Genomic DNA, 144,179 nt, shown 5'->3' with positions numbered 1-144,179 from the left:
CTATCTCCGCAAGGAAACTTCAGATCTGCAAAAGTCATGGTTTTTTGGTGTTCAGTGAGCCGGGGGAACATGAATACGTGTTTGTTTTTCGAATTTGAGCTCTTTCTGCAAAGGGCACTTTTCATGCTCTAAGCAGTTTTTCCTAACAAATGCAAGATATAACATGGGCTATCTCCGCAAGGAAACTTCAGATCTGCAAAAGTCATGGTTTTTTGGTCTTCGGGGAGGCAGGGGAACAGGAATATGTGTTTGTTTTGCGAATTTGAGCTCTATCTGCAATGGGCACTTTTCATGCTATAAGCAGTTTTTCCTAACAAATGCAAGATATAGCATGGGCTATCTCCGCAAGGAAACTTCACATCTGCAAAAGTCATGGTTTTTTGGTCTTCGGGGAGGCAGGAGAACAGGAATATGTGTTTGTTTTGCGAATTTGAGCTCTATCTGCAATGGGCACTTTTCATGCTCTAAGCAGTTTTTCCTAACAAATGCAAGATATAGCACGGGCTATCTCTGCAAGGAAACTTCAGATCTGCAAAAGTCATGGTTTTTTGATCTTCGGGGAGGCAGGGGAACAGGAATATGTGTCTGTTATTCGAATTTCAGCTCTTTCTACAATGGGCACTTTTCATTCTAATAAGCAGTTTTTCCTAACAAATGCAAGATATAGCATGGGCTATCTCCGCAAGGAAACTTCACATCTGCAAAAGTCATGGTTTTTTGGTCTTCGGGGAGGCAGGGGAACAGGAATATGTGTTTGTTTTTCGAATTTGAGCTTTTTCTGCAATGGGCACTTTTCATACTATAAGCAGTTTTTCCTAACAAATGCAAGATATAGCATGGGCTATCTCCGCAAGGAAACTTCAGATCTGCAAAAGTCATGGTTTTTTGGTCTTCGGGGAGGCAAGGGAACAGGAATATGTGTTTTGCGAATTTGAGCTCTATCTGCAATGGGCACTTTTCATGCTATAAGCAGTTTTTCCTAACAAATGCAAGATATAGCATGGGCTATCTCCGCAAGGAAACTTCAGATCTGCAAAAGTCATGGTTTTTTGGTCTTCGGGGAGGCAGGGGAACAGGAATATGTGTTTGTTTTGCGAATTTGAGCTCTATCTGCAATGGGCACTTTTCATGCTATAAGCAGTTTTTCCTAACAAATGCAAGATATAGCATGGGCTATCTCCGCAAGGAAACTTCAGATCTGCAAAAGTCATGGTTTTTTGGTCTTCGGGGAGACAGGGGAACATGAATACGTGTTTCTTTTTCGAATTTGAGCTCTTTCTGCAATGGGCACTTTTCATGCTCTAAGCAGTTTTTCCTAACAAATGCAAGATATAGCATGGGCTATCTCCGCAAGGAAACTTCACATCTGCAAAAGTCATGGTTTTTTGGTCTTCGGGGAGGCAGGGGAACAGGAATATGTGTTTGTTTTTCGAATTTGAGCTTTTTCTGCCATGGGCACTTTTCATACTATAAGCAGTTTTTCCTAACAAATGCAAGATATAGCATGGGCTATCTCCGCAAGGAAACTTCAGATCTGCAAAAGTCATGGTTTTTTGGTCTTCGGGGAGGCAGGGGAACAGGAATATGTGTTTGTTTTGCGAATTTGAGCTCTATCTGCAATGGGCACTTTTCATGCTATAAGCAGTTTTTCCTAACAAATGCAAGATATAGCATGGGCTATCTCCGCAAGGAAACTTCAGATCTGCAAAAGTCATGGTTTTTTGGTCTTCGGGGAGGCAGGGGAACATGAATATGTGTTTGTTTTTTGAATTTGAGCTCTTTGTGAAATGGGCACTTTTCATACTATAAGCAGTTTTTCCTAACAAATGCAAGATATATCATGGGCTATCTCCGCAAGGAAACTTCAGATCTGCAAAACTCATGGTTTTTTGGTGTTCAGTGAGCCGGGGGAACATGAATACGTGTTTGTTTTTCGAATTTGAGCTCTTTCTCCAAAGGACACTTTTCATGCTCTAAGCAGTTTTTCCTAACAAATGCAAGATATAACATGGGCTATCTCCGCAAGGAAACTTCAGATCTGCAAAAGTCATGGTTTTTTGGTCTTCGGGGAGGCAGGGGAACAGGAATATGTGTTTGTTTTGCGAATTTGAGCTCTATCTGCAATGGGCACTTTTCATGCTATAAGCAGTTTTTCCTAACAAATGCAAGATATAGCATGGGCTATCTCCGCAAGGAAACTTCAGATCTGCAAAAGTCATGGTTTTTTGGTCTTCGGGGAGACAAGGGAACATGAATACGTGTTTGTTTTTCAAATTTGAGCTCTTTCTGCAATGGGCACTTTTGATGCTCTAAGCAGTTTTTCCTAACAAATGCAAGATATAGCATGGGCTATCTCCGCAAGGAAACTTCACATCTGCAAAAGTCATGGTTTTTTGGTCTTCGGGGAGGCAGGGGAACAGGAATATGTGTTTGTTTTTCGAATTTGAGCTTTTTCTGCAATGGGCACTTTTCATACTATAAGCAGTTTTTCCTAACAAATGCAAGATATAGCATGGGCTATCTCCGCAAGGAAACTTCAGATCTGCAAAAGTCATGGTTTTTTGGTCTTCGGGGAGGCAGGGGAACATGAATATGTGTTTGTTTTTTGAATTTGAGCTCTTTGTGAAATGGGCACTTTTCATACTATAAGCAGTTTTTCCTAACAAATGCAAGATATATCATGGGCTATCTCCGCAAGGAAACTTCAGATCTGCAAAAGTCATGGTTTTTTGGTCTTCGGGGAGGCAGGGGAACAGGAATATGTGTTTGTTTTGCAAATTTGAGCTCTATCTGCAATGGGCACTTTTCATGCTATAAGCAGTTTTTCCTAACAAATGCAAGATATAGCATGGGCTATCTCCGCAAGGAAACTTCAGATCTGCAAAAGTCATGGTTTTTTGGTCTTCGGGGAGACAAGGGAACATGAATACGTGTTTGTTTTTCGAATTTGAGCTCTTTCTGCAATGGGCACTTTTCATGCTCTAAGCAGTTTTTCCTAACAAATGCAAGATATAGCATGGGCTATCTCCGCAAGGAAACTTCAGATCTGCAAAAGTCATGGTTTTTTGGTCTTCGGGGAGACAAGGGAACATGAATACGTGTTTGTTTTTCGAATTTGAGCTCTTTCTGCAATGGGCACTTTTCATGCTCTAAGCAGTTTTTCCTAACAAATGCAAGATATAGCATGGGCTATCTCCGCAAGGAAACTTCAGATCTGCAAAAGTCATGGTTTTTTGGTCTTCGGGGAGGCAGGGGAACAGGAATATGTGTTTGTTTTTCGAATTTGAGCTTTTTCTGCAATGGGCACTTTTCATGCTCTAAGCAGTTTTTCCTAACAAATGCAAGATATAGCATGGGCTATCTCCGCAAGGAAACTTCAGATCTGCAAAAGTCATGGTTTTTTGGTCTTCGGGGAGGCAGGGGAACAGGAATATGTGTTTGTTTTGCGAATTTGAGCTCTATCTGCAATGGGCACTTTTCATGCTATAAGCAGTTTTTCCTAACAAATGCAAGATATAGCATGGGCTATCTCCGCAAGGAAACTTCAGATCTGCAAAAGTCATGGTTTTTTGGTCTTCGGGGAGACAGGGGAACATGAATACGTGTTTGTTTTTTGAATTTGAGCTCTTTGTGAAATGGGCACTTTTCATACTATAAGCAGTTTTTCCTTACAAATGCAAGATATATCATGGGCTATCTCCGCAAGGAAACTTCAGATCTGCAAAAGTCATGGTTTTTTGGTCTTCGGGGAGGCAGGGGAACAGGAATATGTGTTTGTTTTGCGAATTTGAGCTCTATCTGCAATGGGCACTTTTCATGCTATAAGCAGTTTTTCCTAACAAATGCAAGATATAGCATGGGCTATCTCCACAAGGAAACTTCAGATCTGCAAAAGTCATGGTTTTTTGGTCTTCGGGGAGGCAGGGGAACAGGAATATGTGTTTGTTTTGCGAATTTGAGCTCTATCTGCAATGGGCACTTTTCATGCTATAAGCAGTTTTTCCTAACAAATGCAAGATATAGCATGGGCTATCTCCGCAAGGAAACTTCAGATCTTCCAAAGTCATGGTTTTTTGGTCTTCGGGGAGACAGGGGAACATGAATACGTGTTTCTTTTTCGAATTTGAGCTCTTTCTGCAATGGGCACTTTTCATGCTCTAAGCAGTTTTTCCTAACAAATGCAAGATATAGCATGGGCTATCTCCGCAAGGAAACTTCACATCTGCAAATGTCATGGTTTTTTGGTCTTCGGGGAGGCAGGGGAACAGGAATATGTGTTTGTTTTTCGAATTTGAGCTTTTTCTGCCATGGGCACTTTTCATACTATAAGCAGTTTTTCCTAACAAATGCAAGATATAGCATGGGCTATCTCCGCAAGGAAACTTCAGATCTGCAAAAGTCATGGTTTTTTGGTCTTCGGGGAGGCAGGGGAACAGGAATATGTGTTTGTTTTGCGAATTTGAGCTCTATCTGCAATGGGCACTTTTCATGCTATAAGCAGTTTTTCCTAACAAATGCAAGATATAGCATGGGCTATCTCCGCAAGGAAACTTCAGATCTGCAAAAGTCATGGTTTTTTGGTCTTCGGGGAGGCAGGGGAACATGAATATGTGTTTGTTTTTTGAATTTGAGCTCTTTGTGAAATGGGCACTTTTCATACTATAAGCAGTTTTTCCTAACAAATGCAAGATATATCATGGGCTATCTCCGCAAGGAAACTTCAGATCTGCAAAACTCATGGTTTTTTGGTGTTCAGTGAGCCGGGGGAACATGAATACGTGTTTGTTTTTCGAATTTGAGCTCTTTCTCCAAAGGACACTTTTCATGCTCTAAGCAGTTTTTCCTAACAAATGCAAGATATAACATGGGCTATCTCCGCAAGGAAACTTCAGATCTGCAAAAGTCATGGTTTTTTGGTCTTCGGGGAGGCAGGGGAACAGGAATATGTGTTTGTTTTGCGAATTTGAGCTCTATCTGCAATGGGCACTTTTCATGCTATAAGCAGTTTTTCCTAACAAATGCAAGATATAGCATGGGCTATCTCCGCAAGGAAACTTCAGATCTGCAAAAGTCATGGTTTTTTGGTCTTCGGGGAGACAAGGGAACATGAATACGTGTTTGTTTTTCAAATTTGAGCTCTTTCTGCAATGGGCACTTTTGATGCTCTAAGCAGTTTTTCCTAACAAATGCAAGATATAGCATGGGCTATCTCCGCAAGGAAACTTCACATCTGCAAAAGTCATGGTTTTTTGGTCTTCGGGGAGGCAGGGGAACAGGAATATGTGTTTGTTTTTCGAATTTGAGCTTTTTCTGCAATGGGCACTTTTCATACTATAAGCAGTTTTTCCTAACGAATGCAAGATATAGCATGGGCTATCTCCGCAAGGAAACTTCAGATCTGCAAAAGTCATGGTTTTTTGGTCTTCGGGGAGGCAGGGGAACATGAATATGTGTTTGTTTTTTGAATTTGAGCTCTTTGTGAAATGGGCACTTTTCATACTATAAGCAGTTTTTCCTAACAAATGCAAGATATATCATGCGCTATCTCCGCAAGGAAACTTCAGATCTGCAAAAGTCATGGTTTTTTGGTGTTCAGTGAGCCGGGGGAACATGAATACGTGTTTGTTTTTCGAATTTGAGCTCTTTCTGCAAAGGGCACTTTTCATGCTCTAAGCAGTTTTTCCTAACAAATGCAAGATATAACATTGGCTATCTCCGCAAGGAAACTTCAGATCTGCAAAAGTCATGGTTTTTTGGTCTTCGGGGAGGCAGGGGAACAGGAATATGTGTTTGTTTTGCGAATTTGAGCTCTATCTGCAATGGGCACTTTTCATGCTATAAGCAGTTTTTCCTAACAAATGCAAGATATAGCATGGGCTATCTCCGCAAGGAAACTTCAGATCTGCAAAAGTCATGGTTTTTTGGTCTTCGGGGAGACAAGGGAACATGAATACGTGTTTGTTTTTCGAATTTGAGCTCTTTCTGCAATGGGCACTTTTCATGCTCTAAGCAGTTTTTCCTAACAAATGCAAGATATAGCATGGGCTATCTCCGCAAGGAAACTTCAGATCTGCAAAAGTCATGGTTTTTTGGTCTTCGGGGAGACAAGGGAACATGAATACGTGTTTGTTTTTCGAATTTGAGCTCTTTCTGCAATGGGCACTTTTCATGCTCTAAGCAGTTTTTCCTAACAAATGCAAGATATAGCATGGGCTATCTCCGCAAGGAAACTTCACATCTGCAAAAGTCATGGTTTTTTGGTCTTCGGGGAGGCAGGGGAACAGGAATATGTGTTTGTTTTTCGAATTTGAGCTTTTTCTGCAATGGGCACTTTTCATGCTCTAAGCAGTTTTTCCTAACAAATGCAAGATATAGCATGGGCTATCTCCGCAAGGAAACTTCAGATCTGCAAAAGTCATGGTTTTTTGGTCTTCGGGGAGGCAGGGGAACAGGAATATGTGTTTGTTTTGCGAATTTGAGCTCTATCTGCAATGGGCACTTTTCATGCTATAAGCAGTTTTTCCTAACAAATGCAAGATATAGCATGGGCTATCTCCGCAAGGAAACTTCAGATCTGCAAAAGTCATGGTTTTTTGGTCTTCGGGGAGACAGGGGAACATGAATACGTGTTTGTTTTTTGAATTTGAGCTCTTTGTGAAATGGGCACTTTTCATACTATAAGCAGTTTTTCCTAACAAATGCAAGATATATCATGGGCTATCTCCGCAAGGAAACTTCAGATCTGCAAAAGTCATGGTTTTTTGGTCTTCGGGGAGGCAGGGGAACATGAATATGTGTTTGTTTTTTGAATTTGAGCTCTTTGTGAAATGGGCACTTTTCATACTATAAGCAGTTTTTCCTAACAAATGCAAGATATATCATGGGCTATCTCCGCAAGGAAACTTCAGATCTGCAAAACTCATGGTTTTTTGGTGTTCAGTGAGCCGGGGGAACATGAATACGTGTTTGTTTTTCGAATTTGAGCTCTTTCTGCAATGGGCACTTTTCATGCTCTTAGCAGTTTTTCCTAACAAATGCAAGATATAGCATGGGCTATCTCTGCAAGGAAACTTCAGATCTGCAAAAGTCATGGTTTTTTGGTCTTCGGGGAGGCAGGGGAACAGGAATATGTGTTTGTTTTTCGAATTTGAGCTTTTTCTGCAATGGGCACTTTTCATACTATAAGCAGTTTTTCCTAACAAATGCAAGATATAGCATGGGCTATCTCCGCAAGGAAACTTCAGATCTGCAAAAGTCATGGTTTTTTGGTCTTCGGGGAGGCAGGGGAACAGGAATATGTGTTTGTTTTGCGAATTTGAGCTCTATCTGCAATGGGCACTTTTCATGCTATAAGCAGTTTTTCCTAACAAATGCAAGATATAGCATGGGCTATCTCCGCAAGGAAACTTCAGATCTGCAAAAGTCATGGTTTTTTGGTCTTCGGGGAGGCAGGGGAACATGAATATGTGTTTGTTTTTTGAATTTGAGCTCTTTGTGAAATGGGCACTTTTCATACTATAAGCAGTTTTTCCTAACAAATGCAAGATATATCATGGGCTATCTCCGCAAGGAAACTTCAGATCTGCAAAACTCATGGTTTTTTGGTGTTCAGTGAGCCGGGGGAACATGAATACGTGTTTGTTTTTCGAATTTGAGCTCTTTCTGCAAAGGGCACTTTTCATGCTCTAAGCAGTTTTTCCTAACAAATGCAAGATATAACATGGGCTATCTCCGCAAGGAAACTTCAGATCTGCAAAAGTCATGGTTTTTTGGTCTTCGGGGAGGCAGGGGAACAGGAATATGTGTTTGTTTTGCGAATTTGAGCTCTATCTGCAATGGGCACTTTTCATGCTATAAGCAGTTTTTCCTAACAAATGCAAGATATAGCATGGGCTATCTCCGCAAGGAAACTTCAGGTCTGCAAAAGTCATGGTTTTTTGGTCTTCGGGGAGGCAGGGGAACAGGAATATGTGTTTGTTTTGCGAATTTGAGCTCTATCTGCAATGGGCACTTTTCATGCTATAAGCAGTTTTTCCTAACAAATGCAAGATATAGCATGGGCTATCTCCGCAAGGAAACTTCAGATCTGCAAAAGTCATGGTTTTTTGGTCTTCGGGGAGACAGGGGAACATGAATACGTGTTTGTTTTTCGAATTTGAGCTCTTTCTGCAATGGGCACTTTTCATGCTCTAAGCAGTTTTTCCTAACAAATGCAAGATATAGCATGGGCTATCTCCGCAAGGAAACTTCAGATCTGCAAAAGTCATGGTTTTTTGGTCTTCGGGGAGGCAGGGGAACATGAATATGTGTTTGTTTTTTGAATTTGAGCTCTTTGTGAAATGGGCACTTTTCATACTATAAGCAGTTTTTCCTAACAAATGCAAGATATATCATGGGCTATCTCCGCAAGGAAACTTCAGATCTGCAAAACTCATGGTTTTTTGGTGTTCAGTGAGCCGGGGGAACATGAATACGTGTTTGTTTTTCGAATTTGAGCTCTTTCTGCAAAGGGCACTTTTCATGCTCTAAGCAGTTTTTCCTAACAAATGCAAGATATAACATGGGCTATCTCCGCAAGGAAACTTCAGATCTGCAAAAGTCATGGTTTTTTGGTCTTCGGGGAGGCAGGGGAACAGGAATATGTGTTTGTTTTGCGAATTTGAGCTCTATCTGCAATGGGCACTTTTCATGCTATAAGCAGTTTTTCCTAACAAATGCAAGATATAGCATGGGCTATCTCCGCAAGGAAACTTCAGATCTGCAAAAGTCATGGTTTTTTGGTCTTCGGGGAGACAAGGGAACATGAATACGTGTTTGTTTTTCGAATTTGAGCTCTTTCTGCAATGGGCACTTTTCATGCTCTAAGCAGTTTTTCCTAACAAATGCAAGATATAGCATGGGCTATCTCCGCAAGGAAACTTCAGATCTGCAAAAGTCATGGTTTTTTGGTCTTCGGGGAGGCAGGGGAACAGGAATATGTGTTTGTTTTTCGAATTTGAGCTTTTTCTGCAATGGGCACTTTTCATGCTCTAAGCAGTTTTTCCTAACAAATGCAAGATATAGCATGGGCTATCTCCGCAAGGAAACTTCAGATCTGCAAAAGTCATGGTTTTTTGGTCTTCGGGGAGGCAGGGGAACAGGAATATGTGTTTGTTTTGCGAATTTGAGCTCTATCTGCAATGGGCACTTTTCATGCTATAAGCAGTTTTTCCTAACAAATGCAAGATATAGCATGGGCTATCTCCGCAAGGAAACTTCAGATCTGCAAAAGTCATGGTTTTTTGGTCTTCGGGGAGACAGGGGAACATGAATACGTGTTTGTTTTTTGAATTTGAGCTCTTTGTGAAATGGGCACTTTTCATACTATAACCAGTTTTTCCTAACAAATGCAAGATATATCATGGGCTATCTCCGCAAGGAAACTTCAGATCTGCAAAAGTCATGGTTTTTTGGTCTTCGGGGAGGCAGGGGAACAGGAATATGTGTTTGTTTTGCGAATTTGAGCTCTATCTGCAATGGGCACTTTTCATGCTATAAGCAGTTTTTCCTAACAAATGCAAGATATAGCATGGGCTATCTCCGCAAGGAAACTTCAGATCTGCAAAAGTCATGGTTTTTTGGTCTTCGGGGAGGCAGGGGAACAGGAATATGTGTTTGTTTTGCGAATTTGAGCTCTATCTGCAATGGGCACTTTTCATGCTATAAGCAGTTTTTCCTAACAAATGCAAGATATAGCATGGGCTATCTCCGCAAGGAAACTTCAGATCTGCAAAAGTCATGGTTTTTTGGTCTTCGGGGAGGCAGGGGAACATGAATATGTGTTTGTTTTTTGAATTTGAGCTCTTTGTGAAATGGGCACTTTTCATACTATAAGCAGTTTTTCCTAACAAATGCAAGATATATCATGGGCTATCTCCGCAAGGAAACTTCAGATCTGCAAAAGTCATGGTTTTTTGGTGTTCAGTGAGCCGGGGGAACATGAATACGTGTTTGTTTTTCGAATTTGAGCTCTTTCTGCAAAGGGCACTTTTCATGCTCTAAGCAGTTTTTCCTAACAAATGCAAGATATAACATGGGCTATCTCCGCAAGGAAACTTCAGATCTGCAAAAGTCATGGTTTTTTGGTCTTCGGGGAGGCAGGGGAACAGGAATATGTGTTTGTTTTGCGAATTTGAGCTCTATCTGCAATGGGCACTTTTCATGCTATAAGCAGTTTTTCCTAACAAATGCAAGATATAGCATGGGCTATCTCCGCAAGGAAACTTCACATCTGCAAAAGTCATGGTTTTTTGGTCTTCGGGGAGGCAGGAGAACAGGAATATGTGTTTGTTTTGCGAATTTGAGCTCTATCTGCAATGGGCACTTTTCATGCTCTAAGCAGTTTTTCCTAACAAATGCAAGATATAGCACGGGCTATCTCTGCAAGGAAACTTCAGATCTGCAAAAGTCATGGTTTTTTGATCTTCGGGGAGGCAGGGGAACAGGAATATGTGTCTGTTATTCGAATTTCAGCTCTTTCTGCAATGGGCACTTTTCATTCTAATAAGCAGTTTTTCCTAACAAATGCAAGATATAGCATGGGCTATCTCCGCAAGGAAACTTCACATCTGCAAAAGTCATGGTTTTTTGGTCTTCGGGGAGGCAGGGGAACAGGAATATGTGTTTGTTTTTCGAATTTGAGCTTTTTCTGCAATGGGCACTTTTCATACTATAAGCAGTTTTTCCTAACAAATGCAAGATATAGCATGGGCTATCTCCGCAAGGAAACTTCAGATCTGCAAAAGTCATGGTTTTTTGGTCTTCGGGGAGGCAAGGGAACAGGAATATGTGTTTTGCGAATTTGAGCTCTATCTGCAATGGGCACTTTTCATGCTATAAGCAGTTTTTCCTAACAAATGCAAGATATAGCATGGGCTATCTCCGCAAGGAAACTTCAGATCTGCAAAAGTCATGGTTTTTTGGTCTTCGGGGAGGCAGGGGAACAGGAATATGTGTTTGTTTTGCGAATTTGAGCTCTATCTGCAATGGGCACTTTTCATGCTATAAGCAGTTTTTCCTAACAAATGCAAGATATAGCATGGGCTATCTCCGCAAGGAAACTTCAGATCTGCAAAAGTCATGGTTTTTTGGTCTTCGGGGAGACAGGGGAACATGAATACGTGTTTCTTTTTCGAATTTGAGCTCTTTCTGCAATGGGCACTTTTCATGCTCTAAGCAGTTTTTCCTAACAAATGCAAGATATAGCATGGGCTATCTCCGCAAGGAAACTTCACATCTGCAAAAGTCATGGTTTTTTGGTCTTCGGGGAGGCAGGGGAACAGGAATATGTGTTTGTTTTTCGAATTTGAGCTTTTTCTGCCATGGGCACTTTTCATACTATAAGCAGTTTTTCCTAACAAATGCAAGATATAGCATGGGCTATCTCCGCAAGGAAACTTCAGATCTGCAAAAGTCATGGTTTTTTGGTCTTCGGGGAGGCAGGGGAACAGGAATATGTGTTTGTTTTGCGAATTTGAGCTCTATCTGCAATGGGCACTTTTCATGCTATAAGCAGTTTTTCCTAACAAATGCAAGATATAGCATGGGCTATCTCCGCAAGGAAACTTCAGATCTGCAAAAGTCATGGTTTTTTGGTCTTCGGGGAGGCAGGGGAACATGAATATGTGTTTGTTTTTTGAATTTGAGCTCTTTGTGAAATGGGCACTTTTCATACTATAAGCAGTTTTTCCTAACAAATGCAAGATATATCATGGGCTATCTCCGCAAGGAAACTTCAGATCTGCAAAACTCATGGTTTTTTGGTGTTCAGTGAGCCGGGGGAACATGAATACGTGTTTGTTTTTCGAATTTGAGCTCTTTCTCCAAAGGACACTTTTCATGCTCTAAGCAGTTTTTCCTAACAAATGCAAGATATAACATGGGCTATCTCCGCAAGGAAACTTCAGATCTGCAAAAGTCATGGTTTTTTGGTCTTCGGGGAGGCAGGGGAACAGGAATATGTGTTTGTTTTGCGAATTTGAGCTCTATCTGCAATGGGCACTTTTCATGCTATAAGCAGTTTTTCCTAACAAATGCAAGATATAGCATGGGCTATCTCCGCAAGGAAACTTCAGATCTGCAAAAGTCATGGTTTTTTGGTCTTCGGGGAGACAAGGGAACATGAATACGTGTTTGTTTTTCAAATTTGAGCTCTTTCTGCAATGGGCACTTTTGATGCTCTAAGCAGTTTTTCCTAACAAATGCAAGATATAGCATGGGCTATCTCCGCAAGGAAACTTCACATCTGCAAAAGTCATGGTTTTTTGGTCTTCGGGGAGGCAGGGGAACAGGAATATGTGTTTGTTTTTCGAATTTGAGCTTTTTCTGCAATGGGCACTTTTCATACTATAAGCAGTTTTTCCTAACAAATGCAAGATATAGCATGGGCTATCTCCGCAAGGAAACTTCAGATCTGCAAAAGTCATGGTTTTTTGGTCTTCGGGGAGGCAGGGGAACATGAATATGTGTTTGTTTTTTGAATTTGAGCTCTTTGTGAAATGGGCACTTTTCATACTATAAGCAGTTTTTCCTAACAAATGCAAGATATATCATGGGCTATCTCCGCAAGGAAACTTCAGATCTGCAAAAGTCATGGTTTTTTGGTCTTCGGGGAGGCAGGGGAACAGGAATATGTGTTTGTTTTGCAAATTTGAGCTCTATCTGCAATGGGCACTTTTCATGCTATAAGCAGTTTTTCCTAACAAATGCAAGATATAGCATGGGCTATCTCCGCAAGGAAACTTCAGATCTGCAAAAGTCATGGTTTTTTGGTCTTCGGGGAGACAAGGGAACATGAATACGTGTTTGTTTTTCGAATTTGAGCTCTTTCTGCAATGGGCACTTTTCATGCTCTAAGCAGTTTTTCCTAGCAAATGCAAGATATAGCATGGGCTATCTCCGCAAGGAAACTTCAGATCTGCAAAAGTCATGGTTTTTTGGTCTTCGGGGAGACAAGGGAACATGAATACGTGTTTGTTTTTCGAATTTGAGCTCTTTCTGCAATGGGCACTTTTCATGCTCTAAGCAGTTTTTCCTAACAAATGCAAGATATAGCATGGGCTATCTCCGCAAGGAAACTTCAGATCTGCAAAAGTCATGGTTTTTTGGTCTTCGGGGAGGCAGGGGAACAGGAATATGTGTTTGTTTTGCGAATTTGAGCTTTTTCTGCAATGGGCACTTTTCATGCTCTAAGCAGTTTTTCCTAACAAATGCAAGATATAGCATGGGCTATCTCCGCAAGGAAACTTCAGATCTGCAAAAGTCATGGTTTTTTGGTCTTCGGGGAGGCAGGGGAACAGGAATATGTGTTTGTTTTGCGAATTTGAGCTCTATCTGCAATGGGCACTTTTCATGCTATAAGCAGTTTTTCCTAACAAATGCAAGATATAGCATGGGCTATCTCCGCAAGGAAACTTCAGATCTGCAAAAGTCATGGTTTTTTGGTCTTCGGGGAGACAGGGGAACATGAATACGTGTTTGTTTTTTGAATTTGAGCTCTTTGTGAAATGGGCACTTTTCATACTATAAGCAGTTTTTCCTAACAAATGCAAGATATATCATGGGCTATCTCCGCAAGGAAACTTCAGATCTGCAAAAGTCATGGTTTTTTGGTCTTCGGGGAGGCAGGGGAACAGGAATATGTGTTTGTTTTGCGAATTTGAGCTCTATCTGCAATGGGCACTTTTCATGCTATAAGCAGTTTTTCCTAACAAATGCAAGATATAGCATGGGCTATCTCCACAAGGAAACTTCAGATCTGCAAAAGTCATGGTTTTTTGGTCTTCGGGGAGGCAGGGGAACAGGAATATGTGTTTGTTTTGCGAATTTGAGCTCTATCTGCAATGGGCACTTTTCATGCTATAAGCAGTTTTTCCTAACAAATGCAAGATATAGCATGGGCTATCTCCGCAAGGAAACTTCAGATCTGCAAAAGTCATGGTTTTTTGGTCTTCGGGGAGACAGGGGAACATGAATACGTGTTTCTTTTTCGAATTTGAGCTCTTTCTGCAATGGGCACTTTTCATGCTCTAAGCAGTTTTTCCTAACAAATGCAAGATATAGCATGGGCTATCTCCGCAAGGAAACTTCACATCTGCAAATGTCATGGTTTTTTGGTCTTCGGGGAGGCAGGGGAACAGGAATATGTGTTTGTTTTTCGAATTTGAGCTTTTTCTGCCATGGGCACTTTTCATACTATAAGCAGTTTTTCCTAACAAATGCAAGATATAGCATGGGCTATCTCCGCAAGGAAACTTCAGATCTGCAAAAGTCATGGTTTTTTGGTCTTCGGGGAGGCAGGGGAACAGGAATATGTGTTTGTTTTGCGAATTTGAGCTCTATCTGCAATGGGCACTTTTCATGCTATAAGCAGTTTTTCCTAACAAATGCAAGATATAGCATGGGCTATCTCCGCAAGGAAACTTCAGATCTGCAAAAGTCATGGTTTTTTGGTCTTCGGGGAGGCAGGGGAACATGAATATGTGTTTGTTTTTTGAATTTGAGCTCTTTGTGAAATGGGCACTTTTCATACTATAAGCAGTTTTTCCTAACAAATGCAAGATATATCATGGGCTATCTCCGCAAGGAAACTTCAGATCTGCAAAACTCATGGTTTTTTGGTGTTCAGTGAGCCGGGGGAACATGAATACGTGTTTGTTTTTCGAATTTGAGCTCTTTCTCCAAAGGACACTTTTCATGCTCTAAGCAGTTTTTCCTAACAAATGCAAGATATAACATGGGCTATCTCCGCAAGGAAACTTCAGATCTGCAAAAGTCATGGTTTTTTGGTCTTCGGGGAGGCAGGGGAACAGGAATATGTGTTTGTTTTGCGAATTTGAGCTCTATCTGCAATGGGCACTTTTCATGCTATAAGCAGTTTTTCCTAACAAATGCAAGATATAGCATGGGCTATCTCCGCAAGGAAACTTCAGATCTGCAAAAGTCATGGTTTTTTGGTCTTCGGGGAGACAAGGGAACATGAATACGTGTTTGTTTTTCAAATTTGAGCTCTTTCTGCAATGGGCACTTTTGATGCTCTAAGCAGTTTTTCCTAACAAATGCAAGATATAGCATGGGCTATCTCCGCAAGGAAACTTCACATCTGCAAAAGTCATGGTTTTTTGGTCTTCGGGGAGGCAGGGGAACAGGAATATGTGTTTGTTTTTCGAATTTGAGCTTTTTCTGCAATGGGCACTTTTCATACTATAAGCAGTTTTTCCTAACGAATGCAAGATATAGCATGGGCTATCTCCGCAAGGAAACTTCAGATCTGCAAAAGTCATGGTTTTTTGGTCTTCGGGGAGGCAGGGGAACATGAATATGTGTTTGTTTTTTGAATTTGAGCTCTTTGTGAAATGGGCACTTTTCATACTATAAGCAGTTTTTCCTAACAAATGCAAGATATATCATGCGCTATCTCCGCAAGGAAACTTCAGATCTGCAAAAGTCATGGTTTTTTGGTGTTCAGTGAGCCGGGGGAACATGAATACGTGTTTGTTTTTCGAATTTGAGCTCTTTCTGCAAAGGGCACTTTTCATGCTCTAAGCAGTTTTTCCTAACAAATGCAAGATATAACATTGGCTATCTCCGCAAGGAAACTTCAGATCTGCAAAAGTCATGGTTTTTTGGTCTTCGGGGAGGCAGGGGAACAGGAATATGTGTTTGTTTTGCGAATTTGAGCTCTATCTGCAATGGGCACTTTTCATGCTATAAGCAGTTTTTCCTAACAAATGCAAGATATAGCATGGGCTATCTCCGCAAGGAAACTTCAGATCTGCAAAAGTCATGGTTTTTTGGTCTTCGGGGAGACAAGGGAACATGAATACGTGTTTGTTTTTCGAATTTGAGCTCTTTCTGCAATGGGCACTTTTCATGCTCTAAGCAGTTTTTCCTAACAAATGCAAGATATAGCATGGGCTATCTCCGCAAGGAAACTTCAGATCTGCAAAAGTCATGGTTTTTTGGTCTTCGGGGAGACAAGGGAACATGAATACGTGTTTGTTTTTCGAATTTGAGCTCTTTCTGCAATGGGCACTTTTCATGCTCTAAGCAGTTTTTCCTAACAAATGCAAGATATAGCATGGGCTATCTCCGCAAGGAAACTTCACATCTGCAAAAGTCATGGTTTTTTGGTCTTCGGGGAGGCAGGGGAACAGGAATATGTGTTTGTTTTTCGAATTTGAGCTTTTTCTGCAATGGGCACTTTTCATGCTCTAAGCAGTTTTTCCTAACAAATGCAAGATATAGCATGGGCTATCTCCGCAAGGAAACTTCAGATCTGCAAAAGTCATGGTTTTTTGGTCTTCGGGGAGGCAGGGGAACAGGAATATGTGTTTGTTTTGCGAATTTGAGCTCTATCTGCAATGGGCACTTTTCATGCTATAAGCAGTTTTTCCTAACAAATGCAAGATATAGCATGGGCTATCTCCGCAAGGAAACTTCAGATCTGCAAAAGTCATGGTTTTTTGGTCTTCGGGGAGACAGGGGAACATGAATACGTGTTTGTTTTTTGAATTTGAGCTCTTTGTGAAATGGGCACTTTTCATACTATAAGCAGTTTTTCCTAACAAATGCAAGATATATCATGGGCTATCTCCGCAAGGAAACTTCAGATCTGCAAAAGTCATGGTTTTTTGGTCTTCGGGGAGGCAGGGGAACATGAATATGTGTTTGTTTTTTGAATTTGAGCTCTTTGTGAAATGGGCACTTTTCATACTATAAGCAGTTTTTCCTAACAAATGCAAGATATATCATGGGCTATCTCCGCAAGGAAACTTCAGATCTGCAAAACTCATGGTTTTTTGGTGTTCAGTGAGCCGGGGGAACATGAATACGTGTTTGTTTTTCGAATTTGAGCTCTTTCTGCAAAGGGCACTTTTCATGCTCTAAGCAGTTTTTCCTAACAAATGCAAGATATAACATGGGCTATCTCCGCAAGGAAACTTCAGATCTGCAAAAGTCATGGTTTTTTGGTCTTCGGGGAGGCAGGGGAACAGGAATATGTGTTTGTTTTGCGAATTTGAGCTCTATCTGCAATGGGCACTTTTCATGCTATAAGCAGTTTTTCCTAACAAATGCAAGATATAGCATGGGCTATCTCCGCAAGGAAACTTCACATCTGCAAAAGTCATGGTTTTTTGGTCTTCGGGGAGGCAGGAGAACAGGAATATGTGTTTGTTTTGCGAATTTGAGCTCTATCTGCAATGGGCACTTTTCATGCTCTAAGCAGTTTTTCCTAACAAATGCAAGATATAGCATGGGCTATCTCTGCAAGGAAACTTCAGATCTGCAAAAGTCATGGTTTTTTGATCTTCGGGGAGGCAGGGGAACAGGAATATGTGTCTGTTATTCGAATTTCAGCTCTTTCTGCAATGGGCACTTTTCATTCTAATAAGCAGTTTTTCCTAACAAATGCAAGATATAGCATGGGCTATCTCCGCAAGGAAACTTCACATCTGCAAAAGTCATGGTTTTTTGGTCTTCGGGGAGGCAGGGGAACAGGAATATGTGTTTGTTTTTCGAATTTGAGCTTTTTCTGCAATGGGCACTTTTCATACTATAAGCAGTTTTTCCTAACAAATGCAAGATATATCATGGGCTATCTCCGCAAGGAAACTTCAGATCTGCAAAACTCATGGTTTTTTGGTGTTCAGTGAGCCGGGGGAACATGAATACGTGTTTGTTTTTCGAATTTGAGCTCTTTCTCCAAAGGACACTTTTCATGCTCTAAGCAGTTTTTCCTAACAAATGCAAGATATAACATGGGCTATCTCCGCAAGGAAACTTCAGATCTGCAAAAGTCATGGTTTTTTGGTCTTCGGGGAGGCAGGGGAACAGGAATATGTGTTTGTTTTGCGAATTTGAGCTCTATCTGCAATGGGCACTTTTCATGCTATAAGCAGTTTTTCCTAACAAATGCAAGATATAGCATGGGCTATCTCCGCAAGGAAACTTCAGATCTGCAAAAGTCATGGTTTTTTGGTCTTCGGGGAGACAAGGGAACATGAATACGTGTTTGTTTTTCAAATTTGAGCTCTTTCTGCAATGGGCACTTTTGATGCTCTAAGCAGTTTTTCCTAACAAATGCAAGATATAGCATGGGCTATCTCCGCAAGGAAACTTCACATCTGCAAAAGTCATGGTTTTTTGGTCTTCGGGGAGGCAGGGGAACAGGAATATGTGTTTGTTTTTCGAATTTGAGCTTTTTCTGCAATGGGCACTTTTCATACTATAAGCAGTTTTTCCTAACAAATGCAAGATATAGCATGGGCTATCTCCGCAAGGAAACTTCAGATCTGCAAAAGTCATGGTTTTTTGGTCTTCGGGGAGGCAGGGGAACATGAATATGTGTTTTTTTTTTGAATTTGAGCTCTTTGTGAAATGGGCACTTTTCATACTATAAGCAGTTTTTCCTAACAAATGCAAGATATATCATGGGCTATCTCCGCAAGGAAACTTCAGATCTGCAAAACTCATGGTTTTTTGGTGTTCAGTGAGCCGGGGGAACATGAATACGTGTTTGTTTTTCGAATTTGAGCTCTTTCTGCAAAGGGCACTTTTCATGCTCTAAGCAGTTTTTCCTAACAAATGCAAGATATAACATTGGCTATCTCCGCAAGGAAACTTCAGATCTGCAAAAGTCATGGTTTTTTGGTCTTCGGGGAGGCAGGGGAACAGGAATATGTGTTTGTTTTGCGAATTTGAGCTCTATCTGCAATGGGCACTTTTCATGCTATAAGCAGTTTTTCCTAACAAATGCAAGATATAGCATGGGCTATCTCCGCAAGGAAACTTCAGATCTGCAAAAGTCATGGTTTTTTGGTCTTCGGGGAGACAAGGGAACATGAATACGTGTTTGTTTTTCGAATTTGAGCTCTTTCTGCAATGGGCACTTTTCATGCTCTAAGCAGTTTTTCCTAACAAATGCAAGATATAGCATGGGCTATCTCCGCAAGGAAACTTCAGATCTGCAAAAGTCATGGTTTTTTGGTCTTCGGGGAGACAAGGGAACATGAATACGTGTTTGTTTTTCGAATTTGAGCTCTTTCTGCAATGGGCACTTTTCATGCTCTAAGCAGTTTTTCCTAACAAATGCAAGATATAGCATGGGCTATCTCCGCAAGGAAACTTCAGATCTGCAAAAGTCATGGTTTTTTGGTCTTCGGGGAGGCAGGGGAACAGGAATATGTGTTTGTTTTTCGAATTTGAGCTTTTTCTGCAATGGGCACTTTTCATGCTCTAAGCAGTTTTTCCTAACAAATGCAAGATATAGCATGGGCTATCTCCGCAAGGAAACTTCAGATCTGCAAAAGTCATGGTTTTTTGGTCTTCGGGGAGGCAGGGGAACAGGAATATGTGTTTGTTTTGCGAATTTGAGCTCTATCTGCAATGGGCACTTTTCATGCTATAAGCAGTTTTTCCTAACAAATGCAAGATATAGCATGGGCTATCTCCGCAAGGAAACTTCAGATCTGCAAAAGTCATGGTTTTTTGGTCTTCGGGGAGACAGGGGAACATGAATACGTGTTTGTTTTTTGAATTTGAGCTCTTTGTGAAATGGGCACTTTTCATACTATAAGCAGTTTTTCCTAACAAATGCAAGATATATTATGGGCTATCTCCGCAAGGAAACTTCAGATCTGCAAAAGTCATGGTTTTTTGGTCTTCGGGGAGGCAGGGGAACAGGAATATGTGTTTGTTTTGCGAATTTGAGCTCTATCTGCAATGGGCACTTTTCATGCTATAAGCAGTTTTTCCTAACAAATGCAAGATATAGCATGGGCTATCTCCGCAAGGAAACTTCAGATCTGCAAAAGTCATGGTTTTTTGGTCTTCGGGGAGGCAGGGGAACAGGAATATGTGTTTGTTTTGCGAAATTGAGCTCTATCTGCAATGGGCACTTTTCATGCTATAAGCAGTTTTTCCTAACAAATGCAAGATATAGCATGGGCTATCTCCGCAAGGAAACTTCAGATCTGCAAAAGTCATGGTTTTTTGGTCTTCGGGGAGACAGGGGAACATGAATACGTGTTTCTTTTTCGAATTTGAGCTCTTTCTGCAATGGGCACTTTTCATGCTCTAAGCAGTTTTTCCTAACAAATGCAAGATATAGCATGGGCTATCTCCGCAAGGAAACTTCACATCTGCAAATGTCATGGTTTTTTGGTCTTCGGGGAGGCAGGGGAACAGGAATATGTGTTTGTTTTTCGAATTTGAGCTTTTTCTGCCATGGGCACTTTTCATACTATAAGCAGTTTTTCCTAACAAATGCAAGATATAGCATGGGCTATCTCCGCAAGGAAACTTCAGATCTGCAAAAGTCATGGTTTTTTGGTCTTCGGGGAGGCAGGGGAACAGGAATATGTGTTTGTTTTGCGAATTTGAGCTCTATCTGCAATGGGCACTTTTCATGCTATAAGCAGTTTTTCCTAACAAATGCAAGATATAGCATGGGCTATCTCCGCAAGGAAACTTCAGATCTGCAAAAGTCATGGTTTTTTGGTCTTCGGGGAGGCAGGGGAACATGAATATGTGTTTGTTTTTTGAATTTGAGCTCTTTGTGAAATGGGCACTTTTCATACTATAAGCAGTTTTTCCTAACAAATGCAAGATATATCATGGGCTATCTCCGCAAGGAAACTTCAGATCTGCAAAACTCATGGTTTTTTGGTGTTCAGTGAGCCGGGGGAACATGAATACGTGTTTGTTTTTCGAATTTGAGCTCTTTCTCCAAAGGACACTTTTCATGCTCTAAGCAGTTTTTCCTAACAAATGCAAGATATAACATGGGCTATCTCCGCAAGGAAACTTCAGATCTGCAAAAGTCATGGTTTTTTGGTCTTCGGGGAGGCAGGGGAACAGGAATATGTGTTTGTTTTTCGAATTTGAGCTCTATCTGCAATGGGCACTTTTCATGCTATAAGCAGTTTTTCCTAACAAATGCAAGATATAGCATGGGCTATCTCCGCAAGGAAACTTCAGATCTGCAAAAGTCATGGTTTTTTGGTCTTCGGGGAGACAAGGGAACATGAATACGTGTTTGTTTTTCAAATTTGAGCTCTTTCTGCAATGGGCACTTTTGATGCTCTAAGCAGTTTTTCCTAACAAATGCAAGATATAGCATGGGCTATCTCCGCAAGGAAACTTCACATCTGCAAAAGTCATGGTTTTTTGGTCTTCGGGGAGGCAGGGGAACAGGAATATGTGTTTGTTTTTCGAATTTGAGCTTTTTCTGCAATGGGCACTTTTCATACTATAAGCAGTTTTTCCTAACGAATGCAAGATATAGCATGGGCTATCTCCGCAAGGAAACTTCAGATCTGCAAAAGTCATGGTTTTTTGGTCTTCGGGGAGGCAGGGGAACATGAATATGTGTTTGTTTTTTGAATTTGAGCTCTTTGTGAAATGGGCACTTTTCATACTATAAGCAGTTTTTCCTAACAAATGCAAGATATATCATGGGCTATCTCCGCAAGGAAACTTCAGATCTGCAAAACTCATGGTTTTTTGGTGTTCAGTGAGCCGGGGGAACATGAATACGTGTTTGTTTTTCGAATTTGAGCTCTTTCTGCAAAGGGCACTTTTCATGCTCTAAGCAGTTTTTCCTAACAAATGCAAGATATAACATTGGCTATCTCCGCAAGGAAACTTCAGATCTGCAAAAGTCATGGTTTTTTGGTCTTCGGGGAGGCAGGGGAACAGGAATATGTGTTTGTTTTGCGAATTTGAGCTCTATCTGCAATGGGCACTTTTCATGCTATAAGCAGTTTTTCCTAACAAATGCAAGATATAGCATGGGCTATCTCCGCAAGGAAACTTCAGATCTGCAAAAGTCATGGTTTTTTGGTCTTCGGGGAGACAAGGGAACATGAATACGTGTTTGTTTTTCGAATTTGAGCTCTTTCTGCAATGGGCACTTTTCATGCTCTAAGCAGTTTTTCCTAACAAATGCAAGATATAGCATGGGCTATCTCCGCAAGGAAACTTCAGATCTGCAAAAGTCATGGTTTTTTGGTCTTCGGGGAGACAAGGGAACATGAATACGTGTTTGTTTTTCGAATTTGAGCTCTTTCTGCAATGGGCACTTTTCATGCTATAAGCAGTTTTTCCTAACAAATGCAAGATATAGCATGGGCTATCTCCGCAAGGAAACTTCAGATCTGCAAAAGTCATGGTTTTTTGGTCTTCGGGGAGACAAGGGAACATGAATACGTGTTTGTTTTTCGAATTTGAGCTCTTTCTGCAATGGGCACTTTTCATGCTCTAAGCAGTTTTTCCTAACAAATGCAAGATATAGCATGGGCTATCTCCGCAAGGAAACTTCAGATCTGCAAAAGTCATGGTTTTTTGGTCTTCGGGGAGACAAGGGAACATGAATACGTGTTTGTTTTTCGAATTTGAGCTCTTTCTGCAATGGGCACTTTTCATGCTCTAAGCAGTTTTTCCTAACAAATGCAAGATATAGCATGGGCTATCTCCGCAAGGAAACTTCACATCTGCAAAAGTCATGGTTTTTTGGTCTTCGGGGAGGCAGGGGAACAGGAATATGTGTTTGTTTTTCGAATTTGAGCTTTTTCTGCAATGGGCACTTTTCATGCTCTAAGCAGTTTTTCCTAACAAATGCAAGATATAGCATGGGCTATCTCCGCAAGGAAACTTCAGATCTGCAAAAGTCATGGTTTTTTGGTCTTCGGGGAGGCAGGGGAACAGGAATATGTGTTTGTTTTGCGAATTTGAGCTCTATCTGCAATGGGCACTTTTCATGCTATAAGCAGTTTTTCCTAACAAATGCAAGATATAGCATGGGCTATCTCCGCAAGGAAACTTCAGATCTGCAAAACTCATGGTTTTTTGGTCTTCGGGGAGACAGGGGAACATGAATACGTGTTTGTTTTTTGAATTTGAGCTCTTTGTGAAATGGGCACTTTTCATACTATAAGCAGTTTTTCCTAACAAATGCAAGATATATCATGGGCTATCTCCGCAAGGAAACTTCAGATCTGCAAAAGTCATGGTTTTTTGGTCTTCGGGGAGGCAGGGGAACATGAATATGTGTTTGTTTTTTGAATTTGAGCTCTTTGTGAAATGGGCACTTTTCATACTATAAGCAGTTTTTCCTAACAAATGCAAGATATATCATGGGCTATCTCCGCAAGGAAACTTCAGATCTGCAAAACTCATGGTTTTTTGGTGTTCAGTGAGCCGGGGGAACATGAATACGTGTTTGTTTTTCGAATTTGAGCTCTTTCTGCAAAGGGCACTTTTCATGCTCTAAGCAGTTTTTCCTAACAAATGCAAGATATAACATGGGCTATCTCCGCAAGGAAACTTCAGATCTGCAAAAGTCATGGTTTTTTGGTCTTCGGGGAGGCAGGGGAACAGGAATATGTGTTTGTTTTGCGAATTTGAGCTCTATCTGCAATGGGCACTTTTCATGCTATAAGCAGTTTTTCCTAACAAATGCAAGATATAGCATGGGCTATCTCCGCAAGGAAACTTCACATCTGCAAAAGTCATGGTTTTTTGGTCTTCGGGGAGGCAGGAGAACAGGAATATGTGTTTGTTTTGCGAATTTGAGCTCTATCTGCAATGGGCACTTTTCATGCTCTAAGCAGTTTTTCCTAACAAATGCAAGATATAGCATGGGCTATCTCTGCAAGGAAACTTCAGATCTGCAAAAGTCATGGTTTTTTGATCTTCGGGGAGGCAGGGGAACAGGAATATGTGTCTGTTATTCGAATTTCAGCTCTTTCTGCAATGGGCACTTTTCATTCTAATAAGCAGTTTTTCCTAACAAATGCAAGATATAGCATGGGCTATCTCCGCAAGGAAACTTCACATCTGCAAAAGTCATGGTTTTTTGGTCTTCGGGGAGGCAGGGGAACAGGAATATGTGTTTGTTTTTCGAATTTGAGCTTTTTCTGCAATGGGCACTTTTCATACTATAAGCAGTTTTTCCTAACAAATGCAAGATATAGCATGGGCTATCTCCGCAAGGAAACTTCAGATCTGCAAAAGTCATGGTTTTTTGGTCTTCGGGGAGGCAAGGGAACAGGAATATGTGTTTGTTTTGCGAATTTGAGCTCTATCTGCAATGGGCACTTTTCATTCTAATAAGCAGTTTTTCCTAACAAATGCAAGATATAGCATGGGCTATCTCCGCAAGGAAACTTCACATCTGCAAAAGTCATGGTTTTTTGGTCTTCGGGGAGGCAAGGGAACATGAATATGTGTTTGTTTTTTGAATTTGAGCTCTTTGTGAAATGGGCACTTTTCATACTATAAGCAGTTTTTCCTAACAAATGCAAGATATATCATGGGCTATCTCCGCAAGGAAACTTCAGATCTGCAAAACTCATGGTTTTTTGGTGTTCAGTGAGCCGGGGGAACATGAATACGTGTTTGTTTTTCGAATTTGAGCTCTTTCTCCAAAGGACACTTTTCATGCTCTAAGCAGTTTTTCCTAACAAATGCAAGATATAACATGGGCTATCTCCGCAAGGAAACTTCAGATCTGCAAAAGTCATGGTTTTTTGGTCTTCGGGGAGGCAGGGGAACAGGAATATGTGTTTGTTTTGCGAATTTGAGCTCTATCTGCAATGGGCACTTTTCATGCTATAAGCAGTTTTTCCTAACAAATGCAAGATATAGCATGGGCTATCTCCGCAAGGAAACTTCAGATCTGCAAAAGTCATGGTTTTTTGGTCTTCGGGGAGACAAGGGAACATGAATACGTGTTTGTTTTTCAAATTTGAGCTCTTTCTGCAATGGGCACTTTTGATGCTCTAAGCAGTTTTTCCTAACAAATGCAAGATATAGCATGGGCTATCTCCGCAAGGAAACTTCACATCTGCAAAAGTCATGGTTTTTTGGTCTTCGGGGAGGCAGGGGAACATGAATATGTGTTTGTTTTTTGAATTTGAGCTCTTTGTGAAATGGGCACTTTTCATACTATAAGCAGTTTTTCCTAACAAATGCAAGATATAGCATGGGCTATCTCCGCAAGGAAACTTCAGATCTGCAAAACTCATGGTTTTTTGGTGTTCAGTGAGCCGGGGGAACATGAATACGTGTTTGTTTTTCGAATTTGAGCTCTTTCTGCAAAGGGCACTTTTCATGCTCTAAGCAGTTTTTCCTAACAAATGCAAGATATAACATTGGCTATCTCCGCAAGGAAACTTCAGATCTGCAAAAGTCATGGTTTTTTGGTCTTCGGGGAGGCAGGGGAACAGGAATATGTGTTTGTTTTGCGAATTTGAGCTCTATCTGCAATGGGCACTTTTCATGCTATAAGCAGTTTTTCCTAACAAATGCAAGATATAGCATGGGCTATCTCCGCAAGGAAACTTCAGATCTGCAAAAGTCATGGTTTTTTGGTCTTCGGGGAGACAAGGGAACATGAATACGTGTTTGTTTTTCGAATTTGAGCTCTTTCTGCAATGGGCACTTTTCATGCTCTAAGCAGTTTTTCCTAACAAATGCAAGATATAGCATGGGCTATCTCCGCAAGGAAACTTCAGATCTGCAAAAGTCATGGTTTTTTGGTCTTCGGGGAGACAAGGGAACATGAATACGTGTTTGTTTTTCGAATTTGAGCTCTTTCTGCAATGGGCACTTTTCATGCTCTAAGCAGTTTTTCCTAACAAATGCAAGATATAGCATGGGCTATCTCCGCAAGGAAACTTCACATCTGCAAAAGTCATGGTTTTTTGGTCTTCGGGGAGGCAGGGGAACAGGAATATGTGTTTGTTTTTCGAATTTGAGCTTTTTCTGCAATGGGCACTTTTCATGCTCTAAGCAGTTTTTCCTAACAAATGCAAGATATAGCATGGGCTATCTCCGCAAGGAAACTTCAGATCTGCAAAAGTCATGGTTTTTTGGTCTTCGGGGAGGCAGGGGAACAGGAATATGTGTTTGTTTTGCGAATTTGAGCTCTATCTGCAATGGGCACTTTTCATGCTATAAGCAGTTTTTCCTAACAAATGCAAGATATAGCATGGGCTATCTCCGCAAGGAAACTTCAGATCTGCAAAAGTCATGGTTTTTTGGTCTTCGGGGAGACAAGGGAACATGAATACGTGTTTGTTTTTCGAATTTGAGCTCTTTCTGCAATGGGCACTTTTCATGCTCTAAGCAGTTTTTCCTAACAAATGCAAGATATAGCATGGGCTATCTCCGCAAGGAAACTTCAGATCTGCAAAAGTCATGGTTTTTTGGTCTTCGGGGAGACAAGGGAACATGAATACGTGTTTGTTTTTCGAATTTGAGCTCTTTCTGCAATGGGCACTTTTCATGCTCTAAGCAGTTTTTCCTAACAAATGCAAGATATAGCATGGGCTATCTCCGCAAGGAAACTTCACATCTGCAAAAGTCATGGTTTTTTGGTCTTCGGGGAGGCAGGGGAACAGGAATATGTGTTTGTTTTTCGAATTTGAGCTTTTTCTGCAATGGGCACTTTTCATGCTCTAAGCAGTTTTTCCTAACAAATGCAAGATATAGCATGGGCTATCTCCGCAAGGAAACTTCAGATCTGCAAAAGTCATGGTTTTTTGGTCTTCGGGGAGGCAGGGGAACAGGAATATGTGTTTGTTTTGCGAATTTGAGCTCTATCTGCAATGGGCACTTTTCATGCTATAAGCAGTTTTTCCTAACAAATGCAAGATATAGCATGGGCTATCTCCGCAAGGAAACTTCAGATCTGCAAAACTCATGGTTTTTTGGTCTTCGGGGAGACAGGGGAACATGAATACGTGTTTGTTTTTTGAATTTGAGCTCTTTGTGAAATGGGCACTTTTCATACTATAAGCAGTTTTTCCTAACAAATGCAAGATATATCATGGGCTATCTCCGCAAGGAAACTTCAGATCTGCAAAAGTCATGGTTTTTTGGTCTTCGGGGAGGCAGGGGAACATGAATATGTGTTTGTTTTTTGAATTTGAGCTCTTTGTGAAATGGGCACTTTTCATACTATAAGCAGTTTTTCCTAACAAATGCAAGATATATCATGGGCTATCTCCGCAAGGAAACTTCAGATCTGCAAAACTCATGGTTTTTTGGTGTTCAGTGAGCCGGGGGAACATGAATACGTGTTTGTTTTTCGAATTTGAGCTCTTTCTGCAAAGGGCACTTTTCATGCTCTAAGCAGTTTTTCCTAACAAATGCAAGATATAACATGGGCTATCTCCGCAAGGAAACTTCAGATCTGCAAAAGTCATGGTTTTTTGGTCTTCGGGGAGGCAGGGGAACAGGAATATGTGTTTGTTTTGCGAATTTGAGCTCTATCTGCAATGGGCACTTTTCATGCTATAAGCAGTTTTTCCTAACAAATGCAAGATATAGCATGGGCTATCTCCGCAAGGAAACTTCACATCTGCAAAAGTCATGGTTTTTTGGTCTTCGGGGAGGCAGGAGAACAGGAATATGTGTTTGTTTTGCGAATTTGAGCTCTATCTGCAATGGGCACTTTTCATGCTCTAAGCAGTTTTTCCTAACAAATGCAAGATATAGCATGGGCTATCTCTGCAAGGAAACTTCAGATCTGCAAAAGTCATGGTTTTTTGATCTTCGGGGAGGCAGGGGAACAGGAATATGTGTCTGTTATTCGAATTTCAGCTCTTTCTGCAATGGGCACTTTTCATTCTAATAAGCAGTTTTTCCTAACAAATGCAAGATATAGCATGGGCTATCTCCGCAAGGAAACTTCACATCTGCAAAAGTCATGGTTTTTTGGTCTTCGGGGAGGCAGGGGAACAGGAATATGTGTTTGTTTTTCGAATTTGAGCTTTTTCTGCAATGGGCACTTTTCATACTATAAGCAGTTTTTCCTAACAAATGCAAGATATAGCATGGGCTATCTCCGCAAGGAAACTTCAGATCTGCAAAAGTCATGGTTTTTTGGTCTTCGGGGAGGCAAGGGAACAGGAATATGTGTTTGTTTTGCGAATTTGAGCTCTATCTGCAATGGGCACTTTTCATTCTAATAAGCAGTTTTTCCTAACAAATGCAAGATATAGCATGGGCTATCTCCGCAAGGAAACTTCACATCTGCAAAAGTCATGGTTTTTTGGTCTTCGGGGAGGCAAGGGAACATGAATATGTGTTTGTTTTTTGAATTTGAGCTCTTTGTGAAATGGGCACTTTTCATACTATAAGCAGTTTTTCCTAACAAATGCAAGATATATCATGGGCTATCTCCGCAAGGAAACTTCAGATCTGCAAAACTCATGGTTTTTTGGTGTTCAGTGAGCCGGGGGAACATGAATACGTGTTTGTTTTTCGAATTTGAGCTCTTTCTCCAAAGGACACTTTTCATGCTCTAAGCAGTTTTTCCTAACAAATGCAAGATATAACATGGGCTATCTCCGCAAGGAAACTTCAGATCTGCAAAAGTCATGGTTTTTTGGTCTTCGGGGAGGCAGGGGAACAGGAATATGTGTTTGTTTTGCGAATTTGAGCTCTATCTGCAATGGGCACTTTTCATGCTATAAGCAGTTTTTCCTAACAAATGCAAGATATAGCATGGGCTATCTCCGCAAGGAAACTTCAGATCTGCAAAAGTCATGGTTTTTTGGTCTTCGGGGAGACAAGGGAACATGAATACGTGTTTGTTTTTCAAATTTGAGCTCTTTCTGCAATGGGCACTTTTGATGCTCTAAGCAGTTTTTCCTAACAAATGCAAGATATAGCATGGGCTATCTCCGCAAGGAAACTTCACATCTGCAAAAGTCATGGTTTTTTGGTCTTCGGGGAGGCAGGGGAACATGAATATGTGTTTGTTTTTTGAATTTGAGCTCTTTGTGAAATGGGCACTTTTCATACTATAAGCAGTTTTTCCTAACAAATGCAAGATATAGCATGGGCTATCTCCGCAAGGAAACTTCAGATCTGCAAAACTCATGGTTTTTTGGTGTTCAGTGAGCCGGGGGAACATGAATACGTGTTTGTTTTTCGAATTTGAGCTCTTTCTGCAAAGGGCACTTTTCATGCTCTAAGCAGTTTTTCCTAACAAATGCAAGATATAACATTGGCTATCTCCGCAAGGAAACTTCAGATCTGCAAAAGTCATGGTTTTTTGGTCTTCGGGGAGGCAGGGGAACAGGAATATGTGTTTGTTTTGCGAATTTGAGCTCTATCTGCAATGGGCACTTTTCATGCTATAAGCAGTTTTTCCTAACAAATGCAAGATATAGCATGGGCTATCTCCGCAAGGAAACTTCAGATCTGCAAAAGTCATGGTTTTTTGGTCTTCGGGGAGACAAGGGAACATGAATACGTGTTTGTTTTTCGAATTTGAGCTCTTTCTGCAATGGGCACTTTTCATGCTCTAAGCAGTTTTTCCTAACAAATGCAAGATATAGCATGGGCTATCTCCGCAAGGAAACTTCAGATCTGCAAAAGTCATGGTTTTTTGGTCTTCGGGGAGACAAGGGAACATGAATACGTGTTTGTTTTTCGAATTTGAGCTCTTTCTGCAATGGGCACTTTTCATGCTCTAAGCAGTTTTTCCTAACAAATGCAAGATATAGCATGGGCTATCTCCGCAAGGAAACTTCACATCTGCAAAAGTCATGGTTTTTTGGTCTTCGGGGAGGCAGGGGAACAGGAATATGTGTTTGTTTTTCGAATTTGAGCTTTTTCTGCAATGGGCACTTTTCATGCTCTAAGCAGTTTTTCCTAACAAATGCAAGATATAGCATGGGCTATCTCCGCAAGGAAACTTCAGATCTGCAAAAGTCATGGTTTTTTGGTCTTCGGGGAGGCAGGGGAACAGGAATATGTGTTTGTTTTGCGAATTTGAGCTCTATCTGCAATGGGCACTTTTCATGCTATAAGCAGTTTTTCCTAACAAATGCAAGATATAGCATGGGCTATCTCCGCAAGGAAACTTCAGATCTGCAAAAGTCATGGTTTTTTGGTCTTCGGGGAGACAGGGGAACATGAATACGTGTTTGTTTTTTGAATTTGAGCTCTTTGTGAAATGGGCACTTTTCATACTATAAGCAGTTTTTCCTAACAAATGCAAGATATATCATGGGCTATCTCCGCAAGGAAACTTCAGATCTGCAAAAGTCATGGTTTTTTGGTCTTCGGGGAGGCAGGGGAACATGAATATGTGTTTGTTTTTTGAATTTGAGCTCTTTGTGAAATGGGCACTTTTCATACTATAAGCAGTTTTTCCTAACAAATGCAAGATATATCATGGGCTATCTCCGCAAGGAAACTTCAGATCTGCAAAACTCATGGTTTTTTGGTGTTCAGTGAGCCGGGGGAACATGAATACGTGTTTGTTTTTCGAATTTGAGCTCTTTCTGCAAAGGGCACTTTTCATGCTCTAAGCAGTTTTTCCTAACAAATGCAAGATATAACATGGGCTATCTCCGCAAGGAAACTTCAGATCTGCAAAAGTCATGGTTTTTTGGTCTTCGGGGAGGCAGGGGAACAGGAATATGTGTTTGTTTTGCGAATTTGAGCTCTATCTGCAATGGGCACTTTTCATGCTATAAGCAGTTTTTCCTAACAAATGCAAGATATAGCATGGGCTATCTCCGCAAGGAAACTTCACATCTGCAAAAGTCATGGTTTTTTGGTCTTCGGGGAGGCAGGAGAACAGGAATATGTGTTTGTTTTGCGAATTTGAGCTCTATCTGCAATGGGCACTTTTCATGCTCTAAGCAGTTTTTCCTAACAAATGCAAGATATAGCATGGGCTATCTCTGCAAGGAAACTTCAGATCTGCAAAAGTCATGGTTTTTTGATCTTCGGGGAGGCAGGGGAACAGGAATATGTGTCTGTTATTCGAATTTCAGCTCTTTCTGCAATGGGCACTTTTCATTCTAATAAGCAGTTTTTCCTAACAAATGCAAGATATAGCATGGGCTATCTCCGCAAGGAAACTTCACATCTGCAAAAGTCATGGTTTTTTGGTCTTCGGGGAGGCAGGGGAACAGGAATATGTGTTTGTTTTTCGAATTTGAGCTTTTTCTGCAATGGGCACTTTTCATACTATAAGCAGTTTTTCCTAACAAATGCAAGATATAGCATGGGCTATCTCCGCAAGGAAACTTCAGATCTGCAAAAGTCATGGTTTTTTGGTCTTCGGGGAGGCAAGGGAACAGGAATATGTGTTTGTTTTGCGAATTTGAGCTCTATCTGCAATGGGCACTTTTCATTCTAATAAGCAGTTTTTCCTAACAAATGCAAGATATAGCATGGGCTATCTCCGCAAGGAAACTTCACATCTGCAAAAGTCATGGTTTTTTGGTCTTCGGGGAGGCAAGGGAACATGAATATGTGTTTGTTTTTTGAATTTGAGCTCTTTGTGAAATGGGCACTTTTCATACTATAAGCAGTTTTTCCTAACAAATGCAAGATATATCATGGGCTATCTCCGCAAGGAAACTTCAGATCTGCAAAACTCATGGTTTTTTGGTGTTCAGTGAGCCGGGGGAACATGAATACGTGTTTGTTTTTCGAATTTGAGCTCTTTCTCCAAAGGACACTTTTCATGCTCTAAGCAGTTTTTCCTAACAAATGCAAGATATAACATGGGCTATCTCCGCAAGGAAACTTCAGATCTGCAAAAGTCATGGTTTTTTGGTCTTCGGGGAGGCAGGGGAACAGGAATATGTGTTTGTTTTGCGAATTTGAGCTCTATCTGCAATGGGCACTTTTCATGCTATAAGCAGTTTTTCCTAACAAATGCAAGATATAGCATGGGCTATCTCCGCAAGGAAACTTCAGATCTGCAAAAGTCATGGTTTTTTGGTCTTCGGGGAGACAAGGGAACATGAATACGTGTTTGTTTTTCAAATTTGAGCTCTTTCTGCAATGGGCACTTTTGATGCTCTAAGCAGTTTTTCCTAACAAATGCAAGATATAGCATGGGCTATCTCCGCAAGGAAACTTCACATCTGCAAAAGTCATGGTTTTTTGGTCTTCGGGGAGGCAGGGGAACAGGAATATGTGTTTGTTTTTCGAATTTGAGCTTTTTCTGCAATGGGCACTTTTCATACTATAAGCAGTTTTTCCTAACAAATGCAAGATATAGCATGGGCTATCTCCGCAAGGAAACTTCAGATCTGCAAAAGTCATGGTTTTTTGGTCTTCGGGGAGGCAGGGGAACAGGAATATGTGTTTGTTTTGCGAATTTGAGCTCTATCTGCAATGGGCACTTTTCATGCTATAAGCAGTTTTTCCTAACAAATGCAAGATATAGCATGGGCTATCTCCGCAAGGAAACTTCAGATCTGCAAAAGTCATGGTTTTTTGGTCTTCGGGGAGGCAGGGGAACATGAATATGTGTTTGTTTTTTGAATTTGAGCTCTTTGTGAAATGGGCACTTTTCATACTATAAGCAGTTTTTCCTAACAAATGCAAGATATATCATGGGCTATCTCCGCAAGGAAACTTCAGATCTGCAAAACTCATGGTTTTTTGGTGTTCAGTGAGCCGGGGGAACATGAATACGTGTTTGTTTTTCGAATTTGAGCTCTTTCTGCAAAGGGCACTTTTCATGCTCTAAGCAGTTTTTCCTAACAAATGCAAGATATAACATTGGCTATCTCCGCAAGGAAACTTCAGATCTGCAAAAGTCATGGTTTTTTGGTCTTCGGGGAGGCAGGGGAACAGGAATATGTGTTTGTTTTGCGAATTTGAGCTCTATCTGCAATGGGCACTTTTCATGCTATAAGCAGTTTTTCCTAACAAATGCAAGATATAGCATGGGCTATCTCCGCAAGGAAACTTCAGATCTGCAAAAGTCATGGTTTTTTGGTCTTCGGGGAGACAAGGGAACATGAATACGTGTTTGTTTTTCGAATTTGAGCTCTTTCTGCAATGGGCACTTTTCATGCTCTAAGCAGTTTTTCCTAACAAATGCAAGATATAGCATGGGCTATCTCCGCAAGGAAACTTCACATCTGCAAAAGTCATGGTTTTTTGGTCTTCGGGGAGGCAGGGGAACAGGAATATGTGTTTGTTTTTCGAATTTGAGCTTTTTCTGCAATGGGCACTTTTCATGCTCTAAGCAGTTTTTCCTAACAAATGCAAGATATAGCATGGGCTATCTCCGCAAGGAAACTTCAGATCTGCAAAAGTCATGGTTTTTTGGTCTTCGGGGAGGCAGGGGAACAGGAATATGTGTTTGTTTTGCGAATTTGAGCTCTATCTGCAATGGGCACTTTTCATGCTATAAGCAGTTTTTCCTAACAAATGCAAGATATAGCATGGGCTATCTCCGCAAGGAAACTTCAGATCTGCAAAAGTCATGGTTTTTTGGTCTTCGGAGAGAAAAGGGAACATGAATACGTGTTTGTTTTTCGAATTTGAGCTCTTTCTGCAATGGGCACTTTTCATGCTCTAAGCAGTTTTTCCTAACAAATGCAAGATATAGCATGGGCTATCTCCGCAAGGAAACTTCAGATCTGCAAAAGTCATGGTTTTTTGGTTTTCGGGGAGGCAGGGGAACAGGAATATGTGTTTGTTTTTCGAATTTGAGCTTTTTCTGCAATGGGCACTTTTCATACTATAAGCAGTTTTTCCTAACAAATGCAAGATATAGCATGGGCTATCTCCGCAAGGAAACTTCAGATCTGCAAAAGTCATGGTTTTTTGGTCTTCGGGGAGGCAGGGGAACAGGAATATGTGTTTGTTTTGCGAATTTGAGCTCTATCTGCAATGGGCACATTTCATGCTATAAGCAGTTTTTCCTAACAAATGCAAGATATAGCATGGGCTATCTCCGCAAGGAAACTTCAGATCTGCAAAAGTCATGGTTTTTTGGTCTTCGGGGAGACAGGGGAACATGAATATGTGTTTGTTTTGCGAATTTGAGCTCTATCTGCAATGGGCACTTTTCATGCTCTAAGCAGTTTTTCCTAACAAATGCAAGATATAGCATGGGCTATCTCCGCAAGGAAACTTCACATCTGCAAAAGTCATGGTTTTTTGGTCTTCAGGGAGGCAGGGGAACAGGAATATGTGTTTGTTTTTCGAATTTGAGCTCTTTCTGCAATGGGCACTTTTCATGCTCTAAGCAGTTTTTCCTAACAAATGCAAGATATAGCATGGGCTATCTCCGCAAGGAAACTTCACATCTGCAAAAGTCATGGTTTTTTGGTCTTCGGGGAGGCAGGGGAACAGGAATATGTGTTTGTTTTTCGAATTTGAGCTTTTTCTGCAATGGGCACTTTTCATGCTCTAAGCAGTTTTTCCTAACAAATGCAAGATATAGCATGGGCTATCTCCGCAAGGAAACTTCAGATCTGCAAAAGTCATGGTTTTTTGGTCTTCGGGGAGGCAGGGGAACAGGAATATGTGTTTGTTTTGCGAATTTGAGCTCTATCTGCAATGGGCACTTTTCATGATATAAGCAGTTTTTCCTAACAAATGCAAGATATAGCATGGGCTATCTCCGCAAGGAAACTTCAGATCTGCAAAAGTCATGGTTTTTTGGTCTTCGGGGAGACAGGGGAACATGAATACGTGTTTGTTTTTTGAATTTGAGCTCTTTGTGAAATGGGCACTTTTCATACTATAAGCAGTTTTTCCTAACAAATGCAAGATATATCATGGGCTATCTCCGCAAGGAAACTTCAGATCTGCAAAAGTCATGGTTTTTTGGTCTTCGGGGAGGCAGGGGAACAGGAATATGTGTTTGTTTTGCGAATTTGAGCTCTATCTGCAATGGGCACTTTTCATGCTATAAGCAGTTTTTCCTAACAAATGCAAGATATAGCATGGGCTATCTCCGCAAGGAAACTTCAGATCTGCAAAAGTCATGGTTTTTTGGTCTTCGGAGAGAAAAGGGAACATGAATACGTGTTTGTTTTTCGAATTTGAGCTCTTTCTGCAATGGGCACTTTTCATGCTCTAAGCAGTTTTTCCTAACAAATGCAAGATATAGCATGGGCTATCTCCGCAAGGAAACTTCACATCTGCAAAAGTCATGGTTTTTTGGTCTTCAGGGAGGCAGGGGAACAGGAATATGTGTTTGTTTTTCGAATTTGAGCTTTTTCTGCAATGGGCACTTTTCATGCTCTAAGCAGTTTTTCCTAACAAATGCAAGATATTGCATGGGCTATCTCCGCAAGGAAACTTCACATCTGCAAAAGTCATGGTTTTTTGGTCTTCGGGGAGGCAGGGGAACAGGAATATGTGTTTGTTTTGCGAATTTGAGCTCTATCTGCAATGGGCACTTTTCATGCTATAAGCAGTTTTTCCTAACAAATGCAAGATATAGCATGGGCTATCTCCGCAAGGAAACTTCAGATCTGCAAAAGTCATGGTTTTTTGGTCTTCGGAGAGAAAAGGGAACATGAATACGTGTTTGTTTTTCGAATTTGAGCTCTTTCTGCAATGGGCACTTTTCATGCTCTAAGCAGTTTTTCCTAACAAATGCAAGATATAGCATGGGCTATCTCCGCAAGGAAACTTCAGATCTGCAAAAGTCATGGTTTTTTGGTTTTCGGGGAGGCAGGGGAACAGGAATATGTGTTTGTTTTTCGAATTTGAGCTTTTTCTGCAATGGGCACTTTTCATACTATAAGCAGTTTTTCCTAACAAATGCAAGATATAGCATGGGCTATCTCCGCAAGGAAACTTCAGATCTGCAAAAGTCATGGTTTTTTGGTCTTCGGGGAGGCAGGGGAACAGGAATATGTGTTTGTTTTGCGAATTTGAGCTCTATCTGCAATGGGCACATTTCATGCTATAAGCAGTTTTTCCTAACAAATGCAAGATATAGCATGGGCTATCTCCGCAAGGAAACTTCAGATCTGCAAAAGTCATGGTTTTTTGGTCTTCGGGGAGACAGGGGAACATGAATATGTGTTTGTTTTGCGAATTTGAGCTCTATCTGCAATGGGCACTTTTCATGCTCTAAGCAGTTTTTCCTAACAAATGCAAGATATAGCATGGGCTATCTCCGCAAGGAAACTTCACATCTGCAAAAGTCATGGTTTTTTGGTCTTCAGGGAGGCAGGGGAACAGGAATATGTGTTTGTTTTTCGAATTTGAGCTCTTTCTGCAATGGGCACTTTTCATGCTCTAAGCAGTTTTTCCTAACAAATGCAAGATATAGCATGGGCTATCTCCGCAAGGAAACTTCACATCTGCAAAAGTCATGGTTTTTTGGTCTTCGGGGAGGCAGGGGAACAGGAATATGTGTTTGTTTTTCGAATTTGAGCTTTTTCTGCAATGGGCACTTTTCATGCTCTAAGCAGTTTTTCCTAACAAATGCAAGATATAGCATGGGCTATCTCCGCAAGGAAACTTCAGATCTGCAAAAGTCATGGTTTTTTGGTCTTCGGGGAGGCAGGGGAACAGGAATATGTGTTTGTTTTGCGAATTTGAGCTCTATCTGCAATGGGCACTTTTCATGATATAAGCAGTTTTTCCTAACAAATGCAAGATATAGCATGGGCTATCTCCGCAAGGAAACTTCAGATCTGCAAAAGTCATGGTTTTTTGGTCTTCGGGGAGACAGGGGAACATGAATACGTGTTTGTTTTTTGAATTTGAGCTCTTTGTGAAATGGGCACTTTTCATACTATAAGCAGTTTTTCCTAACAAATGCAAGATATATCATGGGCTATCTCCGCAAGGAAACTTCAGATCTGCAAAAGTCATGGTTTTTTGGTCTTCGGGGAGGCAGGGGAACAGGAATATGTGTTTGTTTTGCGAATTTGAGCTCTATCTGCAATGGGCACTTTTCATGCTATAAGCAGTTTTTCCTAACAAATGCAAGATATAGCATGGGCTATCTCCGCAAGGAAACTTCAGATCTGCAAAAGTCATGGTTTTTTGGTCTTCGGAGAGAAAAGGGAACATGAATACGTGTTTGTTTTTCGAATTTGAGCTCTTTCTGCAATGGGCACTTTTCATGCTCTAAGCAGTTTTTCCTAACAAATGCAAGATATAGCATGGGCTATCTCCGCAAGGAAACTTCACATCTGCAAAAGTCATGGTTTTTTGGTCTTCAGGGAGGCAGGGGAACAGGAATATGTGTTTGTTTTTCGAATTTGAGCTTTTTCTGCAATGGGCACTTTTCATGCTCTAAGCAGTTTTTCCTAACAAATGCAAGATATTGCATGGGCTATCTCCGCAAGGAAACTTCAGATCTGCAAAAGTCATGGTTTTTTGGTCTTCGGAGAGAAAAGGGAACATGAATACGTGTTTGTTTTTCGAATTTGAGCTCTTTCTGCAATGGGCACTTTTCATGCTATAAGCAGTTTTTCCTAACAAATGCAAGATATAGCATGGGCTATCTCCGCAAGGAAACTTCAGATCTGCAAAAGTCATGGTTTTTTGGTCTTCGGAGAGAAAAGGGAACATGAATACGTGTTTGTTTTTCGAATTTGAGCTCTTTCTGCAATGGGCACTTTTCATGCTCTAAGCAGTTTTTCCTAACAAATGCAAGATATAGCATGGGCTATCTCCGCAAGGAAACTTCAGATCTGCAAAAGTCATGGTTTTTTGGTTTTCGGGGAGGCAGGGGAACAGGAATATGTGTTTGTTTTTCGAATTTGAGCTTTTTCTGCAATGGGCACTTTTCATACTATAAGCAGTTTTTCCTAACAAATGCAAGATATAGCATGGGCTATCTCCGCAAGGAAACTTCAGATCTGCAAAAGTCATGGTTTTTTGGTCTTCGGGGAGACAGGGGAACATGAATATGTGTTTGTTTTGCGAATTTGAGCTCTATCTGCAATGGGCACTTTTCATGCTCTAAGCAGTTTTTCCTAACAAATGCAAGATATAGCATGGGCTATCTCCGCAAGGAAACTTCACATCTGCAAAAGTCATGGTTTTTTGGTCTTCAGGGAGGCAGGGGAACAGGAATATGTGTTTGTTTTTCGAATTTGAGCTCTTTCTGCAATGGGCACTTTTCATGCTCTAAGCAGTTTTTCCTAACAAATGCAAGATATAGCATGGGCTATCTCCGCAAGGAAACTTCACATCTGCAAAAGTCATGGTTTTTTGGTCTTCGGGGAGGCAGGGGAACAGGAATATGTGTTTGTTTTTCGAATTTGAGCTTTTTCTGCAATGGGCACTTTTCATGCTCTAAGCAGTTTTTCCTAACAAATGCAAGATATAGCATGGGCTATCTCCGCAAGGAAACTTCAGATCTGCAAAAGTCATGGTTTTTTGGTCTTCGGGGAGGCAGGGGAACAGGAATATGTGTTTGTTTTGCGAATTTGAGCTCTATCTGCAATGGGCACTTTTCATGATATAAGCAGTTTTTCCTAACAAATGCAAGATATAGCATGGGCTATCTCCGCAAGGAAACTTCAGATCTGCAAAAGTCATGGTTTTTTGGTCTTCGGGGAGACAGGGGAACATAAATACGTGTTTGTTTTTTGAATTTGAGCTCTTTGTGAAATGGGCACTTTTCATACTATAAGCAGTTTTTCCTAACAAATGCAAGATATATCATGGGCTATCTCCGCAAGGAAACTTCAGATCTGCAAAAGTCATGGTTTTTTGGTCTTCGGGGAGGCAGGGGAACAGGAATATGTGTTTGTTTTGCGAATTTGAGCTCTATCTGCAATGGGCACTTTTCATGCTATAAGCAGTTTTTCCTAACAAATGCAAGATATAGCATGGGCTATCTCCGCAAGGAAACTTCAGATCTGCAAAAGTCATGGTTTTTTGGTCTTCGGAGAGAAAAGGGAACATGAATACGTGTTTGTTTTTCGAATTTGAGCTCTTTCTGCAATGGGCACTTTTCATGCTCTAAGCAGTTTTTCCTAACAAATGCAAGATATAGCATGGGCTATCTCCGCAAGGAAACTTCACATCTGCAAAAGTCATGGTTTTTTGGTCTTCAGGGAGGCAGGGGAACAGGAATATGTGTTTGTTTTTCGAATTTGAGCTTTTTCTGCAATGGGCACTTTTCATGCTCTAAGCAGTTTTTCCTAACAAATGCAAGATATTGCATGGGCTATCTCCGCAAGGAAACTTCACATCTGCAAAAGTCATGGTTTTTTGGTCTTCGGGGAGGCAGGGGAACAGGAATATGTGTTTGTTTTGCGAATTTGAGCTCTATCTGCAATGGGCACTTTTCATGCTATAAGCAGTTTTTCCTAACAAATGCAAGATATAGCATGGGCTATCTCCGCAAGGAAACTTCAGATCTGCAAAAGTCATGGTTTTTTGGTCTTCGGGGAGACAGGGGAACATGAATACGTGTTTGTTTTTCGAATTTGAGCTCTTTCTGCAATGGGCACTTTTCATGCTCTAAGCAGTTTTTCCTAACAAATGCAAGATATAGCATGGGCTATCTCCGCAAGGAAACTTCACATCTGCAAAAGTCATGGTTTTTTAGTCTTCAGGGAGGCAGGGGAACAGGAATATGTGTTTGTTTTTCGAATTTGAGCTTTTTCTGCAATGGGCACTTTTCATACTATAAGCAGTTTTTCCTAACAAATGCAAGATATAGCATGGGCTATCTCCGCAAGGAAACTTCAGATCTGCAAAAGTCATGGTTTTTTGGTCTTCGGGGAGGCAGGGGAACAGGAATATGTGTTTGTTTTGCGAATTTGAGCTCTATCTGCAATGGGCACTTTTCATGCTATAAGCAGTTTTTCCTAACAAATGCAAGATATAACATGGGCTATCTCCACAAGGAAACTTCAGATCTGCTAAACTCATGGTTTTTTGGTGTTCAGTGAGCCGGGGGAACATGAATACGTGTTTGTTTTTCGAATTTGAGCTCTTTCTGCAATGGGCACTTTTCATGCTCTTAGCAGTTTTTCCTAACAAATGCAAGATATAGCATGGGCTATCTCTGCAAGGAAACTTCAGATCTGCAAAAGTCATGGTTTTTTGGTCTTCGGGGAGGCAGGGGAACATGAATATGTGTTTGTTTTTTGAATTTGAGCTCTTTGTGAAATGGGCACTTTTCATACTATAAGCAGTTTTTCCTAACAAATGCAAGATATATCATGGGCTATCTCCGCAAGGAAACTTCAGATCTGCAAAACTCATGGTTTTTTGGTGTTCAGTGAGCCGGGGGAACATGAATACGTGTTTGTTTTTCGAATTTGAGCTCTTTCTGCAAAGGGCACTTTTCATGCTCTAAGCAGTTTTTCCTAACAAATGCAAGATATAACATGGGCTATCTCCGCAAGGAAACTTCAGATCTGCAAAAGTCATGGTTTTTTGGTCTTCGGGGAGGCAGGGGAACAGGAATATGTGTTTGTTTTGCGAATTTGAGCTCTATCTGCAATGGGCACTTTTCATGCTATAAGCAGTTTTTCCTAACAAATGCAAGATATAGCATGGGCTATCTCCGCAAGGAAACTTCAGATCTGCAAAAGTCATGGTTTTTTGGTCTTCGGGGAGACAAGGGAACATGAATACGTGTTTGTTTTTCAAATTTGAGCTCTTTCTGCAATGGGCACTTTTGATGCTCTAAGCAGTTTTTCCTAACAAATGCAAGATATAGCATGGGCTATCTCCGCAAGGAAACTTCACATCTGCAAAAGTCATGGTTTTTTGGTCTTCGGGGAGGCAGGAGAACAGGAATATGTGTTTGTTTTGCGAATTTGAGCTCTATCTGCAATGGGCACTTTTCATGCTCTAAGCAGTTTTTCCTAACAAATGCAAGATATAGCATGGGCTATCTCCGCAAGGAAACTTCAGATCTGCAAAAGTCATGGTTTTTTGGTCTTCGGGGAGGCAGGGGAACAGGAATATGTGTCTGTTTTTCGAATTTCAGCTCTTTCTGCAATGGGCACTTTTCATTCTAATAAGCAGTTTTTCCTAACAAATGCAAGATATAGCATGGGCTATCTCCGCAAGGAAACTTCACATCTGCAAAAGTCATGGTTTTTTGGTCTTCGGGGAGGCAGGGGAACAGGAATATGTGTTTGTTTTTCGAATTTGAGCTTTTTCTGCAATGGGCACTTTTCATACTATAAGCAGTTTTTCCTAACAAATGCAAGATATAGCATGGGCTATCTCCGCAAGGAAACTTCAGATCTGCAAAAGTCATGGTTTTTTGGTCTTCGGGGAGGCAAGGGAACAGGAATATGTGTTTGTTTTGCGAATTTGAGCTCTATCTGCAATGGGCACTTTTCATGCTATAAGCAGTTTTTCCTAACAAATGCAAGATATAGCATGGGCTATCTCCGCAAGGAAACTTCAGATCTGCAAAAGTCATGGTTTTTTGGTCTTCGGGGAGGCAGGGGAACAGGAATATGTGTTTGTTTTGCGAATTTGAGCTCTATCTGCAATGGGCACTTTTCATGCTATAAGCAGTTTTTCCTAACAAATGCAAGATATAGCATGGGCTATCTCCGCAAGGAAACTTCAGATCTGCAAAAGTCATGTTTTTTTGGTCTTCGGGGAGACAGGGGAACATGAATACGTGTTTGTTTTTCGAATTTGAGCTCTTTCTGCAATGGGCACTTTTCATGCTCTAAGCAGTTTTTCCTAACAAATGCAAGATATAGCATGGGCTATCTCCGCAAGGAAACTTCACATCTGCAAAAGTCATGGTTTTTTGGTCTTCGGGGAGGCAGGGGAACAGGAATATGTGTTTGTTTTTCGAATTTGAGCTTTTTCTGCCATGGGCACTTTTCATACTATAAGCAGTTTTTCCTAACAAATGCAAGATATAGCATGGGCTATCTCCGCAAGGAAACTTCAGATCTGCAAAAGTCATGGTTTTTTGGTCTTCGGGGAGGCAGGGGAACAGGAATATGTGTTTGTTTTGCGAATTTGAGCTCTATCTGCAATGGGCACTTTTCATGCTATAAGCAGTTTTTCCTAACAAATGCAAGATATAGCATGGGCTATCTCCGCAAGGAAACTTCAGATCTGCAAAAGTCATGGTTTTTTGGTCTTCGGGGAGGCAGGGGAACATGAATATGTGTTTGTTTTTTGAATTTGAGCTCTTTGTGAAATGGGCACTTTTCATACTATAAGCAGTTTTTCCTAACAAATGCAAGATATATCATGGGCTATCTCCGCAAGGAAACTTCTGATCTGCAAAACTCATGGTTTTTTGGTGTTCAGTGAGCCGGGGGAACATGAATACGTGTTTGTTTTTCGAATTTGAGCTCTTTCTGCAAAGGGCACTTTTCATGCTCTAAGCAGTTTTTCCTAACAAATGAAAGATATAACATGGGCTATCTCCGCAAGGAAACTTCAGATCTGCAAAAGTCATGGTTTTTTGGTCTTCGGGGAGGCAGGGGAACAGGAATATGTGTTTGTTTTGCGAATTTGAGCTCTATCTGCAATGGGCACTTTTCATGCTATAAGCAGTTTTTCCTAACAAATGCAAGATATAGCATGGGCTATCTCCGCAAGGAAACTTCACATCTGCAAAAGTCATGGTTTTTTGGTCTTCGGGGAGACAAGGGAACATGAATACGTGTTTGTTTTTCGAATTTGAGCTCTTTCTGCAATGGGCACTTTTCATGCTCTAAGCAGTTTTTCCTAACAAATGCAAGATATAGCATGGGCTATCTCCGCAAGGAAACTTCACATCTGCAAAAGTCATGGTTTTTTGGTCTTCGGGGAGGCAGGGGAACAGGAATATGTGTTTGTTTTTCGAATTTGAGCTTTTTCTGCAATGGGCACTTTTCATGCTCTAAGCAGTTTTTCCTAACAAATGCAAGATATAGCATGGGCTATCTCCGCAAGGAAACTTCAGATCTGCAAAAGTCATGGTTTTTTGGTCTTCGGGGAGGCAGGGGAACAGGAATATGTGTTTGTTTTGCGAATTTGAGCTCTATCTGCAATGGGCACTTTTCATGCTATAAGCAGTTTTTCCTAACAAATGCAAGATATAGCATGGGCTATCTCCGCAAGGAAACTTCAGATCTGCAAAAGTCATGGTTTTTTGGTCTTCGGGGAGACAGGGGAACATGAATACGTGTTTGTTTTTTGAATTTGAGCTCTTTGTGAAATGGGCACTTTTCATACTATAAGCAGTTTTTCCTAACAAATGCAAGATATAAAATGGGCTATCTCCGCAAGGAAACTTCAGATCTGCAAAAGTCATGGTTTTTTGGTCTTCGGGGAGGCAGGGGAACAGGAATATGTGTTTGTTTTGCGAATTTGAGCTCTATCTGCAATGGGCACTTTTCATGCTATAAGCAGTTTTTCCTAACAAATGCAAGATATAGCATGGGCTATCTCCGCAAGGAAACTTCAGATCTGCAAAAGTCATGGTTTTTTGGTCTTCGGGGAGGCAGGGGAACAGGAATATGTGTTTGTTTTGCGAATTTGAGCTCTATCTGCAATGGGCACTTTTCATGCTATAAGCAGTTTTTCCTAACAAATGCAAGATATAGCATGGGCTATCTCCGCAAGGAAACTTCAGATCTGCAAAAGTCATGGTTTTTTGGTCTTCGGGGAGGCAGGGGAACATGAATATGTGTTTGTTTTTTGAATTTGAGCTCTTTGTGAAATGGGCACTTTTCATACTATAAGCAGTTTTTCCTAACAAATGCAAGATATATCATGGGCTATCTCCGCAAGGAAACTTCAGATCTGCAAAACTCATGGTTTTTTGGTGTTCAGTGAGCCGGGGGAACATGAATACGTGTTTGTTTTTCGAATTTGAGCTCTTTCTGCAAAGGGCACTTTTCATGCTCTAAGCAGTTTTTCCTAACAAATGCAAGATATAACATGGGCTATCTCCGCAAGGAAACTTCAGATCTGCAAAAGTCATGGTTTTTTGGTCTTCGGGGAGGCAGGGGAACAGGAATATGTGTTTGTTTTGCGAATTTGAGCTCTATCTGCAATGGGCACTTTTCATGCTATAAGCAGTTTTTCCTAACAAATGCAAGATATAGCATGGGCTATCTCCGCAAGGAAACTTCAGATCTGCAAAAGTCATGGTTTTTTGGTCTTCGGGGAGACAAGGGAACATGAATACGTGTTTGTTTTTCAAATTTGAGCTCTTTCTGCAATGGGCACTTTTGATGCTCTAAGCAGTTTTTCCTAACAAATGCAAGATATAGCATGGGCTATCTCCGCAAGGAAACTTCACATCTGCAAAAGTCATGGTTTTTTGGTCTTCGGGGAGGCAGGAGAACAGGAATATGTGTTTGTTTTGCGAATTTGAGCTCTATCTGCAATGGGCACTTTTCATGCTCTAAGCAGTTTTTCCTAACAAATGCAAGATATAGCATGGGCTATCTCTGCAAGGAAACTTCAGATCTGCAAAAGTCATGGTTTTTTGATCTTCGGGGAGGCAGGGGAACAGGAATATGTGTCTGTTATTCGAATTTCAGCTCTTTCTGCAATGGGCACTTTTCATTCTAATAAGCAGTTTTTCCTAACAAATGCAAGATATAGCATGGGCTATCTCCGCAAGGAAACTTCACATCTGCAAAAGTCATGGTTTTTTGGTCTTCGGGGAGGCAGGGGAACAGGAATATGTGTTTGTTTTTCGAATTTGAGCTTTTTCTGCAATGGGCACTTTTCATGCTATAAGCAGTTTTTCCTAACAAATGCAAGATATAGCATGGGCTATCTCCGCAAGGAAACTTCAGATCTGCAAAAGTCATGGTTTTTTGGTCTTCGGGGAGGCAGGGGAACAGGAATATGTGTTTGTTTTGCGAATTTGAGCTCTATCTGCAATGGGCACTTTTCATGCTATAAGCAGTTTTTCCTAACAAATGCAAGATATAGCATGGGCTATCTCCGCAAGGAAACTTCAGATCTGCAAAAGTCATGGTTTTTTGGTCTTCGGGGAGGCAGGGGAACATGAATATGTGTTTGTTTTTTGAATTTGAGCTCTTTGTGAAATGGGCACTTTTCATACTATAAGCAGTTTTTCCTAACAAATGCAAGATATATCATGGGCTATCTCCGCAAGGAAACTTCAGATCTGCAAAACTCATGGTTTTTTGGTGTTCAGTGAGCCGGGGGAACATGAATACGTGTTTGTTTTTCGAATTTGAGCTCTTTCTGCAAAGGGCACTTTTCATGCTCTAAGCAGTTTTTCCTAACAAATGCAAGATATAACATGGGCTATCTCCGCAAGGAAACTTCAGATCTGCAAAAGTCATGGTTTTTTGGTCTTCGGGGAGGCAGGGGAACAGGAATATGTGTTTGTTTTGCGAATTTGAGCTCTATCTGCAATGGGCACTTTTCATGCTATAAGCAGTTTTTCCTAACAAATGCAAGATATAGCATGGGCTATCTCCGCAAGGAAACTTCAGATCTGCAAAAGTCATGGTTTTTTGGTCTTCGGGGAGACAAGGGAACATGAATACGTGTTTGTTTTTCGAATTTGAGCTCTTTCTGCAATGGGCACTTTTCATGCTCTAAGCAGTTTTTCCTAACAAATGCAAGATATAGCATGGGCTATCTCCGCAAGGAAACTTCAGATCTGCAAAAGTCATGGTTTTTTGGTTTTCGGGGAGGCAGGGGAACAGGAATATGTGTTTGTTTTTCGAATTTGAGCTTTTTCTGCAATGGGCACTTTTCATACTATAAGCAGTTTTTCCTAACAAATGCAAGATATAGCATGGGCTATCTCCGCAAGGAAACTTCAGATCTGCAAAAGTCATGGTTTTTTGGTCTTCGGGGAGACAGGGGAACATGAATATGTGTTTGTTTTGCGAATTTGAGCTCTATCTGCAATGGGCACTTTTCATGCTCTAAGCAGTTTTTCCTAACAAATGCAAGATATAGCATGGGCTATCTCCGCAAGGAAACTTCACATCTGCAAAAGTCATGGTTTTTTGGTCTTCAGGGAGGCAGGGGAACAGGAATATGTGTTTGTTTTTCGAATTTGAGCTCTTTCTGCAATGGGCACTTTTCATGCTCTAAGCAGTTTTTCCTAACAAATGCAAGATATAGCATGGGCTATCTCCGCAAGGAAACTTCACATCTGCAAAAGTCATGGTTTTTTGGTCTTCGGGGAGGCAGGGGAACAGGAATATGTGTTTGTTTTTCGAATTTGAGCTTTTTCTGCAATGGGCACTTTTCATGCTCTAAGCAGTTTTTCCTAACAAATGCAAGATATAGCATGGGCTATCTCCGCAAGGAAACTTCAGATCTGCAAAAGTCATGGTTTTTTGGTCTTCGGGGAGGCAGGGGAACAGGAATATGTGTTTGTTTTGCGAATTTGAGCTCTATCTGCAATGGGCACTTTTCATGATATAAGCAGTTTTTCCTAACAAATGCAAGATATAGCATGGGCTATCTCCGCAAGGAAACTTCAGATCTGCAAAAGTCATGGTTTTTTGGTCTTCGGGGAGACAGGGGAACATAAATACGTGTTTGTTTTTTGAATTTGAGCTCTTTGTGAAATGGGCACTTTTCATACTATAAGCAGTTTTTCCTAACAAATGCAAGATATATCATGGGCTATCTCCGCAAGGAAACTTCAGATCTGCAAAAGTCATGGTTTTTTGGTCTTCGGGGAGGCAGGGGAACAGGAATATGTGTTTGTTTTGCGAATTTGAGCTCTATCTGCAATGGGCACTTTTCATGCTATAAGCAGTTTTTCCTAACAAATGCAAGATATAGCATGGGCTATCTCCGCAAGGAAACTTCAGATCTGCAAAAGTCATGGTTTTTTGGTCTTCGGAGAGAAAAGGGAACATGAATACGTGTTTGTTTTTCGAATTTGAGCTCTTTCTGCAATGGGCACTTTTCATGCTCTAAGCAGTTTTTCCTAACAAATGCAAGATATAGCATGGGCTATCTCCGCAAGGAAACTTCACATCTGCAAAAGTCATGGTTTTTTGGTCTTCAGGGAGGCAGGGGAACAGGAATATGTGTTTGTTTTTCGAATTTGAGCTTTTTCTGCAATGGGCACTTTTCATGCTCTAAGCAGTTTTTCCTAACAAATGCAAGATATTGCATGGGCTATCTCCGCAAGGAAACTTCACATCTGCAAAAGTCATGGTTTTTTGGTCTTCGGGGAGGCAGGGGAACAGGAATATGTGTTTGTTTTGCGAATTTGAGCTCTATCTGCAATGGGCACTTTTCATGCTATAAGCAGTTTTTCCTAACAAATGCAAGATATAGCATGGGCTATCTCCGCAAGGAAACTTCAGATCTGCAAAAGTCATGGTTTTTTGGTCTTCGGGGAGACAGGGGAACATGAATACGTGTTTGTTTTTCGAATTTGAGCTCTTTCTGCAATGGGCACTTTTCATGCTCTAAGCAGTTTTTCCTAACAAATGCAAGATATAGCATGGGCTATCTCCGCAAGGAAACTTCACATCTGCAAAAGTCATGGTTTTTTAGTCTTCAGGGAGGCAGGGGAACAGGAATATGTGTTTGTTTTTCGAATTTGAGCTTTTTCTGCAATGGGCACTTTTCATACTATAAGCAGTTTTTCCTAACAAATGCAAGATATAGCATGGGCTATCTCCGCAAGGAAACTTCAGATCTGCAAAAGTCATGGTTTTTTGGTCTTCGGGGAGGCAGGGGAACAGGAATATGTGTTTGTTTTGCGAATTTGAGCTCTATCTGCAATGGGCACTTTTCATGCTATAAGCAGTTTTTCCTAACAAATGCAAGATATAACATGGGCTATCTCCACAAGGAAACTTCAGATCTGCTAAACTCATGGTTTTTTGGTGTTCAGTGAGCCGGGGGAACATGAATACGTGTTTGTTTTTCGAATTTGAGCTCTTTCTGCAATGGGCACTTTTCATGCTCTTAGCAGTTTTTCCTAACAAATGCAAGATATAGCATGGGCTATCTCTGCAAGGAAACTTCAGATCTGCAAAAGTCATGGTTTTTTGGTCTTCGGGGAGGCAGGGGAACATGAATATGTGTTTGTTTTTTGAATTTGAGCTCTTTGTGAAATGGGCACTTTTCATACTATAAGCAGTTTTTCCTAACAAATGCAAGATATATCATGGGCTATCTCCGCAAGGAAACTTCAGATCTGCAAAACTCATGGTTTTTTGGTGTTCAGTGAGCCGGGGGAACATGAATACGTGTTTGTTTTTCGAATTTGAGCTCTTTCTGCAAAGGGCACTTTTCATGCTCTAAGCAGTTTTTCCTAACAAATGCAAGATATAACATGGGCTATCTCCGCAAGGAAACTTCAGATCTGCAAAAGTCATGGTTTTTTGGTCTTCGGGGAGGCAGGGGAACAGGAATATGTGTTTGTTTTGCGAATTTGAGCTCTATCTGCAATGGGCACTTTTCATGCTATAAGCAGTTTTTCCTAACAAATGCAAGATATAGCATGGGCTATCTCCGCAAGGAAACTTCAGATCTGCAAAAGTCATGGTTTTTTGGTCTTCGGGGAGACAAGGGAACATGAATACGTGTTTGTTTTTCAAATTTGAGCTCTTTCTGCAATGGGCACTTTTGATGCTCTAAGCAGTTTTTCCTAACAAATGCAAGATATAGCATGGGCTATCTCCGCAAGGAAACTTCACATCTGCAAAAGTCATGGTTTTTTGGTCTTCGGGGAGGCAGGAGAACAGGAATATGTGTTTGTTTTGCGAATTTGAGCTCTATCTGCAATGGGCACTTTTCATGCTCTAAGCAGTTTTTCCTAACAAATGCAAGATATAGCATGGGCTATCTCCGCAAGGAAACTTCAGATCTGCAAAAGTCATGGTTTTTTGGTCTTCGGGGAGGCAGGGGAACAGGAATATGTGTCTGTTTTTCGAATTTCAGCTCTTTCTGCAATGGGCACTTTTCATTCTAATAAGCAGTTTTTCCTAACAAATGCAAGATATAGCATGGGCTATCTCCGCAAGGAAACTTCACATCTGCAAAAGTCATGGTTTTTTGGTCTTCGGGGAGGCAGGGGAACAGGAATATGTGTTTGTTTTTCGAATTTGAGCTTTTTCTGCAATGGGCACTTTTCATACTATAAGCAGTTTTTCCTAACAAATGCAAGATATAGCATGGGCTATCTCCGCAAGGAAACTTCAGATCTGCAAAAGTCATGGTTTTTTGGTCTTCGGGGAGGCAAGGGAACAGGAATATGTGTTTGTTTTGCGAATTTGAGCTCTATCTGCAATGGGCACTTTTCATGCTATAAGCAGTTTTTCCTAACAAATGCAAGATATAGCATGGGCTATCTCCGCAAGGAAACTTCAGATCTGCAAAAGTCATGGTTTTTTGGTCTTCGGGGAGGCAGGGGAACAGGAATATGTGTTTGTTTTGCGAATTTGAGCTCTATCTGCAATGGGCACTTTTCATGCTATAAGCAGTTTTTCCTAACAAATGCAAGATATAGCATGGGCTATCTCCGCAAGGAAACTTCAGATCTGCAAAAGTCATGTTTTTTTGGTCTTCGGGGAGACAGGGGAACATGAATACGTGTTTGTTTTTCGAATTTGAGCTCTTTCTGCAATGGGCACTTTTCATGCTCTAAGCAGTTTTTCCTAACAAATGCAAGATATAGCATGGGCTATCTCCGCAAGGAAACTTCACATCTGCAAAAGTCATGGTTTTTTGGTCTTCGGGGAGGCAGGGGAACAGGAATATGTGTTTGTTTTTCGAATTTGAGCTTTTTCTGCCATGGGCACTTTTCATACTATAAGCAGTTTTTCCTAACAAATGCAAGATATAGCATGGGCTATCTCCGCAAGGAAACTTCAGATCTGCAAAAGTCATGGTTTTTTGGTCTTCGGGGAGGCAGGGGAACAGGAATATGTGTTTGTTTTGCGAATTTGAGCTCTATCTGCAATGGGCACTTTTCATGCTATAAGCAGTTTTTCCTAACAAATGCAAGATATAGCATGGGCTATCTCCGCAAGGAAACTTCAGATCTGCAAAAGTCATGGTTTTTTGGTCTTCGGGGAGGCAGGGGAACATGAATATGTGTTTGTTTTTTGAATTTGAGCTCTTTGTGAAATGGGCACTTTTCATACTATAAGCAGTTTTTCCTAACAAATGCAAGATATATCATGGGCTATCTCCGCAAGGAAACTTCTGATCTGCAAAACTCATGGTTTTTTGGTGTTCAGTGAGCCGGGGGAACATGAATACGTGTTTGTTTTTCGAATTTGAGCTCTTTCTGCAAAGGGCACTTTTCATGCTCTAAGCAGTTTTTCCTAACAAATGAAAGATATAACATGGGCTATCTCCGCAAGGAAACTTCAGATCTGCAAAAGTCATGGTTTTTTGGTCTTCGGGGAGGCAGGGGAACAGGAATATGTGTTTGTTTTGCGAATTTGAGCTCTATCTGCAATGGGCACTTTTCATGCTATAAGCAGTTTTTCCTAACAAATGCAAGATATAGCATGGGCTATCTCCGCAAGGAAACTTCACATCTGCAAAAGTCATGGTTTTTTGGTCTTCGGGGAGACAAGGGAACATGAATACGTGTTTGTTTTTCGAATTTGAGCTCTTTCTGCAATGGGCACTTTTCATGCTCTAAGCAGTTTTTCCTAACAAATGCAAGATATAGCATGGGCTATCTCCGCAAGGAAACTTCACATCTGCAAAAGTCATGGTTTTTTGGTCTTCGGGGAGGCAGGGGAACAGGAATATGTGTTTGTTTTTCGAATTTGAGCTTTTTCTGCAATGGGCACTTTTCATGCTCTAAGCAGTTTTTCCTAACAAATGCAAGATATAGCATGGGCTATCTCCGCAAGGAAACTTCAGATCTGCAAAAGTCATGGTTTTTTGGTCTTCGGGGAGGCAGGGGAACAGGAATATGTGTTTGTTTTGCGAATTTGAGCTCTATCTGCAATGGGCACTTTTCATGCTATAAGCAGTTTTTCCTAACAAATGCAAGATATAGCATGGGCTATCTCCGCAAGGAAACTTCAGATCTGCAAAAGTCATGGTTTTTTGGTCTTCGGGGAGACAGGGGAACATGAATACGTGTTTGTTTTTTGAATTTGAGCTCTTTGTGAAATGGGCACTTTTCATACTATAAGCAGTTTTTCCTAACAAATGCAAGATATAAAATGGGCTATCTCCGCAAGGAAACTTCAGATCTGCAAAAGTCATGGTTTTTTGGTCTTCGGGGAGGCAGGGGAACAGGAATATGTGTTTGTTTTGCGAATTTGAGCTCTATCTGCAATGGGCACTTTTCATGCTATAAGCAGTTTTTCCTAACAAATGCAAGATATAGCATGGGCTATCTCCGCAAGGAAACTTCAGATCTGCAAAAGTCATGGTTTTTTGGTCTTCGGGGAGGCAGGGGAACAGGAATATGTGTTTGTTTTGCGAATTTGAGCTCTATCTGCAATGGGCACTTTTCATGCTATAAGCAGTTTTTCCTAACAAATGCAAGATATAGCATGGGCTATCTCCGCAAGGAAACTTCAGATCTGCAAAAGTCATGGTTTTTTGGTCTTCGGGGAGGCAGGGGAACATGAATATGTGTTTGTTTTTTGAATTTGAGCTCTTTGTGAAATGGGCACTTTTCATACTATAAGCAGTTTTTCCTAACAAATGCAAGATATATCATGGGCTATCTCCGCAAGGAAACTTCAGATCTGCAAAACTCATGGTTTTTTGGTGTTCAGTGAGCCGGGGGAACATGAATACGTGTTTGTTTTTCGAATTTGAGCTCTTTCTGCAAAGGGCACTTTTCATGCTCTAAGCAGTTTTTCCTAACAAATGCAAGATATAACATGGGCTATCTCCGCAAGGAAACTTCAGATCTGCAAAAGTCATGGTTTTTTGGTCTTCGGGGAGGCAGGGGAACAGGAATATGTGTTTGTTTTGCGAATTTGAGCTCTATCTGCAATGGGCACTTTTCATGCTATAAGCAGTTTTTCCTAACAAATGCAAGATATAGCATGGGCTATCTCCGCAAGGAAACTTCAGATCTGCAAAAGTCATGGTTTTTTGGTCTTCGGGGAGACAAGGGAACATGAATACGTGTTTGTTTTTCAAATTTGAGCTCTTTCTGCAATGGGCACTTTTGATGCTCTAAGCAGTTTTTCCTAACAAATGCAAGATATAGCATGGGCTATCTCCGCAAGGAAACTTCACATCTGCAAAAGTCATGGTTTTTTGGTCTTCGGGGAGGCAGGAGAACAGGAATATGTGTTTGTTTTGCGAATTTGAGCTCTATCTGCAATGGGCACTTTTCATGCTCTAAGCAGTTTTTCCTAACAAATGCAAGATATAGCATGGGCTATCTCTGCAAGGAAACTTCAGATCTGCAAAAGTCATGGTTTTTTGATCTTCGGGGAGGCAGGGGAACAGGAATATGTGTCTGTTATTCGAATTTCAGCTCTTTCTGCAATGGGCACTTTTCATTCTAATAAGCAGTTTTTCCTAACAAATGCAAGATATAGCATGGGCTATCTCCGCAAGGAAACTTCACATCTGCAAAAGTCATGGTTTTTTGGTCTTCGGGGAGGCAGGGGAACAGGAATATGTGTTTGTTTTTCGAATTTGAGCTTTTTCTGCAATGGGCACTTTTCATGCTATAAGCAGTTTTTCCTAACAAATGCAAGATATAGCATGGGCTATCTCCGCAAGGAAACTTCAGATCTGCAAAAGTCATGGTTTTTTGGTCTTCGGGGAGGCAGGGGAACAGGAATATGTGTTTGTTTTGCGAATTTGAGCTCTATCTGCAATGGGCACTTTTCATGCTATAAGCAGTTTTTCCTAACAAATGCAAGATATAGCATGGGCTATCTCCGCAAGGAAACTTCAGATCTGCAAAAGTCATGGTTTTTTGGTCTTCGGGGAGGCAGGGGAACATGAATATGTGTTTGTTTTTTGAATTTGAGCTCTTTGTGAAATGGGCACTTTTCATACTATAAGCAGTTTTTCCTAACAAATGCAAGATATATCATGGGCTATCTCCGCAAGGAAACTTCAGATCTGCAAAACTCATGGTTTTTTGGTGTTCAGTGAGCCGGGGGAACATGAATACGTGTTTGTTTTTCGAATTTGAGCTCTTTCTGCAAAGGGCACTTTTCATGCTCTAAGCAGTTTTTCCTAACAAATGCAAGATATAACATGGGCTATCTCCGCAAGGAAACTTCAGATCTGCAAAAGTCATGGTTTTTTGGTCTTCGGGGAGGCAGGGGAACAGGAATATGTGTTTGTTTTGCGAATTTGAGCTCTATCTGCAATGGGCACTTTTCATGCTATAAGCAGTTTTTCCTAACAAATGCAAGATATAGCATGGGCTATCTCCGCAAGGAAACTTCAGATCTGCAAAAGTCATGGTTTTTTGGTCTTCGGGGAGACAAGGGAACATGAATACGTGTTTGTTTTTCAAATTTGAGCTCTTTCTGCAATGGGCACTTTTGATGCTCTAAGCAGTTTTTCCTAACAAATGCAAGATATAGCATGGGCTATCTCCGCAAGGAAACTTCACATCTGCAAAAGTCATGGTTTTTTGGTCTTCGGGGAGGCAGGAGAACAGGAATATGTGTTTGTTTTGCGAATTTGAGCTCTATCTGCAATGGGCACTTTTCATGCTCTAAGCAGTTTTTCCTAACAAATGCAAGATATAGCATGGGCTATCTCCGCAAGGAAACTTCAGATCTGCAAAAGTCATGGTTTTTTGGTCTTCGGGGAGGCAGGGGAACAGGAATATGTGTCTGTTTTTCGAATTTCAGCTCTTTCTGCAATGGGCACTTTTCATTCTAATAAGCAGTTTTTCCTAACAAATGCAAGATATAGCATGGGCTATCTCCGCAAGGAAACTTCACATCTGCAAAAGTCATGGTTTTTTGGTCTTCGGGGAGGCAGGGGAACAGGAATATGTGTTTGTTTTTCGAATTTGAGCTTTTTCTGCAATGGGCACTTTTCATACTATAAGCAGTTTTTCCTAACAAATGCAAGATATAGCATGGGCTATCTCCGCAAGGAAACTTCAGATCTGCAAAAGTCATGGTTTTTTGGTCTTCGGGGAGGCAAGGGAACAGGAATATGTGTTTGTTTTGCGAATTTGAGCTCTATCTGCAATGGGCACTTTTCATGCTATAAGCAGTTTTTCCTAACAAATGCAAGATATAGCATGGGCTATCTCCGCAAGGAAACTTCAGATCTGCAAAAGTCATGGTTTTTTGGTCTTCGGGGAGGCAGGGGAACAGGAATATGTGTTTGTTTTGCGAATTTGAGCTCTATCTGCAATGGGCACTTTTCATGCTATAAGCAGTTTTTCCTAACAAATGCAAGATATAGCATGGGCTATCTCCGCAAGGAAACTTCAGATCTGCAAAAGTCATGGTTTTTTGGTCTTCGGGGAGACAGGGGAACATGAATACGTGTTTCTTTTTCGAATTTGAGCTCTTTCTGCAATGGGCACTTTTCATGCTCTAAGCAGTTTTTCCTAACAAATGCAAGATATAGCATGGGCTATCTCCGCAAGGAAACTTCACATCTGCAAAAGTCATGGTTTTTTGGTCTTCGGGGAGGCAGGGGAACAGGAATATGTGTTTGTTTTTCGAATTTGAGCTTTTTCTGCCATGGGCACTTTTCATACTATAAGCAGTTTTTCCTAACAAATGCAAGATATAGCATGGGCTATCTCCGCAAGGAAACTTCAGATCTGCAAAAGTCATGGTTTTTTGGTCTTCGGGGAGGCAGGGGAACAGGAATATGTGTTTGTTTTGCGAATTTGAGCTCTATCTGCAATGGGCACTTTTCATGCTATAAGCAGTTTTTCCTAACAAATGCAAGATATAGCATGGGCTATCTCCGCAAGGAAACTTCAGATCTGCAAAAGTCATGGTTTTTTGGTCTTCGGGGAGGCAGGGGAACATGAATATGTGTTTGTTTTTTGAATTTGAGCTCTTTGTGAAATGGGCACTTTTCATACTATAAGCAGTTTTTCCTAACAAATGCAAGATATATCATGGGCTATCTCCGCAAGGAAACTTCTGATCTGCAAAACTCATGGTTTTTTGGTGTTCAGTGAGCCGGGGGAACATGAATACGTGTTTGTTTTTCGAATTTGAGCTCTTTCTGCAAAGGGCACTTTTCATGCTCTAAGCAGTTTTTCCTAACAAATGAAAGATATAACATGGGCTATCTCCGCAAGGAAACTTCAGATCTGCAAAAGTCATGGTTTTTTGGTCTTCGGGGAGGCAGGGGAACAGGAATATGTGTTTGTTTTGCGAATTTGAGCTCTATCTGCAATGGGCACTTTTCATGCTATAAGCAGTTTTTCCTAACAAATGCAAGATATAGCATGGGCTATCTCCGCAAGGAAACTTCACATCTGCAAAAGTCATGGTTTTTTGGTCTTCGGGGAGACAAGGGAACATGAATACGTGTTTGTTTTTCGAATTTGAGCTCTTTCTGCAATGGGCACTTTTCATGCTCTAAGCAGTTTTTCCTAACAAATGCAAGATATAGCATGGGCTATCTCCGCAAGGAAACTTCACATCTGCAAAAGTCATGGTTTTTTGGTCTTCGGGGAGGCAGGGGAACAGGAATATGTGTTTGTTTTTCGAATTTGAGCTTTTTCTGCAATGGGCACTTTTCATGCTCTAAGCAGTTTTTCCTAACAAATGCAAGATATAGCATGGGCTATCTCCGCAAGGAAACTTCAGATCTGCAAAAGTCATGGTTTTTTGGTCTTCGGGGAGGCAGGGGAACAGGAATATGTGTTTGTTTTGCGAATTTGAGCTCTATCTGCAATGGGCACTTTTCATGCTATAAGCAGTTTTTCCTAACAAATGCAAGATATAGCATGGGCTATCTCCGCAAGGAAACTTCAGATCTGCAAAAGTCATGGTTTTTTGGTCTTCGGGGAGACAGGGGAACATGAATACGTGTTTGTTTTTTGAATTTGAGCTCTTTGTGAAATGGGCACTTTTCATACTATAAGCAGTTTTTCCTAACAAATGCAAGATATAAAATGGGCTATCTCCGCAAGGAAACTTCAGATCTGCAAAAGTCATGGTTTTTTGGTCTTCGGGGAGGCAGGGGAACAGGAATATGTGTTTGTTTTGCGAATTTGAGCTCTATCTGCAATGGGCACTTTTCATGCTATAAGCAGTTTTTCCTAACAAATGCAAGATATAGCATGGGCTATCTCCGCAAGGAAACTTCAGATCTGCAAAAGTCATGGTTTTTTGGTCTTCGGGGAGGCAGGGGAACAGGAATATGTGTTTGTTTTGCGAATTTGAGCTCTATCTGCAATGGGCACTTTTCATGCTATAAGCAGTTTTTCCTAACAAATGCAAGATATAGCATGGGCTATCTCCGCAAGGAAACTTCAGATCTGCAAAAGTCATGGTTTTTTGGTCTTCGGGGAGGCAGGGGAACATGAATATGTGTTTGTTTTTTGAATTTGAGCTCTTTGTGAAATGGGCACTTTTCATACTATATGCAGTTTTTCCTAACAAATGCAAGATATATCATGGGCTATCTCCGCAAGGAAACTTCAGATCTGCAAAACTCATGGTTTTTTGGTGTTCAGTGAGCCGGGGGAACATGAATACGTGTTTGTTTTTCGAATTTGAGCTCTTTCTGCAAAGGGCACTTTTCATGCTCTAAGCAGTTTTTCCTAACAAATGCAAGATATAACATGGGCTATCTCCGCAAGGAAACTTCAGATCTGCAAAAGTCATGGTTTTTTGGTCTTCGGGGAGGCAGGGGAACAGGAATATGTGTTTGTTTTGCGAATTTGAGCTCTATCTGCAATGGGCACTTTTCATGCTATAAGCAGTTTTTCCTAACAAATGCAAGATATAGCATGGGCTATCTCCGCAAGGAAACTTCAGATCTGCAAAAGTCATGGTTTTTTGGTCTTCGGGGAGACAAGGGAACATGAATACGTGTTTGTTTTTCAAATTTGAGCTCTTTCTGCAATGGGCACTTTTGATGCTCTAAGCAGTTTTTCCTAACAAATGCAAGATATAGCATGGGCTATCTCCGCAAGGAAACTTCACATCTGCAAAAGTCATGGTTTTTTGGTCTTCGGGGAGGCAGGAGAACAGGAATATGTGTTTGTTTTGCGAATTTGAGCTCTATCTGCAATGGGCACTTTTCATGCTCTAAGCAGTTTTTCCTAACAAATGCAAGATATAGCATGGGCTATCTCTGCAAGGAAACTTCAGATCTGCAAAAGTCATGGTTTTTTGATCTTCGGGGAGGCAGGGGAACAGGAATATGTGTCTGTTATTCGAATTTCAGCTCTTTCTGCAATGGGCACTTTTCATTCTAATAAGCAGTTTTTCCTAACAAATGCAAGATATAGCATGGGCTATCTCCGCAAGGAAACTTCACATCTGCAAAAGTCATGGTTTTTTGGTCTTCGGGGAGGCAGGGGAACAGGAATATGTGTTTGTTTTTCGAATTTGAGCTTTTTCTGCAATGGGCACTTTTCATGCTATAAGCAGTTTTTCCTAACAAATGCAAGATATAGCATGGGCTATCTCCGCAAGGAAACTTCAGATCTGCAAAAGTCATGGTTTTTTGGTCTTCGGGGAGGCAGGGGAACAGGAATATGTGTTTGTTTTGCGAATTTGAGCTCTATCTGCAATGGGCACTTTTCATGCTATAAGCAGTTTTTCCTAACAAATGCAAGATATAGCATGGGCTATCTCCGCAAGGAAACTTCAGATCTGCAAAAGTCATGGTTTTTTGGTCTTCGGGGAGGTAGGGGAACATGAATATGTGTTTGTTTTTTGAATTTGAGCTCTTTGTGAAATGGGCACTTTTCATACTATAAGCAGTTTTTCCTAACAAATGCAAGATATATCATGGGCTATCTCCGCAAGGAAACTTCAGATCTGCAAAACTCATGGTTTTTTGGTGTTCAGTGAGCCGGGGGAACATGAATACGTGTTTGTTTTTCGAATTTGAGCTCTTTCTGCAAAGGGCACTTTTCATGCTCTAAGCAGTTTTTCCTAACAAATGCAAGATATAACATGGGCTATCTCCGCAAGGAAACTTCAGATCTGCAAAAGTCATGGTTTTTTGGTCTTCGGGGAGGCAGGGGAACAGGAATATGTGTTTGTTTTGCGAATTTGAGCTCTATCTGCAATGGGCACTTTTCATGCTATAAGCAGTTTTTCCTAACAAATGCAAGATATAGCATGGGCTATCTCCGCAAGGAAACTTCAGATCTGCAAAAGTCATGGTTTTTTGGTCTTCGGGGAGACAAGGGAACATGAATACGTGTTTGTTTTTCAAATTTGAGCTCTTTCTGCAATGGGCACTTTTGATGCTCTAAGCAGTTTTTCCTAACAAATGCAAGATATAGCATGGGCTATCTCCGCAAGGAAACTTCACATCTGCAAAAGTCATGGTTTTTTGGTCTTCGGGGAGGCAGGAGAACAGGAATATGTGTTTGTTTTGCGAATTTGAGCTCTATCTGCAATGGGCACTTTTCATGCTCTAAGCAGTTTTTCCTAACAAATGCAAGATATAGCATGGGCTATCTCTGCAAGGAAACTTCAGATCTGCAAAAGTCATGGTTTTTTGATCTTCGGGGAGGCAGGGGAACAGGAATATGTGTCTGTTATTCGAATTTCAGCTCTTTCTGCAATGGGCACTTTTCATTCTAATAAGCAGTTTTTCCTAACAAATGCAAGATATAGCATGGGCTATCTCCGCAAGGAAACTTCACATCTGCAAAAGTCATGGTTTTTTGGTCTTCGGGGAGGCAGGGGAACAGGAATATGTGTTTGTTTTTCGAATTTGAGCTTTTTCTGCAATGGGCACTTTTCATACTATAAGCAGTTTTTCCTAACAAATGCAAGATATAGCATGGGCTATCTCCGCAAGGAAACTTCAGATCTGCAAAAGTCATGGTTTTTTGGTCTTCGGGGAGGCAAGGGAACAGGAATATGTGTTTGTTTTGCGAATTTGAGCTCTATCTGCAATGGGCACTTTTCATGCTATAAGCAGTTTTTCCTAACAAATGCAAGATATAGCATGGGCTATCTCCGCAAGGAAACTTCAGATCTGCAAAAGTCATGGTTTTTTGGTCTTCGGGGAGGCAGGGGAACAGGAATATGTGTTTGTTTTGCGAATTTGAGCTCTATCTGCAATGGGCACTTTTCATGCTATAAGCAGTTTTTCCTAACAAATGCAAGATATAGCATGGGCTATCTCCGCAAGGAAACTTCAGATCTGCAAAAGTCATGGTTTTTTGGTCTTCGGGGAGACAGGGGAACATGAATACGTGTTTCTTTTTCGAATTTGAGCTCTTTCTGCAATGGGCACTTTTCATGCTCTAAGCAGTTTTTCCTAACAAATGCAAGATATAGCATGGGCTATCTCCGCAAGGAAACTTCAGATCTGCAAAAGTCATGGTTTTTTGGTCTTCGGGGAGGCAGGGGAACAGGAATATGTGTTTGTTTTGCGAATTTGAGCTCTATCTGCAATGGGCACTTTTCATGCTATAAGCAGTTTTTCCTAACAAATGCAAGATATAGCATGGGCTATCTCCGCAAGGAAACTTCAGATCTGCAAAAGTCATGGTTTTTTGGTCTTCGGGGAGGCAGGGGAACATGAATATGTGTTTGTTTTTTGAATTTGAGCTCTTTGTGAAATGGGCACTTTTCATACTATAAGCAGTTTTTCCTAACAAATTCAAGATATATCATGGGCTATCTCCGCAAGGAAACTTCAGATCTGCAAAACTCATGGTTTTTTGGTGTTCAGTGAGCCGGGGGAACATGAATACGTGTTTGTTTTTCGAATTTGAGCTCTTTCTCCAAAGGACACTTTTCATGCTCTAAGCAGTTTTTCCTAACAAATGCAAGATATAACATGGGCTATCTCCGCAAGGAAACTTCAGATCTGCAAAAGTCATGGTTTTTTGGTCTTCGGGGAGGCAGGGGAACAGGAATATGTGTTTGTTTTGCGAATTTGAGCTCTATCTGCAATGGGCACTTTTCATGCTATAAGCAGTTTTTCCTAACAAATGCAAGATATAGCATGGGCTATCTCCGCAAGGAAACTTCAGATCTGCAAAAGTCATGGTTTTTTGGTCTTCGGGGAGACAAGGGAACATGAATACGTGTTTGTTTTTCGAATTTGAGCTCTTTCTGCAATGGGCACTTTTCATGCTCTAAGCAGTTTTTCCTAACAAATGCAAGATATAGCATGGGCTATCTCCGCAAGGAAACTTCACATCTGCAAAAGTCATGGTTTTTTGGTCTTCGGGGAGGCAGGAGAACAGGAATATGTGTTTGTTTTGCGAATTTGAGCTCTATCTGCAATGGGCACTTTTCATGCTCTAAGCAGTTTTTCCTAACAAATGCAAGATATAGCATGGGCTATCTCTGCAAGGAAACTTCAGATCTGCAAAAGTCATGGTTTTTTGATCTTCGGGGAGGCAGGGGAACAGGAATATGTGTCTGTTATTCGAATTTCAGCTCTTTCTGCAATGGGCACTTTTCATTCTAATAAGCAGTTTTTCCTAACAAATGCAAGATATAGCATGGGCTATCTCCGCAAGGAAACTTCACATCTGCAAAAGTCATGGTTTTTTGGTCTTCGGGGAGGCAGGGGAACAGGAATATGTGTTTGTTTTTCGAATTTGAGCTTTTTCTGCAATGGGCACTTTTCATGCTATAAGCAGTTTTTCCTAACAAATGCAAGATATAGCATGGGCTATCTCCGCAAGGAAACTTCAGATCTGCAAAAGTCATGGTTTTTTGGTCTTCGGGGAGGCAGGGGAACAGGAATATGTGTTTGTTTTGCGAATTTGAGCTCTATCTGCAATGGGCACTTTTCATGCTATAAGCAGTTTTTCCTAACAAATGCAAGATATAGCATGGGCTATCTCCGCAAGGAAACTTCAGATCTGCAAAAGTCATGGTTTTTTGGTCTTCGGGGAGGTAGGGGAACATGAATATGTGTTTGTTTTTTGAATTTGAGCTCTTTGTGAAATGGGCACTTTTCATACTATAAGCAGTTTTTCCTAACAAATGCAAGATATATCATGGGCTATCTCCGCAAGGAAACTTCAGATCTGCAAAACTCATGGTTTTTTGGTGTTCAGTGAGCCGGGGGAACATGAATACGTGTTTGTTTTTCGAATTTGAGCTCTTTCTGCAAAGGGCACTTTTCATGCTCTAAGCAGTTTTTCCTAACAAATGCAAGATATAACATGGGCTATCTCCGCAAGGAAACTTCAGATCTGCAAAAGTCATGGTTTTTTGGTCTTCGGGGAGGCAGGGGAACAGGAATATGTGTTTGTTTTGCGAATTTGAGCTCTATCTGCAATGGGCACTTTTCATGCTATAAGCAGTTTTTCCTAACAAATGCAAGATATAGCATGGGCTATCTCCGCAAGGAAACTTCAGATCTGCAAAAGTCATGGTTTTTTGGTCTTCGGGGAGACAAGGGAACATGAATACGTGTTTGTTTTTCAAATTTGAGCTCTTTCTGCAATGGGCACTTTTGATGCTCTAAGCAGTTTTTCCTAACAAATGCAAGATATAGCATGGGCTATCTCCGCAAGGAAACTTCACATCTGCAAAAGTCATGGTTTTTTGGTCTTCGGGGAGGCAGGAGAACAGGAATATGTGTTTGTTTTGCGAATTTGAGCTCTATCTGCAATGGGCACTTTTCATGCTCTAAGCAGTTTTTCCTAACAAATGCAAGATATAGCATGGGCTATCTCTGCAAGGAAACTTCAGATCTGCAAAAGTCATGGTTTTTTGATCTTCGGGGAGGCAGGGGAACAGGAATATGTGTCTGTTATTCGAATTTCAGCTCTTTCTGCAATGGGCACTTTTCATTCTAATAAGCAGTTTTTCCTAACAAATGCAAGATATAGCATGGGCTATCTCCGCAAGGAAACTTCACATCTGCAAAAGTCATGGTTTTTTGGTCTTCGGGGAGGCAGGGGAACAGGAATATGTGTTTGTTTTTCGAATTTGAGCTTTTTCTGCAATGGGCACTTTTCATACTATAAGCAGTTTTTCCTAACAAATGCAAGATATAGCATGGGCTATCTCCGCAAGGAAACTTCAGATCTGCAAAAGTCATGGTTTTTTGGTCTTCGGGGAGGCAAGGGAACAGGAATATGTGTTTGTTTTGCGAATTTGAGCTCTATCTGCAATGGGCACTTTTCATGCTATAAGCAGTTTTTCCTAACAAATGCAAGATATAGCATGGGCTATCTCCGCAAGGAAACTTCAGATCTGCAAAAGTCATGGTTTTTTGGTCTTCGGGGAGGCAGGGGAACAGGAATATGTGTTTGTTTTGCGAATTTGAGCTCTATCTGCAATGGGCACTTTTCATGCTATAAGCAGTTTTTCCTAACAAATGCAAGATATAGCATGGGCTATCTCCGCAAGGAAACTTCAGATCTGCAAAAGTCATGGTTTTTTGGTCTTCGGGGAGACAGGGGAACATGAATACGTGTTTCTTTTTCGAATTTGAGCTCTTTCTGCAATGGGCACTTTTCATGCTCTAAGCAGTTTTTCCTAACAAATGCAAGATATAGCATGGGCTATCTCCGCAAGGAAACTTCAGATCTGCAAAAGTCATGGTTTTTTGGTCTTCGGGGAGGCAGGGGAACAGGAATATGTGTTTGTTTTGCGAATTTGAGCTCTATCTGCAATGGGCACTTTTCATGCTATAAGCAGTTTTTCCTAACAAATGCAAGATATAGCATGGGCTATCTCCGCAAGGAAACTTCAGATCTGCAAAAGTCATGGTTTTTTGGTCTTCGGGGAGGCAGGGGAACATGAATATGTGTTTGTTTTTTGAATTTGAGCTCTTTGTGAAATGGGCACTTTTCATACTATAAGCAGTTTTTCCTAACAAATTCAAGATATATCATGGGCTATCTCCGCAAGGAAACTTCAGATCTGCAAAACTCATGGTTTTTTGGTGTTCAGTGAGCCGGGGGAACATGAATACGTGTTTGTTTTTCGAATTTGAGCTCTTTCTCCAAAGGACACTTTTCATGCTCTAAGCAGTTTTTCCTAACAAATGCAAGATATAACATGGGCTATCTCCGCAAGGAAACTTCAGATCTGCAAAAGTCATGGTTTTTTGGTCTTCGGGGAGGCAGGGGAACAGGAATATGTGTTTGTTTTGCGAATTTGAGCTCTATCTGCAATGGGCACTTTTCATGCTATAAGCAGTTTTTCCTAACAAATGCAAGATATAGCATGGGCTATCTCCGCAAGGAAACTTCAGATCTGCAAAAGTCATGGTTTTTTGGTCTTCGGGGAGACAAGGGAACATGAATACGTGTTTGTTTTTCGAATTTGAGCTCTTTCTGCAATGGGCACTTTTCATGCTCTAAGCAGTTTTTCCTAACAAATGCAAGATATAGCATGGGCTATCTCCGCAAGGAAACTTCACATCTGCAAAAGTCATGGTTTTTTGGTCTTCGGGGAGGCAGGGGAACAGGAATATGTGTTTGTTTTGCGAATTTGAGCTCTATCTGCAATGGGCACTTTTCATGCTATAAGCAGTTTTTCCTAACAAATGCAAGATATAGCATGGGCTATCTCCGCAAGGAAACTTCAGATCTGCAAAAGTCATGGTTTTTTGGTCTTCGGAGAGAAAAGGGAACATGAATACGTGTTTGTTTTTCGAATTTGAGCTCTTTCTGCAATGGGCACTTTTCATGCTCTAAGCAGTTTTTCCTAACAAATGCAAGATATAGCATGGGCTATCTCCGCAAGGAAACTTCACATCTGCAAAAGTCATGGTTTTTTGGTCTTCGGGGAGGCAGGGGAACATGAATATGTGTTTGTTTTTCGAATTTGAGCTCTTTGTGAAATGGGCACTTTTCATACTATAAGCAGTTTTTCCTAACAAATGCAAGATATATCATGGGCTATCTCCGCAAGGAAACTTCAGATCTGCAAAACTCATGGTTTTTTGGTGTTCAGTGAGCCGGGGGAACATGAATACGTGTTTGTTTTTCGAATTTGAGCTCTTTCTGCAAAGGGCACTTTTCATGCTCTAAGCAGTTTTTCCTAACAAATGCAAGATATAACATGGGCTATCTCCGCAAGGAAACTTCAGATCTGCAAAAGTCATGGTTTTTTGGTCTTCGGGGAGGCAGGGGAACAGGAATATGTGTTTGTTTTTCGAATTTGAGCTTTTTCTGCCATGGGCACTTTTCATACTATAAGCAGTTTTTCCTAACAAATGCAAGATATAGCATGGGCTATCTCCGCAAGGAAACTTCAGATCTGCAAAAGTCATGGTTTTTTGGTCTTCGGGGAGGCAGGGGAACAGGAATATGTGTTTGTTTTGCGAATTTGAGCTCTATCTGCAATGGGCACTTTTCATGCTATAAGCAGTTTTTCCTAACAAATGCAAGATATAGCATGGGCTATCTCCGCAAGGAAACTTCAGATCTGCAAAAGTCATGGTTTTTTGGTCTTCGGGGAGGCAGGGGAACATGAATATGTGTTTGTTTTTTGAATTTGAGCTCTTTGTGAAATGGGCACTTTTCATACTATAAGCAGTTTTTCCTAACAAATGCAAGATATATCATGGGCTATCTCCGCAAGGAAACTTCTGATCTGCAAAACTCATGGTTTTTTGGTGTTCAGTGAGCCGGGGGAACATGAATACGTGTTTGTTTTTCGAATTTGAGCTCTTTCTGCAAAGGGCACTTTTCATGCTCTAAGCAGTTTTTCCTAACAAATGAAAGATATAACATGGGCTATCTCCGCAAGGAAACTTCAGATCTGCAAAAGTCATGGTTTTTTGGTCTTCGGGGAGGCAGGGGAACAGGAATATGTGTTTGTTTTGCGAATTTGAGCTCTATCTGCAATGGGCACTTTTCATGCTATAAGCAGTTTTTCCTAACAAATGCAAGATATAGCATGGGCTATCTCCGCAAGGAAACTTCACATCTGCAAAAGTCATGGTTTTTTGGTCTTCGGGGAGACAAGGGAACATGAATACGTGTTTGTTTTTCGAATTTGAGCTCTTTCTGCAATGGGCACTTTTCATGCTCTAAGCAGTTTTTCCTAACAAATGCAAGATATAGCATGGGCTATCTCCGCAAGGAAACTTCACATCTGCAAAAGTCATGGTTTTTTGGTCTTCGGGGAGGCAGGGGAACAGGAATATGTGTTTGTTTTTCGAATTTGAGCTTTTTCTGCAATGGGCACTTTTCATGCTCTAAGCAGTTTTTCCTAACAAATGCAAGATATAGCATGGGCTATCTCCGCAAGGAAACTTCAGATCTGCAAAAGTCATGGTTTTTTGGTCTTCGGGGAGGCAGGGGAACAGGAATATGTGTTTGTTTTGCGAATTTGAGCTCTATCTGCAAAGGGCACTTTTCATGCTATAAGCAGTTTTTCCTAACAAATGCAAGATATAGCATGGGCTATCTCCGCAAGGAAACTTCAGATCTGCAAAAGTCATGGTTTTTTGGTCTTCGGGGAGACAGGGGAACATGAATACGTGTTTGTTTTTTGAATTTGAGCTCTTTGTGAAATGGGCACTTTTCATACTATAAGCAGTTTTTCCTAACAAATGCAAGATATAAAATGGGCTATCTCCGCAAGGAAACTTCAGATCTGCAAAAGTCATGGTTTTTTGGTCTTCGGGGAGGCAGGGGAACAGGAATATGTGTTTGTTTTGCGAATTTGAGCTCTATCTGCAATGGGCACTTTTCATGCTATAAGCAGTTTTTCCTAACAAATGCAAGATATAGCATGGGCTATCTCCGCAAGGAAACTTCAGATCTGCAAAAGTCATGGTTTTTTGGTCTTCGGGGAGGCAGGGGAACAGGAATATGTGTTTGTTTTGCGAATTTGAGCTCTATCTGCAATGGGCACTTTTCATGCTATAAGCAGTTTTTCCTAACAAATGCAAGATATAGCATGGGCTATCTCCGCAAGGAAACTTCAGATCTGCAAAAGTCATGGTTTTTTGGTCTTCGGGGAGGCAGGGGAACATGAATATGTGTTTGTTTTTTGAATTTGAGCTCTTTGTGAAATGGGCACTTTTCATACTATAAGCAGTTTTTCCTAACAAATGCAAGATATATCATGGGCTATCTCCGCAAGGAAACTTCAGATCTGCAAAACTCATGGTTTTTTGGTGTTCAGTGAGCCGGGGGAACATGAATACGTGTTTGTTTTTCGAATTTGAGCTCTTTCTGCAAAGGGCACTTTTCATGCTCTAAGCAGTTTTTCCTAACAAATGCAAGATATAACATGGGCTATCTCCGCAAGGAAACTTCAGATCTGCAAAAGTCATGGTTTTTTGGTCTTCGGGGAGGCAGGGGAACAGGAATATGTGTTTGTTTTGCGAATTTGAGCTCTATCTGCAATGGGCACTTTTCATGCTATAAGCAGTTTTTCCTAACAAATGCAAGATATAGCATGGGCTATCTCCGCAAGGAAACTTCAGATCTGCAAAAGTCATGGTTTTTTGGTCTTCGGGGAGACAAGGGAACATGAATACGTGTTTGTTTTTCAAATTTGAGCTCTTTCTGCAATGGGCACTTTTGATGCTCTAAGCAGTTTTTCCTAACAAATGCAAGATATAGCATGGGCTATCTCCGCAAGGAAACTTCACATCTGCAAAAGTCATGGTTTTTTGGTCTTCGGGGAGGCAGGAGAACAGGAATATGTGTTTGTTTTGCGAATTTGAGCTCTATCTGCAATGGGCACTTTTCATGCTCTAAGCAGTTTTTCCTAACAAATGCAAGATATAGCATGGGCTATCTCTGCAAGGAAACTTCAGATCTGCAAAAGTCATGGTTTTTTGATCTTCGGGGAGGCAGGGGAACAGGAATATGTGTCTGTTATTCGAATTTCAGCTCTTTCTGCAATGGGCACTTTTCATTCTAATAAGCAGTTTTTCCTAACAAATGCAAGATATAGCATGGGCTATCTCCGCAAGGAAACTTCACATCTGCAAAAGTCATGGTTTTTTGGTCTTCGGGGAGGCAGGGGAACAGGAATATGTGTTTGTTTTTCGAATTTGAGCTTTTTCTGCAATGGGCACTTTTCATACTATAAGCAGTTTTTCCTAACAAATGCAAGATATAGCATGGGCTATCTCCGCAAGGAAACTTCAGATCTGCAAAAGTCATGGTTTTTTGGTCTTCGGGGAGGCAAGGGAACAGGAATATGTGTTTGTTTTGCGAATTTGAGCTCTATCTGCAATGGGCACTTTTCATGCTATAAGCAGTTTTTCCTAACAAATGCAAGATATAGCATGGGCTATCTCCGCAAGGAAACTTCAGATCTGCAAAAGTCATGGTTTTTTGGTCTTCGGGGAGGCAGGGGAACAGGAATATGTGTTTGTTTTGCGAATTTGAGCTCTATCTGCAATGGGCACTTTTCATGCTATAAGCAGTTTTTCCTAACAAAAGCAAGATATAGCATGGGCTATCTCCGCAAGGAAACTTCAGATCTGCAAAAGTCATGGTTTTTTGGTCTTCGGGGAGACAGGGGAACATGAATACGTGTTTCTTTTTCGAATTTGAGCTCTTTCTGCAATGGGCACTTTTCATGCTCTAAGCAGTTTTTCCTAACAAATGCAAGATATAGCATGGGCTATCTCCGCAAGGAAACTTCAGATCTGCAAAAGTCATGGTTTTTTGGTCTTCGGGGAGGCAGGGGAACAGGAATATGTGTTTGTTTTGCGAATTTGAGCTCTATCTGCAATGGGCACTTTTCATGCTATAAGCAGTTTTTCCTAACAAATGCAAGATATAGCATGGGCTATCTCCGCAAGGAAACTTCAGATCTGCAAAAGTCATGGTTTTTTGGTCTTCGGGGAGGCAGGGGAACATGAATATGTGTTTGTTTTTTGAATTTGAGCTCTTTGTGAAATGGGCACTTTTCATACTATAAGCAGTTTTTCCTAACAAATGCAAGATATATCATGGGCTATCTCCGCAAGGAAACTTCAGATCTGCAAAACTCATGGTTTTTTGGTGTTCAGTGAGCCGGGGGAACATGAATACGTGTTTGTTTTTCGAATTTGAGCTCTTTCTCCAAAGGACACTTTTCATGCTCTAAGCAGTTTTTCCTAACAAATGCAAGATATAACATGGGCTATCTCCGCAAGGAAACTTCAGATCTGCAAAAGTCATGGTTTTTTGGTCTTCGGGGAGGCAGGGGAACAGGAATATGTGTTTGTTTTGCGAATTTGAGCTCTATCTGCAATGGGCACTTTTCATGCTATAAGCAGTTTTTCCTAACAAATGCAAGATATAGCATGGGCTATCTCCGCAAGGAAACTTCAGATCTGCAAAAGTCATGGTTTTTTGGTCTTCGGGGAGACAAGGGAACATGAATACGTGTTTGTTTTTCGAATTTGAGCTCTTTCTGCAATGGGCACTTTTCATGCTCTAAGCAGTTTTTCCTAACAAATGCAAGATATAGCATGGGCTATCTCCGCAAGGAAACTTCACATCTGCAAAAGTCATGGTTTTTTGGTCTTCGGGGAGGCAGGGGAACAGGAATATGTGTTTGTTTTGCGAATTTGAGCTCTATCTGCAATGGGCACTTTTCATGCTATAAGCAGTTTTTCCTAACAAATGCAAGATATAGCATGGGCTATCTCCGCAAGGAAACTTCAGATCTGCAAAAGTCATGGTTTTTTGGTCTTCGGAGAGAAAAGGGAACATGAATACGTGTTTGTTTTTCGAATTTGAGCTCTTTCTGCAATGGGCACTTTTCATGCTCTAAGCAGTTTTTCCTAACAAATGCAAGATATAGCATGGGCTATCTCCGCAAGGAAACTTCACATCTGCAAAAGTCATGGTTTTTTGGTCTTCGGGGAGGCAGGGGAACATGAATATGTGTTTGTTTTTCGAATTTGAGCTCTTTGTGAAATGGGCACTTTTCATACTATAAGCAGTTTTTCCTAACAAATGCAAGATATATCATGGGCTATCTCCGCAAGGAAACTTCAGATCTGCAAAACTCATGGTTTTTTGGTGTTCAGTGAGCCGGGGGAACATGAATACGTGTTTGTTTTTCGAATTTGAGCTCTTTCTGCAAAGGGCACTTTTCATGCTCTAAGCAGTTTTTCCTAACAAATGCAAGATATAACATGGGCTATCTCCGCAAGGAAACTTCAGATCTGCAAAAGTCATGGTTTTTTGGTCTTCGGGGAGGCAGGGGAACAGGAATATGTGTTTGTTTTGCGAATTTGAGCTCTATCTGCAATGGGCACTTTTCATGCTATAAGCAGTTTTTCCTAACAAATGCAAGATATAGCATGGGCTATCTCCGCAAGGAAACTTCAGATCTGCAAAAGTCATGGTTTTTTGGTCTTCGGAGAGAAAAGGGAACATGAATACGTGTTTGTTTTTCGAATTTGAGCTCTTTCTGCAATGGGCACTTTTCATGCTCTAAGCAGTTTTTCCTAACAAATGCAAGATATAGCATGGGCTATCTCCGCAAGGAAACTTCACATCTGCAAAAGTCATGGTTTTTTGGTCTTCGGGGAGGCAGGGGAACATGAATATGTGTTTGTTTTTCGAATTTGAGCTCTTTGTGAAATGGGCACTTTTCATACTATAAGCAGTTTTTCCTAACAAATGCAAGATATATCATGGGCTATCTCCGCAAGGAAACTTCAGATCTGCAAAACTCATGGTTTTTTGGTGTTCAGTGAGCCGGGGGAACATGAATACGTGTTTGTTTTTCGAATTTGAGCTCTTTCTGCAAAGGGCACTTTTCATGCTCTAAGCAGTTTTTCCTAACAAATGCAAGATATAACATGGGCTATCTCCGCAAGGAAACTTCAGATCTGCAAAAGTCATGGTTTTTTGGTCTTCGGGGAGGCAGGGGAACAGGAATATGTGTTTGTTTTGCGAATTTGAGCTCTATCTGCAATGGGCACTTTTCATGCTATAAGCAGTTTTTCCTAACAAATGCAAGATATAGCATGGGCTATCTCCGCAAGGAAACTTCAGATCTGCAAAAGTCATGGTTTTTTGGTCTTCGGGGAGACAAGGGAACATGAATACGTGTTTGTTTTTCGAATTTGAGCTCTTTCTGCAATGGGCACTTTTCATGCTCTAAGCAGTTTTTCCTAACAAATGCAAGATATAGCATGGGCTATCTCCGCAAGGAAACTTCAGATCTGCAAAAGTCATGGTTTTTTGGTCTTCGGGGAGGCAGGGGAACAGGAATATGTGTTTGTTTTTCGAATTTGAGCTCTATCTGCAATGGGCACTTTTCATGCTATAAGCAGTTTTTCCTAACAAATGCAAGATATAGCATGGGCTATCTCCGCAAGGAAACTTCAGATCTGCAAAAGTCATGGTTTTTTGGTCTTCGGGGAGACAAGGGAACATGAATACGTGTTTGTTTTTCAAATTTGAGCTCTTTCTGCAATGGGCACTTTTGATGCTCTAAGCAGTTTTTCCTAACAAATGCAAGATATAGCATGGGCTATCTCCGCAAGGAAACTTCACATCTGCAAAAGTCATGGTTTTTTGGTCTTCGGGGAGGCAGGGGAACAGGAATATGTGTTTGTTTTTCGAATTTGAGCTTTTTCTGCAATGGGCACTTTTCATACTATAAGCAGTTTTTCCTAACAAATGCAAGATATAGCATGGGCTATCTCCGCAAGGAAACTTCAGATCTGCAAAAGTCATGGTTTTTTGGTCTTCGGGGAGGCAGGGGAACAGGAATATGTGTTTGTTTTGCGAATTTGAGCTCTATCTGCAATGGGCACTTTTCATGCTATAAGCAGTTTTTCCTAACAAATGCAAGATATAGCATGGGCTATCTCCGCAAGGAAACTTCAGATCTGCAAAAGTCATGGTTTTTTGGTCTTCGGGGAGACAGGGGAACAGGAATACGTGTTTGTTTTTCGAATTTGAGCTTTTTCTGCAATGGGCACTTTTCATACTATAAGCAGTTTTTCCTAACAAATGCAAGATATAGCATGGGCTATCTCCGCAAGGAAACTTCAGATCTGCAAAAGTCATGGTTTTTTGGTCTTCGGGGAGGCAGGGGAACAGGAATATGTGTTTGTTTTTTGAATTTGAGCTCTTTGTGAAATGGGCACTTTTCATGCTATAAGCAGTTTTTCCTAACAAATGCAAGATATAGCATGGGCTATCTCCGCAAGGAAACTTCAGATCTGCAAAAGTCATGGTTTTTTGGTCTTCGGGGAGGCAGGGGAACAGGAATATGTGTTTGTTTTGCGAATTTGAGCTCTATCTGCAATGGGCACTTTTCATGCTATAAGCAGTTTTTCCTAACAAATGCAAGATATAGCATGGGCTATCTCCGCAAGGAAACTTCAGATCTGCAAAAGTCATGGTTTTTTGGTCTTCGGGGAGACAAGGGAACATGAATACGTGTTTGTTTTTCAAATTTGAGCTCTTTCTGCAATGGGCACTTTTGATGCTCTAAGCAGTTTTTCCTAACAAATGCAAGATATAGCATGGGCTATCTCCGCAAGGAAACTTCACATCTGCAAAAGTCATGGTTTTTTGGTCTTCGGGGAGGCAGGGGAACAGGAATATGTGTTTGTTTTTCGAATTTGAGCTTTTTCTGCAATGGGCACTTTTCATACTATAAGCAGTTTTTCCTAACAAATGCAAGATATAGCATGGGCTATCTCCGCAAGGAAACTTCAGATCTGCAAAAGTCATGGTTTTTTGGTCTTCGGGGAGGCAGGGGAACAGGAATATGTGTTTGTTTTGCGAATTTGAGCTCTATCTGCAATGGGCACTTTTCATGCTATAAGCAGTTTTTCCTAACAAATGCAAGATATAGCATGGGCTATCTCCGCAAGGAAACTTCAGATCTGCAAAAGTCATGGTTTTTTGGTCTTCGGGGAGACAAGGGAACATGAATACGTGTTTGTTTTTCGAATTTGAGCTCTTTCTGCAATGGGCACTTTTCATGCTCTAAGCTGTTTTTCCTAACAAATGCAAGATATAGCATGGGCTATCTCCGCAAGGAAACTTCAGATCTGCAAAAGTCATGGTTTTTTGGTCTTCGGGGAGGCAGGGGAACAGGAATATGTGTTTGTTTTGCGAATTTGAGCTCTATCTGCAATGGGCACTTTTCATGCTATAAGCAGTTTTTCCTAACAAATGCAAGATATAGCATGGGCTATCTCCGCAAGGAAACTTCAGATCTGCAAAAGTCATGGTTTTTTGGTCTTCGGGGAGACAAGGGAACATGAATACGTGTTTGTTTTTCAAATTTGAGCTCTTTCTGCAATGGGCACTTTTGATGCTCTAAAGCAGTTTTTCCTAACAAATGCAAGATATAGCATGGGCTATCTCCGCAAGGAAACTTCAGATCTGCAAAAGTCATGGTTTTTTGGTCTTCGGGGAGGCAGGGGAACAGGAATATGTGTTTGTTTTTCGAATTTGAGCTTTTTCTGCAATGGGCACTTTTCATGCTATAAGCAGTTTTTCCTAACAAATGCAAGATATAGCATGGGCTATCTCCGCAAGGAAACTTCAGATCTGCAAAAGTCATGGTTTTTTGGTCTTCGGGGAGGCAGGGGAACAGGAATATGTGTTTGTTTTGCGAATTTGAGCTCTATCTGCAATGGGCACTTTTCATGCTATAAGCAGTTTTTCCTAACAAATGCAAGATATAGCATGGGCTATCTCCGCAAGGAAACTTCAGATCTGCAAAAGTCATGGTTTTTTGGTCTTCGGGGAGGCAGGGGAACAGGAATATGTGTTTGTTTTGCGAATTTGAGCTCTTTCAGCAATGGGCACTTTTCATGCTCTAAGCAGTTTTTCCTAACAAATGCAAGATATAGCATGGGCTATCTCCGCAAGGAAACTTCACATCTGCAAAAGTCATGGTTTTTTGGTCTTCGGGGAGACAGGGGAACATGAATACGTGTTTGTTTTTCGAATTTGAGCTCTATCTGCAATGGGCACTTTTCATGCTCTAAGCAGTTTTTCCTAACAAATGCAAGATATAGCATGGGCTATCTCCGCAAGGAAACTTCACATCTGCAAAAGTCATGGTTTTTTGGTCTTCGGGGAGGCAGGGGAACAGGAATATGTGTTTGTTTTTCGAATTTGAGCTCTATCTGCAATGGGCACTTTTCATGCTATAAGCAGTTTTTCCTAACAAATGCAAGATATAGCATGGGCTATCTCCGGAAGGAAACTTCAGATCTGCAAAAGTCATGGTTTTTTGGTCTTCGGGGAGGCAGGGGAACATGAATATGTGTTTGTTTTTTGAATTTGAGCTCTTTGTGAAATGGGCACTTTTCATACTATAAGCAGTTTTTCCTAACAAATGCAAGATATATCATGGGCTATCTCCGCAAGGAAACTTCAGATCTGCAAAACTCATGGTTTTTTGGTGTTCAGTGAGCCGGGGGAACATGAATACGTGTTTGTTTTTCGAATTTGAGCTCTTTCTGCAAAGGGCACTCTTCATGCTCTAAGCAGTTTTTCCTAACAAATGCAAGATATAACATGGGCTATCTCCGCAAGGAAACTTCAGATCTGCAAAAGTCATGGTTTTTTGGTGTTCAGTGAGCCGGGGGAACATGAATACGTGTTTGTTTTTCGAATTTGAGCTCTTTCTGCAATGGGCACTTTTCATGCTCTAAGCAGTTTTTCCTAACAAATGCAAGATATAGCATGGGCTATCTCCGCAAGGAAACTTCACATCTGCAAAAGTCATGGTTTTTTGGTCTTCGGGGAGGCAGGGGAACAGGAATATGTGTTTGTTTTTCGAATTTGAGCTTTTTCTGCAATGGGCACTTTTCATACTATAAGCAGTTTTTCCTAACAAATGCAAGATATAGCATGGGCTATCTCCGCAAGGAAACTTCAGATCTGCAAAAGTCATGGTTTTTTGGTCTTCGGGGAGGCAGGGGAACAGGAATATGTGTTTGTTTTGCGAATTTGAGCTCTATCTGCAATGGGCACTTTTCATGCTATAAGCAGTTTTTCCTAACAAATGCAAGATATAGCATGGGCTATCTCCGCAAGGAAACTTCAGATCTGCAAAAGTCATGGTTTTTTGGTCTTCGGGGAGGCAGGGGAACAGGAATATGTGTTTGTTTTGCGAATTTGAGCTCTATCTGCAATGGGCACTTTTCATGCTATAAGCAGTTTTTCCTAACAAATGCAAGATATAGCATGGGCTATCTCCGCAAGGAAACTTCAGATCTGCAAAAGTCATGGTTTTTTGGTCTTCGGGGAGACAAGGGAACATGAATACGTGTTTGTTTTTCGAATTTGAGCTCTTTCTGCAATGGGCACTTTTCATGGTCTCAGCAGTTTTTCCTAACAAATGCAAGATATAGCATGGGCTATCTCCGCAAGGAAACTTCACATCTGCAAAAGTCATGGTTTTTTGATCTTCGGGGAGGCAGGGGAACAGGAATATGTGTCTGTTTTTCGAATTTGAGCTCTTTCTGCAATGGGCACTTTTCATACTATAAGCAGTTTTTCCTAACAAATGCAAGATATAACATGGGCTATCTCCGCAAGGAAACTTCAGATCTGCAAAACTCATGGTTTTTTGGTGTTCAGTGAGCCGTGGGAACATGAATACGTGTTTGTTTTTCGAATTTGAGCTCTTTCTGCAATGGGCACTTTTCATGCTCTAAGCAGTTTTTCCTAACAAATGCAAGATATAGCATGGGCTATCTCTGCAAGGAAACTTCAGATCTGCAAAAGACATGGTTTTTTGATCTTCGGGGAGGCAGGGGAACAGGAATATGTGTTTGTTTTTCGAATTTGAGCTCTTTCTGCAATGGGCACTTTTCATACTATAAGCAGTTTTTCCTAACAAATGCAAGATATAAAATGGGCTATCTCCGCAAGGAAACTTCAGATCTGCAAAAGTCATGGTTTTTTGGTGTTCAGTGAGCCGGGGGAACATGAATACGTGTTTGTTTTTCGAATTTGAGCTCTTTCAGCAATGGGCACTTTTCATGCTCTAAGCAGTTTTTCCTAACAAATGCAAGATATAGCATGGGCTATCTCCGCAAGGAAACTTCACATCTGCAAAAGTCATGGTTTTTTGGTCTTCGGGGAGGCAGGGGAACAGGAATATGTGTTTGTTTTTCGAATTTGAGCTTTTTCTGCAATGGGCACTTTTCATACTATAAGCAGTTTTTCCTAACAAATGCAAGATATAGCATGGGCTATCTCCGCAAGGAAACTTCAGATCTGCAAAAGTCATGGTTTTTTGGTCTTCGGGGAGGCAGGGGAACAGGAATATGTGTTTGTTTTGCGAATTTGAGCTCTACCTGCAATGGGCACTTTTCATGCTATAAGCAGTTTTTCCTAACAAATGCAAGATATAGCATGGGCTATCTCCGCAAGGAAACTTCAGATCTGCAAAAGTCATGGTTTTTTGGTCTTCGGAGAGAAAAGGGAACATGAATACGTGTTTGTTTTTCGAATTTGAGCTCTTTCTGCAATGGGCACTTTTCATGCTCTAAGCAGTTTTTCCTAACAAATGCAAGATATAGCATGGGCTATCTCCGCAAGGAAACTTCAGATCTGCAAAAGTCATGGTTTTTTGGTTTTCGGGGAGGCAGGGGAACAGGAATATGTGTTTGTTTTTCGAATTTGAGCTCTATCTGCAATGGGCACTTTTCATGCTATAAGCAGTTTTTCCTAACAAATGCAAGATATAGCATGGGCTATCTCCGCAAGGAAACTTCAGATCTGCAAAAGTCATGGTTTTTTGGTCTTCGGGGAGGCAGGGGAACATGAATATGTGTTTGTTTTGCGAATTTGAGCTCTATCTGCAATGGGCACTTTTCATGCTATAAGCAGTTTTTCCTAACAAATGCAAGATATAACATGGGCTATCTCCACAAGGAAACTTCAGATCTGCAAAACTCATGGTTTTTTGGTGTTCAGTGAGCCGGGGGAACATGAATACGTGTTTGTTTTTCGAATTTGAGCTCTTTCTGCAATGGGCACTTTTCATGCTCTAAGCAGTTTTTCCTAACAAATGCAAGATATAGCATGGGCTATCTCTGCAAGCAAACTTCAGATCTGCAAAAGTCATGGTTTTTTGATCTTCGGGGAGGCAGGGGAACAGGAATATGTGTCTGTTTTTCGAATTTGAGCTCTTTCTGCAATGGGCACTTTTCATACTATAAGCAGTTTTTCCTAACAAATGCAAGATATAACATGGGCTATCTCCGCAAGGAAACTTCAGATCTGCAAAACTCATGGTTTTTTGGTGTTCAGTGAGCCGTGGGAACATGAATACGTGTTTGTTTTTCGAATTTGAGCTCTTTCTGCAATGGGCACTTTTCATGCTCTAAGCAGTTTTTCCTAACAAATGCAAGACATAGCATGGGCTATCTCTGCAAGCAAACTTCAGATCTGCAAAAGTCATGGTTTTTTGATCTTCGGGGAGGCAGGGGAACAGGAATATGTGTCTGTTTTTCGAATTTGAGCTCTTTCTGCAATGGGCACTTTTCATACTATAAGCAGTTTTTCCTAACAAATGCAAGATATAACATGGGCTATCTCCGCAAGGAAACTTCAGATCTGCAAAAGTCATGGTTTTTTGGTCTTCGGGGAGGCAGGGGAACAGGAATATGTGTCTGTTTTTCGAATTTGAGCTCTTTCTGCAATGGGCACTTTTCATACTATAAGCAGTTTTTCCTAACAAATGCAAGATATAACATGGGCTATCTCCGCAAGGAAACTTCAGATCTGCAAAACTCATGGTTTTTTGGTGTTCAGTGAGCCGTGGGAACATGAATACGTGTTTGTTTTTCGAATTTGAGCTCTTTCTGCAATGGGCACTTTTCATGCTCTAAGCAGTTTTTCCTAACAAATGCAAGATATAGCATGGGCTATCTCTGCAAGGAAACTTCAGATCTGCAAAAGACATGGTTTTTTGGTCTTCGGGGAGGCAGGGGAACAGGAATATGTGTTTGTTTTTCGAATTTGAGCTCTTTCTGCAATGGGCACTTTTCATACTATAAGCAGTTTTTCCTAACAAATGCAAGATATAAAATGGGCTATCTCCGCAAGGAAACTTCAGATCTGCAAAAGTCATGGTTTTTTGGTGTTCAGTGAGCCGGGGGAACATGAATACGTGTTTGTTTTTCGAATTTGAGCTCTTTCAGCAATGGGCACTTTTCATGCTCTAAGCAGTTTTTCCTAACAAATGCAAGATATAGCATGGGCTATCTCCGCAAGGAAACTTCACATCTGCAAAAGTCATGGTTTTTTGGTCTTCGGGGAGGCAGGGGAACAGGAATATGTGTTTGTTTTTCGAATTTGAGCTTTTTCTGCAATGGGCACTTTTCATACTATAAGCAGTTTTTCCTAACAAATGCAAGATATAGCATGGGCTATCTCCGCAAGGAAACTTCAGATCTGCAAAAGTCATGGTTTTTTGGTCTTCGGGGAGGCAGGGGAACAGGAATATGTGTTTGTTTTGCGAATTTGAGCTCTTTCAGCAATGGGCACTTTTCATGCTCTAAGCAGTTTTTCCTAACAAATGCAAGATATAGCATGGGCTATCTCCGCAAGGAAACTTCACATCTGCAAAAGTCATGGTTTTTTGGTCTTCGGGGAGACAGGGGAACATGAATACGTGTTTGTTTTTCGAATTTGAGCTCTTCCTGCAATGGGCACTTTTCATGCTCTAAGCAGTTTTTCCTAACAAATGCAAGATATAGCATGGGCTATCTCCGCAAGGAAACTTCACATCTGCAAAAGTCATGGTTTTTTGGTCTTCGGGGAGGCAGGGGAACAGGAATATGTGTTTGTTTTTCGAATTTGAGCTTTTTCTGCAATGGGCACTTTTCATACTATAAGCAGTTTTTCCTAACAAATGCAAGATATAGCATGGGCTATCTCCGCAAGGAAACTTCAGATCTGCAAAAGTCATGGTTTTTTGGTCTTCGGGGAGGCAGGGGAACAGGAATATGTGTTTGTTTTTCGAATTTGAGCTCTATCTGCAATGGGCACTTTTCATACTATAAGCAGTTTTTCCTAACAAATGCAAGATATAAAATGGGCTATCTCCGCAAGGAAACTTCAGATCTGCAAAAGTCATGGTTTTTTGGTGTTCAGTGAGCCGGGGGAACATGAATACGTGTTTGTTTTTCGAATTTGAGCTCTTTCTGCAATGGGCACTTTTCATGCTCTAAGCAGTTTTTCCTAACAAATGCAAGATATAGCATGGGCTATCTCTGCAAGGAAACTTCAGATCTGCAAAAGACATGGTTTTTTGGTCTTCGGGGAGGCAGGGGAACAGGAATATGTGTTTGTTTTTCGAATTTGAGCTCTTTCTGCAATGGGCACTTTTCATACTATAAGCAGTTTTTCCTAACAAATGCAAGATATAAAATGGGCTATCTCCGCAAGGAAACTTCAGATCTGCAAAAGTCATGGTTTTTTGGTGTTCAGTGAGCCGGGGGAACATGAATACGTGTTTGTTTTTCGAATTTGAGCTCTTTCAGCAATGGGCACTTTTCATGCTCTAAGCAGTTTTTCCTAACAAATGCAAGATATAGCATGGGCTATCTCCGCAAGGAAACTTCACATCTGCAAAAGTCATGGTTTTTTGGTCTTCGGGGAGGCAGGGGAACAGGAATATGTGTTTGTTTTTCGAATTTGAGCTTTTTCTGCAATGGGCACTTTTCATACTATAAGCAGTTTTTCCTAACAAATGCAAGATATAGCATGGGCTATCTCCGCAAGGAAACTTCAGATCTGCAAAAGTCATGGTTTTTTGGTCTTCGGGGAGGCAGGGGAACAGGAATATGTGTTTGTTTTGCGAATTTGAGCTCTTTCAGCAATGGGCACTTTTCATGCTCTAAGCAGTTTTTCCTAACAAATGCAAGATATAGCATGGGCTATCTCCGCAAGGAAACTTCACATCTGCAAAAGTCATGGTTTTTTGGTCTTCGGGGAGACAGGGGAACATGAATACGTGTTTGTTTTTCGAATTTGAGCTCTTCCTGCAATGGGCACTTTTCATGCTCTAAGCAGTTTTTCCTAACAAATGCAAGATATAGCATGGGCTATCTCCGCAAGGAAACTTCACATCTGCAAAAGTCATGGTTTTTTGGTCTTCGGGGAGGCAGGGGAACAGGAATATGTGTTTGTTTTTCGAATTTGAGCTTTTTCTGCAATGGGCACTTTTCATACTATAAGCAGTTTTTCCTAACAAATGCAAGATATAGCATGGGCTATCTCCGCAAGGAAACTTCAGATCTGCAAAAGTCATGGTTTTTTGGTCTTCGGGGAGGCAGGGGAACAGGAATATGTGTTTGTTTTGCGAATTTGAGCTCTATCTGCAATGGGCACTTTTCATGCTATAAGCAGTTTTTCCTAACAAATGCAAGATATAGCATGGGCTATCTCCGGAAGGAAACTTCAGATCTGCAAAAGTCATGGTTTTTTGGTCTTCGGGGAGGCAGGGGAACATGAATATGTGTTTGTTTTTTGAATTTGAGCTCTTTGTGAAATGGGCACTTTTCATACTATAAGCAGTTTTTCCTAACAAATGCAAGATATAGCATGGGCTATCTCCGCAAGGAAACTTCACATCTGCAAAAGTCATGGTTTTTTGGTCTTCGGGGAGGCAGGGGAACAGGAATATGTGTTTGTTTTTCGAATTTGAGCTTTTTCTGCAATGGGCACTTTTCATACTATAAGCAGTTTTTCCTAACAAATGCAAGATATAGCATGGGCTATCTCCGCAAGGAAACTTCAGATCTGCAAAAGTCATGGTTTTTTGGTCTTCGGGGAGGCAGGGGAACAGGAATATGTGTTTGTTTTGCGAATTTGAGCTCTATCTGCAATGGGCACTTTTCATGCTATAAGCAGTTTTTCCTAACAAATGCAAGATATAGCATGGGCTATCTCCGCAAGGAAACTTCAGATCTGCAAAAGTCATGGTTTTTTGGTCTTCGGGGAGGCAGGGGAACAGGAATATGTGTTTGTTTTGCGAATTTGAGCTCTATCTGCAATGGGCACTTTTCATGCTATAAGCAGTTTTTCCTAACAAATGCAAGATATAGCATGGGCTATCTCCGCAAGGAAACTTCAGATCTGCAAAAGTCATGGTTTTTTGGTCTTCGGGGAGGCAGGGGAACAGGAATATGTGTTTGTTTTGCGAATTTGAGCTCTATCTGCAATGGGCACTTTTCATGCTATAAGCAGTTTTTCCTAACAAATGCAAGATATAGCATGGGCTATCTCCGCAAGGAAACTTCAGATCTGCAAAAGTCATGGTTTTTTGGTCTTCGGGGAGACAAGGGAACATGAATACGTGTTTGTTTTTCGAATTTGAGCTCTTTCTGCAATGGGCACTTTTCATGCTCTAAGCAGTTTTTCCTAACAAATGCAAGATATAGCATGGGCTATCTCCGCAAGGAAACTTCACATCTGCAAAAGTCATGGTTTTTTGATCTTCGGGGAGGCAGGGGAACAGGAATATGTGTCTGTTTTTCGAATTTGAGCTCTTTCTGCAATGGGCACTTTTCATACTATAAGCAGTTTTTCCTAACAAATGCAAGATATAAAATGGGCTATCTCCGCAAGGAAACTTCAGATCTGCAAAAGTCATGGTTTTTTGGTGTTCAGTGAGCCGGGGGAACATGAATACGTGTTTGTTTTTCGAATTTGAGCTCTTTCAGCAATGGGCACTTTTCATGCTCTAAGCAGTTTTTCCTAACAAATGCAAGATATAGCATGGGCTATCTCCGCAAGGAAACTTCAGATCTGCAAAAGTCATGGTTTTTTGGTCTTCGGGGAGGCAGGGGAACAGGAATATGTGTTTGTTTTGCGAATTTGAGCTTTTTCTGCAATGGGCACTTTTCATGCTCTAAGCAGTTTTTCCTAACAAATGCAAGATATAGCATGGGCTATCTCCGCAAGGAAACTTCACATCTGCAAAAGTCATGGTTTTTTGGTCTTCGGTGAGACAGGGGAACATGAATACGTGTTTGTTTTTCGAATTTGAGCTCTTCCTGCAATGGGCACTTTTCATGCTCTAAGCAGTTTTTCCTAACAAATGCAAGATATAGCATGGGCTATCTCCGCAAGGAAACTTCACATCTGCAAAAGTCATGGTTTTTTGGTCTTCGGGGAGGCAGGGGAACAGGAATATGTGTTTGTTTTTCGAATTTGAGCTTTTTCTGCAATGGGCACTTTTCATACTATAAGCAGTTTTTCCTAACAAATGCAAGATATAGCATGGGCTATCTCCGCAAGGAAACTTCAGATCTGCAAAAGTCATGGTTTTTTGGTCTTCGGGGAGGCAGGGGAACAGGAATATGTGTTTGTTTTGCGAATTTGAGCTCTATCTGCAATGGGCACTTTTCATGCTATAAGCAGTTTTTCCTAACAAATGCAAGATATAGCATGGGCTATCTCCGCAAGGAAACTTCAGATCTGCAAAAGTCATGGTTTTTTGGTCTTCGGGGAGGCAGGGGAACATGAATATGTGTTTGTTTTTTGAATTTGAGCTCTTTGTGAAATGGGCACTTTTCATACTATAAGCAGTTTTTCCTAACAAATGCAAGATATATCATGGGCTATCTCCGCAAGGAAACTTCAGATCTGCAAAACTCATGGTTTTTTGGTGTTCAGTGAGCCGGGGGAACATGAATACGTGTTTGTTTTTCGAATTTGAGCTCTTTCTGCAAAGGGCACTCTTCATGCTCTAAGCAGTTTTTCCTAACAAATGCAAGATATAGCATGGGCTATCTCCGCAAGGAAACTTCACATCTGCAAAAGTCATGGTTTTTTGGTGTTCAGTGAGCCGGGGGAACATGAATACGTGTTTGTTTTTCGAATTTGAGCTCTTTCTGCAATGGGCACTTTTCATGCTCTAAGCAGTTTTTCCTAACAAATGCAAGATATAGCATGGGCTATCTCCGCAAGGAAACTTCACATCTGCACAAGTCATGGTTTTTTGGTCTTCGGGGAGGCAGGGGAACAGGAATATGTGTTTGTTTTTCAAATTTGAGCTTTTTCTGCAATGGGCACTTTTCATACTATAAGCAGTTTTTCCTAACAAATGCAAGATATAGCATGGGCTATCTCCGCAAGGAAACTTCAGATCTGCAAAAGTCATGGTTTTTTGGTCTTCGGGGAGGCAGGGGAACAGGAATATGTGTTTGTTTTGCGAATTTGAGCTCTATCTGCAATGGGCACTTTTCATGCTATAAGCAGTTTTTCCTAACAAATGCAAGATATAGCATGGGCTATCTCCGCAAGGAAACTTCAGATCTGCAAAAGTCATGGTTTTTTGGTCTTCGGGGAGGCAGGGGAACATGAATATGTGTTTGTTTTTTGAATTTGAGCTCTTTGTGAAATGGGCACTTTTCATACTATAAGCAGTTTTTCCTAACAAATGCAAGATATATCATGGGCTATCTCCGCAAGGAAACTTCAGATCTGCAAAACTCATGGTTTTTTGGTGTTCAGTGAGCCGGGGGAACATGAATACGTGTTTGTTTTTCGAATTTGAGCTCTTTCTGCAAAGGGCACTCTTCATGCTCTAAGCAGTTTTTCCTAACAAATGCAAGATATAGCATGGGCTATCTCCGCAAGGAAACTTCACATCTGCAAAAGTCATGGTTTTTTGGTGTTCAGTGAGCCGGGGGAACATGAATACGTGTTTGTTTTTCGAATTTGAGCTCTTTCTGCAATGGGCACTTTTCATGCTCTAAGCAGTTTTTCCTAACAAATGCAAGATATAGCATGGGCTATCTCCGCAAGGAAACTTCACATCTGCACAAGTCATGGTTTTTTGGTCTTCGGGGAGGCAGGGGAACAGGAATATGTGTTTGTTTTTCGAATTTGAGCTTTTTCTGCAATGGGCACTTTTCATACTATAAGCAGTTTTTCCTAACAAATGCAAGATATAGCATGGGCTATCTCCGCAAGGAAACTTCAGATCTGCAAAAGTCATGGTTTTTTGGTCTTCGGGGAGGCAGGGGAACAGGAATATGTGTTTGTTTTGCGAATTTGAGCTTTTTCTGCAATGGGCACTTTTCATGCTATAAGCAGTTTTTCCTAACAAATGCAAGATATAGCATGGGCTATCTCCGCAAGGAAACTTCAGATCTGCAAAAGTCATGGTTTTTTGGTCTTCGGGGAGGCAGGGGAACAGGAATATGTGTTTGTTTTGCGAATTTGAGCTCTATCTGCAATGGGCACTTTTGATGCTATAAGCAGTTTTTCCTAACAAATGCAAGATATAGCATGGGCTATCTCCGCAAGGAAACTTCAGATCTGCAAAAGTCATGGTTTTTTGGTCTTCGGGGAGACAAGGGAACATGAATACGTGTTTGTTTTTCGAATTTGAGCCCTTTCTGCAATGGGCACTTTTCATGCTCTAAGCAGTTTTTCCTAACAAATGCAAGATATAGCATGGGCTATCTCCGCAAGGAAACTTCACATCTGCAAAAGTCATGGTTTTTTGATCTTCGGGGAGGCAGGGGAACAGGAATATGTGTCTGTTTTTCGAATTTGAGCTCTTTCTGCAATGGGCACTTTTCATACTATAAGCAGTTTTTCCTAACAAAAGCAAGATATAACATGGGCTATCTCCGCAAGGAAACTTCAGATCTGCAAAACTCATGGTTTTTTGGTGTTCAGTGAGCCGTGGGAACATGAATACGTTTTTGTTTTTCGAATTTGAGCTCTTTCTGCAATGGGCACTTTTCATGCTCTAAGCAGTTTTTCCTAACAAATGCAAGATATAGCATGGGCTATCTCTGCAAGGAAACTTCAGATCTGCAAAAGACATGGTTTTTTGATCTTCGGGGAGGCAGGGGAACAGGAATATGTGTTTGTTTTTCGAATTTGAGCTTTTTCTGCAATGGGCACTTTTCATACTATAAGCAGTTTTTCCTAACAAATGCAAGATATAAAATGGGCTATCTCCGCAAGGAAACTTCAGATCTGCAAAAGTCATGGTTTTTTGGTGTTCAGTGAGCCGGGGGAACATGAATACGTGTTTGTTTTTCGAATTTGAGCTCTTTCAGCAATGGGCACTTTTCATGCTCTAAGCAGTTTTTCCTAACAAATGCAAGATATAGCATAGGCTATCTCCGCAAGGAAACTTCACATCTGCAAAAGTCATGGTTTTTTGGTCTTCGGGGAGGCAGGGGAACAGGAATATGTGTTTGTTTTTCGAATTTGAGCTTTTTCTGCAATGGGCACTTTTCATACTATAAGCAGTTTTTCCTAACAAATGCAAGATATAGCATGGGCTATCTCCGCAAGGAAACTTCAGATCTGCAAAAGTCATGGTTTTTTGGTCTTCGGGGAGGCAGGGGAACAGGAATATGTGTTTGTTTTGCGAATTTGAGCTCTTTCAGCAATGGGCACTTTTCATGCTCTAAGCAGTTTTTCCTAACAAATGCAAGATATAGCATGGGCTATCTCCGCAAGGAAACTTCACATCTGCAAAAGTCATGGTTTTTTGGTCTTCGGGGAGACAGGGGAACATGAATACGTGTTTGTTTTTCGAATTTGAGCTCTTCCTGCAATGGGCACTTTTCATGCTCTAAGCAGTTTTTCCTAACAAATGCAAGATATAGCATGGGCTATCTCCGCAAGGAAACTTCACATCTGCAAAAGTCATGGTTTTTTGGTCTTCGGGGAGGCAGGGGAACAGGAATATGTGTTTGTTTTTCGAATTTGAGCTTTTTCTGCAATGGGCACTTTTCATACTATAAGCAGTTTTTCCTAACAAATGCAAGATATAGCATGGGCTATCTCCGCAAGGAAACTTCAGATCTGCAAAAGTCATGGTTTTTTGGTCTTCGGGGAGGCAGGGGAACAGGAATATGTGTTTGTTTTGCGAATTTGAGCTCTTTCAGCAATGGGCACTTTTCATGCTCTAAGCAGTTTTTCCTAACAAATGCAAGATATAGCATGGGCTATCTCCGCAAGGAAACATCACATCTGCAAAAGTCATGGTTTTTTGGTCTTCGGGGAGACAGGGGAACATGAATACGTGTTTGTTTTTCGAATTTGAGCTCTTCCTGCAATGGGCACTTTTCATGCTCTAAGCAGTTTTTCCTAACAAATGCAAGATATAGCATGGGCTATCTCCGCAAGGAAACTTCAGATCTGCAAAACTCATGGTTTTTTGGTGTTCAGTGAGCCGGGGGAACATGAATACGTGTTTGTTTTTCGAATTTGAGCTCTTTCTGCAAAGGGCACTCTTCATGCTCTAAGCAGTTTTTCCTAACAAATGCAAGATATAGCATGGGCTATCTCCGCAAGGAAACTTCACATCTGCAAAAGTCATGGTTTTTTGGTCTTCGGGGAGGCAGGGGAACAGGAATATGTGTTTGTTTTTCGAATTTGAGCTTTTTCTGCAATGGGCACTTTTCATACTATAAGCAGTTTTTCCTAACAAATGCAAGATATAGCATGGGCTATCTCCGCAAGGAAACTTCAGATCTGCAAAAGTCATGGTTTTTTGGTCTTCGGGGAGGCAGGGGAACAGGAATATGTGTTTGTTTTGCGAATTTGAGCTCTATCTGCAATGGGCACTTTTCATGCTATAAGCAGTTTTTCCTAACAAATGCAAGATATAGCATGGGCTATCTCCGCAAGGAAACTTCAGATCTGCAAAAGTCATGGTTTTTTGGTCTTCGGGGAGACAGGGGAACATGAATACGTGTTTGTTTTTCGAATTTGAGCTCTTTCTGCAATGGGCACTTTTCATGCTCTAAGCAGTTTTTCCTAACAAATGCAAGATATAGCATGGGCTATCTCCGCAAGGAAACTTCAGATCTGCAAAAGTCATGGTTTTTTGGTCTTCGGGGAGGCAGGGGAACAGGAATATGTGTTTGTTTTTCGAATTTGAGCTTTTTCTGCAATGGGCACTTTTCATACTATAAGCAGTTTTTCCTAACAAATGCAAGATATAGCATGGGCTATCTCCGCAAGGAAACTTCAGATCTGCAAAAGTCATGGTTTTTTGGTCTTCGGGGAGGCAGGGGAACAGGAATATGTGTTTGTTTTGCGAATTTGAGCTCTTTCAGCAATGGGCACTTTTCATGCTCTAAGCAGTTTTTCCTAACAAATGCAAGATATAGCATGGGCTATCTCCGCAAGGAAACTTCACATCTGCAAAAGTCATGGTTTTTTGGTCTTCGGGGAGACAGGGGAACATGAATACGTGTTTGTTTTTCGAATTTGAGCTCTTCCTGCAATGGGCACTTTTCATGCTCTAAGCAGTTTTTCCTAACAAATGCAAGATATAGCATGGGCTATCTCCGCAAGGAAACTTCAGATCTGCAAAAGTCATGGTTTTTTGGTCTTCGGGGAGGCAGGGGAACAGGAATATGTGTTTGTTTTGCGAATTTGAGCTCTATCTGCAATGGGCACTTTTCATGCTATAAGCAGTTTTTCCTAACAAATGCAAGATATAGCATGGGCTATCTCCGCAAGGAAACTTCAGATCTGCAAAAGTCATGGTTTTTTGGTCTTCGGGGAGGCAGGGGAACATGAATATGTGTTTGTTTTTTGAATTTGAGCTCTTTGTGAAATGGGCACTTTTCATACTATAAGCAGTTTTTCCTAACAAATGCAAGATATATCATGGGCTATCTCCGCAAGGAAACTTCAGATCTGCAAAACTCATGGTTTTTTGGTGTTCAGTGAGCCGGGGGAACATGAATACGTGTTTGTTTTTCGAATTTGAGCTCTTTTTGCAAAGGGCACTCTTCATGCTCTAAGCAGTTTTTCCTAACAAATGCAAGATATAGCATGGGCTATCTCCGCAAGGAAACTTCACATCTGCAAAAGTCATGGTTTTTTGGTCTTCGGGGAGGCAGGGGAACAGGAATATGTGTTTGTTTTTCGAATTTGAGCTTTTTCTGCAATGGGCACTTTTCATAATATAAGCAGTTTTTCCTAACAAATGCAAGATATAGCATGGGCTATCTCCGCAAGGAAACTTCAGATCTGCAAAAGTCATGGTTTTTTGGTCTTCGGGGAGGCAGGGGAACAGGAATATGTGTTTGTTTTGCGAATTTGAGCTCTATCTGCAATGGGCACTTTTCATGCTATAAGCAGTTTTTCCTAACAAATGCAAGATATAGCATGGGCTATCTCCGCAAGGAAACTTCACATCTGCAAAAGTCATGGTTTTTTGGTCTTCGGGGAGACAGGGGAACATGAATACGTGTTTGTTTTTCGAATTTGAGCTCTTTCTGCAATGGGCACTTTTCATGCTCTAAGCAGTTTTTCCTAACAAATGCAAGATATAGCATGGGCTATCTCCGTAAGGAAACTTCACATCTGCAAAAGTCATGGTTTTTTGGTCTTCGGGGAGGCAGGGGAACAGGAATATGTCTTTGTTTTTCGAATTTGAGCTTTTTCTGCAATGGGCACTTTTCATACTATAAGCAGTTTTTCCTAACAAATGCAAGATATAGCATGGGCTATCTCCGCAAGGAAACTTCAGATCTGCAAAAGTCATGGTTTTTTGGTCTTCGCGGAGGCAGGGGAACAGGAATATGTGTTTGTTTTGCGAATTTGAGCTCTATCTGCAATGGGCACTTTTCATGCTATAAGCAGTTTTTCCTAACAAATGCAAGATATAGCATGGGCTATCTCCGGAAGGAAACTTCAGATCTGCAAAAGTCATGGTTTTTTGGGCTTCGGGGAGGCAGGGGAACATGAATATGTGTTTGTTTTTCGAATTTGAGCTCTTTCTGCAATGGGCACTTTTCATGCTCTAAGCAGTTTTTCCTAACAAATGCAAGATATAGCATGGGCTATCTCCGCAAGGAAACTTCACATCTGCAAAAGTCATGGTTTTTTGGTCTTCGGGGAGGCAGGGGAACAGGAATATGTGTTTGTTTTTCGAATTTGAGCTTTTTCTGCAATGGGCACTTTTCATACTATAAGCAGTTTTTCCTAACAAATGCAAGATATAGCATGGGCTATCTCCGCAAGGAAACTTCAGATCTGCAAAAGTCATGGTTTTTTGGTCTTCGGGGAGGCAGGGGAACAGGAATATGTGTTTGTTTTGCGAATTTGAGCTCTATCTGCAATGGGCACTTTTCATGCTATAAGCAGTTTTTCCTAACAAATGCAAGATATAGCATGGGCTATCTCCGCAAGGAAACTTCAGATCTGCAAAAGTCATGGTTTTTTGGTCTTCGGGGAGGCAGGGGAACAGGAATATGTGTTTGTTTTGCGAATTTGAGCTCTTTCTGCAATGGGCACTTTTCATGCTCTAAGCAGTTTTTCCTAACAAATGCAAGATATAGCATGGGCTATCTCCGCATGGAAACTTCACATCTGCAAAAGTCATGGTTTTTTGATCTTCGGGAAGGCAGGGGAACAGGAATATGTGTCTGTTTTTCGAATTTGAGCTCTTTCTGCAATGGGCACTTTTCATACTATAAGCAGTTTCTCCTAACAAATGCAAGATATAACATGGGCTATCTCCGCAAGGAAACTTCAGATCTGCAAAACTCATGGTTTTTTGGTGTTCAGTGAGCTGTGGGAACATGAATACGTGTTTGTTTTTCGAATTTGAGCTCTTTCTGCAATGGGCACTTTTCATGCTCTAAGCAGTTTTTCCTAACAAATGCAAGATATAGCATGGGCTATCTCTGCAAGGAAACTTCAGATCTGCAAAAGACATGGTTTTTTGATCTTCGGGGAGGCAGGGGAACAGGAATATGTGTTTGTTTTTCGAATTTGAGCTCTTTCTGCAATGGGCACTTTTCATACTATAAGCAGTTTTTCCTAACAAATGCAAGATATAAAATGGGCTATCTCCGCAAGGAAACTTCAGATCTGCAAAAGTCATGGTTTTTTGGTGTTCAGTGAGCCGGGGGAACATGAATACGTGTCTGTTTTTCGAATTTGAGCTCTTTCAGCAATGGGCACTTTTCATGCTCTAAGCAGTTTTTCCTAACAAATGCAAGATATAGCATGGGCTATCTCCGCAAGGAAACTTCACATCTGCAAAAGTCATGGTTTTTTGGTCTTCGGGGAGGCAGGGGAACAGGAATATGTGTTTGTTTTTCGAATTTGAGCTTTTTCTGCAATGGGCACTTTTCATACTATAAGCAGTTTTTCCTAACAAATGCAAGATATAGCATGGGCTATCTCCGCAAGGAAACTTCAGATCTGCAAAAGTCATGGTTTTTTGGTCTTCGGGGAGGCAGGGGAACAGGAATATGTGTTTGTTTTGCGAATTTGAGCTCTATCTGCAATGGGCACTTTTCATGCTATAAGCAGTTTTTCCTAACAAATGCAAGATATAGCATGGGCTATCTCCGCAAGGAAACTTCAGATCTGCAAAAGTCATGGTTTTTTGGTCTTCGGGGAGACAGGGGAACATGAATACGTGTTTGTTTTTCGAATTTGAGCTCTTTCTGCAATGGGCACTTTTCATGCTCTAAGCAGTTTTTCCTAACAAATGCAAGATATAGCATGGGCTATCTCCGCAAGGAAACTTCACATCTGCAAAAGTCATGGTTTTTTGGTCTTCGGGGAGGCAGGGGAACAGGAATATGTCTTTGTTTTTCGAATTTGAGCTTTTTCTGCAATGGGCACTTTTCATACTATAAGCAGTTTTTCCTAACAAATGCAAGATATAGCATGGGCTATCTCCGCAAGGAAACTTCAGATCTGCAAAAGTCATGGTTTTTTGGTCTTCGGGGAGGCAGGGGAACAGGAATATGTGTTTGTTTTGCGAATTTGAGCTCTATCTGCAATGGGCACTTTTCATGCTATAAGCAGTTTTTCCTAACAAATGCAAGATATAGCATGGGCTATCTCCGCAAGGAAACTTCAGATCTGCAAAAGTCATGGTTTTTTGGTCTTCGGGGAGACAGGGGAACATGAATACGTGTTTGTTTTTCGAATTTGAGCTCTTTCTGCAATGGGCACTTTTCATGCTCTAAGCAGTTTTTCCTAACAAATGCAAGATATAGCATGGGCTATCTCCGCAAGGAAACTTCACATCTGCAAAAGTCATGGTTTTTTGGTCTTCGGGGAGGCAGGGGAACAGGAATATGTCTTTGTTTTTCGAATTTGAGCTTTTTCTGCAATGGGCACTTTTCATACTATAAGCAGTTTTTCCTAACAAATGCAAGATATAGCATGGGCTATCTCCGCAAGGAAACTTCAGATCTGCAAAAGTCATGGTTTTTTGGTCTTCGGGGAGGCAGGGGAACAGGAATATGTGTTTGTTTTGCGAATTTGAGCTCTATCTGCAATGGGCACTTTTCATGCTATAAGCAGTTTTTCCTAACAAATGCAAGATATAGCATGGGCTATCTCCGGAAGGAAACTTCAGATCTGCAAAAGTCATGGTTTTTTGGTCTTCGGGGAGGCAGGGGAACATGAATATGTGTTTGTTTTTTTAATTTGAGCTCTTTGTGAAATGGGCACTTTTCATACTATAAGCAGTTTTTCCTAACAAATGCAAGATATATCATGCGCTATCTCCGCAAGGAAACTTCAGATCTGCAAAAGTCATGGTTTTTTGGTGTTCAGTGAGCCGGGGGAACATGAATACGTGTTTGTTTTTCGAATTTGAGCTCTTTCTGCAAAGGGCACTCTTCATGCTCTAAGCAGTTTTTCCTAACAAATGCAAGATATAACATGGGCTATCTCCGCAAGGAAACTTCAGATCTGCAAAAGTCATGGTTTTTTGGTGTTCAGTGAGCCGGGGGAACATGAATACGTGTTTGTTTTTCGAATTTGAGCTCTTTCTGCAAAGGGCACTCTTCATGCTCTAAGCAGTTTTTCCTAACAAATGCAAGATATAGCATGGGCTATCTCCGCAAGGAAACTTCACATCTGCAAAAGTCATGTTTTTTTGGTCTTCGGGGAGGCAGGGGAACAGGAATATGTGTTTGTTTTTCGAATTTGAGCTTTTTCTGCAATGGGCACTTTTCATACTATAAGCAGTTTTTCCTAACAAATGCAAGATATAGCATGGGCTATCTCCGCAAGAAAACTTCAGATCTGCAAAAGTCATGGTTTTTTGGTCTTCGGGGAGGCAGGGGAACAGGAATATGTGTTTGTTTTGCGAATTTGAGCTCTATCTGCAATGGGCACTTTTCATGCTATAAGCAGTTTTTCCTAACAAATGCAAGATATAGCATGGGCTATCTCCGCAAGGAAACTTCAGATCTGCAAAAGTCATGGTTTTTTGGTCTTCGGGGAGACAGGGGAACATGAATACGTGTTTGTTTTTCGAATTTGAGCTCTTTCTGCAATGGGCACTTTTCATGCTCTAAGCAGTTTTTCCTAACAAATGCAAGATATAGCATGGGCTATCTCCGCAAGGAAACTTCAGATCTGCAAAAGTCATGGTTTTTTGGTGTTCAGTGAGCCGGGGGAACATGAATACGTGTTTGTTTTTCGAATTTGAGCTCTTTCTGCAATGGGCACTTTTCATACTATAAGCAGTTTTTCCTAACAAATGCAAGATATAGCATGGGCTATCTCCGCAAGGAAACTTCAGATCTGCAAAAGTCATGGTTTTTTGGTCTTCGGGGAGGCAGGGGAACAGGAATATGTGTTTGTTTTTCGAATTTGAGCTCTATCTGCAATGGGCACTTTTCATGCTATAAGCAGTTTTTCCTAACAAATGCAAGATATAGCATGGGCTATCTCCGCAAGGAAACTTCAGATCTGCAAAAGTCATGGTTTTTTGGTCTTCGGGGAGACAAGGGAACATGAATACGTGTTTGTTTTTCAAATTTGAGCTCTTTCTGCAATGGGCACTTTTGATGCTCTAAGCAGTTTTTCCTAACAAATGCAAGATATAGCATGGGCTATCTCCGCAAGGAAACTTCACATCTGCAAAAGTCATGGTTTTTTGGTCTTCGGGGAGGCAGGGGAACAGGAATATGTGTTTGTTTTTCGAATTTGAGCTTTTTCTGCAATGGGCACTTTTCATACTATAAGCAGTTTTTCCTAACGAATGCAAGATATAGCATGGGCTATCTCCGCAAGGAAACTTCAGATCTGCAAAAGTCATGGTTTTTTGGTCTTCGGGGAGGCAGGGGAACATGAATATGTGTTTGTTTTTTGAATTTGAGCTCTTTGTGAAATGGGCACTTTTCATACTATAAGCAGTTTTTCCTAACAAATGCAAGATATATCATGGGCTATCTCCGCAAGGAAACTTCAGATCTGCAAAACTCATGGTTTTTTGGTGTTCAGTGAGCCGGGGGAACATGAATACGTGTTTGTTTTTCGAATTTGAGCTCTTTCTGCAAAGGGCACTTTTCATGCTCTAAGCAGTTTTTCCTAACAAATGCAAGATATAACATTGGCTATCTCCGCAAGGAAACTTCAGATCTGCAAAAGTCATGGTTTTTTGGTCTTCGGGGAGGCAGGGGAACAGGAATATGTGTTTGTTTTGCGAATTTGAGCTCTATCTGCAATGGGCACTTTTCATGCTATAAGCAGTTTTTCCTAACAAATGCAAGATATAGCATGGGCTATCTCCGCAAGGAAACTTCAGATCTGCAAAAGTCATGGTTTTTTGGTCTTCGGGGAGACAAGGGAACATGAATACGTGTTTGTTTTTCGAATTTGAGCTCTTTCTGCAATGGGCACTTTTCATGCTCTAAGCAGTTTTTCCTAACAAATGCAAGATATAGCATGGGCTATCTCCGCAAGGAAACTTCAGATCTGCAAAAGTCATGGTTTTTTGGTCTTCGGGGAGACAAGGGAACATGAATACGTGTTTGTTTTTCGAATTTGAGCTCTTTCTGCAATGGGCACTTTTCATGCTCTAAGCAGTTTTTCCTAACAAATGCAAGATATAGCATGGGCTATCTCCGCAAGGAAACTTCACATCTGCAAAAGTCATGGTTTTTTGGTCTTCGGGGAGGCAGGGGAACAGGAATATGTGTTTGTTTTTCGAATTTGAGCTTTTTCTGCAATGGGCACTTTTCATGCTCTAAGCAGTTTTTCCTAACAAATGCAAGATATAGCATGGGCTATCTCCGCAAGGAAACTTCAGATCTGCAAAAGTCATGGTTTTTTGGTCTTCGGGGAGGCAGGGGAACAGGAATATGTGTTTGTTTTGCGAATTTGAGTTCTATCTGCAATGGGCACTTTTCATGCTATAAGCAGTTTTTCCTAACAAATGCAAGATATAGCATGGGCTATCTCCGCAAGGAAACTTCAGATCTGCAAAAGTCATGGTTTTTTGGTCTTCGGGGAGACAGGGGAACATGAATACGTTTTTGTTTTTTGAATTTGAGCTCTTTGTGAAATGGGCACTTTTCATACTATAAGCAGTTTTTCCTAACAAATGCAAGATATATCATGGGCTATCTCCGCAAGGAAACTTCAGATCTGCAAAAGTCATGGTTTTTTGGTCTTCGGGGAGGCAGGGGAACATGAATATGTGTTTGTTTTTTGAATTTGAGCTCTTTGTGAAATGGGCACTTTTCATACTATAAGCAGTTTTTCCTAACAAATGCAAGATATATCATGGGCTATCTCCGCAAGGAAACTTCAGATCTGCAAAACTCATGGTTTTTTGGTGTTCAGTGAGCCGGGGGAACATGAATACGTGTTTGTTTTTCGAATTTGAGCTCTTTCTGCAAAGGGCACTTTTCATGCTCTAAGCAGTTTTTCCTAACAAATGCAAGATATAACATGGGCTATCTCCGCAAGGAAACTTCAGATCTGCAAAAGTCATGGTTTTTTGGTCTTCGGGGAGGCAGGGGAACAGGAATATGTGTTTGTTTTGCGAATTTGAGCTCTATCTGCAATGGGCACTTTTCATGCTATAAGCAGTTTTTCCTAACAAATGCAAGATATAGCATGGGCTATCTCCGCAAGGAAACTTCACATCTGCAAAAGTCATGGTTTTTTGGTCTTCGGGGAGGCAGGAGAACAGGAATATGTGTTTGTTTTGCGAATTTGAGCTCTATCTGCAATGGGCACTTTTCATGCTCTAAGCAGTTTTTCCTAACAAATGCAAGATATAGCATGGGCTATCTCTGCAAGGAAACTTCAGATCTGCAAAAGTCATGGTTTTTTGATCTTCGGGGAGGCAGGGGAACAGGAATATGTGTCTGTTATTCGAATTTCAGCTCTTTCTGCAATGGGCACTTTTCATTCTAATAAGCAGTTTTTCCTAACAAATGCAAGATATAGCATGGGCTATCTCCGCAAGGAAACTTCACATCTGCAAAAGTCATGGTTTTTTGGTCTTCGGGGAGGCAGGGGAACAGGAATATGTGTTTGTTTTTCGAATTTGAGCTTTTTCTGCAATGGGCACTTTTCATACTATAAGCAGTTTTTCCTAACAAATGCAAGATATAGCATGGGCTATCTCCGCAAGGAAACTTCAGATCTGCAAAAGTCATGGTTTTTTGGTCTTCGGGGAGGCAAGGGAACAGGAATATGTGTTTGTTTTGCGAATTTGAGCTCTATCTGCAATGGGCACTTTTCATTCTAATAAGCAGTTTTTCCTAACAAATGCAAGATATAGCATGGGCTATCTCCGCAAGGAAACTTCACATCTGCAAAAGTCATGGTTTTTTGGTCTTCGGGGAGGCAAGGGAACATGAATATGTGTTTGTTTTTTGAATTTGAGCTCTTTGTGAAATGGGCACTTTTCATACTATAAGCAGTTTTTCCTAACAAATGCAAGATATATCATGGGCTATCTCCGCAAGGAAACTTCAGATCTGCAAAACTCATGGTTTTTTGGTGTTCAGTGAGCCGGGGGAACATGAATACGTGTTTGTTTTTCGAATTTGAGCTCTTTCTCCAAAGGACACTTTTCATGCTCTAAGCAGTTTTTCCTAACAAATGCAAGATATAACATGGGCTATCTCCGCAAGGAAACTTCAGATCTGCAAAAGTCATGGTTTTTTGGTCTTCGGGGAGGCAGGGGAACAGGAATATGTGTTTGTTTTGCGAATTTGAGCTCTATCTGCAATGGGCACTTTTCATGCTATAAGCAGTTTTTCCTAACAAATGCAAGATATAGCATGGGCTATCTCCGCAAGGAAACTTCAGATCTGCAAAAGTCATGGTTTTTTGGTCTTCGGGGAGACAAGGGAACATGAATACGTGTTTGTTTTTCAAATTTGAGCTCTTTCTGCAATGGGCACTTTTGATGCTCTAAGCAGTTTTTCCTAACAAATGCAAGATATAGCATGGGCTATCTCCGCAAGGAAACTTCACATCTGCAAAAGTCATGGTTTTTTGGTCTTCGGGGAGGCAGGGGAACAGGAATATGTGTTTGTTTTTCGAATTTGAGCTTTTTCTGCAATGGGCACTTTTCATACTATAAGCAGTTTTTCCTAACAAATGCAAGATATAGCATGGGCTATCTCCGCAAGGAAACTTCAGATCTGCAAAAGTCATGGTTTTTTGGTCTTCGGGGAGGCAGGGGAACAGGAATATGTGTTTGTTTTGCGAATTTGAGCTCTATCTGCAATGGGCACTTTTCATGCTATAAGCAGTTTTTCCTAACAAATGCAAGATATAGCATGGGCTATCTCCGCAAGGAAACTTCAGATCTGCAAAAGTCATGGTTTTTTGGTCTTCGGGGAGGCAAGGGAACATGAATATGTGTTTGTTTTTTGAATTTGAGCTCTTTGTGAAATGGGCACTTTTCATACTATAAGCAGTTTTTCCTAACAAATGCAAGATATATCATGGGCTATCTCCGCAAGGAAACTTCAGATCTGCAAAACTCATGGTTTTTTGGTGTTCAGTGAGCCGGGGGAACATGAATACGTGTTTGTTTTTCGAATTTGAGCTCTTTCTGCAAAGGGCACTTTTCATGCTCTAAGCAGTTTTTCCTAACAAATGCAAGATATAACATTGGCTATCTCCGCAAGGAAACTTCAGATCTGCAAAAGTCATGGTTTTTTGGTCTTCGGGGAGGCAGGGGAACAGGAATATGTGTTTGTTTTGCGAATTTGAGCTCTATCTGCAATGGGCACTTTTCATGCTATAAGCAGTTTTTCCTAACAAATGCAAGATATAGCATGGGCTATCTCCGCAAGGAAACTTCAGATCTGCAAAAGTCATGGTTTTTTGGTCTTCGGGGAGACAAGGGAACATGAATACGTGTTTGTTTTTCGAATTTGAGCTCTTTCTGCAATGGGCACTTTTCATGCTCTAAGCAGTTTTTCCTAACAAATGCAAGATATAGCATGGGCTATCTCCGCAAGGAAACTTCACATCTGCAAAAGTCATGGTTTTTTGGTCTTCGGGGAGGCAGGGGAACAGGAATATGTGTTTGTTTTTCGAATTTGAGCTTTTTCTGCAATGGGCACTTTTCATGCTCTAAGCAGTTTTTCCTAACAAATGCAAGATATAGCATGGGCTATCTCCGCAAGGAAACTTCAGATCTGCAAAAGTCATGGTTTTTTGGTCTTCGGGGAGGCAGGGGAACAGGAATATGTGTTTGTTTTGCGAATTTGAGCTCTATCTGCAATGGGCACTTTTCATGCTATAAGCAGTTTTTCCTAACAAATGCAAGATATAGCATGGGCTATCTCCGCAAGGAAACTTCAGATCTGCAAAAGTCATGGTTTTTTGGTCTTCGGAGAGAAAAGGGAACATGAATACGTGTTTGTTTTTCGAATTTGAGCTCTTTCTGCAATGGGCACTTTTCATGCTCTAAGCAGTTTTTCCTAACAAATGCAAGATATAGCATGGGCTATCTCCGCAAGGAAACTTCAGATCTGCAAAAGTCATGGTTTTTTGGTTTTCGGGGAGGCAGGGGAACAGGAATATGTGTTTGTTTTTCGAATTTGAGCTTTTTCTGCAATGGGCACTTTTCATACTATAAGCAGTTTTTCCTAACAAATGCAAGATATAGCATGGGCTATCTCCGCAAGGAAACTTCAGATCTGCAAAAGTCATGGTTTTTTGGTCTTCGGGGAGGCAGGGGAACAGGAATATGTGTTTGTTTTGCGAATTTGAGCTCTATCTGCAATGGGCACATTTCATGCTATAAGCAGTTTTTCCTAACAAATGCAAGATATAGCATGGGCTATCTCCGCAAGGAAACTTCAGATCTGCAAAAGTCATGGTTTTTTGGTCTTCGGGGAGACAGGGGAACATGAATATGTGTTTGTTTTGCGAATTTGAGCTCTATCTGCAATGGGCACTTTTCATGCTCTAAGCAGTTTTTCCTAACAAATGCAAGATATAGCATGGGCTATCTCCGCAAGGAAACTTCACATCTGCAAAAGTCATGGTTTTTTGGTCTTCAGGGAGGCAGGGGAACAGGAATATGTGTTTGTTTTTCGAATTTGAGCTCTTTCTGCAATGGGCACTTTTCATGCTCTAAGCAGTTTTTCCTAACAAATGCAAGATATAGCATGGGCTATCTCCGCAAGGAAACTTCACATCTGCAAAAGTCATGGTTTTTTGGTCTTCGGGGAGGCAGGGGAACAGGAATATGTGTTTGTTTTTCGAATTTGAGCTTTTTCTGCAATGGGCACTTTTCATGCTCTAAGCAGTTTTTCCTAACAAATGCAAGATATAGCATGGGCTATCTCCGCAAGGAAACTTCAGATCTGCAAAAGTCATGGTTTTTTGGTCTTCGGGGAGGCAGGGGAACAGGAATATGTGTTTGTTTTGCGAATTTGAGCTCTATCTGCAATGGGCACTTTTCATGATATAAGCAGTTTTTCCTAACAAATGCAAGATATAGCATGGGCTATCTCCGCAAGGAAACTTCAGATCTGCAAAAGTCATGGTTTTTTGGTCTTCGGGGAGACAGGGGAACATGAATACGTGTTTGTTTTTTGAATTTGAGCTCTTTGTGAAATGGGCACTTTTCATACTATAAGCAGTTTTTCCTAACAAATGCAAGATATATCATGGGCTATCTCCGCAAGGAAACTTCAGATCTGCAAAAGTCATGGTTTTTTGGTCTTCGGGGAGGCAGGGGAACAGGAATATGTGTTTGTTTTTCGAATTTGAGCTTTTTCTGCAATGGGCACTTTTCATGCTCTAAGCAGTTTTTCCTAACAAATGCAAGATATTGCATGGGCTATCTCCGCAAGGAAACTTCACATCTGCAAAAGTCATGGTTTTTTGGTCTTCGGGGAGGCAGGGGAACAGGAATATGTGTTTGTTTTGCGAATTTGAGCTCTATCTGCAATGGGCACTTTTCATGCTATAAGCAGTTTTTCCTAACAAATGCAAGATATAGCATGGGCTATCTCCGCAAGGAAACTTCAGATCTGCAAAAATCATGGTTTTTTGGTCTTCGGAGAGAAAAGGGAACATGAATACGTGTTTGTTTTTCGAATTTGAGCTCTTTCTGCAATGGGCACTTTTCATGCTCTAAGCAGTTTTTCCTAACAAATGCAAGATATAGCATGGGCTATCTCCGCAAGGAAACTTCAGATCTGCAAAAGTCATGGTTTTTTGGTTTTCGGGGAGGCAGGGGAACAGGAATATGTGTTTGTTTTTCGAATTTGAGCTTTTTCTGCAATGGGCACTTTTCATACTATAAGCAGTTTTTCCTAACAAATGCAAGATATAGCATGGGCTATCTCCGCAAGGAAACTTCAGATCTGCAAAAGTCATGGTTTTTTGGTCTTCGGGGAGGCAGGGGAACAGGAATATGTGTTTGTTTTGCGAATTTGAGCTCTATCTGCAATGGGCACATTTCATGCTATAAGCAGTTTTTCCTAACAAATGCAAGATATAGCATGGGCTATCTCCGCAAGGAAACTTCAGATCTGCAAAAGTCATGGTTTTTTGGTCTTCGGGGAGACAGGGGAACATGAATATGTGTTTGTTTTGCGAATTTGAGCTCTATCTGCAATGGGCACTTTTCATGCTCTAAGCAGTTTTTCCTAACAAATGCAAGATATAGCATGGGCTATCTCCGCAAGGAAACTTCACATCTGCAAAAGTCATGGTTTTTTGGTCTTCAGGGAGGCAGGGGAACAGGAATATGTGTTTGTTTTTCGAATTTGAGCTCTTTCTGCAATGGGCACTTTTCATGCTCTAAGCAGTTTTTCCTAACAAATGCAAGATATAGCATGGGCTATCTCCGCAAGGAAACTTCACATCTGCAAAAGTCATGGTTTTTTGGTCTTCGGGGAGGCAGGGGAACAGGAATATGTGTTTGTTTTTCGAATTTGAGCTTTTTCTGCAATGGGCACTTTTCATGCTCTAAGCAGTTTTTCCTAACAAATGCAAGATATAGCATGGGCTATCTCCGCAAGGAAACTTCAGATCTGCAAAAGTCATGGTTTTTTGGTCTTCGGGGAGGCAGGGGAACAGGAATATGTGTTTGTTTTGCGAATTTGAGCTCTATCTGCAATGGGCACTTTTCATGATATAAGCAGTTTTTCCTAACAAATGCAAGATATAGCATGGGCTATCTCCGCAAGGAAACTTCAGATCTGCAAAAGTCATGGTTTTTTGGTCTTCGGGGAGACAGGGGAACATGAATACGTGTTTGTTTTTTGAATTTGAGCTCTTTGTGAAATGGGCACTTTTCATACTATAAGCAGTTTTTCCTAACAAATGCAAGATATATCATGGGCTATCTCCGCAAGGAAACTTCAGATCTGCAAAAGTCATGGTTTTTTGGTCTTCGGGGAGGCAGGGGAACAGGAATATGTGTTTGTTTTGCGAATTTGAGCTCTATCTGCAATGGGCACTTTTCATGCTATAAGCAGTTTTTCCTAACAAATGCAAGATATAGCATGGGCTATCTCCGCAAGGAAACTTCAGATCTGCAAAAGTCATGGTTTTTTGGTCTTCGGAGAGAAAAGGGAACATGAATACGTGTTTGTTTTTCGAATTTGAGCTCTTTCTGCAATGGGCACTTTTCATGCTCTAAGCAGTTTTTCCTAACAAATGCAAGATATAGCATGGGCTATCTCCGCAAGGAAACTTCACATCTGCAAAAGTCATGGTTTTTTGGTCTTCAGGGAGGCAGGGGAACAGGAATATGTGTTTGTTTTTCGAATTTGAGCTTTTTCTGCAATGGGCACTTTTCATGCTCTAAGCAGATTTTCCTAACAAATGCAAGATATTGCATGGGCTATCTCCGCAAGGAAACTTCAGATCTGCAAAAGTCATGGTTTTTTGGTCTTCGGAGAGAAAAGGGAACATGAATACGTGTTTGTTTTTCGAATTTGAGCTCTTTCTGCAATGGGCACTTTTCATGCTCTAAGCAGTTTTTCCTAACAAATGCAAGATATAGCATGGGCTATCTCCGCAAGGAAACTTCACATCTGCAAAAGTCATGGTTTTTTGGTCTTCAGGGAGGCAGGGGAACAGGAATATGTGTTTGTTTTTCGAATTTGAGCTTTTTCTGCAATGGGCACTTTTCATGCTCTAAGCAGTTTTTCCTAACAAATGCAAGATATTGCATGGGCTATCTCCGCAAGGAAACTTCACATCTGCAAAAGTCATGGTTTTTTGGTCTTCGGGGAGGCAGGGGAACAGGAATATGTGTTTGTTTTGCGAATTTGAGCTCTATCTGCAATGGGCACTTTTCATGCTATAAGCAGTTTTTCCTAACAAATGCAAGATATAGCATGGGCTATCTCCGCAAGGAAACTTCAGATCTGCAAAAGTCATGGTTTTTTGGTCTTCGGAGAGAAAAGGGAACATGAATACGTGTTTGTTTTTCGAATTTGAGCTCTTTCTGCAATGGGCACTTTTCATGCTCTAAGCAGTTTTTCCTAACAAATGCAAGATATAGCATGGGCTATCTCCGCAAGGAAACTTCAGATCTGCAAAAGTCATGGTTTTTTGGTTTTCGGGGAGGCAGGGGAACAGGAATATGTGTTTGTTTTTCGAATTTGAGCTTTTTCTGCAATGGGCACTTTTCATACTATAAGCAGTTTTTCCTAACAAATGCAAGATATAGCATGGGCTATCTCCGCAAGGAAACTTCAGATCTGCAAAAGTCATGGTTTTTTGGTCTTCGGGGAGGCAGGGGAACAGGAATATGTGTTTGTTTTGCGAATTTGAGCTCTATCTGCAATGGGCACTTTTCATGATATAAGCAGTTTTTCCTAACAAATGCAAGATATAGCATGGGCTATCTCCGCAAGGAAACTTCAGATCTGCAAAAGTCATGGTTTTTTGGTCTTCGGGGAGACAGGGGAACATAAATACGTGTTTGTTTTTTGAATTTGAGCTCTTTGTGAAATGGGCACTTTTCATACTATAAGCAGTTTTTCCTAACAAATGCAAGATATATCATGGGCTATCTCCGCAAGGAAACTTCAGATCTGCAAAAGTCATGGTTTTTTGGTCTTCGGGGAGGCAGGGGAACAGGAATATGTGTTTGTTTTGCGAATTTGAGCTCTATCTGCAATGGGCACTTTTCATGCTATAAGCAGTTTTTCCTAACAAATGCAAGATATAGCATGGGCTATCTCCGCAAGGAAACTTCAGATCTGCAAAAGTCATGGTTTTTTGGTCTTCGGAGAGAAAAGGGAACATGAATACGTGTTTGTTTTTCGAATTTGAGCTCTTTCTGCAATGGGCACTTTTCATGCTCTAAGCAGTTTTTCCTAACAAATGCAAGATATAGCATGGGCTATCTCCGCAAGGAAACTTCACATCTGCAAAAGTCATGGTTTTTTGGTCTTCAGGGAGGCAGGGGAACAGGAATATGTGTTTGTTTTTCGAATTTGAGCTTTTTCTGCAATGGGCACTTTTCATGCTCTAAGCAGTTTTTCCTAACAAATGCAAGATATTGCATGGGCTATCTCCGCAAGGAAACTTCACATCTGCAAAAGTCATGGTTTTTTGGTCTTCGGGGAGGCAGGGGAACAGGAATATGTGTTTGTTTTGCGAATTTGAGCTCTATCTGCAATGGGCACTTTTCATGCTATAAGCAGTTTTTCCTAACAAATGCAAGATATAGCATGGGCTATCTCCGCAAGGAAACTTCAGATCTGCAAAAGTCATGGTTTTTTGGTCTTCGGGGAGACAGGGGAACATGAATACGTGTTTGTTTTTCGAATTTGAGCTCTTTCTGCAATGGGCACTTTTCATGCTCTAAGCAGTTTTTCCTAACAAATGCAAGATATAGCATGGGCTATCTCCGCAAGGAAACTTCACATCTGCAAAAGTCATGGTTTTTTAGTCTTCGGGGAGGCAGGGGAACAGGAATATGTGTTTGTTTTTCGAATTTGAGCTTTTTCTGCAATGGGCACTTTTCATACTATAAGCAGTTTTTCCTAACAAATGCAAGATATAGCATGGGCTATCTCCGCAAGGAAACTTCAGATCTGCAAAAGTCATGGTTTTTTGGTCTTCGGGGAGGCAGGGGAACAGGAATATGTGTTTGTTTTGCGAATTTGAGCTCTATCTGCAATGGGCACTTTTCATGCTATAAGCAGTTTTTCCTAACAAATGCAAGATATAACATGGGCTATCTCCACAAGGAAACTTCAGATCTGCTAAACTCATGGTTTTTTGGTGTTCAGTGAGCCGGGGGAACATGAATATGTGTTTGTTTTTCGAATTTGAGCTCTTTCTGCAATGGGCACTTTTCATGCTCTTAGCAGTTTTTCCTAACAAATGCAAGATATAGCATGGGCTATCTCTGCAAGGAAACTTCAGATCTGCAAAAGTCATGGTTTTTTGGTCTTCGGGGAGGCAGGGGAACATGAATATGTGTTTGTTTTTTGAATTTGAGCTCTTTGTGAAATGGGCACTTTTCATACTATAAGCAGTTTTTCCTAACAAATGCAAGATATATCATGGGCTATCTCCGCAAGGAAACTTCAGATCTGCAAAACTCATGGTTTTTTGGTGTTCAGTGAGCCGGGGGAACATGAATACATGTTTGTTTTTCGAATTTGAGCTCTTTCTGCAAAGGGCACTTTTCATGCTCTAAGCAGTTTTTCCTAACAAATGCAAGATATAACATGGGCTATCTCCGCAAGGAAACTTCAGATCTGCAAAAGTCATGGTTTTTTGGTCTTCGGGGAGGCAGGGGAACAGGAATATGTGTTTGTTTTGCGAATTTGAGCTCTATCTGCAATGGGCACTTTTCATGCTATAAGCAGTTTTTCCTAACAAATGCAAGATATAGCATGGGCTATCTCCGCAAGGAAACTTCAGATCTGCAAAAGTCATGGTTTTTTGGTCTTCGGGGAGACAAGGGAACATGAATACGTGTTTGTTTTTCAAATTTGAGCTCTTTCTGCAATGGGCACTTTTGATGCTCTAAGCAGTTTTTCCTAACAAATGCAAGATATAGCATGGGCTATCTCCGCAAGGAAACTTCACATCTGCAAAAGTCATGGTTTTTTGGTCTTCGGGGAGGCAGGAGAACAGGAATATGTGTTTGTTTTGCGAATTTGAGCTCTATCTGCAATGGGCACTTTTCATGCTCTAAGCAGTTTTTCCTAACAAATGCAAGATATAGCATGGGCTATCTCCGCAAGGAAACTTCAGATCTGCAAAAGTCATGGTTTTTTGATCTTCGGGGAGGCAGGGGAACAGGAATATGTGTCTGTTTTTCGAATTTCAGCTCTTTCTGCAATGGGCACTTTTCATTCTAATAAGCAGTTTTTCCTAACAAATGCAAGATATAGCATGGGCTATCTCCGCAAGGAAACTTCACATCTGCAAAAGTCATGGTTTTTTGGTCTTCGGGGAGGCAGGGGAACAGGAATATGTGTTTGTTTTTCGAATTTGAGCTTTTTCTGCAATGGGCACTTTTCATACTATAAGCAGTTTTTCCTAACAAATGCAAGATATAGCATGGGCTATCTCCGCAAGGAAACTTCAGATCTGCAAAAGTCATGGTTTTTTGGTCTTCGGGGAGGCAAGGGAACAGGAATATGTGTTTGTTTTGCGAATTTGAGCTCTATCTGCAATGGGCACTTTTCATGCTATAAGCAGTTTTTCCTAACAAATGCAAGATATAGCATGGGCTATCTCCGCAAGGAAACTTCAGATCTGCAAAAGTCATGGTTTTTTGGTCTTCGGGGAGGCAGGGGAACAGGAATATGTGTTTGTTTTGCGAATTTGAGCTCTATCTGCAATGGGCACTTTTCATGCTATAAGCAGTTTTTCCTAACAAATGCAAGATATAGCATGGGCTATCTCCGCAAGGAAACTTCAGATCTGCAAAAGTCATGTTTTTTTGGTCTTCGGGGAGACAGGGGAACATGAATACGTGTTTGTTTTTCGAATTTGAGCTCTTTCTGCAATGGGCACTTTTCATGCTCTAAGCAGTTTTTCCTAACAAATGCAAGATATAGCATGGGCTATCTCCGCAAGGAAACTTCACATCTGCAAAAGTCATGGTTTTTTGGTCTTCGGGGAGGCAGGGGAACAGGAATATGTGTTTGTTTTGCGAATTTGAGCTCTATCTGCAATGGGCACTTTTCATGCTATAAGCAGTTTTTCCTAACAAATGCAAGATATAACATGGGCTATCTCCACAAGGAAACTTCAGATCTGCTAAACTCATGGTTTTTTGGTGTTCAGTGAGCCGGGGGAACATGAATACGTGTTTGTTTTTCGAATTTGAGCTCTTTCTGCAATGGGCACTTTTCATGCTCTTAGCAGTTTTTCCTAACAAATGCAAGATATAGCATGGGCTATCTCTGCAAGGAAACTTCAGATCTGCAAAAGTCATGGTTTTTTGGTCTTCGGGGAGGCAGGGGAACATGAATATGTGTTTGTTTTTTGAATTTGAGCTCTTTGTGAAATGGGCACTTTTCATACTATAAGCAGTTTTTCCTAACAAATGCAAGATATATCATGGGCTATCTCCGCAAGGAAACTTCAGATCTGCAAAACTCATGGTTTTTTGGTGTTCAGTGAGCCGGGGGAACATGAATACGTGTTTGTTTTTCGAATTTGAGCTCTTTCTGCAAAGGGCACTTTTCATGCTCTAAGCAGTTTTTCCTAACAAATGCAAGATATAACATGGGCTATCTCCGCAAGGAAACTTCAGATCTGCAAAAGTCATGGTTTTTTGGTCTTCGGGGAGGCAGGGGAACAGGAATATGTGTTTGTTTTGCGAATTTGAGCTCTATCTGCAATGGGCACTTTTCATGCTATAAGCAGTTTTTCCTAACAAATGCAAGATATAGCATGGGCTATCTCCGCAAGGAAACTTCAGATCTGCAAAAGTCATGGTTTTTTGGTCTTCGGGGAGACAAGGGAACATGAATACGTGTTTGTTTTTCAAATTTGAGCTCTTTCTGCAATGGGCACTTTTGATGCTCTAAGCAGTTTTTCCTAACAAATGCAAGATATAGCATGGGCTATCTCCGCAAGGAAACTTCACATCTGCAAAAGTCATGGTTTTTTGGTCTTCGGGGAGGCAGGAGAACAGGAATATGTGTTTGTTTTGCGAATTTGAGCTCTATCTGCAATGGGCACTTTTCATGCTCTAAGCAGTTTTTCCTAACAAATGCAAGATATAGCATGGGCTATCTCCGCAAGGAAACTTCAGATCTGCAAAAGTCATGGTTTTTTGATCTTCGGGGAGGCAGGGGAACAGGAATATGTGTCTGTTTTTCGAATTTCAGCTCTTTCTGCAATGGGCACTTTTCATTCTAATAAGCAGTTTTTCCTAACAAATGCAAGATATAGCATGGGCTATCTCCGCAAGGAAACTTCACATCTGCAAAAGTCATGGTTTTTTGGTCTTCGGGGAGGCAGGGGAACAGGAATATGTGTTTGTTTTTCGAATTTGAGCTTTTTCTGCAATGGGCACTTTTCATACTATAAGCAGTTTTTCCTAACAAATGCAAGATATAGCATGGGCTATCTCCGCAAGGAAACTTCAGATCTGCAAAAGTCATGGTTTTTTGGTCTTCGGGGAGGCAAGGGAACAGGAATATGTGTTTGTTTTGCGAATTTGAGCTCTATCTGCAATGGGCACTTTTCATGCTATAAGCAGTTTTTCCTAACAAATGCAAGATATAGCATGGGCTATCTCCGCAAGGAAACTTCAGATCTGCAAAAGTCATGGTTTTTTGGTCTTCGCGGAGGCAGGGGAACAGGAATATGTGTTTGTTTTGCGAATTTGAGCTCTATCTGCAATGGGCACTTTTCATGCTATAAGCAGTTTTTCCTAACAAATGCAAGATATAGCATGGGCTATCTCCGCAAGGAAACTTCAGATCTGCAAAAGTCATGTTTTTTTGGTCTTCGGGGAGACAGGGGAACATGAATACGTGTTTGTTTTTCGAATTTGAGCTCTTTCTGCAATGGGCACTTTTCATGCTCTAAGCAGTTTTTCCTAACAAATGCAAGATATAGCATGGGCTATCTCCGCAAGGAAACTTCACATCTGCAAAAGTCATGGTTTTTTGGTCTTCGGGGAGGCAGGGGAACAGGAATATGTGTTTGTTTTTCGAATTTGAGCTTTTTCTGCCATGGGCACTTTTCATACTATAAGCAGTTTTTCCTAACAAATGCAAGATATAGCATGGGCTATCTCCGCAAGGAAACTTCAGATCTGCAAAAGTCATGGTTTTTTGGTCTTCGGGGAGGCAGGGGAACAGGAATATGTGTTTGTTTTGCGAATTTGAGCTCTATCTGCAATGGGCACTTTTCATGCTATAAGCAGTTTTTCCTAACAAATGCAAGATATAGCATGGGCTATCTCCGCAAGGAAACTTCAGATCTGCAAAAGTCATGGTTTTTTGGTCTTCGGGGAGGCAGGGGAACATGAATATGTGTTTGTTTTTTGAATTTGAGCTCTTTGTGAAATGGGCACTTTTCATACTATAAGCAGTTTTTCCTAACAAATGCAAGATATATCATGGGCTATCTCCGCAAGGAAACTTCTGATCTGCAAAACTCATGGTTTTTTGGTGTTCAGTGAGCCGGGGGAACATGAATACGTGTTTGTTTTTCGAATTTGAGCTCTTTCTGCAAAGGGCACTTTTCATGCTCTAAGCAGTTTTTCCTAACAAATGAAAGATATAACATGGGCTATCTCCGCAAGGAAACTTCAGATCTGCAAAAGTCATGGTTTTTTGGTCTTCGGGGAGGCAGGGGAACAGGAATATGTGTTTGTTTTGCGAATTTGAGCTCTATCTGCAATGGGCACTTTTCATGCTATAAGCAGTTTTTCCTAACAAATGCAAGATATAGCATGGGCTATCTCCGCAAGGAAACTTCACATCTGCAAAAGTCATGGTTTTTTGGTCTTCGGGGAGACAAGGGAACATGAATACGTGTTTGTTTTTCGAATTTGAGCTCTTTCTGCAATGGGCACTTTTCATGCTCTAAGCAGTTTTTCCTAACAAATGCAAGATATAGCATGGGCTATCTCCGCAAGGAAACTTCACATCTGCAAAAGTCATGGTTTTTTGGTCTTCGGGGAGGCAGGGGAACAGGAATATGTGTTTGTTTTTCGAATTTGAGCTTTTTCTGCAATGGGCACTTTTCATGCTCTAAGCAGTTTTTCCTAACAAATGCAAGATATAGCATGGGCTATCTCCGCAAGGAAACTTCAGATCTGCAAAAGTCATGGTTTTTTGGTCTTCGGGGAGGCAGGGGAACAGGAATATGTGTTTGTTTTGCGAATTTGAGCTCTATCTGCAATGGGCACTTTTCATGCTATAAGCAGTTTTTCCTAACAAATGCAAGATATAGCATGGGCTATCTCCGCAAGGAAACTTCAGATCTGCAAAAGTCATGGTTTTTTGGTCTTCGGGGAGACAGGGGAACATGAATACGTGTTTGTTTTTTGAATTTGAGCTCTTTGTGAAATGGGCACTTTTCATACTATAAGCAGTTTTTCCTAACAAATGCAAGATATAAAATGGGCTATCTCCGCAAGGAAACTTCAGATCTGCAAAAGTCATGGTTTTTTGGTCTTCGGGGAGGCAGGGGAACAGGAATATGTGTTTGTTTTGCGAATTTGAGCTCTATCTGCAATGGGCACTTTTCATGCTATAAGCAGTTTTTCCTAACAAATGCAAGATATAGCATGGGCTATCTCCGCAAGGAAACTTCAGATCTGCAAAAGTCATGGTTTTTTGGTCTTCGGGGAGGCAGGGGAACAGGAATATGTGTTTGTTTTGCGAATTTGAGCTCTATCTGCAATGGGCACTTTTCATGCTATAAGCAGTTTTTCCTAACAAATGCAAGATATAGCATGGGCTATCTCCGCAAGGAAACTTCAGATCTGCAAAACTCATGGTTTTTTGGTGTTCAGTGAGCCGGGGGAACATGAATACGTGTTTGTTTTTCGAATTTGAGCTCTTTCTGCAAAGGGCACTTTTCATGCTCTAAGCAGTTTTTCCTAACAAATGCAAGATATAACATGGGCTATCTCCGCAAGGAAACTTCAGATCTGCAAAAGTCATGGTTTTTTGGTCTTCGGGGAGGCAGGAGAACAGGAATATGTGTTTGTTTTGCGAATTTGAGCTCTATCTGCAATGGGCACTTTTCATGCTATAAGCAGTTTTTCCTAACAAATGCAAGATATAGCATGGGCTATCTCCGCAAGGAAACTTCAGATCTGCAAAAGTCATGGTTTTTTGGTCTTCGGGGAGACAAGGGAACATGAATACGTGTTTGTTTTTCAAATTTGAGCTCTTTCTGCAATGGGCACTTTTGATGCTCTAAGCAGTTTTTCCTAACAAATGCAAGATATAGCATGGGCTATCTCCGCAAGGAAACTTCACATCTGCAAAAGTCATGGTTTTTTGGTCTTCGGGGAGGCAGGAGAACAGGAATATGTGTTTGTTTTGCGAATTTGAGCTCTATCTGCAATGGGCACTTTTCATGCTCTAAGCAGTTTTTCCTAACAAATGCAAGATATAGCATGGGCTATCTCTGCAAGGAAACTTCAGATCTGCAAAAGTCATGGTTTTTTGATCTTCGGGGAGGCAGGGGAACAGGAATATGTGTCTGTTATTCGAATTTCAGCTCTTTCTGCAATGGGCACTTTTCATTCTAATAAGCAGTTTTTCCTAACAAATGCAAGATATAGCATGGGCTATCTCCGCAAGGAAACTTCACATCTGCAAAAGTCATGGTTTTTTGGTCTTCGGGGAGGCAGGGGAACAGGAATATGTGTTTGTTTTTCGAATTTGAGCTTTTTCTGCAATGGGCACTTTTCATACTATAAGCAGTTTTTCCTAACAAATGCAAGATATAGCATGGGCTATCTCCGCAAGGAAACTTCAGATCTGCAAAAGTCATGGTTTTTTGGTCTTCGGGGAGGCAAGGGAACAGGAATATGTGTTTGTTTTGCGAATTTGAGCTCTATCTGCAATGGGCACTTTTCATGCTATAAGCAGTTTTTCCTAACAAATGCAAGATATAGCATGGGCTATCTCCGCAAGGAAACTTCAGATCTGCAAAAGTCATGGTTTTTTGGTCTTCGGGGAGGCAGGGGAACAGGAATATGTGTTTGTTTTGCGAATTTGAGCTCTATCTGCAATGGGCACTTTTCATGCTATAAGCAGTTTTTCCTAACAAATGCAAGATATAGCATGGGCTATCTCCGCAAGGAAACTTCAGATCTGCAAAAGTCATGGTTTTTTGGTCTTCGGGGAGACAGGGGAACATGAATACGTGTTTCTTTTTCGAATTTGAGCTCTTTCTGCAATGGGCACTTTTCATGCTCTAAGCAGTTTTTCCTAACAAATGCAAGATATAGCATGGGCTATCTCCGCAAGGAAACTTCAGATCTGCAAAAGTCATGGTTTTTTGGTCTTCGGGGAGGCAGGGGAACAGGAATATGTGTTTGTTTTGCGAATTTGAGCTCTATCTGCAATGGGCACTTTTCATGCTATAAGCAGTTTTTCCTAACAAATGCAAGATATAGCATGGGCTATCTCCGCAAGGAAACTTCAGATCTGCAAAAGTCATGGTTTTTTGGTCTTCGGGGAGGCAGGGGAACATGAATATGTGTTTGTTTTTTGAATTTGAGCTCTTTGTGAAATGGGCACTTTTCATACTATAAGCAGTTTTTCCTAACAAATGCAAGATATATCATGGGCTATCTCCGCAAGGAAACTTCAGATCTGCAAAACTCATGGTTTTTTGGTGTTCAGTGAGCCGGGGGAACATGAATACGTGTTTGTTTTTCGAATTTGAGCTCTTTCTCCAAAGGACACTTTTCATGCTCTAAGCAGTTTTTCCTAACAAATGCAAGATATAACATGGGCTATCTCCGCAAGGAAACTTCAGATCTGCAAAAGTCATGGTTTTTTGGTCTTCGGGGAGGCAGGGGAACAGGAATATGTGTTTGTTTTGCGAATTTGAGCTCTATCTGCAATGGGCACTTTTCATGCTATAAGCAGTTTTTCCTAACAAATGCAAGATATAGCATGGGCTATCTCCGCAAGGAAACTTCAGATCTGCAAAAGTCATGGTTTTTTGGTCTTCGGGGAGACAAGGGAACATGAATACGTGTTTGTTTTTCGAATTTGAGCTCTTTCTGCAATGGGCACTTTTCATGCTCTAAGCAGTTTTTCCTAACAAATGCAAGATATAGCATGGGCTATCTCCGCAAGGAAACTTCACATCTGCAAAAGTCATGGTTTTTTGGTCTTCGGGGAGGCAGGGGAACAGGAATATGTGTTTGTTTTGCGAATTTGAGCTCTATCTGCAATGGGCACTTTTCATGCTATAAGCAGTTTTTCCTAACAAATGCAAGATATAGCATGGGCTATCTCCGCAAGGAAACTTCAGATCTGCAAAAGTCATGGTTTTTTGGTCTTCGGAGAGAAAAGGGAACATGAATACGTGTTTGTTTTTCGAATTTGAGCTCTTTCTGCAATGGGCACTTTTCATGCTCTAAGCAGTTTTTCCTAACAAATGCAAGATATAGCATGGGCTATCTCCGCAAGGAAACTTCACATCTGCAAAAGTCATGGTTTTTTGGTCTTCGGGGAGGCAGGGGAACATGAATATGTGTTTGTTTTTCGAATTTGAGCTCTTTGTGAAATGGGCACTTTTCATACTATAAGCAGTTTTTCCTAACAAATGCAAGATATATCATGGGCTATCTCCGCAAGGAAACTTCAGATCTGCAAAACTCATGGTTTTTTGGTGTTCAGTGAGCCGGGGGAACATGAATACGTGTTTGTTTTTCGAATTTGAGCTCTTTCTGCAAAGGGCACTTTTCATGCTCTAAGCAGTTTTTCCTAACAAATGCAAGATATAACATGGGCTATCTCCGCAAGGAAACTTCAGATCTGCAAAAGTCATGGTTTTTTGGTCTTCGGGGAGGCAGGGGAACAGGAATATGTGTTTGTTTTGCGAATTTGAGCTCTATCTGCAATGGGCACTTTTCATGCTATAAGCAGTTTTTCCTAACAAATGCAAGATATAGCATGGGCTATCTCCGCAAGGAAACTTCAGATCTGCAAAAGTCATGGTTTTTTGGTCTTCGGAGAGAAAAGGGAACATGAATACGTGTTTGTTTTTCGAATTTGAGCTCTTTCTGCAATGGGCACTTTTCATGCTCTAAGCAGTTTTTCCTAACAAATGCAAGATATAGCATGGGCTATCTCCGCAAGGAAACTTCACATCTGCAAAAGTCATGGTTTTTTGGTCTTCGGGGAGGCAGGGGAACATGAATATGTGTTTGTTTTTCGAATTTGAGCTCTTTGTGAAATGGGCACTTTTCATACTATAAGCAGTTTTTCCTAACAAATGCAAGATATATCATGGGCTATCTCCGCAAGGAAACTTCAGATCTGCAAAACTCATGGTTTTTTGGTGTTCAGTGAGCCGGGGGAACATGAATACGTGTTTGTTTTTCGAATTTGAGCTCTTTCTGCAAAGGGCACTTTTCATGCTCTAAGCAGTTTTTCCTAACAAATGCAAGATATAACATGGGCTATCTCCGCAAGGAAACTTCAGATCTGCAAAAGTCATGGTTTTTTGGTCTTCGGGGAGGCAGGGGAACAGGAATATGTGTTTGTTTTGCGAATTTGAGCTCTATCTGCAATGGGCACTTTTCATGCTATAAGCAGTTTTTCCTAACAAATGCAAGATATAGCATGGGCTATCTCCGCAAGGAAACTTCAGATCTGCAAAAGTCATGGTTTTTTGGTCTTCGGGGAGACAAGGGAACATGAATACGTGTTTGTTTTTCGAATTTGAGCTCTTTCTGCAATGGGCACTTTTCATGCTCTAAGCAGTTTTTCCTAACAAATGCAAGATATAGCATGGGCTATCTCCGCAAGGAAACTTCAGATCTGCAAAAGTCATGGTTTTTTGGTCTTCGGGGAGGCAGGGGAACAGGAATATGTGTTTGTTTTTCGAATTTGAGCTCTATCTGCAATGGGCACTTTTCATGCTATAAGCAGTTTTTCCTAACAAATGCAAGATATAGCATGGGCTATCTCCGCAAGGAAACTTCAGATCTGCAAAAGTCATGGTTTTTTGGTCTTCGGGGAGACAAGGGAACATGAATACGTGTTTGTTTTTCAAATTTGAGCTCTTTCTGCAATGGGCACTTTTGATGCTCTAAGCAGTTTTTCCTAACAAATGCAAGATATAGCATGGGCTATCTCCGCAAGGAAACTTCACATCTGCAAAAGTCATGGTTTTTTGGTCTTCGGGGAGGCAGGGGAACAGGAATATGTGTTTGTTTTTCGAATTTGAGCTTTTTCTGCAATGGGCACTTTTCATACTATAAGCAGTTTTTCCTAACAAATGCAAGATATAGCATGGGCTATCTCCGCAAGGAAACTTCAGATCTGCAAAAGTCATGGTTTTTTGGTCTTCGGGGAGGCAGGGGAACAGGAATATGTGTTTGTTTTGCGAATTTGAGCTCTATCTGCAATGGGCACTTTTCATGCTATAAGCAGTTTTTCCTAACAAATGCAAGATATAGCATGGGCTATCTCCGCAAGGAAACTTCAGATCTGCAAAAGTCATGGTTTTTTGGTCTTCGGGGAGACAGGGGAACAGGAATACGTGTTTGTTTTTCGAATTTGAGCTTTTTCTGCAATGGGCACTTTTCATACTATAAGCAGTTTTTCCTAACAAATGCAAGATATAGCATGGGCTATCTCCGCAAGGAAACTTCAGATCTGCAAAAGTCATGGTTTTTTGGTCTTCGGGGAGGCAGGGGAACAGGAATATGTGTTTGTTTTTTGAATTTGAGCTCTTTGTGAAATGGGCACTTTTCATGCTATAAGCAGTTTTTCCTAACAAATGCAAGATATAGCATGGGCTATCTCCGCAAGGAAACTTCAGATCTGCAAAAGTCATGGTTTTTTGGTCTTCGGGGAGGCAGGGGAACAGGAATATGTGTTTGTTTTGCGAATTTGAGCTCTATCTGCAATGGGCACTTTTCATGCTATAAGCAGTTTTTCCTAACAAATGCAAGATATAGCATGGGCTATCTCCGCAAGGAAACTTCAGATCTGCAAAAGTCATGGTTTTTTGGTCTTCGGGGAGACAAGGGAACATGAATACGTGTTTGTTTTTCAAATTTGAGCTCTTTCTGCAATGGGCACTTTTGATGCTCTAAGCAGTTTTTCCTAACAAATGCAAGATATAGCATGGGCTATCTCCGCAAGGAAACTTCACATCTGCAAAAGTCATGGTTTTTTGGTCTTCGGGGAGGCAGGGGAACAGGAATATGTGTTTGTTTTTCGAATTTGAGCTTTTTCTGCAATGGGCACTTTTCATACTATAAGCAGTTTTTCCTAACAAATGCAAGATATAGCATGGGCTATCTCCGCAAGGAAACTTCAGATCTGCAAAAGTCATGGTTTTTTGGTCTTCGGGGAGGCAGGGGAACAGGAATATGTGTTTGTTTTGCGAATTTGAGCTCTATCTGCAATGGGCACTTTTCATGCTATAAGCAGTTTTTCCTAACAAATGCAAGATATAGCATGGGCTATCTCCGCAAGGAAACTTCAGATCTGCAAAAGTCATGGTTTTTTGGTCTTCGGGGAGGCAGGGGAACAGGAATATGTGTTTGTTTTGCGAATTTGAGCTCTTTCAGCAATGGGCACTTTTCATGCTCTAAGCAGTTTTTCCTAACAAATGCAAGATATAGCATGGGCTATCTCCGCAAGGAAACTTCACATCTGCAAAAGTCATGGTTTTTTGGTCTTCGGGGAGACAGGGGAACATGAATACGTGTTTGTTTTTCGAATTTGAGCTCTATCTGCAATGGGCACTTTTCATGCTCTAAGCAGTTTTTCCTAACAAATGCAAGATATAGCATGGGCTATCTCCGCAAGGAAACTTCACATCTGCAAAAGTCATGGTTTTTTGGTCTTCGGGGAGGCAGGGGAACAGGAATATGTGTTTGTTTTTCGAATTTGAGCTTTTTCTGCAATGGGCACTTTTCATACTATAAGCAGTTTTTCCTAACAAATGCAAGATATAGCATGGGCTATCTCCGCAAGGAAACTTCAGATCTGCAAAAGTCATGGTTTTTTGGTCTTCGGGGAGGCAAGGGAACAGGAATATGTGTTTGTTTTGCGAATTTGAGCTCTATCTGCAATGGGCACTTTTCATGCTATAAGCAGTTTTTCCTAACAAATGCAAGATATAGCATGGGCTATCTCCGGAAGGAAACTTCAGATCTGCAAAAGTCATGGTTTTTTGGTCTTCGGGGAGGCAGGGGAACATGAATATGTGTTTGTTTTTTGAATTTGAGCTCTTTGTGAAATGGGCACTTTTCATACTATAAGCAGTTTTTCCTAACAAATGCAAGATATATCATGGGCTATCTCCGCAAGGAAACTTCAGATCTGCAAAACTCATGGTTTTTTGGTGTTCAGTGAGCCGGGGGAACATGAATACGTGTTTGTTTTTCGAATTTGAGCTCTTTCTGCAAAGGGCACTCTTCATGCTCTAAGCAGTTTTTCCTAACAAATGCAAGATATAACATGGGCTATCTCCGCAAGGAAACTTCAGATCTGCAAAAGTCATGGTTTTTTGGTGTTCAGTGAGCCGGGGGAACATGAATACGTGTTTGTTTTTCGAATTTGAGCTCTTTCTGCAATGGGCACTTTTCATGCTCTAAGCAGTTTTTCCTAACAAATGCAAGATATAGCATGGGCTATCTCCGCAAGGAAACTTCACATCTGCAAAAGTCATGGTTTTTTGGTCTTCGGGGAGGCAGGGGAACAGGAATATGTGTTTGTTTTTCGAATTTGAGCTTTTTCTGCAATGGGCACTTTTCATACTATAAGCAGTTTTTCCTAACAAATGCAAGATATAGCATGGGCTATCTCCGCAAGGAAACTTCAGATCTGCAAAAGTCATGGTTTTTTGGTCTTCGGGGAGGCAGGGGAACAGGAATATGTGTTTGTTTTGCGAATTTGAGCTCTATCTGCAATGGGCACTTTTCATGCTATAAGCAGTTTTTCCTAACAAATGCAAGATATAGCATGGGCTATCTCCGCAAGGAAACTTCAGATCTGCAAAAGTCATGGTTTTTTGGTCTTCGGGGAGGCAGGGGAACAGGAATATGTGTTTGTTTTGCGAATTTGAGCTCTATCTGCAATGGGCACTTTTCATGCTATAAGCAGTTTTTCCTAACAAATGCAAGATATAGCATGGGCTATCTCCGCAAGGAAACTTCAGATCTGCAAAAGTCATGGTTTTTTGGTCTTCGGGGAGACAAGGGAACATGAATACGTGTTTGTTTTTCGAATTTGAGCTCTTTCTGCAATGGGCACTTTTCATGCTCTCAGCAGTTTTTCCTAACAAATGCAAGATATAGCATGGGCTATCTCCGCAAGGAAACTTCACATCTGCAAAAGTCATGGTTTTTTGATCTTCGGGGAGGCAGGGGAACAGGAATATGTGTCTGTTTTTCGAATTTGAGCTCTTTCTGCAATGGGCACTTTTCATACTATAAGCAGTTTTTCCTAACAAATGCAAGATATAACATGGGCTATCTCCGCAAGGAAACTTCAGATCTGCAAAACTCATGGTTTTTTGGTGTTCAGTGAGCCGTGGGAACATGAATACGTGTTTGTTTTTCGAATTTGAGCTCTTTCTGCAATGGGCACTTTTCATGCTCTAAGCAGTTTTTCCTAACAAATGCAAGATATAGCATGGGCTATCTCTGCAAGGAAACTTCAGATCTGCAAAAGACATGGTTTTTTGATCTTCGGGGAGGCAGGGGAACAGGAATATGTGTTTGTTTTTCGAATTTGAGCTCTTTCTGCAATGGGCACTTTTCATACTATAAGCAGTTTTTCCTAACAAATGCAAGATATAAAATGGGCTATCTCCGCAAGGAAACTTCAGATCTGCAAAAGTCATGGTTTTTTGGTGTTCAGTGAGCCGGGGGAACATGAATACGTGTTTGTTTTTCGAATTTGAGCTCTTTCAGCAATGGGCACTTTTCATGCTCTAAGCAGTTTTTCCTAACAAATGCAAGATATAGCATGGGCTATCTCCGCAAGGAAACTTCACATCTGCAAAAGTCATGGTTTTTTGGTCTTCGGGGAGGCAGGGGAACAGGAATATGTGTTTGTTTTTCGAATTTGAGCTTTTTCTGCAATGGGCACTTTTCATACTATAAGCAGTTTTTCCTAACAAATGCAAGATATAGCATGGGCTATCTCCGCAAGGAAACTTCAGATCTGCAAAAGTCATGGTTTTTTGGTCTTCGGGGAGGCAGGGGAACAGGAATATGTGTTTGTTTTGCGAATTTGAGCTCTACCTGCAATGGGCACTTTTCATGCTATAAGCAGTTTTTCCTAACAAATGCAAGATATAGCATGGGCTATCTCCGCAAGGAAACTTCAGATCTGCAAAAGTCATGGTTTTTTGGTCTTCGGAGAGAAAAGGGAACATGAATACGTGTTTGTTTTTCGAATTTGAGCTCTTTCTGCAATGGGCACTTTTCATGCTCTAAGCAGTTTTTCCTAACAAATGCAAGATATAGCATGGGCTATCTCCGCAAGGAAACTTCAGATCTGCAAAAGTCATGGTTTTTTGGTTTTCGGGGAGGCAGGGGAACAGGAATATGTGTTTGTTTTTCGAATTTGAGCTCTATCTGCAATGGGCACTTTTCATGCTATAAGCAGTTTTTCCTAACAAATGCAAGATATAGCATGGGCTATCTCCGCAAGGAAACTTCAGATCTGCAAAAGTCATGGTTTTTTGGTCTTCGGGGAGGCAGGGGAACATGAATATGTGTTTGTTTTGCGAATTTGAGCTCTATCTGCAATGGGCACTTTTCATGCTATAAGCAGTTTTTCCTAACAAATGCAAGATATAACATGGGCTATCTCCACAAGGAAACTTCAGATCTGCAAAACTCATGGTTTTTTGGTGTTCAGTGAGCCGGGGGAACATGAATACGTGTTTGTTTTTCGAATTTGAGCTCTTTCTGCAATGGGCACTTTTCATGCTCTAAGCAGTTTTTCCTAACAAATGCAAGATATAGCATGGGCTATCTCTGCAAGCAAACTTCAGATCTGCAAAAGTCATGGTTTTTTGATCTTCGGGGAGGCAGGGGAACAGGAATATGTGTCTGTTTTTCGAATTTGAGCTCTTTCTGCAATGGGCACTTTTCATACTATAAGCAGTTTTTCCTAACAAATGCAAGATATAACATGGGCTATCTCCGCAAGGAAACTTCAGATCTGCAAAACTCATGGTTTTTTGGTGTTCAGTGAGCCGTGGGAACATGAATACGTGTTTGTTTTTCGAATTTGAGCTCTTTCTGCAATGGGCACTTTTCATGCTCTAAGCAGTTTTTCCTAACAAATGCAAGACATAGCATGGGCTATCTCTGCAAGCAAACTTCAGATCTGCAAAAGTCATGGTTTTTTGATCTTCGGGGAGGCAGGGGAACAGGAATATGTGTCTGTTTTTCGAATTTGAGCTCTTTCTGCAATGGGCACTTTTCATACTATAAGCAGTTTTTCCTAACAAATGCAAGATATAACATGGGCTATCTCCGCAAGGAAACTTCAGATCTGCAAAAGTCATGGTTTTTTGGTCTTCGGGGAGGCAGGGGAACAGGAATATGTGTCTGTTTTTCGAATTTGAGCTCTTTCTGCAATGGGCACTTTTCATACTATAAGCAGTTTTTCCTAACAAATGCAAGATATAACATGGGCTATCTCCGCAAGGAAACTTCAGATCTGCAAAACTCATGGTTTTTTGGTGTTCAGTGAGCCGTGGGAACATGAATACGTGTTTGTTTTTCGAATTTGAGCTCTTTCTGCAATGGGCACTTTTCATGCTCTAAGCAGTTTTTCCTAACAAATGCAAGATATAGCATGGGCTATCTCTGCAAGGAAACTTCAGATCTGCAAAAGACATGGTTTTTTGGTCTTCGGGGAGGCAGGGGAACAGGAATATGTGTTTGTTTTTCGAATTTGAGCTCTTTCTGCAATGGGCACTTTTCATACTATAAGCAGTTTTTCCTAACAAATGCAAGATATAAAATGGGCTATCTCCGCAAGGAAACTTCAGATCTGCAAAAGTCATGGTTTTTTGGTGTTCAGTGAGCCGGGGGAACATGAATACGTGTTTGTTTTTCGAATTTGAGCTCTTTCAGCAATGGGCACTTTTCATGCTCTAAGCAGTTTTTCCTAACAAATGCAAGATATAGCATGGGCTATCTCCGCAAGGAAACTTCACATCTGCAAAAGTCATGGTTTTTTGGTCTTCGGGGAGGCAGGGGAACAGGAATATGTGTTTGTTTTTCGAATTTGAGCTTTTTCTGCAATGGGCACTTTTCATACTATAAGCAGTTTTTCCTAACAAATGCAAGATATAGCATGGGCTATCTCCGCAAGGAAACTTCAGATCTGCAAAAGTCATGGTTTTTTGGTCTTCGGGGAGGCAGGGGAACAGGAATATGTGTTTGTTTTGCGAATTTGAGCTCTTTCAGCAATGGGCACTTTTCATGCTCTAAGCAGTTTTTCCTAACAAATGCAAGATATAGCATGGGCTATCTCCGCAAGGAAACTTCACATCTGCAAAAGTCATGGTTTTTTGGTCTTCGGGGAGACAGGGGAACATGAATACGTGTTTGTTTTTCGAATTTGAGCTCTTCCTGCAATGGGCACTTTTCATGCTCTAAGCAGTTTTTCCTAACAAATGCAAGATATAGCATGGGCTATCTCCGCAAGGAAACTTCACATCTGCAAAAGTCATGGTTTTTTGGTCTTCGGGGAGGCAGGGGAACAGGAATATGTGTTTGTTTTTCGAATTTGAGCTTTTTCTGCAATGGGCACTTTTCATACTATAAGCAGTTTTTCCTAACAAATGCAAGATATAGCATGGGCTATCTCCGCAAGGAAACTTCAGATCTGCAAAAGTCATGGTTTTTTGGTCTTCGGGGAGGCAGGGGAACAGGAATATGTGTTTGTTTTTCGAATTTGAGCTCTATCTGCAATGGGCACTTTTCATACTATAAGCAGTTTTTCCTAACAAATGCAAGATATAAAATGGGCTATCTCCGCAAGGAAACTTCAGATCTGCAAAAGTCATGGTTTTTTGGTGTTCAGTGAGCCGGGGGAACATGAATACGTGTTTGTTTTTCGAATTTGAGCTCTTTCTGCAATGGGCACTTTTCATGCTCTAAGCAGTTTTTCCTAACAAATGCAAGATATAGCATGGGCTATCTCTGCAAGGAAACTTCAGATCTGCAAAAGACATGGTTTTTTGGTCTTCGGGGAGGCAGGGGAACAGGAATATGTGTTTGTTTTTCGAATTTGAGCTCTTTCTGCAATGGGCACTTTTCATACTATAAGCAGTTTTTCCTAACAAATGCAAGATATAAAATGGGCTATCTCCGCAAGGAAACTTCAGATCTGCAAAAGTCATGGTTATTTGGTGTTCAGTGAGCCGGGGGAACATGAATACGTGTTTGTTTTTCGAATTTGAGCTCTTTCAGCAATGGGCACTTTTCATGCTCTAAGCAGTTTTTCCTAACAAATGCAAGATATAGCATGGGCTATCTCCGCAAGGAAACTTCACATCTGCAAAAGTCATGGTTTTTTGGTCTTCGGGGAGGCAGGGGAACAGGAATATGTGTTTGTTTTTCGAATTTGAGCTTTTTCTGCAATGGGCACTTTTCATACTATAAGCAGTTTTTCCTAACAAATGCAAGATATAGCATGGGCTATCTCCGCAAGGAAACTTCAGATCTGCAAAAGTCATGGTTTTTTGGTCTTCGGGGAGGCAGGGGAACAGGAATATGTGTTTGTTTTGCGAATTTGAGCTCTTTCAGCAATGGGCACTTTTCATGCTCTAAGCAGTTTTTCCTAACAAATGCAAGATATAGCATGGGCTATCTCCGCAAGGAAACTTCACATCTGCAAAAGTCATGGTTTTTTGGTCTTCGGGGAGACAGGGGAACATGAATACGTGTTTGTTTTTCGAATTTGAGCTCTTCCTGCAATGGGCACTTTTCATGCTCTAAGCAGTTTTTCCTAACAAATGCAAGATATAGCATGGGCTATCTCCGCAAGGAAACTTCACATCTGCAAAAGTCATGGTTTTTTGGTCTTCGGGGAGGCAGGGGAACAGGAATATGTGTTTGTTTTTCGAATTTGAGCTTTTTCTGCAATGGGCACTTTTCATACTATAAGCAGTTTTTCCTAACAAATGCAAGATATAGCATGGGCTATCTCCGCAAGGAAACTTCAGATCTGCAAAAGTCATGGTTTTTTGGTCTTCGGGGAGGCAGGGGAACAGGAATATGTGTTTGTTTTGCGAATTTGAGCTCTATCTGCAATGGGCACTTTTCATGCTATAAGCAGTTTTTCCTAACAAATGCAAGATATAGCATGGGCTATCTCCGCAAGGAAACTTCAGATCTGCAAAAGTCATGGTTTTTTGGTCTTCGGGGAGGCAGGGGAACAGGAATATGTGTTTGTTTTGCGAATTTGAGCTCTATCTGCAATGGGCACTTTTCATGCTATAAGCAGTTTTTCCTAACAAATGCAAGATATAGCATGGGCTATCTCCGCAAGGAAACTTCAGATCTGCAAAAGTCATGGTTTTTTGGTCTTCGGGGAGGCAGGGGAACAGGAATATGTGTTTGTTTTGCGAATTTGAGCTCTATCTGCAATGGGCACTTTTCATGCTATAAGCAGTTTTTCCTAACAAATGCAAGATATAGCATGGGCTATCTCCGCAAGGAAACTTCAGATCTGCAAAAGTCATGGTTTTTTGGTCTTCGGGGAGACAAGGGAACATGAATACGTGTTTGTTTTTCGAATTTGAGCTCTTTCTGCAATGGGCACTTTTCATGCTCTAAGCAGTTTTTCCTAACAAATGCAAGATATAGCATGGGCTATCTCCGCAAGGAAACTTCACATCTGCAAAAGTCATGGTTTTTTGATCTTCGGGGAGGCAGGGGAACAGGAATATGTGTCTGTTTTTCGAATTTGAGCTCTTTCTGCAATGGGCACTTTTCATACTATAAGCAGTTTTTCCTAACAAATGCAAGATATAAAATGGGCTATCTCCGCAAGGAAACTTCAGATCTGCAAAAGTCATGGTTTTTTGGTGTTCAGTGAGCCGGGGGAACATGAATACGTGTTTGTTTTTCGAATTTGAGCTCTTTCAGCAATGGGCACTTTTCATGCTCTAAGCAGTTTTTCCTAACAAATGCAAGATATAGCATGGGCTATCTCCGCAAGGAAACTTCAGATCTGCAAAAGTCATGGTTTTTTGGTCTTCGGGGAGGCAGGGGAACAGGAATATGTGTTTGTTTTGCGAATTTGAGCTTTTTCTGCAATGGGCACTTTTCATGCTCTAAGCAGTTTTTCCTAACAAATGCAAGATATAGCATGGGCTATCTCCGCAAGGAAACTTCACATCTGCAAAAGTCATGGTTTTTTGGTCTTCGGGGAGACAGGGGAACATGAATACGTGTTTGTTTTTCGAATTTGAGCTCTTCCTGCAATGGGCACTTTTCATGCTCTAAGCAGTTTTTCCTAACAAATGCAAGATATAGCATGGGCTATCTCCGCAAGGAAACTTCACATCTGCAAAAGTCATGGTTTTTTGGTCTTCGGGGAGGCAGGGGAACAGGAATATGTGTTTGTTTTTCGAATTTGAGCTTTTTCTGCAATGGGCACTTTTCATACTATAAGCAGTTTTTCCTAACAAATGCAAGATATAGCATGGGCTATCTCCGCAAGGAAACTTCAGATCTGCAAAAGTCATGGTTTTTTGGTCTTCGGGGAGGCAGGGGAACAGGAATATGTGTTTGTTTTGCGAATTTGAGCTCTATCTGCAATGGGCACTTTTCATGCTATAAGCAGTTTTTCCTAACAAATGCAAGATATAGCATGGGCTATCTCCGCAAGGAAACTTCAGATCTGCAAAAGTCATGGTTTTTTGGTCTTCGGGGAGGCAGGGGAACATGAATATGTGTTTGTTTTTTGAATTTGAGCTCTTTGTGAAATGGGCACTTTTCATACTGTAAGCAGTTTTTCCTAACAAATGCAAGATATATCATGGGCTATCTCCGCAAGGAAACTTCAGATCTGCAAAACTCATGGTTTTTTGGTGTTCAGTGAGCCGGGGGAACATGAATACGTGTTTGTTTTTCGAATTTGAGCTCTTTCTGCAAAGGGCACTCTTCATGCTCTAAGCAGTTTTTCCTAACAAATGCAAGATATAGCATGGGCTATCTCCGCAAGGAAACTTCACATCTGCAAAAGTCATGGTTTTTTGGTGTTCAGTGAGCCGGGGGAACATGAATACGTGTTTGTTTTTCGAATTTGAGCTCTTTCTGCAATGGGCACTTTTCATGCTCTAAGCAGTTTTTCCTAACAAATGCAAGATATAGCATGGGCTATCTCCGCAAGGAAACTTCACATCTGCACAAGTCATGGTTTTTTGGTCTTCGGGGAGGCAGGGGAACAGGAATATGTGTTTGTTTTTCGAATTTGAGCTTTTTCTGCAATGGGCACTTTTCATACTATAAGCAGTTTTTCCTAACAAATGCAAGATATAGCATGGGCTATCTCCGCAAGGAAACTTCAGATCTGCAAAAGTCATGGTTTTTTGGTCTTCGGGGAGGCAGGGGAACAGGAATATGTGTTTGTTTTGCGAATTTGAGCTTTTTCTGCAATGGGCACTTTTCATGCTATAAGCAGTTTTTCCTAACAAATGCAAGATATAGCATGGGCTATCTCCGCAAGGAAACTTCAGATCTGCAAAAGTCATGGTTTTTTGGTCTTCGGGGAGGCAGGGGAACAGGAATATGTGTTTGTTTTGCGAATTTGAGCTCTATCTGCAATGGGCACTTTTGATGCTATAAGCAGTTTTTCCTAACAAATGCAAGATATAGCATGGGCTATCTCCGCAAGGAAACTTCAGATCTGCAAAAGTCATGGTTTTTTGGTCTTCGGGGAGACAAGGGAACATGAATACGTGTTTGTTTTTCGAATTTGAGCCCTTTCTGCAATGGGCACTTTTCATGCTCTAAGCAGTTTTTCCTAACAAATGCAAGATATAGCATGGGCTATCTCCGCAAGGAAACTTCACATCTGCAAAAGTCATGGTTTTTTGATCTTCGGGGAGGCAGGGGAACAGGAATATGTGTCTGTTTTTCGAATTTGAGCTCTTTCTGCAATGGGCACTTTTCATACTATAAGCAGTTTTTCCTAACAAAAGCAAGATATAACATGGGCTATCTCCGCAAGGAAACTTCAGATCTGCAAAACTCATGGTTTTTTGGTGTTCAGTGAGCCGTGGGAACATGAATACGTTTTTGTTTTTCGAATTTGAGCTCTTTCTGCAATGGGCACTTTTCATGCTCTAAGCAGTTTTTCCTAACAAATGCAAGATATAGCATGGGCTATCTCTGCAAGGAAACTTCAGATCTGCAAAAGACATGGTTTTTTGATCTTCGGGGAGGCAGGGGAACAGGAATATGTGTTTGTTTTTCGAATTTGAGCTTTTTCTGCAATGGGCACTTTTCATACTATAAGCAGTTTTTCCTAACAAATGCAAGATATAAAATGGGCTATCTCCGCAAGGAAACTTCAGATCTGCAAAAGTCATGGTTTTTTGGTGTTCAGTGAGCCGGGGGAACATGAATACGTGTTTGTTTTTCGAATTTGAGCTCTTTCAGCAATGGGCACTTTTCATGCTCTAAGCAGTTTTTCCTAACAAATGCAAGATATAGCATGGGCTATCTCCGCAAGGAAACTTCACATCTGCAAAAGTCATGGTTTTTTGGTCTTCGGGGAGGCAGGGGAACAGGAATATGTGTTTGTTTTTCGAATTTGAGCTTTTTCTGCAATGGGCACTTTTCATACTATAAGCAGTTTTTCCTAACAAATGCAAGATATAGCATGGGCTATCTCCGCAAGGAAACTTCAGATCTGCAAAAGTCATGGTTTTTTGGTCTTCGGGGAGGCAGGGGAACAGGAATATGTGTTTGTTTTGCGAATTTGAGCTCTTTCAGCAATGGGCACTTTTCATGCTCTAAGCAGTTTTTCCTAACAAATGCAAGATATAGCATGGGCTATCTCCGCAAGGAAACTTCACATCTGCAAAAGTCATGGTTTTTTGGTCTTCGGGGAGACAGGGGAACATGAATACGTGTTTGTTTTTCGAATTTGAGCTCTTCCTGCAATGGGCACTTTTCATGCTCTAAGCAGTTTTTCCTAACAAATGCAAGATATAGCATGGGCTATCTCCGCAAGGAAACTTCACATCTGCAAAAGTCATGGTTTTTTGGTCTTCGGGGAGGCAGGGGAACAGGAATATGTGTTTGTTTTTCGAATTTGAGCTTTTTCTGCAATGGGCACTTTTCATACTATAAGCAGTTTTTCCTAACAAATGCAAGATATAGCATGGGCTATCTCCGCAAGGAAACTTCAGATCTGCAAAAGTCATGGTTTTTTGGTCTTCGGGGAGGCAGGGGAACAGGAATATGTGTTTGTTTTGCGAATTTGAGCTCTTTCAGCAATGGGCACTTTTCATGCTCTAAGCAGTTTTTCCTAACAAATGCAAGATATAGCATGGGCTATCTCCGCAAGGAAACTTCACATCTGCAAAAGTCATGGTTTTTTGGTCTTTGGGGAGGCAGGGGAACAGGAATATGTGTTTGTTTTTCGAATTTGAGCTTTTTCTGCAATGGGCACTTTTCATACTATAAGCAGTTTTTCCTAACAAATGCAAGATATAGCATGGGCTATCTCCGCAAGGAAACTTCAGATCTGCAAAAGTCATGGTTTTTTGGTCTTCGGGGAGGCAGGGGAACAGGAATATGTGTTTGTTTTGCGAATTTGAGCTCTATCTGCAATGGGCACTTTTCATGCTATAAGCAGTTTTTCCTAACAAATGCAAGATATAGCATGGGCTATCTCCGCAAGGAAACTTCAGATCTGCAAAAGTCATGGTTTTTTGGTCTTCGGGGAGGCAGGGGAACATGAATATGTGTTTGTTTTTTGAATTTGAGCTCTTTGTGAAATGGGCACTTTTCATACTATAAGCAGTTTTTCCTAACAAATGCAAGATATATCATGGGCTATCTCCGCAAGGAAACTTCAGATCTGCAAAACTCATGGTTTTTTGGTGTTCAGTGAGCCGGGGGAACATGAATACGTGTTTGTTTTTCGAATTTGAGCTCTTTCTGCAAAGGGCACTCTTCATGCTCTAAGCAGTTTTTCCTAACAAATGCAAGATATAGCATGGGCTATCTCCGCAAGGAAACTTCACATCTGCAAAAGTCATGGTTTTTTGGTCTTCGGGGAGGCAGGGGAACAGGAATATGTGTTTGTTTTTCAAATTTGAGCTTTTTCTGCAATGGGCACTTTTCATACTATAAGCAGTTTTTCCTAACAAATGCAAGATATAGCATGGGCTATCTCCGCAAGGAAACTTCAGATCTGCAAAAGTCATGGTTTTTTGGTCTTCGGGGAGGCAGGGGAACAGGAATATGTGTTTGTTTTGCGAATTTGAGCTCTATCTGCAATGGGCACTTTTCATGCTATAAGCAGTTTTTCCTAACAAATGCAAGATATAGCATGGGCTATCTCCGCAAGGAAACTTCAGATCTGCAAAAGTCATGGTTTTTTGGTCTTCGGGGAGACAGGGGAACATGAATACGTGTTTGTTTTTCGAATTTGAGCTCTTTCTGCAATGGGCACTTTTCATGCTCTAAGCAGTTTTTCCTAACAAATGCAAGATATAGCATGGGCTATCTCCGCAAGGAAACTTCAGATCTGCAAAAGTCATGGTTTTTTGGTCTTCGGGGAGGCAGGGGAACAGGAATATGTGTTTGTTTTTCGAATTTGAGCTTTTTCTGCAATGGGCACTTTTCATACTATAAGCAGTTTTTCCTAACAAATGCAAGATATAGCATGGGCTATCTCCGCAAGGAAACTTCAGATCTGCAAAAGTCATGGTTTTTTGGTCTTCGGGGAGGCAGGGGAACAGGAATATGTGTTTGTTTTGCGAATTTGAGCTCTTTCAGCAATGGGCACTTTTCATGCTCTAAGCAGTTTTTCCTAACAAATGCAAGATATAGCATGGGCTATCTCCGCAAGGAAACTTCACATCTGCAAAAGTCATGGTTTTTTGGTCTTCGGGGAGACAGGGGAACATGAATACGTGTTTGTTTTTCGAATTTGAGCTCTTCCTGCAATGGGCACTTTTCATGCTCTAAGCAGTTTTTCCTAACAAATGCAAGATATAGCATGGGCTATCTCCGCAAGGAAACTTCAGATCTGCAAAAGTCATGGTTTTTTGGTCTTCGGGGAGGCAGGGGAACAGGAATATGTGTTTGTTTTGCGAATTTGAGCTCTATCTGCAATGGGCACTTTTCATGCTATAAGCAGTTTTTCCTAACAAATGCAAGATATAGCATGGGCTATCTCCGCAAGGAAACTTCAGATCTGCAAAAGTCATGGTTTTTTGGTCTTCGGGGAGGCAGGGGAACATGAATATGTGTTTGTTTTTTGAATTTGAGCTCTTTGTGAAATGGGCACTTTTCATACTATAAGCAGTTTTTCCTAACAAATGCAAGATATATCATGGGCTATCTCCGCAAGGAAACTTCAGATCTGCAAAACTCATGGTTTTTTGGTGTTCAGTGAGCCGGGGGAACATGAATACGTGTTTGTTTTTTGAATTTGAGCTCTTTTTGCAAAGGGCACTCTTCATGCTCTAAGCAGTTTTTCCTAACAAATGCAAGATATAGCATGGGCTATCTCCGCAAGGAAACTTCACATCTGCAAAAGTCATGGTTTTTTGGTCTTCGGGGAGGCAGGGGAACAGGAATATGTGTTTGTTTTTCGAATTTGAGCTTTTTCTGCAATGGGCACTTTTCATAATATAAGCAGTTTTTCCTAACAAATGCAAGATATAGCATGGGCTATCTCCGCAAGGAAACTTCAGATCTGCAAAAGTCATGGTTTTTTGGTCTTCGGGGAGGCAGGGGAACAGGAATATGTGTTTGTTTTGCGAATTTGAGCTCTATCTGCAATGGGCACTTTTCATGCTATAAGCAGTTTTTCCTAACAAATGCAAGATATAGCATGGGCTATCTCCGCAAGGAAACTTCACATCTGCAAAAGTCATGGTTTTTTGGTCTTCGGGGAGACAGGGGAACATGAATACGTGTTTGTTTTTCGAATTTGAGCTCTTTCTGCAATGGGCACTTTTCATGCTCTAAGCAGTTTTTCCTAACAAATGCAAGATATAGCATGGGCTATCTCCGCAAGGAAACTTCACATCTGCAAAAGTCATGGTTTTTTGGTCTTCGGGGAGGCAGGGGAACAGGAATATGTCTTTGTTTTTCGAATTTGAGCTTTTTCTGCAATGGGCACTTTTCATACTATAAGCAGTTTTTCCTAACAAATGCAAGATATAGCATGGGCTATCTCCGCAAGGAAACTTCAGATCTGCAAAAGTCATGGTTTTTTGGTCTTCGCGGAGGCAGGGGAACAGGAATATGTGTTTGTTTTGCGAATTTGAGCTCTATCTGCAATGGGCACTTTTCATGCTATAAGCAGTTTTTCCTAACAAATGCAAGATATAGCATGGGCTATCTCCGGAAGGAAACTTCAGATCTGCAAAAGTCATGGTTTTTTGGGCTTCGGGGAGGCAGGGGAACATGAATATGTGTTTGTTTTTCGAATTTGAGCTCTTTCTGCAATGGGCACTTTTCATGCTCTAAGCAGTTTTTCCTAACAAATGCAAGATATAGCATGGGCTATCTCCGCAAGGAAACTTCACATCTGCAAAAGTCATGGTTTTTTGGTCTTCGGGGAGGCAGGGGAACAGGAATATGTGTTTGTTTTTCGAATTTGAGCTTTTTCTGCAATGGGCACTTTTCATACTATAAGCAGTTTTTCCTAACAAATGCAAGATATAGCATGGGCTATCTCCGCAAGGAAACTTCAGATCTGCAAAAGTCATGGTTTTTTGGTCTTCGGGGAGGCAGGGGAACAGGAATATGTGTTTGTTTTGCGAATTTGAGCTCTATCTGCAATGGGCACTTTTCATTCTATAAGCAGTTTTTCCTAACAAATGCAAGATATAGCATGGGCTATCTCCGCAAGGAAACTTCAGATCTGCAAAAGTCATGGTTTTTTGGTCTTCGGGGAGGCAGGGGAACAGGAATATGTGTTTGTTTTCCGAATTTGAGCTCTATCTGCAATGGGCACTTTTCATGCTATAAGCAGTTTTTCCTAACAAATGCAAGATATAGCATGGGCTATCTCCGCAAGGAAACTTCAGATCTGCAAAAGTCATGGTTTTTTGGTCTTCGGGGAGACAAGGGAACATGAATACGTGTTTGTTTTTCGAATTTGAGCTCTTTCTGCAATGGGCACTTTTCATGCTCTAAGCAGTTTTTCCTAACAAATGCAAGATATAGCATGGGCTATCTCCGCATGGAAACTTCACATCTGCAAAAGTCATGGTTTTTTGATCTTCGGGAAGGCAGGGGAACAGGAATATGTGTCTGTTTTTCGAATTTGAGCTCTTTCTGCAATGGGCACTTTTCATACTATAAGCAGTTTCTCCTAACAAATGCAAGATATAACATGGGCTATCTCCGCAAGGAAACTTCAGATCTGCAAAACTCATGGTTTTTTGGTGTTCAGTGAGCTGTGGGAACATGAATACGTGTTTGTTTTTCGAATTTGAGCTCTTTCTGCAATGGGCACTTTTCATGCTCTAAGCAGTTTTTCCTAACAAATGCAAGATATAGCATGGGCTATCTCTGCAAGGAAACTTCAGATCTGCAAAAGACATGGTTTTTTGATCTTCGGGGAGGCAGGGGAACAGGAATATGTGTTTGTTTTTCGAATTTGAGCTCTTTCTGCAATGGGCACTTTTCATACTATAAGCAGTTTTTCCTAACAAATGCAAGATATAAAATGGGCTATCTCCGCAAGGAAACTTCAGATCTGCAAAAGTCATGGTTTTTTGGTGTTCAGTGAGCCGGGGGAACATGAATACGTGTCTGTTTTTCGAATTTGAGCTCTTTCAGCAATGGGCACTTTTCATGCTCTAAGCAGTTTTTCCTAACAAATGCAAGATATAGCATGGGCTATCTCCGCAAGGAAACTTCACATCTGCAAAAGTCATGGTTTTTTGGTCTTCGGGGAGGCAGGGGAACAGGAATATGTGTTTGTTTTTCGAATTTGAGCTTTTTCTGCAATGGGCACTTTTCATACTATAAGCAGTTTTTCCTAACAAATGCAAGATATAGCATGGGCTATCTCCGCAAGGAAACTTCAGATCTGCAAAAGTCATGGTTTTTTGGTCTTCGGGGAGGCAGGGGAACAGGAATATGTGTTTGTTTTGCGAATTTGAGCTCTTTCAGCAATGGGCACTTTTCATGCTCTAAGCAGTTTTTCCTAACAAATGCAAGATATAGCATGGGCTATCTCCGCAAGGAAACTTCACATCTGCAAAAGTCATGGTTTTTTGGTCTTCGGGGAGACAGGGGAACATGAATACGTGTTTGTTTTTCGAATTTGAGCTCTTCCTGCAATGGGCACTTTTCATGCTCTAAGCAGTTTTTCCTAACAAATGCAAGATATAGCATGGGCTATCTCCGCAAGGAAACTTCACATCTGCAAAAGTCATGGTTTTTTGGTCTTCGGGGAGGCAGGGGAACAGGAATATGTGTTTGTTTTTCGAATTTGAGCTTTTTCTGCAATGGGCACTTTTCATACTATAAGCAGTTTTTCCTAACAAATGCAAGATATAGCATGGGCTATCTCCGCAAGGAAACTTCAGATCTGCAAAAGTCATGGTTTTTTGGTCTTCGGGGAGGCAGGGGAACATGAATATGTGTTTGTTTTTTGAATTTGAGCTCTTTGTGAAATGGGCACTTTTCATACTATAAGCAGTTTTTCCTAACAAATGCAAGATATATCATGGGCTATCTCCGCAAGGAAACTTCAGATCTGCAAAACTCATGGTTTTTTGGTGTTCAGTGAGCCGGGGGAACATGAATACGTGTTTGTTTTTCGAATTTGAGCTCTTTCTGCAAAGGGCACTCTTCATGCTCTAAGCAGTTTTTCCTAACAAATGCAAGATATAGCATGGGCTATCTCCGCAAGGAAACTTCACATCTGCAAAAGTCATGGTTTTTTGGTCTTCGGGGAGGCAGGGGAACAGGAATATGTGTTTGTTTTTCGAATTTGAGCTTTTTCTGCAATGGGCACTTTTCATACTATAAGCAGTTTTTCCTAACAAATGCAAGATATAGCATGGGCTATCTCCGCAAGGAAACTTCAGATCTGCAAAAGTCATGGTTTTTTGGTCTTCGGGGAGGCAGGGGAACAGGAATATGTGTTTGTTTTGCGAATTTGAGCTCTATCTGCAATGGGCACTTTTCATGCTATAAGCAGTTTTTCCTAACAAATGCAAGATATAGCATGGGCTATCTCCGCAAGGAAACTTCAGATCTGCAAAAGTCATGGTTTTTTGGTCTTCGGGGAGACAGGGGAACATGAATACGTGTTTGTTTTTCGAATTTGAGCTCTTTCTGCAATGGGCACTTTTCATGCTCTAAGCAGTTTTTCCTAACAAATGCAAGATATAGCATGGGCTATCTCCGCAAGGAAACTTCACATCTGCAAAAGTCATGGTTTTTTGGTCTTCGGGGAGGCAGGGGAACAGGAATATGTCTTTGTTTTTCGAATTTGAGCTTTTTCTGCAATGGGCACTTTTCATACTATAAGCAGTTTTTCCTAACAAATGCAAGATATAGCATGGGCTATCTCCGCAAGGAAACTTCAGATCTGCAAAAGTCATGGTTTTTTGGTCTTCGGGGAGGCAGGGGAACAGGAATATGTGTTTGTTTTGCGAATTTGAGCTCTATCTGCAATGGGCACTTTTCATGCTATAAGCAGTTTTTCCTAACAAATGCAAGATATAGCATGGGCTATCTCCGGAAGGAAACTTCAGATCTGCAAAAGTCATGGTTTTTTGGTCTTCGGGGAGGCAGGGGAACATGAATATGTGTTTGTTTTTTTAATTTGAGCTCTTTGTGAAATGGGCACTTTTCATACTATAAGCAGTTTTTCCTAACAAATGCAAGATATATCATGGGCTATCTCCGCAAGGAAACTTCAGATCTGCAAAAGTCATGGTTTTTTGGTGTTCAGTGAGCCGGGGGAACATGAATACGTGTTTGTTTTTCGAATTTGAGCTCTTTCTGCAAAGGGCACTCTTCATGCTCTAAGCAGTTTTTCCTAACAAATGCAAGATATAACATGGGCTATCTCCGCAAGGAAACTTCAGATCTGCAAAAGTCATGGTTTTTTGGTGTTCAGTGAGCCGGGGGAACATGAATACGTGTTTGTTTTTCGAATTTGAGCTCTTTCTGCAAAGGGCACTCTTCATGCTCTAAGCAGTTTTTCCTAACAAATGCAAGATATAGCATGGGCTATCTCCGCAAGGAAACTTCACATCTGCAAAAGTCATGTTTTTTTGGTCTTCGGGGAGGCAGGGGAACAGGAATATGTGTTTGTTTTTCGAATTTGAGCTTTTTCTGCAATGGGCACTTTTCATACTATAAGCAGTTTTTCCTAACAAATGCAAGATATAGCATGGGCTATCTCCGCAAGAAAACTTCAGATCTGCAAAAGTCATGGTTTTTTGGTCTTCGGGGAGGCAGGGGAACAGGAATATGTGTTTGTTTTGCGAATTTGAGCTCTATCTGCAATGGGCACTTTTCATGCTATAAGCAGTTTTTCCTAACAAATGCAAGATATAGCATGGGCTATCTCCGCAAGGAAACTTCAGATCTGCAAAAGTCATGGTTTTTTGGTCTTCGGGGAGACAGGGGAACATGAATACGTGTTTGTTTTTCGAATTTGAGCTCTTTCTGCAATGGGCACTTTTCATGCTCTAAGCAGTTTTTCCTAACAAATGCAAGATATAGCATGGGCTATCTCCGCAAGGAAACTTCACATCTGCAAAAGTCATGGTTTTTTGGTCTTCGGGGAGGCAGGGGAACAGGAATATGTCTTTGTTTTTCGAATTTGAGCTTTTTCTGCAATGGGCACTTTTCATACTATAAGCAGTTTTTCCTAACAAATGCAAGATATAGCATGGGCTATCTCCGCAAGGAAACTTCAGATCTGCAAAAGTCATGGTTTTTTGGTCTTCGGGGAGGCAGGGGAACAGGAATATGTGTTTGTTTTGCGAATTTGAGCTCTATCTGCAATGGGCACTTTTCATGCTATAAGCAGTTTTTCCTAACAAATGCAAGATATAGCATGGGCTATCTCCGGAAGGAAACTTCAGATCTGCAAAAGTCATGGTTTTTTGGTCTTCGGGGAGGCAGGGGAACATGAATATGTGTTTGTTTTTTGAATTTGAGCTCTTTGTGAAATGGGCACTTTTCATACTATAAGCAGTTTTTCCTAACAAATGCAAGATATAGCATGGGCTATCTCCGCAAGGAAACTTCAGATCTGCAAAAGTCATGGTTTTTTGGTCTTCGGGGAGGCAGGGGAACAGGAATATGTGTTTGTTTTGCGAATTTGAGCTCTATCTGCAATGGGCACTTTTCATGCTATAAGCAGTTTTTCCTAACAAATGCAAGATATAGCATGGGCTATCTCCGCAAGGAAACTTCAGATCTGCAAAAGTCATGGTTTTTTGGTCTTCGGGGAGGCAAGGGAACAGGAATATGTGTTTGTTTTGCGAATTTGAGCTCTATCTGCAATGGGCACTTTTCATGCTATAAGCAGTTTTTCCTAACAAATGCAAGATATAGCATGGGCTATCTCCGCAAGGAAACTTCAGATCTGCAAAAGTCATGGTTTTTTGGTCTTCGGGGAGGCAGGGGAACAGGAATATGTGTTTGTTTTGTGAATTTGAGCTCTATCTGCAATGGGCACTTTTCATGCTATAAGCAGTTTTTCCTAACAAATGCAAGATATAGCATGGGCTATCTCCGCAAGGAAACTTCAGATCTGCAAAAGTCATGGTTTTTTGGTCTTCGGGGAGACAGGGGAACATGAATACGTGTTTGTTTTTCGAATTTGAGCTCTTTCTGCAATGGGCACTTTTCATGCTCTAAGCAGTTTTTCCTAACAAATGCAAGATATAGCATGGGCTATCTCCGCAAGGAAACTTCACATCTGCAAAAGTCATGGTTTTTTGGTCTTCGGGGAGGCAGGGGAACAGGAATATGTGTTTGTTTTTTGAATTTGAGCTTTTTCTGCAATGGGCACTTTTCATACTATAAGCAGTTTTTCCTAACAAATGCAAGATATAGCATGGGCTATCTCCGCAAGGAAACTTCAGATCTGCAAAAGTCATGGTTTTTTGGTCTTCGGGGAGGCAGGGGAACAGGAATATGTGTTTGTTTTGCGAATTTGAGCTCTATCTGCAATGGGCACTTTTCATGCTATAAGCAGTTTTTCCTAACAAATGCAAGATATAGCATGGGCTATCTCCGCAAGGAAACTTCAGATCTGCAAAAGTCATGGTTTTTTGGTCTTCGGGGAGGCAGGGGAACAGGAATATGTGTTTGTTTTGCGAATTTGAGCTCTATCTGCAATGGGCACTTTTCATGCTATAAGCAGTTTTTCCTAACAAATGCAAGATATAGCATGGGCTATCTCCGCAAGGAAACTTCACATCTGCAAAAGTCATGGTTTTTTGGTCTTCGGGGAGACAGGGGAACATGAATACGTGTTTGTTTTTCGAATTTGAGCTCTTCCTGCAATGGGCACTTTTCATGCTCTAAGCAGTTTTTCCTAACAAATGCAAGATATAGCATGGGCTATCTCCGCAAGGAAACTTCACATCTGCAAAAGTCATGGTTTTTTGGTCTTCGGGGAGGCAGGGGAACAGGAATATGTGTTTGTTTTTCGAATTTGAGCTTTTTCTGCAATGGGCACTTTTCATACTATAAGCAGTTTTTCCTAACAAATGCAAGATATAGCATGGGCTATCTCCGCAAGGAAACTTCAGATCTACAAAAGTCATGGTTTTTTGGTCTTCGGGGAGGCAGGGGAACATGAATATGTGTTTGTTTTTTGAATTTGAGCTCTTTGTGAAATGGGCACTTTTCATACTATAAGCAGTTTTTCCTAACAAATGCAAGATATATCATGGGCTATCTCCGCAAGGAAACTTCAGATCTGCAAAACTCATGGTTTTTTGGTGTTCAGTGAGCCGGGGGAACATGAATACGTGTTTGTTTTTCGAATTTGAGCTCTTTCTGCAAAGGGCACTCTTCATGCTCTAAGCAGTTTTTCCTAACAAATGCAAGATATAGCATGGGCTATCTCCGCAAGGAAACTTCACATCTGCAAAAGTCATGGTTTTTTGGTCTTCGGGGAGGCAGGGGAACAGGAATATGTGTTTGTTTTTCGAATTTGAGCTTTTTCTGCAATGGGCACTTTTCATACTATAAGCAGTTTTTCCTAACAAATGCAAGATATAGCATGGGCTATCTCCGCAAGGAAACTTCAGATCTGCAAAAGTCATGGTTTTTTGGTCTTCGGGGAGGCAGGGGAACAGGAATATGTGTTTGTTTTGCGAATTTGAGCTCTATCTGCAATGGGCACTTTTCATGCTATAAGCAGTTTTTCCTAACAAATGCAAGATATAGCATGGGCTATCTCCGCAAGGAAACTTCAGATCTGCAAAAGTCATGGTTTTTTGGTCTTCGGGGAGACAGGGGAACATGAATACGTGTTTGTTTTTCGAATTTGAGCTCTTTCTGCAATGGGCACTTTTCATGCTCTAAGCAGTTTTTCCTAACAAATGCAAGATATAGCATGGGCTATCTCCGCAAGGAAACTTCACATCTGCAAAAGTCATGGTTTTTTGGTCTTCGGGGAGGCAGGGGAACAGGAATATGTCTTTGTTTTTCGAATTTGAGCTTTTTCTGCAATGGGCACTTTTCATACTATAAGCAGTTTTTCCTAACAAATGCAAGATATAGCATGGGCTATCTCCGCAAGGAAACTTCAGATCTGCAAAAGTCATGGTTTTTTGGTCTTCGGGGAGGCAGGGGAACAGGAATATGTGTTTGTTTTGCGAATTTGAGCTCTATCTGCAATGGGCACTTTTCATGCTATAAGCAGTTTTTCCTAACAAATGCAAGATATAGCATGGGCTATCTCCGGAAGGAAACTTCAGATCTGCAAAAGTCATGGTTTTTTGGTCTTCGGGGAGGCAGGGGAACATGAATATGTGTTTGTTTTTTTAATTTGAGCTCTTTGTGAAATGGGCACTTTTCATACTATAAGCAGTTTTTCCTAACAAATGCAAGATATATCATGGGCTATCTCCGCAAGGAAACTTCAGATCTGCAAAAGTCATGGTTTTTTGGTGTTCAGTGAGCCGGGGGAACATGAATACGTGTTTGTTTTTCGAATTTGAGCTCTTTCTGCAAAGGGCACTCTTCATGCTCTAAGCAGTTTTTCCTAACAAATGCAAGATATAACATGGGCTATCTCCGCAAGGAAACTTCAGATCTGCAAAAGTCATGGTTTTTTGGTGTTCAGTGAGCCGGGGGAACATGAATACGTGTTTGTTTTTCGAATTTGAGCTCTTTCTGCAAAGGGCACTCTTCATGCTCTAAGCAGTTTTTCCTAACAAATGCAAGATATAGCATGGGCTATCTCCGCAAGGAAACTTCACATCTGCAAAAGTCATGTTTTTTTGGTCTTCGGGGAGGCAGGGGAACAGGAATATGTGTTTGTTTTTCGAATTTGAGCTTTTTCTGCAATGGGCACTTTTCATACTATAAGCAGTTTTTCCTAACAAATGCAAGATATAGCATGGGCTATCTCCGCAAGAAAACTTCAGATCTGCAAAAGTCATGGTTTTTTGGTCTTCGGGGAGGCAGGGGAACAGGAATATGTGTTTGTTTTGCGAATTTGAGCTCTATCTGCAATGGGCACTTTTCATGCTATAAGCAGTTTTTCCTAACAAATGCAAGATATAGCATGGGCTATCTCCGCAAGGAAACTTCAGATCTGCAAAAGTCATGGTTTTTTGGTCTTCGGGGAGACAGGGGAACATGAATACGTGTTTGTTTTTCGAATTTGAGCTCTTTCTGCAATGGGCACTTTTCATGCTCTAAGCAGTTTTTCCTAACAAATGCAAGATATAGCATGGGCTATCTCCGCAAGGAAACTTCACATCTGCAAAAGTCATGGTTTTTTGGTCTTCGGGGAGGCAGGGGAACAGGAATATGTCTTTGTTTTTCGAATTTGAGCTTTTTCTGCAATGGGCACTTTTCATACTATAAGCAGTTTTTCCTAACAAATGCAAGATATAGCATGGGCTATCTCCGCAAGGAAACTTCAGATCTGCAAAAGTCATGGTTTTTTGGTCTTCGGGGAGGCAGGGGAACAGGAATATGTGTTTGTTTTGCGAATTTGAGCTCTATCTGCAATGGGCACTTTTCATGCTATAAGCAGTTTTTCCTAACAAATGCAAGATATAGCATGGGCTATCTCCGGAAGGAAACTTCAGATCTGCAAAAGTCATGGTTTTTTGGTCTTCGGGGAGGCAGGGGAACATGAATATGTGTTTGTTTTTTGAATTTGAGCTCTTTGTGAAATGGGCACTTTTCATACTATAAGCAGTTTTTCCTAACAAATGCAAGATATAGCATGGGCTATCTCCGCAAGGAAACTTCAGATCTGCAAAAGTCATGGTTTTTTGGTCTTCGGGGAGGCAGGGGAACAGGAATATGTGTTTGTTTTGCGAATTTGAGCTCTATCTGCAATGGGCACTTTTCATGCTATAAGCAGTTTTTCCTAACAAATGCAAGATATAGCATGGGCTATCTCCGCAAGGAAACTTCAGATCTGCAAAAGTCATGGTTTTTTGGTCTTCGGGGAGGCAAGGGAACAGGAATATGTGTTTGTTTTGCGAATTTGAGCTCTATCTGCAATGGGCACTTTTCATGCTATAAGCAGTTTTTCCTAACAAATGCAAGATATAGCATGGGCTATCTCCGCAAGGAAACTTCAGATCTGCAAAAGTCATGGTTTTTTGGTCTTCGGGGAGGCAGGGGAACAGGAATATGTGTTTGTTTTGTGAATTTGAGCTCTATCTGCAATGGGCACTTTTCATGCTATAAGCAGTTTTTCCTAACAAATGCAAGATATAGCATGGGCTATCTCCGCAAGGAAACTTCAGATCTGCAAAAGTCATGGTTTTTTGGTCTTCGGGGAGACAGGGGAACATGAATACGTGTTTGTTTTTCGAATTTGAGCTCTTTCTGCAATGGGCACTTTTCATGCTCTAAGCAGTTTTTCCTAACAAATGCAAGATATAGCATGGGCTATCTCCGCAAGGAAACTTCACATCTGCAAAAGTCATGGTTTTTTGGTCTTCGGGGAGGCAGGGGAACAGGAATATGTGTTTGTTTTTTGAATTTGAGCTTTTTCTGCAATGGGCACTTTTCATACTATAAGCAGTTTTTCCTAACAAATGCAAGATATAGCATGGGCTATCTCCGCAAGGAAACTTCAGATCTGCAAAAGTCATGGTTTTTTGGTCTTCGGGGAGGCAGGGGAACAGGAATATGTGTTTGTTTTGCGAATTTGAGCTCTATCTGCAATGGGCACTTTTCATGCTATAAGCAGTTTTTCCTAACAAATGCAAGATATAGCATGGGCTATCTCCGCAAGGAAACTTCAGATCTGCAAAAGTCATGGTTTTTTGGTCTTCGGGGAGGCAGGGGAACAGGAATATGTGTTTGTTTTGCGAATTTGAGCTCTATCTGCAATGGGCACTTTTCATGCTATAAGCAGTTTTTCCTAACAAATGCAAGATATAGCATGGGCTATCTCCGCAAGGAAACTTCAGATCTGCAAAAGTCATGGTTTTTTGGTCTTCGGGGAGACAAGGGAACATGAATACGTGTTTGTTTTTCGAATTTGAGCTCTTTCTGCAATGGGCACTTTTCATGCTCTAAGCAGTTTTTCCTAACAAATGCAAGATATAGCATGGGCTATCTCCGCAAGGAAACTTCAGATCTGCAAAAGTCATGGTTTTTTGGTCTTCGGGGAGGCAGGGGAACAGGAATATGTGTTTGTTTTGCGAATTTGAGCTCTATCTGCAATGGGCACTTTTCATGCTATAAGCAGTTTTTCCTAACAAATGCAAGATATAGCATGGGCTATCTCCGGAAGGAAACTTCAGATCTGCAAAAGTCATGGTTTTTTGGTCTTCGGGGAGGCAGGGGAACATGAATATGTGTTTGTTTTTTGAATTTGAGCTCTTTGTGAAATGGGCACTTTTCATACTATAAGCAGTTTTTCCTAACAAATGCAAGATATATCATGGGCTATCTCCGCAAGGAAACTTCAGATCTGCAAAACTCATGGTTTTTTGGTGTTCAGTGAGCCGGGGGAACATGAATACGTGTTTGTTTTTCGAATTTGAGCTCTTTCTGCAATGGGCACTTTTCATGCTCTAAGCAGTTTTTCCTAACAAATGCAAGATATAGCATGGGCTATCTCCGCAAGGAAACTTCACATCTGCAAAAGTCATGGTTTTTTGGTCTTCGGGGAGGCAGGGGAACAGGAATATGTGTTTGTTTTTCGAATTTGAGCTTTTTCTGCAATGGGCACTTTTCATACTATAAGCAGTTTTTCCTAACAAATGCAAGATATAGCATGGGCTATCTCCGCAAGGAAACTTCAGATCTGCAAAAGTCATGGTTTTTTGGTCTTCGGGGAGACAGGGGAACATGAATACGTGTTTGTTTTTCGAATTTGAGCTCTTTCTGCAATGGGCACTTTTCATGCTCTAAGCAGTTTTTCCTAACAAATGCAAGATATAGCATGGGCTATCTCCGCAAGGAAACTTCACATCTGCAAAAGTCATGGTTTTTTGGTCTTCGGGGAGGCAGGGGAACAGGAATATGTCTTTGTTTTTCGAATTTGAGCTTTTTCTGCAATGGGCACTTTTCATACTATAAGCAGTTTTTCCTAACAAATGCAAGATATAGCATGGGCTATCTCCGCAAGGAAACTTCAGATCTGCAAAAGTCATGGTTTTTTGGTCTTCGGGGAGGCAGGGGAACAGGAATATGTGTTTGTTTTGCGAATTTGAGCTCTATCTGCAAAGGGCACTTTTCATGCTCTAAGCAGTTTTTCCTAACAAATGCAAGATATAGCATGGGCTATCTCCGCAAGGAAACTTCAGATCTGCAAAAGTCATGGTTTTTTGGTCTTCGGGGAGGCAGGGGAACATGAATATGTGTTTGTTTTTTGAATTTGAGCTCTTTGTGAAATGGGCACTTTTCATACTATAAGCAGTTTTTCCTAACAAATGCAAGATATATCATGGGCTATCTCCGCAAGGAAACTTCAGATCTGCAAAACTCATGGTTTTTTGGTGTTCAGTGAGCCGGGGGAACATGAATACATGTTTGTTTTTCGAATTTGAGCTCTTTCTGCAAAGGGCACTCTTCATGCTCTAAGCAGTTTTTCCTAACAAATGCAAGATATAACATGGGCTATCTCCGCAAGGAAACTTCAGATCTGCAAAAGTCATGGTTTTTTGGTGTTCAGTGAGCCGGGGGAACATGAATACGTGTTTGTTTTTCGAATTTGAGCTCTTTCTGCAATGGGCACTTTTCATGCTCTAAGCAGTTTTTCCTAACAAATGCAAGATATAGCATGGGCTATCTCCGCAAGGAAACTTCACATCTGCAAAAGTCATGGTTTTTTGGTCTTCGGGGAGGCAGGGGAACAGGAATATGTGTTTGTTTTTCGAATTTGAGCTTTTTCTGCAATGGGCACTTTTCATACTATAAGCAGTTTTTCCTAACAAATGCAAGATATAGCATGGGCTATCTCCGCAAGGAAACTTCAGATCTGCAAAAGTCATGGTTTTTTGGTCTTCGGGGAGGCAGGGGAACAGGAATATGTGTTTGTTTTGCGAATTTGAGCTCTATCTGCAATGGGCACTTTTCATGCTATAAGCAGTTTTTCCTAACAAATGCAAGATATAGCATGGGCTATCTCCGCAAGGAAACTTCAGATCTGCAAAAGTCATGGTTTTTTTGGTCTTCGGGGAGGCAAGGGAACAGGAATATGTGTTTGTTTTGCGAATTTGAGCTCTATCTGCAATGGGCACTTTTCATGCTATAAGCAGTTTTTCCTAACAAATGCAAGATATAGCATGGGCTATCTCCGCAAGGAAACTTCAGATCTGCAAAAGTCATGGTTTTTTGGTCTTCGGGGAGGCAGGGGAACAGGAATATGTGTTTGTTTTGCGAATTTGAGCTCTATCTGCAATGGGCACTTTTCATGCTATAAGCAGTTTTTCCTAACAAATGCAAGATATAGCATGGGCTATCTCCGCAAGGAAACTTCAGATCTGCAAAAGTCATGGTTTTTTGGTCTTCGGGGAGACAGGGGAACATGAATACGTGTTTGTTTTTCGAATTTGAGCTCTTTCTGCAATGGGCACTTTTCATGCTCTAAGCAGTTTTTCCTAACAAATGCAAGATATAGCATGGGCTATCTCCGCAAGGAAACTTCACATCTGCAAAAGTCATGGTTTTTTGGTCTTCGGGGAGGCAGGGGAACAGGAATATGTGTTTGTTTTTTGAATTTGAGCTTTTTCTGCAATGGGCACTTTTCATACTATAAGCAGTTTTTCCTAACAAATGCAAGATATAGCATGGGCTATCTCCGCAAGGAAACTTCAGATCTGCAAAAGTCATGGTTTTTTGGTCTTCGGGGAGGCAGGGGAACAGGAATATGTGTTTGTTTTTTGAATTTGAGCTTTTTCTGCAATGGGCACTTTTCATACTATAAGCAGTTTTTCCTAACAAATGCAAGATATAGCATGGGCTATCTCCGCAAGGAAACTTCAGATCTGCAAAAGTCATGGTTTTTTGGTCTTCGGGGAGGCAGGGGAACAGGAATATGTGTTTGTTTTGCGAATTTGAGCTCTATCTGCAATGGGCACTTTTCATGCTATAAGCAGTTTTTCCTAACAAATGCAAGATATAGCATGGGCTATCTCCGCAAGGAAACTTCAGATCTGCAAAAGTCATGGTTTTTTGGTCTTCGGGGAGGCAGGGGAACAGGAATATGTGTTTGTTTTGCGAATTTGAGCTCTATCTGCAATGGGCACTTTTCATGCTATAAGCAGTTTTTCCTAACAAATGCAAGATATAGCATGGGCTATCTCCGCAAGGAAACTTCAGATCTGCAAAAGTCATGGTTTTTTGGTCTTCGGGGAGACAAGGGAACATGAATACGTGTTTGTTTTTCGAATTTGAGCTCTTTCTGCAATGGGCACTTTTCATGCTCTAAGCAGTTTTTCCTAACAAATGCAAGATATAGCATGGGCTATCTCCGCAAGGAAACTTCACATCTGCAAAAGTCATGGTTTTTTGGTCTTCGGGGAGGCAGGGGAACAGGAATATGTGTTTGTTTTGCGAATTTGAGCTCTATCTGCAATGGGCACTTTTCATGCTATAAGCAGTTTTTCCTAACAAATACAAGATATAGCATGGGCTATCTCCGGAAGGAAACTTCAGATCTGCAAAAGTCATGGTTTTTTGGTCTTCGGGGAGGCAGGGGAACATGAATATGTGTTTGTTTTTTGAATTTGAGCTCTTTGTGAAATGGGCACTTTTCATACTATAAGCAGTTTTTCCTAACAAATGCAAGATATATCATGGGCTATCTCCGCAAGGAAACTTCAGATCTGCAAAAGTCATGGTTTTTTGGTGTTCAGTGAGCCGGGGGAACATGAATACGTGTTTGTTTTTCGAATTTGAGCTCTTTCTGCAATGGGCACTTTTCATGCTCTAAGCAGTTTTTCCTAACAAATGCAAGATATAGCATGGGCTATCTCCGCAAGGAAACTTCACATCTGCAAAAGTCATGGTTTTTTGGTCTTCGGGGAGGCAGGGGAACAGGAATATGTGTTTGTTTTTCGAATTTGAGCTTTTTCTGCAATGGGCACTTTTCATACTATAAGCAGTTTTTCCTAACAAATGCAAGATATAGCATGGGCTATCTCCGCAAGGAAACTTCACATCTGCAAAAGTCATGGTTTTTTGGTCTTCGGGGAGGCAGGGGAACAGGAATATGTGTTTGTTTTTTGAATTTGAGCTTTTTCTGCAATGGGCACTTTTCATACTATAAGCAGTTTTTCCTAACAAATGCAAGATATAGCATGGGCTATCTCCGCAAGGAAACTTCAGATCTGCAAAAGTCATGGTTTTTTGGTCTTCGGGGAGGCAGGGGAACAGGAATATGTGTTTGTTTTTTGAATTTGAGCTTTTTCTGCAATGGGCACTTTTCATACTATAAGCAGTTTTTCCTAACAAATGCAAGATATAGCATGGGCTATCTCCGCAAGGAAACTTCAGATCTGCAAAAGTCATGGTTTTTTGGTCTTCGGGGAGGCAGGGGAACAGGAATATGTGTTTGTTTTGCGAATTTGAGCTCTATCTGCAATGGGCACTTTTCATGCTATAAGCAGTTTTTCCTAACAAATGCAAGATATAGCATGGGCTATCTCCGCAAGGAAACTTCAGATCTGCAAAAGTCATGGTTTTTTGGTCTTCGGGGAGGCAGGGGAACAGGAATATGTGTTTGTTTTGCGAATTTGAGCTCTATCTGCAATGGGCACTTTTCATGCTATAAGCAGTTTTTCCTAACAAATGCAAGATATAGCATGGGCTATCTCCGCAAGGAAACTTCAGATCTGCAAAAGTCATGGTTTTTTGGTCTTCGGGGAGACAAGGGAACATGAATACGTGTTTGTTTTTCGAATTTGAGCTCTTTCTGCAATGGGCACTTTTCATGCTCTAAGCAGTTTTTCCTAACAAATGCAAGATATAGCATGGGCTATCTCCGCAAGGAAACTTCACATCTGCAAAAGTCATGGTTTTTTGGTCTTCGGGGAGGCAGGGGAACAGGAATATGTGTTTGTTTTGCGAATTTGAGCTCTATCTGCAATGGGCACTTTTCATGCTATAAGCAGTTTTTCCTAACAAATACAAGATATAGCATGGGCTATCTCCGGAAGGAAACTTCAGATCTGCAAAAGTCATGGTTTTTTGGTCTTCGGGGAGGCAGGGGAACATGAATATGTGTTTGTTTTTTGAATTTGAGCTCTTTGTGAAATGGGCACTTTTCATACTATAAGCAGTTTTTCCTAACAAATGCAAGATATATCATGGGCTATCTCCGCAAGGAAACTTCAGATCTGCAAAAGTCATGGTTTTTTGGTGTTCAGTGAGCCGGGGGAACATGAATACGTGTTTGTTTTTCGAATTTGAGCTCTTTCTGCAATGGGCACTTTTCATGCTCTAAGCAGTTTTTCCTAACAAATGCAAGATATAGCATGGGCTATCTCCGCAAGGAAACTTCACATCTGCAAAAGTCATGGTTTTTTGGTCTTCGGGGAGGCAGGGGAACAGGAATATGTGTTTGTTTTTCGAATTTGAGCTTTTTCTGCAATGGGCACTTTTCATACTATAAGCAGTTTTTCCTAACAAATGCAAGATATAGCATGGGCTATCTCCGCAAGGAAACTTCAGATCTGCAAATGTCATGGTTTTTTGGTCTTCGGGGAGACAGGGGAACATGAATACGTGTTTGTTTTTCGAATTTGAGCTCTTTCTGCAATGGGCACTTTTCATGCTCTAAGCAGTTTTTCCTAACAAATGCAAGATATAGCATGGGCTATCTCCGCAAGGAAACTTCACATCTGCAAAAGTCATGGTTTTTTGGTCTTCGGGGAGGCAGGGGAACAGGAATATGTCTTTGTTTTTCGAATTTGAGCTTTTTCTGCAATGGGCACTTTTCATACTATAAGCAGTTTTTCCTAACAAATGCAAGATATAGCATGGGCTATCTCCGCAAGGAAACTTCAGATCTGCAAAAGTCATGGTTTTTTGGTCTTCGGGGAGGCAGGGGAACAGGAATATGTGTTTGTTTTGCGAATTTGAGCTCTATCTGCAAAGGGCACTTTTCATGCTATAAGCAGTTTTTCCTAACAAATGCAAGATATAGCATGGGCTATCTCCGGAAGGAAA

The sequence above is a fragment of the Vipera berus genome (assembly GCF_964194415.1).
Source record: "Vipera berus genome assembly, chromosome: 12".
Lineage (NCBI taxonomy): Eukaryota > Metazoa > Chordata > Lepidosauria > Squamata > Viperidae > Vipera > Vipera berus.
This window is presented reverse-complemented; position numbering follows the sequence as displayed.